The 127,683-nt window shown below is 38.2% G+C and overlaps 10 protein-coding genes across 21 annotated transcripts in view; 5 read left to right on the top strand and 5 right to left on the bottom strand.

Annotated features, from left to right (window-relative positions):
• Positions 1–6,913: 6,913 nt before the first annotated feature.
• LOC127443434 (histone H4-like) lies at positions 6,914–17,212 on the top strand. Its single transcript, XM_051702086.1, has 2 exons — positions 6,914–7,000; positions 16,688–17,212. Exons 1-2 carry the CDS (start codon positions 6,914–6,916, stop codon positions 17,063–17,065), a joined length of 465 nt encoding a protein of 154 aa, XP_051558046.1. The 3' UTR covers positions 17,066–17,212.
• Positions 17,213–18,231: 1,019 nt separating this feature from the next.
• On the top strand, positions 18,232–107,335 carry LOC127442239 (uncharacterized). Of its 10 annotated transcripts, none has more exons than XR_007897458.1 (10): positions 18,232–19,689; positions 19,991–20,769; positions 22,007–22,067; positions 22,604–24,277; positions 29,824–29,971; positions 30,416–30,788; positions 31,472–31,553; positions 31,643–31,856; positions 32,719–32,873; positions 33,002–35,135. XR_007897458.1 is itself a non-coding variant. In XM_051700120.1 (8 exons), exons 3-7 carry the CDS (start codon positions 20,717–20,719, stop codon positions 105,204–105,206), a joined length of 534 nt encoding a protein of 177 aa, XP_051556080.1. In that variant the 5' UTR covers positions 18,617–19,689; positions 19,991–20,102; positions 20,310–20,716; the 3' UTR covers positions 105,207–105,215; positions 105,685–107,335. The 10 variants fall into 10 exon arrangements, 3 of the variants coding, with proteins under 3 accessions (XP_051556080.1, XP_051556091.1, XP_051556083.1); XR_007897464.1 differs by lacking the exon at positions 18,232–19,689 and having other exon boundaries at positions 19,720–20,769; positions 33,002–33,240; positions 34,569–35,135; XR_007897463.1 differs by lacking the exon at positions 18,232–19,689 and having other exon boundaries at positions 19,720–20,769; positions 33,002–33,240; positions 34,518–35,135.
• On the bottom strand, positions 39,059–58,217 carry LOC127442131 (histone H1-like). 2 transcript variants are annotated; one of them, XM_051699966.1, is made up of 3 exons: positions 57,579–58,217; positions 57,281–57,452; positions 39,059–39,091 (listed from the first exon to the last, which is right to left on the bottom strand). In XM_051699966.1, exons 1-2 carry the CDS (start codon positions 58,184–58,186, stop codon positions 57,422–57,424), a joined length of 639 nt encoding a protein of 212 aa, XP_051555926.1. In that variant the 5' UTR covers positions 58,187–58,217; the 3' UTR covers positions 39,059–39,091; positions 57,281–57,421. The 2 variants fall into 2 exon arrangements, with proteins under 2 accessions (XP_051555926.1, XP_051555935.1); XM_051699975.1 differs by having other exon boundaries at positions 57,281–58,217.
• On the top strand, positions 45,034–45,873 carry LOC127442179 (histone H1-like). Its single transcript, XM_051700026.1, has 2 exons — positions 45,034–45,670; positions 45,797–45,873. Exons 1-2 carry the CDS (start codon positions 45,063–45,065, stop codon positions 45,825–45,827), a joined length of 639 nt encoding a protein of 212 aa, XP_051555986.1. The 5' UTR covers positions 45,034–45,062; the 3' UTR covers positions 45,828–45,873.
• Positions 46,326–46,812, top strand: LOC127442399 (histone H2A-like). Its single transcript, XM_051700409.1, has one exon. The coding sequence runs from the start codon at positions 46,337–46,339 to the stop codon at positions 46,721–46,723; it is 387 nt and encodes a 128-aa protein (XP_051556369.1). The 5' UTR covers positions 46,326–46,336; the 3' UTR covers positions 46,724–46,812.
• LOC127442326 (histone H3-like) lies at positions 47,452–47,899 on the top strand. Its single transcript, XM_051700257.1, has one exon. The coding sequence runs from the start codon at positions 47,465–47,467 to the stop codon at positions 47,873–47,875; it is 411 nt and encodes a 136-aa protein (XP_051556217.1). The 5' UTR covers positions 47,452–47,464; the 3' UTR covers positions 47,876–47,899.
• On the bottom strand, positions 53,062–53,591 carry LOC127442492 (histone H4). The gene has a single exon (XM_051700569.1). It carries the CDS (start codon positions 53,511–53,513, stop codon positions 53,202–53,204), a length of 312 nt encoding a protein of 103 aa, XP_051556529.1. The 5' UTR covers positions 53,514–53,591; the 3' UTR covers positions 53,062–53,201.
• On the bottom strand, positions 55,233–55,808 carry LOC127442318 (histone H3-like). Its single transcript, XM_051700247.1, has one exon. The coding sequence runs from the start codon at positions 55,788–55,790 to the stop codon at positions 55,380–55,382; it is 411 nt and encodes a 136-aa protein (XP_051556207.1). The 5' UTR covers positions 55,791–55,808; the 3' UTR covers positions 55,233–55,379.
• Positions 56,342–56,923, bottom strand: LOC127442373 (histone H2A-like). The gene has a single exon (XM_051700359.1). The coding sequence runs from the start codon at positions 56,910–56,912 to the stop codon at positions 56,526–56,528; it is 387 nt and encodes a 128-aa protein (XP_051556319.1). The 5' UTR covers positions 56,913–56,923; the 3' UTR covers positions 56,342–56,525.
• Positions 107,336–126,126: 18,791 nt separating the features above from the next.
• LOC127442048 (C-type mannose receptor 2-like) overlaps positions 126,127–127,683 on the bottom strand; it is a 2,796-nt gene continuing 1,239 nt past the window's right edge. The window contains exons 4-6 of one of the 2 annotated variants that reach the window (XM_051699734.1): positions 127,535–127,683; positions 127,067–127,426; positions 126,127–126,979 (exon numbers count right to left, since the gene is read on the bottom strand). The exon at positions 127,535–127,683 is cut by the window's right edge and continues 202 nt beyond it. In XM_051699734.1, coding sequence (XP_051555694.1) covers positions 126,975–126,979; positions 127,067–127,426; positions 127,535–127,683 — 514 coding nt within the window. In that variant the 3' untranslated portion in view covers positions 126,127–126,974. Of the gene's footprint in view, positions 126,980–127,012; positions 127,427–127,534 lie in introns of those variants that run through there. The other variant, XM_051699724.1, reaches the window with a different exon arrangement.

Here is a 127,683-nt window from a genome sequence, read left to right as displayed (position 1 = left end):
TTAACGGGTCATGAGCTGATGTTAGTACACGAGTAGTTAATACTGAGTTAATCATTATGGGCCCCTCCAAGTAAAGTCATGACATAAAGATGCATTAACGGGTCATGAGCTGATGTTAGTACACGAGTAGTTAATACTGAGTTAATCATTATGGGCCCCTCCAAGTAAAGTCATGACATAAAGATGCATTAACGGGTCATGAGCTGATGTTAGTACACGAGTAGTTAATACTGAGTTAATCATTATGGGCCCCTCCAAGTAAAGTCATGACATAAAGATGCATTAACGGGTCATGAGCTGATGTTAGTGAAGAAGTAGTTAATGAGTTAATAATGTTACATTAAAAATTATTATCCGAAGTATTATTAATCATAGTCTACAAAGGGGATCCTTATATTTTACCCTACAACAATAACCAAAGATGCATGTTAAAAAGTTAAACAGAAATACAAATCAACCGGCATATGAGTTGTGAAAAAAAAACAAACAAAAAAAAAAAAACATTGCATGCCATTTATTGAACAATGAAAAAAAGAAATTCACCACTGGTGTAAATCACAAATGCTGAAACATAAGAGGTCCTCTTCTGTCACTGTGGTGGTGGAGGTGTGGTTTAGTGCTGGCTTGTGAATGGAGAGTGAGATCAGGAGATGAGAATGGTAAGGAGCATCACCTGGCAATGATTGTCTCTAACAGCTGTTTGTCATTGCAGTGTGAGTGGAAACGGGTTTTAAGTGCGAGCCGGACACTAGTGAGGGGAGAGAGAGTTGCGACGCACAAGTTGAAGAGACTGTGCTGAACTGTGTCCGCAGAAAAGCATGCTGTTTGAGTTTAAAATAAACATACCGTTTGAGATGGATTTGCCGTCTCCCGCTTCCTCCTTTCCCCTAAATAAGTACCTTGTTACAGTCACATTTTCCTGATTTATAAACATGAACACATATTAATCACATTAAGACATTAACATGATAACATAATAATTAAAAGACGTATTGTCACAAAAATACTGCATCTTGTACGAAAATGAACATTGCCTACACTCAAATGCAATAAACCCAAATACATCAACTTTATTTTAATACCCTGTTAAAATTTGAGTGACTTGAGTAGTCTTAGCAATACATAGAAAGTCACTGACCCATTTAGTTTCAACAAGTACATCTGTAACAAGGAGATACTGTGACTTGTTACACTGGAAATTGATGCTGAATGTCTCTGAGTAAATGTCCAAGTACAACTTTTCTGTGTTTCTCACCAAGCCAGTGGGTCCACTCTGTGAGTGAGAGGTGTTCTTTTAAAGTTTTCTCTGTCCTGTCCCCTCTTAGTCTTCACACTGTTGTTTTATAGGTCAGCCATGCTCATTCAAGATGCTGTGAATGGGTTCCAGTGTGTGAGTCTACGAACCATCGGCTGTGATTGACTGTAAAATGCCTGTAACCCATATTTGCCAGAACACCTCTGTAAGCTTTCCACTCATCTGAGATAAGGGTTGTACCTGGACACACATATTTGACAACAATAGGAATTAGACGATTTCTTGATCTCCGTGTGACAAGCTGCAATATTGGGCATCGATGATTATTGTTCACACCCAGCATTCCAAACACCCACTTCCTTCGCCTCCATGTAGAGGATGCTCCCTCTCGTCCATACTGCAAATTAAATATATTATTAAACAGAAGTAAAAACTGAGAAGAAAAAGAAGATAATGCCAGCTATCAATATTTGCATTACTTACCACAGCACTCAATGAGCTCACCTTTTGTTTATGATGACAATTGCTTTTATCAAGCATGACAAATTCCTGTTCACCTCCCATCCTCTGCCCACTTCTTCCTCTGTACTCTTTCATTGCATGGTAACACACCTTCCTCAGGACCTTAGCCATTCTGGAGAGAGTTTCAGAACTTCTAGCAATTCCATCTTGCATCATGTCAGTTTGTCTCAGGTATAATCCTTGAGAGAATCTGTGCAATGCAGAATTGCAAAAAAATAACATCTACAATAAATGATCAAACCATTACAGCATAAATTAACCCATATGTGCTGACTAAAACCATACAAAATAATTGCATAAGATATAAAATGAGACCAAGTGGGCACCAAAGACATATGATGTTAGATCTTTTCTCAGAACTAACTTCACCTTATGCCATTTTGATCACCCAGCCCCAAGGTGGGTTTTAGTGGATGCATGAAGTCAGTGACCAATAAGTTCACATATGCGTATGTCTTAGCAGAATAACTACAGGTGTAGTTCATCACATTAAAGACCCCACGAAATGCCCAGACACGAATATTTTTCTCTCTTGTTTTATTGTTTTCACACTGAAACGAGAAGTTGGGGCGGGACATATCAAAGGGAGAGTCGCTTTTTACCAAAAATTTACAATAGCCTTTAGTTTACTCACGGCTCAGCAACAGCATTAGATTGCTTTTATAATGTAGTCATCAGATTTATAATTTAGAGGGGTCATTCAGCTTCTGGAGAGAATTCAATTGGACAAAAATCTGTGTAGTGCACATAGAGTCATCAATATTTTTGGGCTGTATTGGTGGAAGAGAGAGACTGTACATTTTTAAATATAAATGTTTATATCTTCTAACAGTGAATTCTGACAGCATTTAGGATTTTTATTTCATTTCATTCTTTGACACATTCCAATAACGTTTAACCACCAAAAGGTCTCTCAAAACTTTTTCATCTTCATTTCAAGCAGTCTACATCTATTAGGGCTGGCTATCATCAGCTGCCTCACATTATGTTACATATCACGATACATTTATCACGATACATCGCAATATATCACAATGCATCATGGAATTATATTCACATCACATTAAATTCTGATTATTAATACTCAATACAAATATCGATATAATATTATAGTTTAAATTTAATAAAAGTTCTAGTTTAATAACATAATAATTGACACCCAAGGAAAGCATGGGCCAGTAACTTTAATACACAATTTTCAGATTTACGATATACTGCATTGTAGAGCTGAATGATTTGAGGGGGAAAAATTATTAGAATTTTTATTATAATTGTAAAAACTATTTTTACGTATTCATTTTTTTATTGCATCTTCGTGAAGGACTAAACAACTTTATTGTAATGATTTTTTTGGGTTGATTTTTTTCTCATGTGTCTTGCCTTTTTGGTTAATGGTGGACTTTTTTTTATACATAATGTCTTGAATCTAAGTAACTGTTCATGGTAGACTTATTTTCAAAAGTCACTTGCGGAAGTGATCAGATAGATGTTTTAACAGGGAAACGCAGTGTGCAGATAACTTTATCTGCTCTGTCCACACCACATATGTTGCAAATCGGACATAAAAGACGAGAGTAAATACATAAACAAAAATATCATAGATACAATGATCTCAAGTATTGATACAATATTGCGAGAAATAGTATTGCGATACATTCATACATGATTGAATCGGCACAGTGCTTAAAACGTTTGCTTGTGCTATCTTTCTTTAAACGAACACAATTTGGTTGTTATTTTGTTATACAGTAGATGCAGTGCCCTTCATACATGTTTTACTGTCCAAACACTTTTTTGTTTTGCATAAATATTCATGGACTCTCATGCTAACTTTTAGACCCATACATTTAAGGTAAAGGTAGACAAGGGAATTAACCTTTTTTGACTTACCTGTAAATAAATGTTAACCAAGCTGATTATTAATTTTTCAAAAAGTGACCCTGTTCTCACAGTTCGGCTGCTTTTAACACCACGATGACTTTTAGCTTTGCACACCCTGTGATGCCAAAGAAGTCCAAATCAGTGTGGTTATGTAGGCAAAAATAATTATCCGGCAATAGTGATATTGCAGTCTATATTGTAATTTCAGGTGACTTGTCTGATTTTTTTCAAAATGATTCATGGCAGAAAACATGTCCCTGTAGAAATCAATTGCTAAGATCACATTGCCAACAAGAGTACATGTAACACCTAAACGAACATAAAAAAAGCTAGGGGTGCACGTGTAACTGGTTCTGCTCAACACAGTCTAAGCGGGCATAGGAGTTGCCCGAACTAGCGAGGAGGCTAAAGGCCACAGCCCCTAGTGTCAGTCACTAGTGTGCCTCTTGAAGCCAGGGGAGTGAGGTTACACATTGCACAGCTTTAGTGTACCAGCTGGCTTCCGTTACGCATCATAAAAAAAAAAAAAAAAAAAATTTTTTTTTTTTACATCCATGGGTAAAGATTGTACAACATGAAAAATGCAGTATGTAAGTTTTTTTTTGGGGGGTTAAAAAATAATTAAATTTCATTACTGTGTGAGTACATAAATAATTTTTGTAAAATATTTTATTTAAAATCTTTATAGAAGTTGACACGCATACACATAAAGAGGTTCACACTATCGGTTTGAATCAGTTCGACGAATCCTTCAATGAATTAACTCACAGAGCGGTTACTGAACTAGCATCTAACTGAACCACAAGATATATTTCATATGTATATATAATGTATACTATAGCTGTATCTGTACAATATGGCAAGTAAGGAAATAATAAAATAATAATAATAATGTTGTGTCATTTATAGAAAGCAGTTTCCAAAAATGTGTTTGGGTGTAAAGTGAACAGATGTTATGTGTAAAGACCATTTTCATGTGTAAAATTGTGCACATACGATTTCAAGTGGGGTAAAGTTGGTTTTTAAGTTAGATATTCGTTAGATATTCACTTATGGCGAGTAAGGGACCATCTGAAAACTCCTAACACTAAAACACTATGAAATTATATTTTCACATTCTAAAGGTTGCTGTAAGTTCCTAGAGAACAGACGGACATACTGCAGTTGAGATTATTACAGTAAATCCAAAAATATGAAAACAGTAATCAAATATTTTTGAAAAACATTCACTAAAATTCAGATAAATTATATTTTTACATTCTAAAGGTTGTAGTAAGTTTACAGAGGATAGGCTGACTTATTACAGGTGATATTATTATACTATTTATAATAATATGAGTACAGTAATTAAATATTTTAGAATAAAATAATTACAATTAAAATAAATGATATTTTCACATTCTAAAGTTTGTAGTAAGTTCCTAGAGAACAGACAGACATACTACAGGTGAGATTATTACAGTAAATCCAAAAATACAATAGTACAATAATCAATTATTTCAGAAAAATGTTATTCACCAAAATTGTATTATCACATTTTAAAGGGTGTAGTAGACTTCTGGTATGATGCATTATTTACTAAAAGTCACATTATACAAATATTTCAATTTATACGGATACAGTATTAAATTATTATAGAAAAATGACTAAAATATAATATTGAATTCAGCGGAAATATAATTTTGCTGAATTTTAGTGATTTTTTTTTCCTAAAATATTTAATTACTGTACTCATATTATAATAATAACTGTAATAATCTCACCTGTAATAATTCAGCCTATCCTCTGTAAACTTACTACAACCTTAAAATGTGAAAAAATATGATTTAATTGAATTTACTGAATTTATTTTCTAAAATATTTAATTACTGTACTCGTATTATTATAAATACTGTAATAATCTCAACTGTAGTATGACTGTCTGTTCTCTGGGAACTTACTACAACCTTTAGAATGTGAAAATATCATTTTGTTGAATTTTAGTGATTTTTAAAAAATATTTAATTACTGTACTCATATTATTTTAAATACTATATTTTTCGTTATATGTGACAAAACTGCAAAACTTACAAGTGCACTTCATCCAGTCACAGCCAATCAATGTGTGCCTGTAAAAAGAGAAAATTAACTATCAGAACTTGCTATGAGGTACCTTAATTGAATCTGTAAGCAACTAACTGTAAACATAATTTAGTTGGGTGAACCATACACACAAGAAATAATTATTCCCACATGATAACAATGGCCTCCTAATTCATTAATATCTGAGCTACATAGCCAGTTAAACTATTTGGTGATCTTCACTGTAATGGTCATAAACTACAAAGGGAGGTAAATATGACAAGCTTGTTGGTTAGTACCCAAGTTTACACAATTAAAATATTTTTCTACCATCAGAAGTGCTCCTCTCAAGCGTCATCTTTAGTTTTATATGACCTCATGTTGAGATTAATGAGATTAAACTATTATTTGACAAAGAAAAGTTGTGTTTACAATTATTTTATAGTCAACTATTCCAGTAACGTTGTATATTCATTTCAGCCCCACTGCAAAGAAGCTTTACTGACTGGTGACGTCTAGCTAACTAATCTTAACCTAGCTAGACAGCCATACACAGTTATAGACTGGATGGGGGATGTTAAAATTACCTGAACTTTGGTACCAAGTCAATATTAAAAGTAAAGAGATGTTAAGATACCAGTATTTATTGAGTTAGGAGTACCAAATCACCCGCACGCTGTCTGAATAACCAACGGCTTCTTTCAAAGGGCGCGAAAATCTTTGCGGATGCCCGCTTGATGAAATGCATGATTAATATACACTCAGTATTTATTATTAATAGTATTATTTATTTTAATACAGCTAGTTATTATTATAATAATTAACAGCAACAACAATAACCATAATTCAACAAATAGAAAGCGGAAAAAAAATGTCATTTTTAATAAATAAGTTTTGCATGTGCAGAAAAATTGTAGGCTACACATTCAAATCACACATTTACTGTAATTACAAAAGCTTTTTGTCATGTGTTAGCAGTGTAAACTATTAATTTCTGACTTCTATCCTTCTCATCCATAATTGTCAAAAATACAGAAGTAACAGGTGTTTAGAATAAAGTTGAGGTCAAATCCATTCTTCTCATTCGTGCTGATATGTTTGAATGAATACTCCACTTCCGGTAGGGCGGTCGTATGCGGTAGTCGCACAAGTTGAAATATTTCAAAGCAGCCGTAGCTCAAATCGGATTCAAAAATGACATGTCCGCAGATGGTCGGAGCTCAACGCAGCCCCCGCACGACTCTACATGTCAGATGCAGTGAAAAGGTGGCTTCAATGGCAGTAAGATAGAACTTAAATTGCTAAGTTCATTACACTTTGTTGGGACCCCTTAAATTATAATTATATTAAACCGACTTAAAAAACAAAACAAAAAAAGTTGAATCTAGTACAATTTATAAAATCAAGTTCAAATTGTTTTTATACGTTTAAGCAATGAAAACAAATAAGTTGACATGACTTATTGATCATATCATTTTTTACAGTGTGTATCTGCTTTTGCATTGTTGCATTTATGCAATTAAAGCAGCAAAAAAAGGCAAAAGGGGTCAAAAACCAACCAAACCATAAACACCAGGCACTAAAAAGGATAAAAATGGTCAAACCCAGTCATGGTCAGTCTCCATCTTGTTGTTTTATTATTGTTGAAATACCACTGTGAAAGACAAATTAGAAATTGTGATTAATAACAGATTAACTTTCTGATGAAACGTATAACTTTGACATAGCAGAAAACTGATCAAACTTAAATAGCTATTTGCTAAGCTAATAAAATACAAGCTGTTACAATCTGCAGGTTTCCTACAGAGTTATCATTGCTCCCTACTTACTGAGCACTGGATATCTAGTAAAGTCCACTTTACTAAAATTCATTCATTTGGAATTGTAATCTATAATTATTATCATTTTAATTTCTATTATGTAATTATTTAATAAGAAATAATTATTTTTACAATAACATTTGTACAAAGTTAATAAACATCTAGGGCTAAATTTAAAATATTTTTACATATACCACAGTTGGTGTTACTATGATAAGTACAGTGCAACCGGAAAGTATTCACAGCGCTTCACTTTTTCCACATTTTGTTATGTTACAGCCTTATTCCTAAATGGATTAAATTCATTATTTTCCTCAAAATTCTGCAAACAATACCCCATAATGACAACATGAAAGAAGTTTGTTTGAAATGTTTGCAAATTTATAAAAAAAAATAAAAAAAATAAAAAAAACATAACCCACATGTACATAAGTATTCACAGCCTTTGCTCAATTCTTTGTTGAAGCACCTTTGGCACCAATTACAGCCTCAAGTCTTTTTGAGTATGATGCTACAAGCTTGGCACACCTATTTTTGGGCAGTTTCTCCCATTCTTCTTTGCAGGACCTCTCAAGCTCCATCAGGTTGGATGGGGAGCGTCGGTGCACAGCCATTTTCAGATCTCTCCAGAGATGTTCAATCGGGTTCAAGTCTGGGCTCTGGCTGGGCCACTCAAGGACATTCACAGAGTTGTCCCGGAGCCACTCCTTTGTTATCTTGGCTGTGTGCTTAGGGTTGTTGTCCTGTTGGAAGATGAACCTTCGCCCCAGTCTGAGGTCCAGAGCGCTCTGGAGCAGGTTTTCATCAAGGATGTCTCTGTACATTGCTGCATTCATCTTTCTCTCGATCCTGACTAGTCTCCCAGTTCCTGCCACTGAAAAACATCCCCACAGCATGATGCTGCCACCACCATGCTTTACTGTAGGGATGGTATTGACTAGGTGATGAGCGGTGCCTGGTTTTCTCCAGACACGATGCTTGCCATTCAGGCCAAAGAATTCAATCTTTGTTTCTCATGGTCTGAGAGTCCTTCAGGTGCCTTTTGGCAAACTCCAGGCGGGCTGTCATGTGCCTTTTACTGAGGAGTGGCTTCCGTCTGGCCACTCTACCATACAGGCCTGATTGGTGGAGTGCTGCAGAGATGGTTGTTCTTCTGGAAGGTTCTCCTCTCTCCACAGAGAAATGCTGGAGCTCTGTCAGAGTTCTTGGTCACCTCCCTGACTAAAGCCCATCTCCCCCGATCACTCAGTTTGGCCAGGCGGCCAGCTCTAGGAAGAGTCCTGGTGGTTCCAAACTTCTTCCATTTATGGATGATGGAGGCTACTGTGCTCATTGGGACCTTCAATGCTGCAGAAATGTTTCTGTACCCTTCCCCAGATCTGTGCCTCGAAAAAAAATCCTGTCTCGGAGGTCTACAGACAATTCCTTGGACTTCATGGCTTGGTTTGTGCTCTGACATGCACTGTTAACTGTGGGACCTTATATAGACAGGTGTGTGCCTTTCCAAATCATGTCCAATCAACTGAATTTACCTCAGGTGAACTCCAATCAAGTTGTAGCAACATCTCAAGGATGATCATTGGAAACAGGATGCACCTGAGCTCAATTTTGAGTGTCATGGCATACATGTGATTTTTTTCGTTTTTTATTTTTAAGAAATTTGCAAAGATTTCAAACAAACTTCTTTCACGTTGTCATTATGGGGTATTGTTTGTAGAATTTTGAGGAAAATAATTAATTTAATCCATTTTGGAATAAGGCTATAACATAACAAAATGTGGAAAAAGTGAAGCGCTGTGAATACTTTCCGGATGCACTGTATAAGGTCAGTTTTATTTTAGTACGAGGGGTTATGTGTGGACTGAACCTTCTAAATGCTGTTTGTTCACAGCATTTTTCTTTTTCTCTTATTCTCCTTGTGAGAGCTGTTTAGAATAAAGGGTTAAAGAGCCCTGACAAAGCCTGAGCCCAAAATTCTGTGCCAGAATATGATATTCATATCCATTTTCATATTACATTCATATTTATATAACATCACACACCTGAACGGTATATACCATATTGAAGAGAAGAACTAGGGCTTTCAAATGATATAAATATATTTAAGGCTAATTATCCTTTATTAATAAGATTTCACACAGCATTTTTTACAAAAATCTTCTCCGGCCACCATACTTCATCAGACAACTGCATTTTCAACCATTTTAATTACAAGCTAGAGGGAAACTTAGAGTGTATGAAATATACATACTTTTGTGGGCAATGTAGAATAGCAGACAGATTTGAAATATAATCTATTGTTCAAAAGTTATGACCATTCTAGTGATTAGTGGGAAAACTTTTACAATGTTAAGATACATTTCACATGACCACTCCTCAAATACTCCTTTTGAGCACTTGTAATAATAATTTATTATTTTTGCATCTGAAAATGAAGGACACAAACACTGAAATATACATTTTATGTGTTCAATAAAACACACACTTTATTTAATTTGAACATTAGATTACACATGAATTACACAGCAAAACATACAAAATCAAAATATCTACAGTAAATACATTTTTAATAAAGAGTGCAGGAACAGAATATATATATATATATATATATATATATATATATATAAAATTCATAAAAACTCAACAACTGCAATACCTGTGGAGAGAAGAGGGGGAGAAAAGAGGGGAGGGGGAGGACAACACCAGTAAACACAGCCCAACCTAGGCCTCTTCGCAAAACTGGTCACTCTCAGCTGAGTGCCAAGATTGAAAACAGTACCTATCACGAACAAAGCAAAGTCTTTTGCCATTACATTCCGGCACGCAGCAAGCTACTTTAGTTTTATTTTCAGTCCTACTTTTCCAATAGCATAGCCAACATCTCTTAGAAGACTCTTCAAATTTAGGGACATGGGCTGTGTGGAGTGATGACAAAGGAGGGACTACAGGCTTTAGTGTATGCCAAGGTAAACTTGTGTGAATATTGATACCTCCCAGTTGACGAGCCAGGTTTTCTCTGAAATCTATCTGGGTTAAGTTCATTGGTCTATGCTCATCCCCTGGTGCCGCATGAATGTGTTTGCAGTCCTTAAACAATATGAAACTATTGACGACGGCAATGTCTATGAAGTGAAAAAAAAAAAAAAAAAAAAAAGAGTCTTCCACCACTTCTGAGTTTTTTGTAGGATGTCGTAAGATTTTATCATTTGGTCTGACCTATCAACACTGCCCATGCTTTTGTTATAATCGCTGATTACAGTGGGCTGGAGGGCTACTTCTTTTCTCCAGTCGCCATCATTTTTTACAAACCTAGTAATTTCGGTTGAATCATTCGCATTGTGGAAATTGGAGAGGCATGTAACTGCACGCGTGTCCTTCCACTGACAAGTATATTACAAGTATATTCTCCTCAATCCTACACCACCTCATATCCCCACGAGCTGTCTTGTGTTCCCATCTTTTGATGTCTTTAAATTCTGCAGGAAACGGTTTATGATTCACCCTTCATGTCCCACAGGCATTAGTTCCCATTTCTAACAACTTAACCATTAGAGCTGGGGCTGTGTAAAAGTTGTCAAACCAGACATCGAGGCCCTGGTCTTTGAATGGCTGCAGTAACGATTCAACTACTTTGGTGACCAAGTCAATGACACGTCCATCATGACTACCTTTGTAAACATTAAAGTTGAGAGTATACCCAGAGTCTGATGTTGCAATTACCAATAATTTAAAACCCCACCGAGTAGGCTTGCCCTTCATGTATTGTTTAAATCCTGACCGAGCTTTAGACTTGACCATACGTTCATCTATTGTGAGATTTTGGTTAGGCTGAAAGAGCTGCTGGCATTTTTGTTTCAGAGTCAGGGAAGCGTTTATGCTTTCTAGCTGACTTGGGACCTGTGCGAGAATGGCTAGCCATATCCAAAATAATAAGAGTAACAGTGTTAGTGTTACTATGAGTATCAGACATATGAGAAATAGAAACAAACAATACATACACATTCATACCCAGTTGATGGTCTCGGCTGGGGATCAGGTTCCATCTCATCTTCCATCTCCTTGTGGTCCGGGTCTTCCTGCAGTAGTTCCTGGTCCAGCAGATCTTCCTCCTGTGTGCTCATGCCCTCAAAAGCAGGGAACCATAGTCTTTCCATCTCTACTACCAGAAAAAAGGTACACAATTGGTAGCCAGCAGTGTTCTTCACAAATCCATACACTGAATAGTCACCAAAGGCTTGCAGACTAAGCAGAATGTCCAACTGCAGACAGCCCTCTCACATTTTCCTTGTGAACAGGAAGCTACACACAATCTAAAATCATGTCTGTGTGATGGATTGGTAAGGCTATCTGCTAAATTATAGAAAGCTATCTACCATTTTTTTTATTACATGGGAAAATCAACAAGCTAGATAACTATCTAACTAGCAGGCCAGTTTCCAGGAAGGTCTGAGCATCAAAAAAAAAAAAAAAAAAAAAAAAAAAGGTCTGAACAGCGTCTGCTCTCTGCCTCACATTACTTCAGGCAGATTTTTCACAAGCAACAAAATTGGCAAAAGAAGTTATTGATATTTAGTTAAAAATGTACATAGTATTGCTAGTTAATGTTTATTTAGCAAGTTTCACAGATATTTGCTTAAAAATAGAGGCTAGCTGCCTGTCCAAAAATAACTAGCGTTACTCCTACAAATAAATGCTTTGTAACTAAAACATTTTGACTTTCAATAGACAATATTGACAACACATGTTAAATAACTTGTCTTACCTCGAAAGATCGCCTCAGTTTTCAAATTGAAGCACTAAGTCCAACACTGGAGGTAATCTCCCAGGATATCCTCTCTGGCTCCGCCCAGGCAAATGGAGGATGACGATGATGATGAATGTATTATTCTCGCCCAGTAACCCCTTAACCAATCATATGTGCTTTTAGCTTATATTGTCATGAGTATCTGGCAGTTTTCAGAAATAAAATCGGTGATTGGACGGCGAAGATATTGAGACAGGAACCATGGGAATAATTGTTCCAAAATTTGAACGCACCGGCTGGAAAGGGTTAATATTAGTTGATTGATTGATTGATAGTGCCCTGTGAAGTGGACTTTACATGATATTTAGCCATATATATATATACAGGTGCATCTCAATAAATTAGAATGTCGTGGAAAAGTTCATTTATTTCAGTAATTCAACTCAAATTGTGAAACTCGTGTATTAAATAAATTCAATGCACACAGACTGAAGTAGTTTAAGTCTTTGGTTCTTTTAATTGTGATGATTTTGGCTCACATTTAACAAAAACCCACCAATTCACTATCTCAAATTAGAATACATCATAAGACCAATAAAAAAAACATTTTTAGTGAATTGTTGGCCTTCTGGAAAGTATGTTCATTTACTGTATATGTACTCAATACTTGGTAGGGGCTCCTTTTGCTTTAATTACTGCATCAATTCGGCGTGGCATGGAGGTGATCAGTTTGTGGCACTGCTGAGGTGGTATGGAAGCCCAGGTTTCTTTGACAGTGGCCTTCAGCTCATCTGCATTTTTTGGTCTCTTGTTTCTCATTTTCCTCTTGACAATACCCAATAGATTCTCTATGGGGTTCAGGTCTGGTGAGTTTGCTGGCCAGTCAAGCACACCAACACCATGGTCATTTAACCAACTTTTGGAGCTTTTGGCAGTGTGGGCAGGTGCCAAATCCTGCTGGAAAATAAAATCAGCATCTTTAAAAAGCTGGTCAGCAGAAGGAAGCATGACATGCTCCAAAATTTCTTGGTAAACGGGTGCAGTGACTTTGGTTTTCAAAAAACACAATGGACCAACACCAGCAGATGACATTGCACCCCAAATCATCACAGACTGTGGAAACTTAACACTGGACTTCAAGCAACTTGGGCTATGAGCTTCTCCACCCTTCCTCCAGACTCTAGGACCTTGGTTTCCAAATGAAATACAAAACTTGCTCTCATCTGAAAAGAGGACTTTGGAACACTGGGCAACAGTCCAGTTGTTCTTCTCCTTAGCCCAGGTAAGACACCTCTGACGTTGTCTGTGGTTCAGGAGTGGCTTAATAAGAGGAATACGACAACTGTAGCCAAATTCCTTGACACGTCTGTGTGTGGTGGCTCTTGATGCCTTGACCCCAGCCTCAGTCCATTCCTTGTGAAGTTCACCCAAATTCTTGAATCGATTTTGCTTGACAATCCTCATAAGGCTGCGGTTCTCTCGGTTGGTTGTGCATCTTTTTCTTCCACACTTTTTCCTTCCACTCAACTTTCTGTTAACATGCTTGGATACAGCACTCTGTGAACAGCTAGCTTCTTTGGCAATGAATGTTTGTGGCTTACCCTCCTTGTGAAGGGTGTCAATGATTGTCTTCTGGACAACTGTCAGATCAGCAGCCTTCCCCATGACTGTGTAGCCTAGTGAACCAAACTGAGAGACCATTTTGAAGGCTCAGGAAATCTTTGCAGGTGTTTTGAGTTGATTAGCTGATTGGCATGTCACCATATTCTAATTTGTTGAGATAGTGAATTGGTGGGTTTTTGTTAAATGTGAGCCAAAATCATCACAATTAAAAGAACCAAAGACTTAAACTACTTCAGTCTGTGTGCATTGAATTTATTTAATACACGAGTTTCACAATTTGAGTTGAATTACTGAAATAAATGAACTTTTTCATGACATTCTAATTTATTGAGATGCACCTGTATATATATATATATATATATATATATATATATATATATATATATATATATATATATATTTTAATAGTGAGATTCCAATCTGAAGGGAGCGTGTATGTTTAGTTAGAAGGGCACTCCAAATGGTATAGGGAATAAAGGAACATCAATACATCACTTAACAGGAAGTGGAGAGGGAAAATTACCCACCAGTCATTGTGAACCACCTCAATATTAAATTAAGTTACAATTATTCTTCTAATAAGGAGTTTTCATTATTACATGAAACTCCTCAAATAAACAGAGTTTGAGACTCTTTGGTTTTTATTCATCTTAAAGGAATATCCTGGGTTCTAATGATGACAAAAGTACAGTATGTCGGTGCTTTCGGTCTTTCTCGCAGGCACACTCGGTCTCTCTAGTGCACTTTTGGACTTTCTCACGGGCACACTCGTGCTGTGTCCGAAATTGCCTCCTATCTACTTTATAGTGCACTATTTTGGGAGTCGGCCATTTTGTAGTAGTGTCCGAATTCATTCCCTAAATCTCATTCCCCAAATTTGTTCACTCATTCTTACCCACAATCCATTGTGATTTTGAGTGTACAGAGGATTTGGGCTGCATCCGAAAACGTAGGAAGCTGACTTGCTGCCAAATCAGTTAATGGCTTAACTGACAGCTGTTTTGAATGAATGGAACTCTTAAGGAAACTGGTCTCCAAACAGTTCGAAAAGCACCTTAATTTCATCCTGCCTCCGTATACAGCCTCAGAAGGCAACATTTTCCTGGTTTTGGATGCAGCCGTACACTCGCCGATGCTATCTTGCCCATAATCCAACGCGGGGAGGATTGATGTGCAGGGAAAGAGAGAGCAAATGGGAGAGAGAGAGAGAGAAAGTGGGAGAGAGAGAGAGAGCAAGTGGGAGAGCGAGAGATGCCATTTCATTTCTGCAATGTTTTATTTCACACTGACCGTAGTGTTTAAATTTTTGACATATCAGAACGTGATTAAACAGAACATAATCAAATATAGCGATCCAAAATCATACAAATAAATTGGACCATTTCTGATTTATTAATATAGACTAAATATTTAATATGGTTATTTTTTTATTTTGCCATTAAAATGCTAAGTGATTTCTTTCTTCACTAATTCACTGTGGTGATATTGTTGTTAAGCCAGAAGACTGCGAACAGAAATTATTCAAATATTCAGTTATCACGTAGATATTCGTCCAATAATCAATGGATGTTGTTCATAATAACTTTAGTACTGTATTACAGTCGCATTAGGGCGATATGTGCACGTCATCTCTTCTCGGCATTCAGAAATGCTGCCAAGTTTGGATGGGAGAGTGTCAAGGTTTTAATCTATATGAAAATATATATTGAATTAAACGTGACAAACAGAATGAAGATGTACACCATTTTATAAGATTAACAAGCATTATAATTGTTATTTTGTATTATATTAGTATTATCCTACATGTAAGATAAAAGTTCATATGTGTTGATGTTGTTTCTGCATCATCTCCAGCGCTCTTTCCCGCTCTCTCTGATGCTCCGTGTATATGTCAGCGTCCAAATTGACTCATTCATTTCGTTCACTCTTTGCCTGATTTAGGGCACTTAAAAGTCTTGTGACTTTTAAGCACATTGCAAGAAAAGACAGAACTGATTTTAACTGCAATTGATTCATTGATGTAAATTTGTTGTTTATTTTAAATGTCTTTTAAAACAAGCTATGATTAAATTGCCCAGTTGTAATGTTTAAAGAATGTTTAACTAACAATACATAAATAACATTTCCAAGCTAACATTTTTAGAACGTTTATCAAATATTTAAGTAATGTTCTATTAACATTATTAGAAGAACGTTTGTTCGTAACTTTAAAAGAACCTTAACAGAACGTTAGCAAAAGTTCTGAGAATGTTCCCTATTAGCTGGGAAGGTCATTCAGATATTTTTACAAAGATAGCACAAAACTTCAAATGTAATCTTTCAATAACTTTTCAACAGATCATTTACATGTGATAAAGTTATCTTGTTCACATTGAAGAATAACATACACATTAAAAACAAACATAGGAGTAATTAATTTAAAATAATAATAATTCAAATTGGTATCTGTAAAAACAAAAATTGGTAAAACGAGTAAAGCTTTATATTTGACCTTTAAATTTACTATTATTATTATGATCATTATTTATTTATCATTTGACCCTCAGAGTACCTAAACAGTCTATCGATAAGCCTTTTACTAAATAAATAAATATAGTAAATAATAAAAGGTGTCAACCTGATAGTTACGATAATAATTTTTTTTTTTTCTAAAAAAATCTTATAATTTCGAGTGAAATAAACTACAAGCTTTAGTGGATTAGACATGTGAACTGACAACGGCAAACACGTGACGTGACGTTGCCTCCGCCTTCAGTGCTGTGTTTCCACTAGGTCCTGTAGACAAATATAAATATTTCATCCCAGCTCTATTTCTCACATTCAGTTGATCTTCGACCTGTAATCATCATGTCTGGAAGAGGTAAAGGCGGTAAAGGACTCGGGAAAGGAGGCGCTAAGCGTCACCGCAAAGTGTTGCGTGATAACATCCAGGGAATCACCAAACCCGCCATCCGTCGTCTCGCTCGCCGTGGCGGTGTCAAGCGTATCTCCGGTCTGATCTACGAGGAGACCCGCGGTGTGTTGAAGGTGTTTCTGGAGAACGTTATCCGTGATGCCGTCACCTACACTGAACACGCCAAGAGAAAGACCGTCACTGCCATGGACGTTGTGTACGCGCTGAAACGACAGGGACGAACTCTGTACGGCTTCGGAGGATAAACGACTTGATTCTCATCAGACAAACCCAACGGCTCTTTTAAGAGCCACACACACTCTCACATGAAGAGTCAATGTCTTGGTGGTAGAGTTGTTTTATGTTTAAAATAAACATATTATTATAAGTTCTGCAGAAAGTGTTTTTGTTCTCTGTCACTCGTTTTCTGCATTTATCGCAGTTCATGAATCATAATGAAATTGTCTCTTGTACAATTACTGTCCAAACATAATCTGTTGTTTGATGACATTTTTTCCAAACATGAATAGAACTGTATATTACTTCAGGGATGATTTCTGGTTTTGGAATCGTTAGAATCGATTCCAAGAGTCGATTCCCAAACCCATTTAATCGATTCTTGGTTTATTGATGTGAATTGGGCAGCTGACTCAACTCTGTTATCTTGTTGCAGATTTGTTGTAACATTGGCGAAGTTATTATTGTATGCCAGTTTACTGTCACAAATTTGGCATGTTACTTGATTATTAGTTTAATCCAAAGTAAAATACCGGCAGACTAACAATAGAACTTTTCAAATATAAGTTTTTTTTTATAATTTTTTTTTTTTTATATAAAAGAGATGGTCTGTAACCAATTAAAATAAGGCACCATCTCAGAAATTTATGCTCAAAGTTTGTGCTGTTATTTGTGATATGTCTTGGTTTCTCTTTCATTACGTTTATAACGTTTTAAGGCATTTTTTATCGAACGCGGTTAACGAATTGGAGAAAAAATAAAACGCACCAAAAATTCAAACAGATATGATAATGCAGGACAGTCGAAAATATACATTTTAACTTTGAAATGTATGACGGGTAAAATATGACTTATGGTAAACGGTTTCTTTATGTATCAGAATCATTTAAGTTTGCGGAATAGACACATTATCTGTGCACAATGTTTTGAGCGGGAGAACTGAACTAAGGAAACTGAGTCTCGTGGGGGATGGTGATTTTCAAACATGAGGTGATAAGTGGGACTTTCATTTGGAAGCCTCTGATTGGCTCTTTTTCCGGCCCGTCACACTTGTAGCTGTCCAATGAAATCATGTTGTAGGTGTGGCCAATAAAAACACGCAATCAGAGGTGCGCATCAACTGTTTGTGAAATTAGCATATAGGAGAGGATAATTGTGCTTGTGTGTCGCTCAAAAATTGTACTTTGAAATTATTTCATTGTGTTATCATGCCTGAACCAGCGAAGTCCGCCCCAAAGAAGGGATCCAAGAAGGCCGTCACGAAGGCCACCGGTAAGGGAGGAAAGAAGCGCAGGAAGTCTAGGAAGGAGAGTTACGCTATCTACGTATACAAAGTCTTGAAGCAGGTTCATCCTGACACCGGGATCTCCTCCAAGGCGATGGGCATCATGAACTCTTTCGTCAACGACATCTTCGAGCGCATCGCCGGTGAGTCGTCTCGTCTCGCTCACTACAACAAGCGCTCCACCATCACATCGAGAGAGATTCAGACCGCCGTGCGTCTGCTGCTGCCCGGTGAACTGGCCAAACACGCCGTGTCTGAGGGGACAAAGGCTGTCACCAAGTACACCAGCTCCAAGTAAAGTGTCATGAAGCTTTCAGCTGCACCCAAAGGCTCTTTTCAGAGCCACCCATATACTCGTTTGAAAGAGTTTATTCTATATAGATTAAGGGTAAAGTAGAATTATTTTGTTTGGCCAAATATAGCCAATACGTGAAATTTTCAAAACGGCAACTTTCTCCGAAAGGTGAGGAGTTTGGATGCAATTATAAATTCATGCATTTATTTATTTTGTGGAATTTGAAAATTTTCCACGGCTCACCTGACAATTTTTCACAGCACAGTAGTTGGGAAACACTGCTCTAAGAATAAGCAGAGTGTTGTATTCGGTGGGTCTGATGATAATGAGGTCATGTCTCTCGCAGCATCAGACATGGGAGAATGGTCCATGGAGGATATTGCAGCCCTTCTCCCCAGCGAGACTGAGGAGTGCACACTGGCCATTAATACGAGTTACTCCATCATTGCGCGGGTGATCAATGAGCTCAGCCTTGAGTGGTCGGCTCCTGTCGAGCCGGAAATGTTGCGTCTGATTTAATGATTCCTGCACATTTTCAGCCATCAAAACACTGTGGTTCGGAAAGCAGTTCATTCTCCCCTGAGGTTCACACAGATTACTATGGGAAAGCCAAACACCCCAAATGTGGGACGAAACGGCGCGGTGTTACAGAGCTCGCGCAGCGCTGACCTGTCATCTGCGCAGCTCAATGGACCGAGCGGCGCGGCCAACTCGACATCGCAGAGAGGATGTGTTTTCCAGATAGCCAAATTACGTGACCATTACGTAACGGCAACGTAATCTGATTAAGAAACTTTAGTCGTGGCAACGTAAGTGGTTACGTCGTGACAACCGGAAAAGTGAAATTCCTGGATTCGTCGTCACAACGTAATTTTGTGACATGCCTGTTTGTCGTCGCAACGTCATGGATAAAATATATGAATAAAAAACAATATAGTGCTCAAAACAGTATTAAACAAACAGGTAAACATTCAAATAAACAACAAGGAAGCTTAAACGAGGAATTGTGCAGTTGAAGCTACTCCTCCATATCTTCATTTAGTCGGCCCTGTTAACAAAATGAAAAGGAACAGGTGAGTGTTTTTCATTTTAACCTTTAAATGCACATTATTTAGCACTTCAGTGAAACAATTTATTATAATTGTTACATAGATTATAAATGTTACAGAGGCAAGTCGAATTACATGTGCTTTTTTAGAAAGTGGCGTGCATGTTGCCTAGTTTGTGTTCTTGTGTAATTGTTCGTAGTTGTATACATCTTTTGAAGCAAGTAAATTGTGTTTTCTTCTCAATTATATTTATACATACACGAGAATGCCGTAAATGCACCTTGAGTGATGATCATTTGTGCACGTTATACGCCATATAATCTAGGACTATGTGAACCCGACCAAGTGAATGTATTGTGTGCATGTGCAATACGCCTACAGAATGTGACTTGAGGGGTTATTGACAGCTGTCATAGGTGGAGGTTTTCCCTTGAAGGGTGAGTTCAGTACAGACTAAAGACACAACCACATGTCAAGTCATATTTATTTTAGCACTTTTCACAATACACAATTTCAAAGCAGCTTTACAGAAAGTTATATGATTTCAGAAATATCTTAAAGGAATAGTTCACCCAAAAATGAAAATTGTCATCATTTAATCACCCTTATGTTATTTTAATCCTCTGACTTTCATTCTTTTGCAGAACACGAGAAGATATTTGGAAGATATTTTTTTTTTTTTTTTTGTCTATGCAATGAAAGTAAATGCGGTCCAAAATAACATGCTGTTTTGGACCCCACTGGCTTTCATTGTATGGACAAAATACATTTTTGTTTTCCGCAGAAGAGGGAAAGTCATACAGGTTTAAAATGACATTAGGGCAGGTAAATGATGACTTAAAGCTAGCTATTTATTATTTCCACTGTTCAGTTTATCTGTTTATCTATACTGTTTAATTTGTCTATCTATCACTGTCTATCTCTTTTTCATAAACCGAAAACTGACTCACGTTTGATAATTTTGCACACAGTTGTTCCAATCAGAGGCAACTTTTCCCGCTTCCCCAGTAGGCTGTAATGGCTCCAGACAATATTGGTTGCTACAGCCCACATGACCCTCCTTACACACTCTCCTGGATTGGCCCCACCAATAAGGCTGAGATGGTGAGTCTGAGGAAATACCACAAGTTATGGCATGAAGGTAACCACAGTTAACAGTATCATTAAGCCATTTTAACATAATTTGGCTATAAAATATTTGCCAGCAATTTCATTTTATGAAACACATTTGGTCAATTGCAAATTTAATTTTAGTTTTATGCTTTGCAATGTTGCATTACTACTTTTATAAGCAAATTTACGTTTTACCTTTACACATTCAGTTACATCTCACTGTTGGCTGGCTGAGGCCCTCTCTCCTCAGCAACATGCATTTTCTGTTCTTGAATGCTAAATGGCACTATAACCATAGACTTTCACAAGATACGCTCGTTTCACACTGGACACGTGAGCAGCACATAGGCAGAGCATATGCAGTGTGGAAATGAGCCATAATCCAGGAGTAATATGATCCCCACAGCTCGAGTGTGTGCCTAATAATTATTGAGCTCTAACCTGTTTAAGCTCTGTCTATGTCCTCCATTTTACTGGAGCAACTACTGGCAATAGTGTGTTCATTTTTTTGTTTTTGTTTTACACAGTGCTGAAAGTCATATGGTGAATGTGTGAAACACAATAGACTTCATTTATATGCTTTTATAGTGAAATTGCTAGTTTTTCTGATCAACCAATGTTCGTTTTGGCCATGAACAATGTCATTGTCACTTTAATTCAGCATAAGCAGCGCCGCAAAAATAGACTTGGCACCGAACTTGGTAACTACTTATTCACTGTATATCTTGCCAATATAGTCTCTAAGAATGATCATAATTTCAACTACACTTCCTAGCACTTTGTACATGCGTCACATGGAATTATGACCGTGCTTAGAGGCTGCAATGGCAAAATTTAATTAGTGAAAAAGGAGTTATGTTTTGGTATGTTTCTCACCCAAAATTGACCATATTGCCTCAGAAGACATGGATTAAACCACTGGAGACCTGTGGATTACCATTATGGTGACTTTCTGTACTTTTCTGGTGCTTGAAAGTTTGGTCACCATTCACTTGCAATATAAAGATATATTCACATCATATCTCCAAAATATTAAAACAAACTTTGTGTTCTGGGGGTAGAAAGAAAGTCATAAGTTTGAGACAACATTAAGGTTGAGTAAATGATAAGAATGATAATTTTTGGGTGAGCTATTCCTTTAACCTAAGGATAAGAGGTAAATACAGTGATGTACTTATTTTTGATTGCATTTCAATGAATTTGGTCTCTTGTGTCTTTTACCTTTAAGCTCTTTTGGCATTGAGGCATCCCTGGAAGACCTTGCCCATGGTTGTCTCTCCTCTGAAAAGGTAACATCAGAACATTTTCTGTTGTACAAGTAGATAGACTTAACTACATTTGAGTTTTTACAGTATGTTTTAATATTACGTCAAAACCAGTAAGTTTGAAAAAAAGAGGAAGGAAGTTTTCTGTTTAAAGAAGATAATATGACCCTTTGAACATTAGGATGCAACACTGTTAATTTGTTGCATTGCAACACACCACTTGTGCTGGGATTGATATTTGCAGTTTACTAAACTTGGAGACAATCAGTTTCTTATCTTGGAAGTGCACACACAAAAACAGCAGCTAGTTGGATGAGCCAAAAACAACACCCTTGGTCTATGTATAACTTGAGTTATTTGAATTTAAAGTTGTGTGTGTATTATAGTAGCAAGCCTGTTTGTCTCATATCTGTAGTATACAAATAACTTGTAATACATAGGCCAAGGGTGTTTTTGTGTGTGTATGCTCAATTCAATAAACTTATTGACTGTCTCCTACGAGTTCAGTAAACTGCATTTATTTTTATTTTTACCATTTGTGTCCTCTGTTGCTTCCATAGAGACCTCTACTGACAAAGTAGTGGAGCAGGTTTCTTGCATACTCTGAATGCCTCTTGACTAGTGTTGGGAAGACTAACAAGCACATGACCATGCTGAAGGTCAGGAAATGATGATACAGGTCATCCCCAAGGATTCCTTTCAGCATCAGCTTGCCCGTATAGAGCACGAATTGGCGGAATTCTGTTGCCTTCCACCTCTCCAGCTCACCCAGGCTTTGAGGCATGCGAGTGAAGATGGATGGGATTTCACTTGGTAGTTGAAGAAGCCAATTGCTTACCTCGTTTTTGGGTGGTGGAGAGCCTGACTCCTCTTGCTCCACTGGTCCAACTAAGAAGAAGCCTTTTCATCACCCCCAGGCATGCCTGATGCATATAATCAATTGAGAAGCTTTTGATCATATCATTGGATAGCTGGACCAACGGTGTACTGTTGTTTTGATGCTCGGGCTGAACCTGGCTTCTGAATGATGCATTTGTGCGAAGAGTAAGGCTTTCAGTGTCCTGAAAGGTGACTTTATTAACCATTCGCCTTTTTGGTCACATTTATCGCAGCCATAATATCCAGAGCACAGCTTTGTGCCGCGGACGAAGGCTTTTGCTGGAGCATCACAAACGATGCAGAGAACATTTACGCTGTATTTTTTTTCCTTTGCATTGAATGCCACTAGACAGGAGGTCTTTGAGGTCTGCTACAACATCGTCCAAGAAATGCAGATCATTTGGCCGCTTGTTTCCACAAGTTAATGTTGTAGGGAAAAATGGGATTCAGGTGGATGGCACAGAGGACAGGCCACATAACTTTCCCTGAGCTCTTAAACAATGGTAGGCCATCAATGTTGAATGACAGATTAATTGTGTCATGGTCCTGTAGCTCTTCAACAGGGTACTTCTCCAGGCAGTCCAGAAACTTTTGATGCAATGGGTAGTGTAAATATTCCAATCCAGATTTCTGTATTGTCGCTACATGCCTAGGTGTTTTCAGCAGAGTACGAGCAGAGGATGGAAGATCTGTGTGGCCATGTTGCTGAAAAATCTTCAGCAACTGGTCAACAGCATTGCTTTTCACTTGGAATTGGATACCCAGGTTGCTCTATGAATTAAGAGTTTTACAATGACATTTACAATACAATGACAAATGCTTAATGCTTAATGTATTTTTAAATTAGTTTTATACAAATTCCTTTACTTTTTCATTTTCTATAGACTGCTGTATTATGTACTTGCTTTTTCTCTACACATTGTTACTGATGCAAATACAAATAATGTTTGCAGCTGCGGCTTTGCAGTTACGTTTTCTGATGATTTTTTGTAGCAAGAAACATTTAAATCGGAAGTATTTCATTACTTTATAATACATATTTTTCCAGTGAGCGATGGTATTTTTTTAAAATTTATTATTTTTTATTTATTTTTTTAGGAGGGTTCCTAAAAGCCTAATATTTAAACTTGTATTCTAGTCTCCAGTTAATGACATCACGGCACATGCACGAGCCCGAATGCGCAAGAACTCCTTGGAATGACCAAACGCAGCTACGAAACAGAAGCATGCTTATGCTTGTGACAGTAGTAGTAAAATAAACGAGAACTCTTGATTGTACAGTCTTGTGTCGTTCTTACAGGTTGCGGATGTTGTGCAAGCGCTTGGTGTTTTGACTGCTGATGAGACTGAAGCAGGTAAGTGTCCGTTTATTTATTTATTGAAGTGTATATTGAAGTGTATTTACGATTTGTGAGGGGAGGAGAGTCAATGTAAATTAACTTTAAGTGAAACGCTGTTGGTTTATTACCTCACATCTTTAATGTCTTTTAATGACCTGGATGAATAAAAAATCTATAGTCAGTGACTGACATCGACGCTTCACACAGACAGCCTATCATCATTGAGCCAGAGTAGGCCATAGTAACAGTAAGAATAGTCAAAACCATTATTTTGTGTAGAAAGGAAATACATTTGCTTTAAAATATAAATAAATTGGTAATTTTTCTAATATTTTGTTTGTACTAATCTCCATAGGTTATACAGCCATTCAATCCCATAATGCACTGCAATAACGAGTGTACAACCAGACCAGACTAGAATTAATTCCCGCGTCTCGCCACAGCAAACATTAACTACCCAAAAGTTTACAGTCTATTTTCTATGTGAGCAGGTATGGATGACACACAGGCCTTCTGGTCCACTCGGTGTCCGAATTCACTCGCTCATTTTCATTCACTCATTCAAGTGGACTATATTAGTGGATAAATGTAGGGAATAGTGAATGAGGGTCTAGAGGGCGATTTCATACACTCACCTTGATTATTGAATCAACTCGGTAACTATGTACAAAAAATAAAAGTAGAACTATGTACAACGAAAAAGTAGATAATATATACAGAGAACGTTATTATGGAAATAATTTAACATTGTATAGGTTTTCTAAACAAGACAACAAATATAAGAGTCGGAAAAAGCAGAATTGTATTCTTTCTCAGTCAGAGGATGCCGTTAGTAACGGATGAAGTCTCGACATCAGGCTCGTGCAGTTCAGATTTTGCGCCACGGCCTGCTTGGATCAGTTGACCAATTAGAATAGAGTATTTCAGAGAGCCGTGCTATGAATGGATCCAGCTTCAATCTCTTCACCGTTTTACCCTCGTAGAGAACAAACAAAAAGAATCCCTTGGGAAAATGTGAATGCACTGCACATGCTGTTGTTGTTGTTTTTGCATACTATTTGATGTTGTTGTTGTTATTATTGTTATTATTATTATTATTATTATTATTTTATAGGATTTTTCTTTTCTTTTTTTTAATTTTCAATGAAATTAACTACAAAAAACATGCAATTAATTATTGTAATCATTTGACAGCTCTAGTTTTAAGTAAACAAAAAAAGTGGACCAAAAAAAAAAAAAATTATGGCCAAAAGTTTAAGCTAAGAAAACCCTTAGTTATAGTTGTAAGTGTATTGCCACTAAGGGGTTTCTTAACTTAAGGTGTTTCTTGCAACCGGCCCCTGTTCATTAAATTAAGCCTTGCAGTGTGAATGCAGCCAGAGGATTGAGCAGTGCCTCATTATGGCTTTCTAAAATGTAATCTGTTATTTTTAGAATCATAATATCTTAATATTTACCAGTTTTGATTTACACAGCATGGAGTTTTGTAGAAAATACAAGGAATTATTTAATGGACTAAAGTCTCTTTACATGGCTCAGTGGAATAATAGTATTCACCAGTCAAATATTTCAGAATAATGGCACCACATCGGGACATACATAATTTCACTGGTCATTGCAGTACTACTTTTGTGCTCTTGCTCTCTTGTATCATTTTGCATCTACAAATAAGCAAATGGAATTTGAACTCATCTGTTTTTCATGTGCATCATAGCAGGATAATTAATGATTAACAGTTGGCCAGTCAAGCAAAACATACTTACCTGCCTCCTTTTTTCTTTTCACAGGAGATTTTCTTTGTGTCATTTCCATACATGCACCAATGCTGACATTCCAATTGTTGACCTTGTAGCCTATTATACTGATTTATTTTGTCCTTTTCCCCACTGTGCTGGGAGATAATGGTACTAAATGCTCCATCACATGGTTGGACCACTTCAAGGGATAGTTTACCAAAAATGAAAATTGTCGTTTACTCACCCACGTGTTGTTCCATCATCGCTATTGGGGATTGCCCCACTGAATGACGGTGATTGTTACTGACCATTTCAGAACTCTGGTCAGGTAGTCTGAGTCATCAGTTAGAGTTTGGCCGTTTATTGCACAAGAATGACCATATATACATTGTAGTGTATTTGAGGTAGTTTTCTGAAATAAATAAAATAACAGAAATAAATACTCATTGTCTAAATATAATCAACTTAACAGATTACAAACTCAATTATAAACCACTCTGTAAAATGCCCTGATACATGAAATATAACCCGAGAAATATACCAGTATACGAGTTTGCAATAATGACAAACTGCACAGTGTAATAAGGATGACAAAATATGAATTATATATAGATATTGAACTGCATCATTAATACAGGCCGTAATAATGACGAACAGAGCAGGGTATTATCACGTTGACAAATGTTACACTTAAATGTAATAAACTTTTAAACACTATTAGTACGAGCAGCTAATCCGCTCCATATACAGGGTACAATCACACTCAAAAGCTTGCTAAACATCAACATCATGATTATACATATAACAATTGCCATCAACAATCTGTGCTATCAATAACAAATAAACCATAAACTTACTGTGTCACAAACTTTATCTTGCACATGAGAACGGCACGAGTGAGAGCACGCGGATTGATTGCTCCGCTGGATTCACTTAGTGAATAGGCAGTTACGCTAAACCCGTACGTCCTGGAAATGTGGCAATACGTTACTTACGAAAGTCATGAATTAAAACATCACACATGTAGCAAACTTTAAACTTAAAAGGGAAGAATACACAACAATCGCATTAATTCACTGCAGAATTCAGAGAATCTCTGGGGTTCTGTTTCAGCATATAGGTGCTTTATATTCCAAGCCACGTGATTGCATTTTGTAAGGAATGGACCAAAACCAAGTCATTATTATCTGATAATCTCTTCCACTGTTGTAGCTTTCAGTCATTTTGGGAGAGGAGATCATATTCAGAGAACAAGAATTACATTTTGATCTGTTTCTCTCATTAAGCAATGGCTTCAGGAGAACTGGCATTTACCATCCAATTTGTATAACTACCTTATACTTTTATGGTGTGTGTTTCTCTCTCTTTTTTTTTGATGGTATAAAGCACTAACCAAGATTAAATATAATCTTGGAATCTCTGACTAACATCTCATTTTGTGTTTTATGGCAGAAAAAAAAACAACTAATATGGGTTCTGTACAAAATGAGGTTAAGTAAACTTCAATTTTCAGTTCAGGGTGAACTATTTATTTAACCTTTTTGAATACATAGCATGAACTTCACTCACGGGTGATGTGCAAATACCCATTAGTTGATGGGTCAATAACTGAATTTGGTTATTGGCCTGATCCAATGTAAAGTTAAAGTGTATGAATCCAAAAATAGAATTATTTATATTTGTGAATCACCTATGGATAATAGTTGTACACTTGTTTTGTCTTAGTTGTTATTTATTTACTATTTGTTGGTGTGATGGTCCCTGCGTCTTCCAAATGTGAGTGAAATCTTTATATTCTTTAACCATTAATGTGTGGGGGAATGCAATGTCAGTGGCCACTCTTACATGTGAAGATCATATTCATTGCCTAAATTTAGGCCAGATAATAGGGGGTTAAGTAGGCCATTTTTGTGAGTTGAGCTACAAAGCATTACACAACTGTAGCAAACAATTATGTGGATCACATCAAGTGTTAAATATATTGCAACCTTTAAGAAGCCTGTTTGATATAGAAATTGTGTATCCTGGTCTAAATAAAGTACCTTCATAAAGTTTAATATATGTGTGTGTTTTGACTTTATCCATAGGACACTCACATAGCATAGGAATTTGACATGTGACTCCCAAATTGTGGTTTATATTCTGTAGCAGAGGATTCAAAACTGTAATGTCCGAATAATTAATCCGAGACCGTAAAGCAAACGGATACAAAACAAAGGACGCATGAAATACATTCCTATTAATATTTTATTTAATATGACCCCTTTTTGTAAAAATGTAACTGTCCTCTTAGACTTCCAAACATACTGATGTACAAAACTTGGTGTTATTCAACTGCTACAGCAACAAAAAACAAACAAATGCAATTTGTCTTGAGTTATTACTTGAAAGGTGGTGAAATTACGGGCCTGGGACATTGCAGTCTCATTGCCAGTAACTGTCATACAATTGCACACAAAATTACGAATATATTACATAACTGGAACGTTCTTGGTCATCTTGCAACATTAGGAGCCCGTAATGATGACGTTGTGAGTTGGCAATTTGATGGTAATGAAATTACCGACATTGTAGTTAGGTTGCCAGTAAGTAAGTCATGAAATTACCAAAAAGTACATTGTGTGTTAGCTGGGTTTGCTAGCGCAACCCAACGGACGGCATGGCGTGGACCAAACTCACCAGCGCTGCGCTGACCAATTTAAACGGCGCAGCGCAAACCAACTGAGCCATCAGTTCATTTGGCCCCAGAAGTTTCAATTTTACCCATAAATCTCTGCTATTATAAAGACAATGGAAATCAGTGAGGTCAAATGGCTAGGCGCATTGTGGAAACGGTATTAAGTAGTCCAGACATTTTGAATAAAATTGATGAAGCTCTAGGAGTCGGGAAGTAATTCACAAAATGAGAGTAGAAGGCTTTTTAACCGTCAAATGTTGACACAAACCAGACCAGCAACACCAGCATTTAAGTTCTCACAGAACTTCTGTGGTGAGGCCTCACGTGGATCCGTGAACATGCGAAGAAGGTAAAAAGATTCTTAGAAGTAATTCAGTTAGCGAAGTATTTGCATTAGGTCACAGATGTTGTTATAATCGATTACTTAACTGTCTTAAATATGTTGTCATTTCTGAATCATTTAATAAAAATGCAAGTGTATAATTGCATTTACTTATGTACTTTAGACGCCAAAGAAACACAGGTGGTCCATTCTTTAGAGAAGTATGTCTTTTGACCTCCCCGGAAACATCTGTCGTCCCTAGGGGAATGACAAGAGTCCAACTCCTAAATAATGGTTGCATTATAAGTGGAGTACAATTCCAAAAACGTTGGAATTCCGAACAGGTCTTGCAGCATATTTGTTCTATTTATGAATCAAAACTTCAACACAACATTGAGTAAGTACATAAAATGGCCCACTGTTTATAGGTTGTACATATGTATTTTAATAACATTATTTTCATAACACATTTTGTTATTAACAGAATAACTTGAATAAAAGATTGAATTAAAAAATTAAAGGGATAGTTCCCCTCAAAATGGAAATTTTGTCATTTATGTTCTTCCAAACCTTTATGTCCTTCTATGCATGGAAGACAAAAGGAGATGTTAAGCAGAATTTTAATCTTTCTGAATTTTAATTCACTTTCATTGCATCTTTTGTCTGTACAGTAAAAGATAATGGTGATAAAAATAACATTCTGCTGCTTAGTGCTTAATATATTTTTGACCCCACAGTACGCCAGGGAGTGGGTGAAGGTTAAAATGTAAAGACACTTATTCAGTTTGTATTCTGCGAGTAATTCACCTTCATTTTTAATTTTAAGACTGGAGATGTTGAGATCTTTAAACACACGGCTGGTCAAACCTATGCTGGAACCTGGAGTTGAACTGACTGGAACAGTACTCTTCATGCTTTTTAAAGACAGACTCATCTATGCACGACCTTCTGTTGACTTGTCTCAGCCTGATCAGGTAGGATCATTTATTCTAAGAGAATAGACTGCTTTGCACAGAAAGTTATTTTGCTGTATAAATAAAATTATACTTGTTTATCTATGAATAACATTCAGAAATGATATTTGATTTTGGAAAAATGGGCATTTTAAAAGGAATCTGAAAATATTTTATTTAATAACAAGCCGTTTAATAATAAAGACCATGCAATGTAAGCCTGAATGCCAGGTTTAGATTTTAATGTTGCTAATAGCCATGTATTAGTCTTTACATTTTATGTGTACATCTATGTGCTCCTACTTCTTTACTGTAACAATAGAGCATAGCACTAGCAATGCTGAAATCATGGGTTTGATTTCCATGGAATGCATAAACTTGATAAAAATGTGTATCTTGAATGCAATGTAAGTCACTTTGGATAAAAGCATCTGTCAAATTAATAAATATAAATGTTCTCTTTAGAACTTATCACAGGTCCAAACTTCAGCTGAAGCAACATCACTTGCCCAGACTACTGCTGCTTGTCCAACACATGCCCAGCCACCATCATCACCAGAGAGATCAGCAACATCCTCAGTCCAGACAGTGGATACAGTCACATTCCAGCTCCAAGAAACAACAACACCTCTGCTGTTTCATGCAACAACTAGTATGCCATTGGAAATTCGACCAATTTCTACACCTCAGCCACTGTCCGAGGATGCAGCTGTTGCCACACTATAGATCCACTCTACAACCACAACCTCATCACTGGAACAAAGCACACCACAGTGCTCTCATAGTACAACAGTCATCACTGGTCCCACTGACATCTACCTGTACACTTTTGATCCAGGTAACTGCTGCTGCCCTTAAATTTGCATCTGTTAAGTTTGTAACATTTATTATCATCAACATTTGTAATGATGCTTCTAATAATGATATATAACAATTATGATATCTCATAAAATTTCATGAAAAAATATGATATTTTTATAATTTCTGAAAGTATATAAAACATTTTTAGGACAGTCCTGTGATCTATGAATGGGTGAATACAGGAACTCCAGATTATCCAGAGTATTGTATATTTTGGCACAATTTCACATATATCAAAAGAATCAGATTCCCTTGTAAATTCCCACTGTAAACATTTTTCTCCTAAAATGTGTATATATTTTCTATATATTTTTACCTTTTCCATTTTAGTTAGTGAAATCAGAGGCACTTGAGGCAATAGCTAACTGTACTTTAAATTTGTCACTTAAAGGTGATCTTGCGATATCTCTGTGCTATGTCAAATGTTTTTGGTGAACCACAGAGTTATAGCACCAGCAAATGAAGTTCAAGCACTGAAGTTCAGAATGGGTTTATCTTATTATTATTATTACTATTATTATTATTATTATTATTATTATTATTATATCATGTTGCTACCTGAAAGAATTCCATACAGGTTTGAAACGACTTGACAGTGTGTAAATAATGACCGAATTCTTTTTTTTTTTTTTAATTATTTTTCAATTTCTCATTTTTAAGGGAGGAATTCATGGTTCTAACAGACACAGAGGAAGAAGAACCTGTTATGTTATGAATGTTATGATACACCAATTCAGACACTGTGAGTACATACAGTACTAAACAGGCACTTTGCGTGAAATGTATACCAAATAATAATAATAATATTCTGGTATGTCTCAAACTTTTAAGAAGCAGAAGATTTGGCTGACATTCTGACATCATTCCAGAAAGACCATCTTGACACACAAAATTGTGCCACTGTTGCTGCAAGACGGTCAAAAATTCTCCACAGTGCCTGTCAAGCTCTGTCAAAGACCTATTTTGCTTGGCACAGAACTCCACGAATTGAGTTTGTTGGAGAGTCTGCTGAAGATCATGGTGGGCCACAAAGAGAGTTTTTTAGGTTGGTTTAAACACTTGTATCACTAGCCTGAAAAAAAAAAAAAAAAAAAAGGTGGTTTAAATGTTGTTTCTTGAAAAATTGTAAGGGCTAAAGAACATTCACATACACATGGATTCAAGCTAGACATGTTTCACCCTCTCTCTGACCCTGAAGTTTTAGACAGTTTGTTTCTTGATACTGTAGGTATGATACTAGGGAGTAACAACTTGGGAGACTATGGAAAAAGTATTGTTTTGAAATTTACAGTATGTTTTTATTGAATCATTTTATTTAAACAAACAAGAAATATTGAATTACCTTTCTAAAAGGTAGAAATGCTCAAACTAAAACAAATTGTACATCTTATTCTGTATACTGCAGTTTGTGCCCTTAAGTTTTTATTTGGTACATACATTTAAACCTAATTCTAACTTTACTTGAAATGTTACTAAGTAAAAAAACTCTTGGTTTTTTATTGAGATGAAAATAAAATAATGTTTATTTACTGCTCCTTATCAAATGTAATTTTAATTCCATTAGGCTCTTAATGATTGAGGCACAGTCAGCACTTGGAATTTTTGAAGGAAAACAAGGCCAGGTTTTTTTTGCCTACAACCAGTCAGCCTTAGAACAGAACCGGTTTTACACAGGTGGAAAACTCATTGGTTGGTCACTACTTCTTGGAGTCCCAGGCATTAAAGCCCTTCATTCGGCTTTATATATGTTGATGTATGGACAGGAAGGGCAGTTGGATGTGTTTGATTTTCAAGACTTGCCAGATAATGAAGTGCAGTTAAAGTTGCAACAGGTATTATCACCTATATATTTAACCTGATGAACAATTAAATGGTAATCTACTATTGTTTAAAACTGGTCTTTTTAGATCCAGCAGTGCAGAAGTGTGGAAGACCTAATTTCACTGAAGGCTTCTCTTGGTGACTGGATTGCAGAATGTGGGGTTCCCTGGATCTACAGTGCTGGTCTTCCTGAAATGCCCAGAGTTTACAGCCTGGTCATTAAACACTTCATTTATCTTGGGTATTAGAAGCCTGCATATCTTAAGTCAATATGAAACTGTAATGCAGCCATCAAACAATTTCATAGCCATGCAGTTAAAATTTAAATAAGCACCTTTATTTTGTTTGTTTGTTTGTTTGTTACCTCAGGCCTGCTAGCATGATTTTGCAGTTTAAGGCAGGGATGAATTCATGTGGATCCCTTTGGCAGATAGTGTAAAACAACTGGATGGCCTTCAAGCCTCTGTTCACTAACACACAGAAGCCACTGTCAAGAAGTGAGTTAAAAGACCTTCTTTTTGTGAACTGGAGTGATGAAGGCAGCAACCACAGACAGACTGAAGAGGAGACCATCTTTGCTTGGGAATGTTTACTCAACAGTATTCAGGGTAGGTGATATATACACCGATGAGCCAAAACATTATGACCACCAATATGCTGTTGGTCCTTCGCGTGCTGCCAAAACAGTGCCGTCCCGCCAAGGCATGGACTCTGCAAGACCCCTGAAGGTGTCCTGTGGTATCTGGCACCAAGACATTAGCAGCAGATCCTTCAAGTCCTGTAGGTTGCGAGGTGGAGCCGCCGTGGATCGAATGTGTTGGTCCAGCACATCCCACAGATGCTCAATTGGTTTGAGATTTGGAGGCCAGGGCAACACCTAGAACTCTTCATCATGTTCCTCAAACCATTCCTGAACAGCGTGTGCAGTGTGGCAGGGTGCATTATCCTGCTGAAAGAGGCCACTTCCACCAGGGAACACCATTGTCATGAAGTGGTGTACCTGGTCTGCAACAATGTTTAGGTAAGTAGCACGTGTCAAATTTAGGTCCACATGAATGGCCGGACCCAGGGTTTCCCAGCAGAACATCGCCCAGAGCATTATACTCCCTCCGCCGGCTTGTCGTCGTCCCACAGTGCATCCTGGTGCCATCACTTCCCTAGGTATACGGCACACATGTACACAGCCGTCCACGTGATGTAAAACAAAACAGGACTCATCGGACCAGGCGACCTTCTTCCACTGCTCCAAGGTCCAGTTCCGATGCTCGCACACCCATTGTAGGCGTTTTGACGGTGGACAGGGGTCATCATAGGCACTCAGATTGGTCTGCGGCTATGCGATGTGTTGTGACACATTCCTCCCATAATGATCATTAAAATTTTGTGTGACTTGTGCCACAGTAGACCTTCTGTCTGCTCGGACCAGATGGGATAACCTTTGTTGCCCTCGTGCATCGATGAGCCTTGGGCGCCCAACACCCTGTTGCTAGTTTGTGGTTTGTCCCTCCTTGGACCACTGTTGGTAAATTCCCACCACTGCTGACCAGGAGCAACCCACAAGCTTTGTCGTTTCAGAGATACTCTGACCCATTCGCCTTGCCATAACAATTTGGCCCTTGTCAAAGTTGCTCAGATCTTTATTCCTGCCCATTTCTCCTGCATTCAACATGTTGATTACGAGAACTGATTGTTTGCTTACCATCTAATCTATCCAGGCCTTAATATGTGGCCTTGTTAGGAGATGATAAACGATATTCGCTTCACATGTGACTGGTCATAATGTTTTGGCTCATCAGTGTAATTCATGTATTTTGATTAATAATGCTGGTTGGTTTATGAGGTTTATTTGTTGTTGTTTCACTTGATGTTCTATAATGGGCTTAAGAGAAAAAGAGTCTTCTCTGACTTTTGAGGATCTTCTGATATTCATGTCCAGTGCTGATTCTACTCCTCCTCTGGGTTTTCCCAAAAAGGCTGAGATTGACTTCTACACACAAGAGGATGGATGCCGGAGACTCCCTTTTGCATCAACTTGTTCAATGGTGCTTTTCTTACCAAGAGGTTTACATGATGAAACAGAATTAGAGAACATGCTGACAGATGCAGTTAAAGGATCAGTTGGGTTTGGGAAAATTTAGATTTGGTATCCATATTCATAATCTTGCTCTTGATCATGTTCTTGATCAAGTTCTTCTTGTTTTCCCAAATGTTCTATATATTACACTATAGACATATTTGTCTGCAGGCTATAGTTCACTTCTAACTGAAATTGTTTCATACTTCGTAGTTTTTGCTGTGCCAGCCAACAGTTCAAAATTAAAGTTGTAATGACTCTTTGTTCAGGTGAAAAAAAGGACTAATTTTGTCTGCAAGTACAAAAAACAGCATTTTAATAATTGTTTACTGTTAACAATTTACAGACGATATACTTTTACAACAAATGTTACCGTTTTAAGGATTAACTTGAATCTCAAAAAAAGGATAAAATGTGGTCTTATGGATTTTGAAATGTAACTTTTTTTTTATTTTTTTTTATTAAAGTTTGTAACTCTGGATTCTTTTGTGTCTTGTGTGTGCATTCTAATTATGTGTAGCGAGATGACAGATAGTTAAAAACAAATAAGTAATACTGTATGCCATAATTTCCATCATCTGGTAAGGGATCGAGCAATGTTTGAAGGTTATCAATTTCTGCAGCACTAACACTAAAAGTGCTTTCTGGAACTGTGATGGCCTGTGTGTCAGTCTCATGTGCACGTACAAAATAAATGCCATAGTCTATGTCAGATGCATTAAGGACAAGGTTTGTCTCAATAAGCAATCCAGAATTCCACAATGCCAGTGGACTCATGGCACCCTCTGTTCTCAGACTGTGAGAATTCCATTGTCGGACCAACCGGCGTCCATCCCTCTAAACTCAAAGAGTCCATGCACGCCTACGAGAGCCCCCGTGACAACTCTGCTGTCGGAATGCTCAAGTCCGGTGCTTCTGCACAAATTTATGAGGCAAAATTACATAACAAAATAAATTGTATAAAACAAACTCCAGCCAATAGAAGGCATAAGCACAAAGAACAAGCAGATTCATCCACAGCTGTCCCGAAGATATGTTCATCCACAAAACAAACTCCAGCCGCTAGGCGGAACCAGCACAAAACAAAACAGGCATCCCGGGTTCTCGGACGGTCAAGTGTATATTTAACGAGTCGAGTTGACTCAGAGGCCACATAAGAAACACACCATGATTTCCTCAGTCCATCAACTCTATAAAAGACTTCACTTGTTGTAGGTATGTAGATATTTTGCTTTCATCCTTATCACTGGCAGGGAACTTCAGTGTAAAAGCGATCTTCCGTCAATGCAAATGTTTCTTGAAAGAGTGACGCTCCACAAAACAAAATCCAGCCGCTAGGCAGAATCAACACAAAAAGAAACAAAAAAGGTGCCCAGCTTCCTCATACAGCCAGAGTAAGAACAGCGAGTCAGTCTACTTACATGAGAAACATCAAATGGCTTACTTCAATATACAGGTGCATCTCAATAAATTAGAATGTCGTGGAAAAGTTCATTTATTTCAGTAATTCAACTCAAATTGTGAAACTCATGTATTAAATAAATTCAATGCACACAGACTGAAGTAGTTTAAGTCTTTGGTTCTTTTAATTGTGATGATTTTGGCTCACATTTAACAAAAACCCACCAATTAGCTATCTCAAAAAATTAGAATACATCATAAGACCAATAAAAAAAACATTTTTAGTGAATTGTTGGCCTTCTGGAAAGTATGTTCATTTACTGTATATGTACTCAATACTTGGTAGGGGCTCCTTTTTGCTTTAATTACTGCCTCAATTCAGCGTGGCATGGAGGTGATCAGTTTGTGGCACTGCTGAGGTGGTATGGAAGCCCAGGTTTCTTTGACAGTGGCCTTCAGCTCATCTGCATTTTTTGGTCTCTTGTTTCTCATTTTCCTCTTGACAATACCCCATAGATTCTCTATGGGGTTCAGGTCTGGTGAGTTTGCTGGCCAGTCAAGCACACCAACACCATGGTCATTTAACCAACTGTTGGTGCTTTTGGCAGTGTGGGCAGGTGCCAAATCCTGCTGGAAAATGAAATCAGCATCTTTAAAAAGCTGGTCAGCAGAAGGAAGCATGAAGTGCTCCAAAATTTCTTGGTAAATGGGTGCAGTGACTTTGGTTTTCAAAAAACACAATGGACCAACACCAGCAGATGACATTGTACCTCAAATCATCACAGACTGTGGAAACTTAACACTGGACTTCAAGCAACTTGGACTATGAGCTTCTCCACCCTTCCTCCAGACTCTAGGACCTTGGTTTCCAAATGAAATACAAAACTTGCTCTCATCTGAAAAGAGGACTTTGGAACACTGGGCAACAGTCCAGTTCTTCTTCTCCTTAGCCCAGGTAAGACGCCTCTGATGTTTTCTGTGGTTCAGGAGTGGCTTAACAAGAGGAATACGACAACTGTAGTGTCTGTGTGTGGTGGCTCTTGATGCCTTGACCCCAGCCTCAGTCCATTCCTTGTGAAGTTCACCCAAATTCTTGAATCGATTTTGCCTGACAATCGTAAGGCTGCGGTTCTCTCGGTTGGTTGTGCATCTTTTTCTTCCACACTTTTTCCTTCCACTCAACTTACTGTTAACACGCTTGGATACAGCACTCTGTGAACAGCCAGCTTCTTTGGCAATGAATGTTTGTGGCTTACCCTCCTTGTGAAGGGTGTCAATGATTGTCTTCTGGACAACTGTCAGATCAGCAGTCTTCCCCATGATTGTGTAGCCTAGTGAACCAAACTGAGAGACCATTTTGAAGGCTCAGGAAACCTTTGCAGGTGTTTTGAGTTGATTAGCTGATTGGCATGTCACCATATTCTAATTTTTTGAGATAGTGAATTGGTGGGTTTTTGTTAAATGTGAGCCAAAATCATCACAATTAAAAGAACCAAAGACTTAAACTACTTCAGTCTGTGTGCATTGAATTTATTTAATACACGAGTTTCACAATTTGAGTTGAATTACTGAAATAAATGAACTTTTCCATGACATTCTAATTTATTGAGATGCACCTGTATTTATGAATGAAAGTGCTTGCTTGGGACATGTGAATACTTTGCGGCCGGCCATCATTTCTATTCTCAGTTTGGCTAGAAACATCAGGGCAAAAGCAATCTTCCATTGATGCAAGAGTTTCTTTCAGAGACTCAAGAGAATCGATCGCGTTTCTCTCTTGTCGAACTCGCAAAGTCTGGGAACAAGAAAATGTTGTGATTCTTCCAAGAAATCTTTCCTTTTGCTCCTCTCCTCACACAACACAAGATCTTTATCGGATGATCTCAGAAATTTGGCCAGAATTGATCGGGGCCTGTCTCCCTCAGTGGATCTGTGAGCCAGGACTCTGTGAACTCACTTGATTTCCAGCTTGCGGTCTGTTATGTCGAGTAGACTCGGGAAGAGCTCTTCTAGGAATTTAACCATATCTCTGCCCTCTTCATGCTCAGGAATTCCAACAATTCGGATGTTATTCCTAAGGCTCCTATTCTCAAGATTTTCAAGTTTTTCAAGAATGTGTTCCAAATCAACTTTGGTCACCAGTGGATTATCAGACAATTCCCTCTTTGATGACTCTAGATAATCGACCCGCTTCTCAACATCTGCCACGCTTGTAACCAACTCAGAGAATTTTGTTTCCATTGCCGTAATTGATCGTTTCAGCTTGAGCACGTAAGTGTCTTTTAATATCTCCAGAGCCCGAAGATTTCGAATTTTTTGACATATTGACTACAAAGGCAAATATGTAGCAGGATGTATCAAATCTCACCGGATCATAACGCAAAAATAATTAAAAACCAGCAAAGTGTGCAGAGCTCGTCGTTCACACGTCTGCTTCTCGCATGGCGTCACATGACTCCTCTCATAAATTTTGATTTCTGAAAGTGTGAAAGAACTGTTTAAATGTGGTGCTTCTCTGTTGTTAGGGAAAATTTGGTAAAAAAAAAAAAAGAAAAAAGAAAATGGGCAAAAACTTGGCCCATCCATTTTTATTAAGGCCCACCCAAAAGTAATATCCTGGCTATGCCCTTGGATAAACATCAACAAATGACACAGCATTTATTAAAAAAATCTTGAAGCTCCTATTGTCCTAAACGTACGAGCTCTGTATTGCCAACCTGAAGCGAGGACTTCAAATTCTGAGTGAATTCTCTAGTTTTACCCACTCCTTTGTCAGTCCTTGAAGTGTTGAGTTTAAAAAGTGTTACATTGTGCTTAGTTTTTGATGTTAAGATTTAGTGTTTGTTCCAGCGTTTGTTCCACTCCAGCGATTACTATTGTTGAGCCTTTTGTTTGTTCCACTCCAGCGTTTGTACAGCTCCTACGATTATAATTAAAGGATTTAAAGATTCCACTACTGCATCTCCTCTCTTCCTCTTCCACTCCTAGACCCCAACGTTACAGATGGCACATGTTAAGACAGATTCAATAAAATATTTGTAAAACAATTTAAGTATAGATTTATCCACATCAAAAGACTTCAGTTTCTAAATACAAGCACTTCTGTGGCATTAACACAATCTAATTTGTATTGTCCACCCACTTTAACTTATCAATGACTGTGCCAAAATATTTATAGGAGCTGACCATCTCAACCTAATTAACCATCGATAATCATTTAGGTACAGATACTAATCTAAATCTATTATATATTTAGTTTTATCCACATTTATTTCTAAAAAGATATTTCACACCAGTCTAAAAAATACTTCAAAACAGGTCCATGTTCACTCTCTCCCTGTTTTAATAACTTTGTCATCTGCATATTTAATAATATGCCTTTCCGGATAAGGACCTCTACATCTATCAGTATAGAGAATAAATAAGAGAAGTGAAAGAATACAGCCCTGTGGAGAACCTGTAGAGGAGAAAAGCTCCTGAGAATTTTCTCCATTTACCTACACCCTTTGAGATCTTTTTGTAAAAAAAAATAAAAAATAAAAACAAATAAAAAAAAATCTAACATCTAACCTATAAGACTCTTAGGAATGTGGAAATCATAAAACATTCTTTTTGCTAAAATATGTGAATTGTATCAAACACTGAAGAGAAGTCGACAAATAATTAACAGGCGTAAGTCTTACCAATGTCTATATATTTTTATATACATTTTTAAATAGTAAGAGTGGCATCCTCCACACTTCTATGAGCATATTTGCAAACTGTAGCTGATCTAACCTGTGACTAGTGTAAACACTTCATTAACAATGATGTGAGAGATACAGGACTAAAATCATTCATTTGTCTAGCATTAGCTTTCTTTGGTATAGGAAAGATGGTAGTATTTTTGCACACAGCAGGACATTTCTGAAGGTGTAGAGAAAATAAAATGACTAATTTCACACAACTGACTACACTGTAAAAAGTTAACATGGGTGAATGTTGCATTCCTGTAACTTTTTAAATCAGTTTAATTAATCTTTTTGCTTTGGGGACTGTGGAGGCGAGGATGTGGCTGAGCGTTCATCTGGGGAGAGAGTAAGCGGTAAAGGTTTTCACCTGAGTTGATAATTGCTGTTTCTATGTTCGCAGTGAGAGACTGGGGAAATAAAAAAAGGGCCAGACCTCAGAGTGAGAGAGAGAACCCAGCTGACAAGTCGTTTGTGCTGGCTGCTGCCATTCCCAGAGCATTTAAGTGTTTCTATGTGGAGCTTTACCGTTATGCTCTTAAGCAAATGTTTCGTGTTATTAATAAATTTACCTTTGAGTTGGTTCACCGTCTCCTGCTTTCTCATTCCTTTAACTTGTTACACTGGTGCTGAAAACCTGGGATTGGAGGAAGAAGGATACACTGTCATGGAGTCGTCGCCACTAGAGGAAGTCTTCCGGTCCCTTTCCAGCATCCACCAGGGCCAACACCAGGCCCTTATGGAGCTTCAGAGAGAGCAGCAACAGCACTTTGAGGTGCTCCTTTGGGCCCAGGAGGAGGACCGTCAAGTGCTGCAGAGCTTAATACCGTCCTTGGCAGCAGCGCACCCCCACGTGTTGCTCACCAAGAAGGGGCCTCAAGATGAGGCTTGTCTTGAGCTCTTTAAGCACACCGCCGAAGCTCTGACATGGTCTCCGGAACAGTGGGCAGCCCATCTTCTTTCGCTGCTGATGGGGAATCCCAGATCACGGTACAACAGCTTCCGGTCGCAAACCTCCTGTACTACTCGGTGCTGAAGAAGTCCATCCTGCAATGGGTTGGCTGCAGCCTAGAAGAACACCGGCAGTGTTTCTGCTCCTTAACACTGAGCGAGGCCAGCTGCCCCTTTGCCCAGCAGCTCCGTGACTCCTGCCGGTGGTGGGTGCTGGCCAAGGAGGACAGCGATGCCGAGGATGTCATCAGCCTGGTGGTGCTGAAGTAGTTCATCTCCTGGTTGCCGAAGGGGATGGCCAAATGGGTCCAGTGCTACCGACCAGCATCGATGGACAAAGCGATCCAGCTGGTGGAAGACCGTCTGGCAGCATATCCTGGGGCCGGCGCACCCTACGCGATGACACAGGACACTCGGACAAATGAAAATACAATGCAGTTGTTGATACCAAAGAAATGTTATTCCAGGTGGCTCATCATAATCTGATGACAGGTCACTTGGGACAGGGGAAAACACTAAGCCATCTAATGGCCCGTTTCTATTGGCTGGGCATTCACGTGATGTTCGCCGGTGGTGTGCGGCATGCCGTGAATGTCAGCTGGTGAATCCACCGGCCACTCCAAAAGCACCATTGTGCCCCCTTCCGTTGATTGAGGTTCCTTTCGAACGAATGAGTGGCTCGAACCCCTGTTTTTTTGCACCGCGAGATGTCCCGCAAGCCTTTACAGGGTTTTCCCCATTTTAATTGTTATATGGGCGTAAGCCCCATGGCGTGTTGGATGTCATGAAGGAAAACTGGGAGGAGGGATCTTCACAGAGCAAAAATGAAATTCAATACGTTATTGACCTGAGAGCAAACTACACATACTGGGGCGACTATCACAGGAGAATTTGCTACAGGTGCAAGAACATCAGTCTCGGTTGTATAACGGGGAGCTCGGCTACGGGAGTTTGCACAGGGAGATAAAGTACTTGTATTACTGCCCACATCGAGCTCAAAATAATTACTCGTGAAGTGGCAAGGGCCCATTGAGGTCACATGGCAAGTTGGGGAAGTCGATTATGAGGTAGTGCATACATATAGGGATGGGGCACGTTAGATTTACCATCTCAACCTACTAAAACAATGGAGAGAGGCGGTACCCGTATCATTGGCGATGGTATTTCCGGAGAGTGGTGTCAGTCACATAGTCAGGATAGCCGTTTCAAGCAGCTGCAAAACACCCCCATAACAGGACTGACCCACCTCCATGCTTGACTGTGGGGATGGTGTCGTTCTTGTCATCACGTTGTCATCTTACTCCAGACATACTGCTGACCCATGGGTCTAAAACTCATTTTCAGTTTAGAGTCATACGTCTATAAAACCTTCTTCCAGGACTCTACAGGTCTTTCCTAATTACTTCTTGAATATTCAAGTCAACATTTCCCTTGGTGAAGTTTTGCTTTCTTCCACACCCCAAGAAGGTTGCTGTTGTACCATATTTAAAAAATTTATGAATGGTGCTGCCAACTTTGTCTATTGGGAATTGAAGTGCCTTGGAAATGTACTTTTAACCATGACCTTTCTTGTGTAATGAAATAATCTCATTGAATCATTTCCATTGCAACTGTAAATATGTATTTAAATTCATAGGTCTTATTAAGGTTCCTTTCATTAGGCTATTATGAAAATTACTATAATTAATAAACGAATACATAAATAATATGCAATAAATTGTTATGCATTGTATAGCTTATATGAGTGTAGTAATGTTCACATTAACATGTTATCTTCTATTACCATATATAGCCTACTTAAAAAAAAAAAAAAAAAACTTTTATTTTTTAATTATTGGTATACAGTAATGTGCTTTACTTTGTATAGTGAAATTGTTTTCCCACAAAGAAATATAAATTTAAATTATTTGATATCATGAGAAACAGGCACCACCGACAACAGTAAAAAGGCACACACAAAAACATATTTGATATAATTATGGGACACAGTTGTCCAGCACCTGCAAAGAACATCAAAAACAAGCACGGGTGCAATAACATGCTGTATTTTTTTTTGTTTTTTCTCTCACAAAGTTTAAATGCAAAGTTAAATTTAAATGAATGTATATATATAGTACTGTGCAAAAGTCTTAGGCACATAAGACATTTCACAAAAGCATTTGTCTTAAGATGGTTATTTATATCTTCATATCTTCAGCTTTAGTGTGTCAATATTAAATATAAATGTTAGACTCCCAAACATTACTTTTATAAATAGAAAGATTAGAATAGAAGAACAGGGAGCCCTGCAACAGATGTCATGGCCCCCACAAAGCCCCCCACTAAACATCGTGTCAGTCTGAGATTACATAAATAGAACTGTGGCGAATTCTCCAAGAAGCTTGGAACATCCTATCTGCCAGCAACCAAGAAAAACTGTGTCCAGGTGTACCTTGGAGAATTGTGGCTGTTTTAAAGGCAAAGGTTGTCACACCAAATATTGATTTTGCTTTTTTATGTTACTGGACTTTGTATGGCATTAAGTGATAAATGAAAACTATTTATGTCAGATCAATTAGATAAGATTTTGTCAGACAACCTAGATAAGATTTTGATATTTAAATGCCTACTATATACATTTTTGTTACTGTCTTTTTTTAATTATTTATGTTGACTTTACATGACAATTACTATAATAATAATAATAATAAAAATAATAATATTATATATATATATATATATATATATATATATATATATATATATATATATATTTCATTTGTGTTCATGTAGCTTAAATTCAACCTACTTTAGCAGTATTAAAATATACAAATATATATTTGTGCAAAACTGCAGTGTATATGAACAATTTAAAAGACAAGTTAATGTTCTTCTTTGACTATCAGTATTTAACATAGAGCAAAACAGTACCGATAGAAGACGTTTCTGAAGTCAAAGACAACTTTGAACTCTGAATATAATTAAAATGTTGCTACAAAACACAAGTCTTTGCTCTAGTAAGTGCCAACATGACACTGGCAATAAAATGTGATCAGGAGTATACAACACATATCAAAACAGTACAAACATGAGACTGCCCATAAAACATGTAAATGAGCATAACAAAAAAAAAATAAAAAAAAAAATAAAATATTTTTTTTAAATAATAATAATAATAATAATAATAATAATAAAACAACAACAATAATAATAATAAAAATGCCCCATCAGTAATAATGTTACATCTTCAGTAAAAACTATTTCATGCTGTGTGTGATACATGAAGAATACACAGACAAAAAAAAAAAAAAAAAAAGACAAAAAAAATAAATAAATACATAATGATTGTTAATGATTATATAATTTAGACATGGTCGGAATATAAAAGCTAAAATATATTAACTACATTCACACCTTTCTTTATCAGTACAGTTTTAATTAGTCGCATACCAAAAGCTACGAAAAAAATAAATACAAAGCTTCAGATTCAACGTCCGTTTCTGAGTTTAGATACATTATAACAAACACAAACACACAAGAAGCAGCAGCTGAACACACATGAGAGTCACAAACAGACACAGAATGTGTGCTTCAATCTGCCCAAAACAACTGCTGTTATTTCTCATTTTTGGAGGGTTTAAAGTCAGAAATGTGAAGCCTATAATTTTATAAAAGCACTTATATTATTTCTTCTGTTAAAACTCATATATGATTTGAACTGTAAATTTGTTTACATAGTAATTTTTACAGTGGTTTTCCGGTTTGATGACATCGTCATGGCACAGAGCGTGTGCTTCAATCTGCCCAAAACAACTACTGTATGAAACAGTCCACAAGTCCCTCAGTGATGCTCATTTCATTAAAGACATTTCCAAAGTGTGTGTTGAAAATACAGAAGACGCGTTCAATCTATTATAAACATTTCTACATGAAAATCACATCCAAATCACATGCGGCTTTTCCCAATAGCTGGTGCGCGATGTGGATCTGAAGTTTAGACATAAAACTAAAAGTTTCCTCGTCGCGTGTTTTTGTCTCCAGATAAAGCGCAGAACTCCTGTTCTGTGTTCACATTGTTTTCACTCCATTAAACTGTTTTCTCGCTCCAGTTTTGCTCTAAATGTGAGAGGAGAAAACACAAGTGCGAGCGGCTCTCGGAGGCGCACAGACACTGACACGAGCGGATTGAGTCTTTCAGGTTCTCATGAGGGTTTTAAGAGCGCAGCGCCGCTCAGTCGCTGTTTATTACTGAACTCAGTGCTCGTGTGTGTGTGAGATTACAGGTCCGATCAGAGAGATGGCAGAAACCGCTCCAGCTGCAGCCGCCCCGCCGGCCAAAGCGCCCAAGAAGAAATCTGCTGCTAAACCCAAGAAAACGGGTCCAAGCGTCGGTGAACTCATCGTCAAAACTGTGTCCGCATCCAAGGAGAGGAGCGGCGTGTCTCTCGCCGCCCTGAAGAAAGCTCTCGCCGCCGGTGGATACGATGTGGAGAAGAACAACTCCCGTGTCAAGATCGCCGTTAGGAGTCTGGTGACTAAAGGCACTCTGGTCCAGACCAAAGGGACCGGCGCCTCCGGCTCATTCAAGCTCAACAAGAAACAAGCCGAGAGCACGAAGAAACCCGTCAAGAAAGCCGCTCCTAAAGTCAAGAAGCCCGCAGTCAAGAAACCCGCCGCTGCTAAGAAGCCCAAGAGTGCCGGGACTAAGAAACCTGCCGCCAAGAAATCTCTCAAGAAGGCGAAGAAACCAGCAGCCGCCAAAAAGGCAACGAAGAGCCCCAAGAAGGCCAAGAAACCAGCAGCCGCCAAGAAAGCCGCCAAGAGCCCCAAAAAGGCCAAAGCTGCCAAACCCAAAACGGCAAAGACTAAAGCAGCCAAGCCTAAAAAAGCAGCTCCCAAAAAGAAGTAAATAAACTCACAGAGTTTCTTCCTCAAAACGGCTCTTTTAAGAGCCACCCACTAATTCATATGAAAGAGCAACACTTCGATTTGTTTTAATATTTTTATTTATTTTGTAATGCTGTATTACAGATTGGTTGTTAGAGGACACAATCACTCCTGACTATGAATGAAACCAAAAGCTGCATATTCAGAAAATGGCAAACCCGGTAATGAAACATGTTATTCAGTGTAAGTTTCACCCGCCTGACAAGTTCAAGTGTTGAGTTTAAAATCAAGAGTTTCATAAAACCATAAAATGAAGGTTAGTGCAATTATCTGACAACATTTTATATGTATAATTGCATTGATTGTGCCTGTATCAGTGAAATATATCTAATTTATTTCAGGTCAGATATATTTGACCATAATATCATTTATTATTATTGATGTTGAATTTTACATTAAACTGGATTTAAGACTCATTCAGCTGGAAGTTTCTCATCAACACTGAATATAGCAGAGAAATAAGAGGGAGGAGTTTAGAGATTGGAGGGAAGTGCTGTGATTGGTTAGAATGTTTTACAGACTCCAGCCAATAGACGACTGACAGTCTCCTTTAAATAATGTTAACTGTTTGATCTCAGTTATTCTGTTTCTACTGTGTGTTGAAGTAGTGTGAATAAGTTGAAAATGAGCGGTAGAGGTAAAACCGGCGGTAAAGCTCGTGCGAAGGCTAAAACTCGCTCATCCAGGGCAGGACTGCAGTTCCCCGTCGGCCGTGTGCACAGACTGCTCCGCAAAGGAAACTACGCTGAGCGCGTTGGTGCCGGTGCTCCAGTTTATCTGGCCGCTGTGCTCGAGTATCTCACCGCTGAGATCCTGGAGTTGGCCGGAAACGCTGCTCGGGACAACAAGAAGACTCGTATCATTCCCCGTCACCTGCAGCTGGCAGTGCGGAACGACGAGGAGTTGAACAAACTCTTGGGTGGAGTGACCATCGCTCAGGGTGGTGTGCTGCCCAACATCCAGGCTGTGCTGCTGCCCAAGAAGACCGAGAAACCCGGCAAGACCAAGTAAACGGACTGCAGTCTGTTTCACTGAAACACAAAGGCTCTTTTAAGAGCCACACACTTGAACTATAAGAGAGGGATTGTTCTTCTACTCAAACGTTTAATTAATCGTAATACACACTTGAATGAAATAAAGTGCAACACTTAATGTGAGTGAACTGCAGATTATTTTCTGTTTTTAGCACGTATATCTGATAACTAATAAAGTGTAGGTTGAATTACAGTTGCAGTTGTGGCATTCGTGCAGTACAAGTATAAATAATGAACAGGTAACATTGTGAGTTCCTTTATTTATCGATTTTAACCCAATATATTTACGTATATATTTAGATTTTAACCCTGCACAACTACGCAAATGCGTTAATTTATGATTATTTCTTGTGATTATAATTACATCTGCCACTACTATTAAATGCTTGTGATTAGTTATGGCCAGTCATGAGGCTACATTCATTATTTAAAATAAAGTACTTGAGTATAAAAGCTAGACAAAGAAATGTGAAGCGTTATTTCATGCGCATTGATGTAAACTGAACAGAGATTTTGAGCGGGAAACTGTCGCCGCTTGTTTGAAAAGACGCGCCGCACAGTCATTGGCCAACTGTCATGCGTACACGTCCACATCAGCCAATCACACGCCTCTAAACCCTCACCACACTGAGCACGTGATCGTCCTCGGCTTTAAAAAGCAGCGGTGTAACGCTGATCTTCATTTACTGCGTTGAACGAAGAAGTGAATCTCGTCATCATGGCAAGAACCAAACAGACCGCTCGTAAGTCCACCGGTGGAAAAGCCCCGAGGAAGCAGCTCGCTACTAAAGCCGCCCGTAAAAGCGCCCCCGCCACCGGTGGAGTCAAGAAGCCTCATCGTTACAGGCCCGGTACTGTGGCGCTGAGAGAGATCCGCCGTTATCAGAAGTCCACTGAACTGCTGATTCGCAAACTGCCTTTCCAGCGTCTGGTGAGAGAAATCGCTCAGGATTTCAAGACGGATCTGCGCTTCCAGAGCTCCGCCGTCATGGCCCTGCAGGAGTCCAGCGAGGCTTATTTGGTCGGTCTGTTCGAGGACACCAACTTGTGTGCCATCCATGCCAAGAGGGTCACCATCATGCCCAAAGATATTCAGCTGGCACGCCGCATTCGTGGAGAGCGCGCTTAAATCCACAGCGGCGTCATTCACATCAACACCAAAGGCTCTTTTAAGAGCCACTTCAGTTACACTCAACGAGTCAATTTCCAGTTCATTTTCAATCATTGTTGTTAGTAGTAGTTTTTGAAGTGATTTGTGTATCTAGTAGATTTAGATTTTCAGAGAAAATTGGAATCACCACTGAGGTTTTTTTCTTTGACTTTCTCAAAAATCAAGCTGCTTTTTTCTTCTAGGAAATGAACATTTTCACCATTATTAGTCACAGGAAGCTATAAATATTCCACATATCTTGGTGGTTTTCAGTAACAAGTCTCCTCTCCCTATACCTGGTCCCACCACAAGGCTATGCAGTATCGGTAGCCATTTTTCTATTTCTTCATCTGCTGTAGGACTGGCCCTTGAGACACACACAAAGTGAAGACCACAAGCTGAAAGCAAAGAAGTGTAAATGCCTCTGTATTTCAAATTAATTGTATGTCCCATGTACACTGCATATTTTCAAAAATATCTGGTTATGTTAACTAGTGAAGTGTTGCTCAGGTTAAATAACTGCAATTAGAATCTAACTAGCTATTATCTAAATATAAACATTAACCCTTACCAGCCGGAACGTTCAAATTTGGGAACAATTGGCGAAGCCAGAGAGGATATCCTGGGAGATTACCTCCAGTGTTGGATTTACTGCTACAAATTGAAAACTGAGGTGATCTTTCAAGGTAAAACAAGTTATTAAATATGTGTTGTCAGTATTGTCTATTGAAAGTCAAAACATTTTAGTTATGAAGCATTTATTTGTAGGAGAAAATAATGATATGACCGTCGGCATTCATCGGACAGGCAGCTAGCTTCTATTTTTCACAGAAATTTGCTAAATAAACATTAGCTAGTAGTATTATGTAAATTTTTAGCTAAATATCAATAACTTTTTTTGGCCAATTTTGTCGCTTGTGGAAGATAGTCAAAACTTTTTAGTTACGAAGCATATAAACATCAGATTTACACAACACAATTTACATATCTAATATACACATAATTACACACAACACAATATACAAATAATAATATTTACACACAATATAGAATACACATTATACAATAAAAATAGTATATATAGTATATATAAAATATACAGTAGGTTGTTTTGTACTGTATTGACATTCAGGCTGTCGGTTGATTGTCAGTTGCCAGTGTTGTTAAGAGATAATATAATTTATGACAGTCCAGTGTGAGATAATAATATTAACTAGATAGTAAAGTTTGAAGACAAACTTTATGTTGGCTTGACAAAGCCTTGTTTGAAAGTTTAAAATAGTTTGAAAAGTTGGAAGTTTGAAGGTCTTACAGTCAGACAGACAGAAGGAACATCATACAGATAGACAGCCAGCTGCAAGAAGTCCTATGCATCCCTACCCCTTGCTTGTTTTTCTGAATGGCAAATTGGTTGCTAGAGTAACCCTATTTGGTTGCTAGGCAGTTACCGAGATGATACTCAAAAGGCTCCTTGCTACCCTGAGTCAAATGAACAAAACCAGAAGTCTCTACAATGTTCTGGTGCAGAGATATGTGATTTGTTACTTGGTTGCTAGGGCAACCCCATCTGGTTGCTAGGCAGTTACCAAGGTGATACTTAACAAGGCTCCTTGCTGCTCTGAGTGAAATAAGCCAAAGTTAAAGTCTCTACGATGTTGTGGTGCAGAGATATGTTTTGCTATACGGTTGTTAGGGTAAGTCCATCTGGTTGCTAGGAAGTTGCCATGGTGATCCTAAAAAGGCTGCTTGCTGGACTGAGTGTAATGAGACAAACCTGAAGACTCTAAGACATTCTGATCTGGAGATATCCATCTAAGCCATTTTGAATGGCAGTCAATGGGTTTTGGTTGCTAATGTGCATTAAATGGTTGCTAGGTTGTATGCAGTTGCTAGGGTGTTAAAGTGATAGAGTGAAAGAAAGAATAAAAAGAGTGGTGAGATGTAAAGATAGAAAAGAAAGTGATGGAGTGATATATAGAGAGATAGAGCCGCTAAAGGCATGTTAAAGGCCTTCTGTGTGGCTGTATAATTTTTGAATTTTTGACAGTTGGAGTTTGAATAGTCTGAACATTCCATCAGTGTAAGTGAATGGGGATTTTACTGATGTTTGATCGTCCGCTGTGGGAAAACCGGAAGTCCAATCAGTTAGAAAAAGGTATAGCACACTATTCAGGATTAGTCTGAAGGTTTGTGCCGAGTTTGGTGCATGTAGCTTAAAATCTCTAGGAGGAGTTAGAGTCAGAAATTTTAGTCTCAGAATAATAATAATAACTAGATTGAAAAGTTTGTGGACAAACTTTAGGTTGGCTTGAGAAAGCCTAGCCTGAAAGTTTGAAGTAGTTGTAAAAGCTTGAAGTTTGAAGTAGTTATAAGTTTAAGTAGTAGTTTTAAAAGTCCAAAGTTTAAAGATTATAAGACCATTCAGTCTATCAGATAGATAGGTAGGTAGATAGATATATAGATAGATCATTTGGTTGCTAGGCAGTTACCAAGGTGATACTCAAAAGGTTCCTTTCTACCCTGAGTCCAATGAAAGCAACCCAAAATCTCTATGATGTTCTGATGCAGAAATATGTGATTTGTTACTTGGTTACTAGGGTAAGCCCATGTGGTTGCTAGGCATTTACCAAGGCTCCTTGCTATCCTGAGTGAAATAAGTCAACCCGGAAGTCTCTTGACATTCTGATCCTAAGATACCCATCTTAGTGATTTTGAATGGAAGTCAATGGTGTTTGGTTGCTAGGGTGCTCTAAATGGTTGCTAGGGCGTGGCGAAGTTGCTATTGCTCACCCAATTCAAACAAGCCAACTCTCATGTCTGTAGGACATTATGATCCGGAGATATCCATCTAAGCCATTTTGAATGGCAGTCAATTGGTTTTGGTTGCTAGGGTGCACTAAATGGTTGCTAGGTTGTATGTAGTTGCTAGGGTGTTAAAGTGATAGAGTGAAAGAAAGAATAAAAAGAGTGATGGAGTGATATAAAGTATGAATGGTGTAGTTATAGAATGTAGCTTGAATCCTCTAAAGGAGTTATTACAGGAAAAAGTTTTCATAACTTGAATGGAAGTCAAAGAGACATGAGGCCTATTCGGAAGTCCGATACTGGAATACCGTAATTCCAATCAGTAAGAAAAGATATAGCACACTGTTCGGGATTAGTCTGAAGGTCTGTGCCGAGTTTGGTGCATGTAGCTTAAAAGCTCTAGGAGGAGGTAGAGTCTCAGGATAATAATATTAATAATAATAAGTTTAAATAGAATTTCTTTAGGTTGGCTTTCTCAAGCCAACCTAATAATAATAATAATAAGCTTAAATAGTAGATCAGTACGTTGGCTTTGACAAGCCAACATAAAGTGCAGTGCTGATGTATATTGATCGTGAGAGATCGAGTTCAAAAGTCTGATTTCTTGGAGGAAGAAGCTGTCATGAAATCGGCTGGTGTGGGTCCTGATGCTGCGATACCGCCTGCCTGATGATAGCAGTGAGAGCAGCCCATGGCTCGGGTGGCTGGAGTCTCTGATCTTCCGAGCTTTTTTCACACACCGCCTGGTATATATGTCCCGGAGGGAGGGAAGCTCACTTCCGATGATGTGTCTGGCAGTTCGCACCACCCTTTGCAGTGCTTTGCGGTTGTGGGCGGTGCTCTTGCCATACCAGGCAGTGATGCAGCCAGTCAGGTTGCTCTCACAGTGCAGGTGTAGAACCATGTGAGGATGTGGCGGTTCATTCCAAACTTCCTCAGCTGTCTCAGGAAGAAGAGGCGCTGATGAGCCTTCTTCACAATGGCCTCAGTGTGGACGGACCATGTGAGTTCCTCAGTGATGTGGACACCGAGGAACTTGAAGCTGCTGACTCTCTCCACTGGTGCTCCATTGATGGTGATGGGGCTGTGTTCTCTGTCTTTCCTCCTGAAGTTCACCACAAGCTCCTTTGTCTTGCTGACGTTGAGGGAGAGGAAGTTCGTAATTTGTGTGTAATTCTAATGTTCAAATTAAATAAAGTGTGTTTTATTGAACACATAAAATGTATATTTCAGTGTTTGTGTCCTTCAATTTCAGATGCAAAAATAATAAATTATTATTACAGGTGCTCAAAAGGAGTATTTGAGGAGTGGTCGTGTGAAATGTATCGTAACATTGTAAAAGTTTGTTTTATTCCATTTTCCCACTAATCACTAGAATGATCATAACTTTTAAACAATAGATTATATTTCTAATCTGTCTGCTATTCTACATTGAACACAAAATTGTGTATACTTCATACACTCTAAGTCTCCCTCTAGCTTGTAATTAAAATGGTTGAAAGGAACCGGGGCGGGGCGTGGCCGTCAGCGGCGCTTTAAGCCCAGGAACCAATTGTCGAGCCACGAGGGTTCCACTCCAGCCCGACGCTCGCAGCCACCCAGGCAAGCATGGCCGCCAGCTCTGCATCGGCCTGCGACTGGGCGACCACATCCGAAGGTTGGAGCCTAGCTGAGTTCTCAGCATCAGACTGGACGACCCCCCTGTTAAAGTAACTGAAAAACAAAGCTCAGTTTTCAGTGTGTGCTTCAGCAGTACCTGTGGCGGCACTAATCTGGTCCTCTTCTTGATTGTTCTTTCCCAACGGTAAAGATTCAGTTTAATGTCCAGCACCCATCCACACAGACAAAATAATACTAAGCTAGATGGAGACTTGAATATGTTTCCTGACTTGTGTAAGCAGTAACAGAGTGTGTGTGTTTGTGAAGTATTGAGGATATCACAGCACGTGGGTAATATCAGAAGTGTTTTTCTTACAAATTGGATCTAATCCAGTAAAGTTCGTCTTCATGTTTATCTTCTCACAACACCTATTTGAAAGATTTTCCAACGTTTATTTTAGGACTGTGTTTATTTCCTCGACAACTGAACTACTATATATTTTAGAAGCCTAACAGCACTAAAACAATTTAAAAAATAGCTGCATTTTAACAATCATCAATCTGACTCAGTCCAATCTGCTCCGTTTGTTAATCTGTATGAAGTGATCGACAATTCTATACATGATTGAAAAAAAAAAAAAAAAAAAAAAAAAGTCAACCAGTAGATTATATTTGGACAGTAATTGTACAAAAATAATCTTATTATGATTCATGAACTGCGATAAATGTAGAAAACGAGTGCACGTTTACAGAGAACAAACAGTTTCTGCAAAACTAATAATAATATTTATGTTTATTTTAAATATAGAACAACTCTACCACCAAGACATTGACTCTTCATGTGAGAGTGTGTGTGGCTCTTAAAAGAGCCGTTGGGTTTGTCTGATGAGAATCAAGTCGTTTATCCTCCGAAGCCGTACAGAGTTCGTCCCTGTCGTTTCAGCGCGTACACAACGTCCATGGCAGTGACGGTCTTTCTCTTGGCGTGTTCAGTGTAGGTGACGGCATCACGGATAACGTTCTCCAGAAACACTTTCAACACACCGCGGGTCTCCTCGTAGATCAGACCGGAGATACGCTTGACACCGCCACGGCGAGCGAGACGACGGATGGCGGGTTTGGTGATTCCCTGGATGTTATCACGCAACACTTTGCGGTGACGCTTAGCGCCTCCTTTCCCGAGTCCTTTACCGCCTTTACCTCTTCCTGACATGATGATTACAGCTCGTAGATCAACTGAATGTGAGAAGTGGAGTTACGGGATAAAACATTTACTTTTGCCTACAGGACCTAGTGGAAACAACACACTGAAGGCGGAGCCAACGGCACATCACGTGTTTGTCGTTGTCAGTTCACGTGTCTAATCCACTAAAACTTGTAGTTTATTTCACTCGAAGTTATTAGACTATTATTATTATGTAAGACTGATTTAAAACTCAATGTTCAACATAGAGCAGATGTATTATCCAACAAATACACTAATGTAGACTTGGGTATAATGTTGATTACCACAAAAATTAATTTAGACTTGTTTCTCCTTTTCTTTAAATGTGCAGATATCTGTGTTCCAGTGAGACACTTACAATGGAAGTCAATGGGGTCAATCTGTAAACATTGAAATACTGTTTCAAAAGTTTATACACAAGACATAAACAATGTGTGTGTTATAACCAATTACAAACAACTGTGGAAATTATGATTTAAACAACTTCAAAGCTCAAATAATACATGAGTTTGAATAGAATTAATGAAAGTGCTTTTATAAAATTATACACTTCACATTTCTGCCTTTAATCACTCCAAAAATTGATCCCATTCACTTCCATTGTAAGTGTCTCATTGTAACAGATTTTTTTTAGAGGAACGAGTCTAAATTAATGTTTGTGGTAATCAATATTATGCCATAAATGCTGTTGATTCGGTTTAACTTGTATTGAAACCAGAATATTCCTTAATGGGGACATAAGTTTTAGTAAATTAGAAATAGTGTACACATTGTGCATAATACATTTTGATAATTACAACCTAAATAGCTAAAGTAATTTGATGATATTTAATTGATATCTGTGTATATTTTCTAACAATTGATTATATTTTAATGCATCTCTGATCCCTCTTTACATCTGTAACTATAAGGTTTGGAAACCTTTAAATCTGTGCTGTTTTATTATTATTTCTTGTAAAAAGCTGATAAACTGTTTAACTGCTCTGAGTGTCCAATATCAAACATGATATTTTCTCAAACTATAATGTTGAAGGCTTTATTTTCTGTTATTCCGACTCTGTGACCTTTAATTGATCATCTTTTATTTGTAATATCACATACAAACTGGAATTTCCTGGTAACAAAAATTCATTTTTAATGATGTATACTAATAATAATAAATGTAAAATCTAAAGCCATCCTCTCTCTTCCAATTTAAAAGGTTTTGAATTGGAACGCTTGTATCAACTATTGCATAACTATATTTTAATTATTCATATGTCCATTTATTTATTTTGTGTAGCTTATGCTTAATTATTTAATAGTATCACATGTAAATTATGATCTGTTGAGAAGTTGTTGAAATTTCAGATTTGGTGAAATAATGTCTTTGTGTTTGTAATCTTTTGTTTAATTTGAGTACTTACCTGTTATTTTGCTGTTTAAATACATTTACCATTAAAAGTGATTTAGTAAAAGTACATAGTAAATGACAGTGCAGGACTTGTGATTTCAAGTAGATAATGTAACTGTAACGGAGGATTATAATAGTCTACAGGACCTGATAGAAACACATTATCTGAAGTTCATCGGACTGAAGGGGATTCAAAGAAGTGCGATATAAAACAAGTACGCATATTAGTGCTTATAGTACAACCAGAGTAATAAACTCAGTATATGCAGAACAGAAATTATTTAAAATAACATTATTTATATCAGCACATTTGATTGTTTTGTGTTTGGTAGAATTTGAAACTATTTCGCCTCGAATATTAATAATAAACTGAATAAGAACTGGAAATAGACTCGTTGAGTGCAACTGTAGTGGCTCTTAAAAGAGCCTTTGGTGTTGATGTGAATGACGCCGCTGTGGATTTAAGCGCGCTCTCCACGAATGCGGCGTGCCAGCTGAATATCTTTGGGCATGATGGTGACCCTCTTGGCATGGATGGCACACAAGTTGGTGTCCTCGAACAGACCGACCAAATAAGCCTCGCTGGACTCCTGCAGGGCCATGACGGCGGAGCTCTGGAAGCGCAGATCCGTCTTGAAATCCTGAGCGATTTCTCTCACCAGACGCTGGAAAGGCAGTTTGCGAATCAGCAGTTCAGTGGACTTCTGATAACGGCGGATCTCTCTCAGCGCCACGGTACCGGGCCTGTAACGATGAGGCTTCTTGACGCCACCGGTGGCGGGGGCGCTTTTACGGGCGGCTTTAGTAGCGAGCTGCTTCCTCGGGGCTTTTCCACCGGTGGACTTACGAGCGGTCTGTTTGGTTCTTGCCATGATGACGAGATTCACTTCTTCGTTCAACGCAGTAAATGAAGATCAGCGTTACACCGCTGCTTTTTAAAGCCGAGGACGATCACGCGCTCAGTGTGGTGAGGGTTTAGAGGCGTGTGATTGGCTGATGTGGACGTGTACGCATGACAGTTGGCCAATGACTGTGCGGCGCGTCTTTTCAAACAAGCAGTGACAGTTTCCCGCTCAAAATCTTCTGTTCAGTTTACATCAATGCGCATGAAATAACGCTTCACATTTCTTTTTCTAGCTTTTATACTCAAGTACTTTCATTTATTTTAAATAATGTAGCCTCATGACTGGCAATAACTAATCACAAGCATTTAATAGTAGTGGCAGATGTAATAATTATAATCACAAGAAATAATCGTAAATTAACGCATTTGTGCAGGGTTAAAATCTAAATATATACGTAAATATATTGGGTTAAAATCGATAAAGGAATTCACAATGTTACCTGTTCATTATTTATACTTGTACCGCATGAATGCCACAACTGCATCTGTAATTCAATCTACACTTTATTAGTTATCAGATATTCGTGCTAAAAACAGAAAAATAATCTGTAGTTCACTCACATTAAGTGTTGCACTTTATTTCATTCAAGTGTGTAGTACGATTAATTAAACGTTTGAGTAGAAGAACAATCCCTCTCTTATAGTTCAAGTGTGTGGCTCTTAAAAGAGCCTTTGTGTTTCAGTGAAACAGACTGCAGTCCGTTTACTTGGTCTTGCCGGGTTTCTCGGTCTTCTTGGGCAGCAGCACAGCCTGGATGTTGGGCAGCACACCACCCTGAGCGATGGTCACTCCACCCAAGAGTTTGTTCAACTCCTCGTCGTTCCGCACTGCCAGCTGCAGGTGACGGGGAATGATACGAGTCTTCTTGTTGTCCCGAGCGGCGTTTCCGGCCAACTCCAGGATCTCAGCGGTGAGATACTCGAGCACAGCGGCCAGATAAACTGGAGCACCGGCACCGACGCGCTCAGCGTAGTTTCCTTTGCGGAGCAGTCTGTGCACACGGCCGACGGGGAACTGCAGTCCTGCCCTGGATGAGCGAGTTTTAGCCTTCGCACGAGCTTTACCGCCAGTTTTACCTCTACCGCTCATTTTCAACTTATTCACACTACTTCAACACACGGTAGAAACAGAATAACTGAGATCAGACAGTTAACATTATTTAAAGGAGACTGTCAGTCGTCTATTGGCTGGAGTCTGTAAAACATTCTAACCAATCACAGCACTTCCCTCCAATCTCTAAACTCCTCCCTCTTATTTTTCTGCTATATTCTGTGTTGATGAGAAACTTCCAGCTGAATGAGTCTTAAATCCAGTTTAATGTAAAATTCAACATCAATAATAATAAATGATATTATGGTCAAATATATCTGACCTGAAATAAATTAGATATAGTTCACTGATACAGGCACAATCAATGCAATTATACATATAAAATGTTGTCAGATAATTGCACTAACCTTCATTTTATGGTTTTATGAAACTCTTGATTTTAAACTCAACACTTGAACTTGTCAGGCGGGTGAAACTTACACTGAATAAAATGTTTCATTACCGGGTTTGCCATTTTCTGAATATGCAGCTTTTGGTTTCATTCATAGTCAGGAGTGATTGTGTCCTCTAACAACCAATCTGTAATACAGCATTACAAAATAAATAAAAATATTAAAACAAATCGAAGTGTTGCTCTTTCATATGAATTAGTGGGTGGCTCTTAAAAGAGCCGTTTTGAGGAAGAAACTCTGTGAGTTCATTTACTTCTTTTTGGGAGCTGCTTTTTTAGGCTTGGCTGCTTTAGTCTTTGCCGTTTTGGGTTTGGCAGCTTTGGCCTTTTTGGGGCTCTTGGCGGCTTTCTTGGCGGCTGCTGGTTTCTTGGCCTTCTTGGGGCTCTTCGTTGCCTTTTTGGCGGCTGCTGGTTTCTTCGCCTTCTTGGGAGATTTCTTGGCGGCAGGTTTCTTAGTCGCGGCACTCTTGGGCTTCTTAGCAGCGGCGGGTTTCTTGACTGCGGGCTTCTTGACTTTAGGAGCGGCTTTCTTGACGGGTTTCTTCGTGCTCTCGGCTTGTTTCTTGTTGAGCTTGAATGAGCCGGAGGCGCCGGTCCCTTTGGTCTGGACCAGAGTGCCTTTAGTCACCAGACTCCTAACGGCGATCTTGACACGGGAGTTGTTCTTCTCCACATCGTATCCACCGGCGGCGAGAGCTTTCTTCAGGGCGGCGAGAGACACGCCGCTCCTCTCCTTGGATGCGGACACAGTTTTGACGATGAGTTCACCGACGCTTGGACCCGTTTTCTTGGGTTTAGCAGCAGATTTCTTCTTGGGCGCTTTGGCCGGCGGGGCGGCTGCAGCTGGAGCGGTTTCTGCCATCTCTCTGATCGGATCTGTAATCTCACACACACACACGAGCACTGAGTTCAGTAATAAACAGCGACTGAGCGGCGCTGCGCTCTTAAAACCCTCATGAGAACCTGAAAGACTCAATCCGCTCGTGTCAGTGTCTGTGCGCCTCCGAGAGCCGCTCGCACTTGTGTTTTCTCCTCTCACATTTAGAGCAAAACTGGAGCGAGAAAACAGTTTAATGGAGTGAAAACAATGTGAACACAGAACAGGAGTTCTGCGCTTTATCTGGAGACAAAAACACGCGACGAGGAAACTTTTAGTTTTATGTCTAAACTTCAGATCCACATCGCGCACCAGCTATTGGGAAAAGCCGCATGTGATTTGGATGTGATTTTCATGTAGAAATGTTTATAATAGATTGAACGCGTCTTCTGTATTTTCAACACACACTTTGGAAATGTCTTTAATGAAATGAGCATCACTGAGGGACTTGTGGACTGTTTCATACAGTAGTTGTTTTGGGCAGATTGAAGCACACGCTCTGTGCCATGACGATGTCATCAAACCGGAAAACCACTGTAAAAATTACTATGTAAACAAATTTACAGTTCAAATCATATATGAGTTTTAACAGAAGAAATAATATAAGTGCTTTTATAAAATTATAGGCTTCACATTTCTGACTTTAAACCCTCCAAAAATGAGAAATAACAGCAGTTGTTTTGGGCAGATTGAAGCACACATTCTGTGTCTGTTTGTGACTCTCATGTGTGTTCAGCTGCTGCTTCTTGTGTGTTTGTGTTTGTTATAATGTATCTAAACTCAGAAACGGACGTTGAATCTGAAGCTTTGTATTTATTTTTTTCGTAGCTTTTGGTATGCGACTAATTAAAACTGTACTGATAAAGAAAGGTGTGAATGTAGTTAATATATTTTAGCTTTTATATTCCGACCATGTCTAAATTATATAATCATTAACAATCATTATGTATTTTTTTTTTTGTCTTTTTTTTTTTTTGTTTTTTTGTCTGTGTATTCTTCATGTATCACACACAGCATGAAATAGTTTTTACTGAAGATGTAACATTATTACTGATGGGGCATTTTTATTATTATTATTATTGTTGTTTTATTATTATTATTATTATTATTATTATTATTATTATTTAATTTTTTTTTTTTTTTTTTTTTTTGTTATGCTCATTTACATGTTTTATGGGCAGTCTCATGTTTGTACTGTTTTGATATGTGTTGTATACTCCTGATCACATTTTATTGCCAGTGTCATTTTGGCACTTACTAGAGCAAAGACTTGTGTTTTGTAGCAACATTTTAATTATATTCAGAGTTCAAATTTGTCTTTGACTTCAGAAACGTCTTCTATCGGTACTGTTTTGCTCTATGTTAAATACTGATAGTCAAAGAAGAACATTAACTTGTCTTTTAAATTGTTCATATACACTGCAGTTTTGCACAAATATATATTTGTATATTTTAATACTGCTAAAGTAGGTTGAATTTAAGCTACATGAACACAAATGAAATATATATATATATATATATATATATATATATATATATATATATATATATATATATATATATTATTATAGTAATTGTCATGTAAAGTCAACATAAATAATTTAAAAAAAGACAGTAACAAAAATGTATATAGTAGGCATGACAAAGTTTTATTAAGTTTAAATATCAAAATCTTATCTAGTTGATCTGACATAAATAGTTTTCATTTATCACTTAATTTAAATTTATATTTCTTAGTGGGAAAACAATTTCACTATACAAAGAAAAAGCATATTATTGTATATGAATGATAATAAAAAAAAAACATTAATTATTAAGTAGGCTATATATGGTAATAGAAGATAACGTGTTAATGTGAACATTACTACACTCATATAAGCTATACAATGCTTAACAGTTTGAATTAAGCACACGCTAAATTATATATATATATATATATATATATATATATATATATATATATATATATATATATATATAATATTAATTAACAATCATGGTTATCTAGTTATTTTTCTTTGCTGAACTGGTACGACCCACCTGCGTGAAGTTGGCCCCCCACCCAATGCAAAACGTCTGCAAAATAGTCTCAATCGTTTGTGCTTCGTTTGTGCTGGTTTGTGCTGTAAAAATTTTCGTTTGTGCTGCTTTGGATTTTTAAATATTAGACATTGAATTGTGTATGTATTATAATAAAATAAAATAATACATAATATACTATGTGTATATATATATATATATATATATATATATATATATATATATATATATATATATATATATATAGTGTGTGTGTGTGTGTGTGTGTATATATATATATATATATATATATATATATATATATATATATATATATATATATTATATTATATTTCAGCACAACTGTTTTCAACTGATAATAATAATGAATGTTTTTTTGAGCAGCAAATCAGCATATTAGAATGATTTCTGGAGGATCGTGTGACACCGAAGACTGAAGTAATGATGCTGAAAATGCAGCTTTGATCACAGTTTACTATATATTCAGATAGAAAACAACTGTTTTACATTGGAATAATATTTCACAATATTACTGTTTTACTGTATTTTTGATCCAATAAATGCAGCATTGGTGAGCAGAAGAGACTTCTTTAAGAAACATAATTTTTTTTTAATGTTTTCAAACTTTTTACTAGTACTATATATATATATATATAATGTATGTATGTGGAAACTCGTGACTCAATGAATTAAGAATGAAGCCGAAATTATTTAACTTTTTAATTTAATTACTGTGTACTGTCGAACATCAATTAACACAAATAATGGACCTTTAAAAACTTAAACTTAAAAACATGTGATGATTTATCACATGTGTCCAGATGCCAGGCTTAAAATTGTGTATTCCCTTTTTTGTGTTTTAGAGAACTTGTTGTTGTATTTAACCGTTTCAGGCATGGATTCAATCCATTTCTGAAATGGAACTTCAAGATCAAAAGTCCAGCAATCTTTTGGTCTGGGTGAAAGGGACCCTGTGTCATCACTACTGCCATTTGTTTCATGATCACATTCATGAGTAAACCCTAAAGCAATCCAGATGTTGTGTCTATTTAATTTAACAAAAGTCTACAGAGCCTTTGCAGTGATCTTGTTTTCTAGCTGCTTACTAAGCTCTGTCCAGATGCTCTAATTAGGTGTAGCTATGTTGCCATTTTGGACTATGGCCTCTTTTGATGAACACAGGACAGTGAAAATGGAATCTGTCGACTGCTGGTTTCTTGGACATCTGGCATAAGCAAAACATAATTACCCACTTAAATAATCCTGACTCAAAAAATGTCATGTTCAGTATAAACTTGTTTTCATGTATTACTGTATTGGTCCGAATATAAGGATAATATAATATAGTAATAACATATAAGGATAATATATCTTATATTAGGACCAATATGGTAATGTTGACCCCTAGATGCACAATGTATTCAAGAAACTAACATGGGTCACATGTGCAACTGTAATTAGCATATATTAGTATTAGCAATGAGTTTTCTGTTCAATAAACATTGACAATCTTAGCTCTCTTGAATGTTGTACCATTATTCTTGAAGTTAACAAATAATATTGTAACTGACAGTGTTAAAACATTGTACTTACATTGGCCAGAAATTTGATTTAGTAACAACTTTTGTAGTTTGATTTATATCGACTTTTTCTCTACTAACTCTACACTAATTTCCACAAGAGCATCTTGAACAGAAGTGTCACTTGCGCCTAGTGATGGCAGTGAAGTGTAGCAGATGATACGCCATGTAAATAAATAAAAAGTTAAATAAAGGAAGACCAGTGAATGAAGTAAAGATAATTGTTTATTGAACAAATGATGTGATGATTAGTCTTTACAGAAAGTCTTCGGCAGTTCGACTCTAAAGGTGTGTTCACATCGAGGAGATTTGCGCTTTTGTTCTCGTGTCCAGAGCTGAGCGAAAGTGAGTGACAGAAAAAGAGTCTGACAGACACCAGATGAATATTGAGCTGCGGCTGTCTGAACACCAATACGTTTTTAATAAACACCATAGTGACTACAAAAACATTGAAAAGAAGGAGTTGTTGTTGTATTAAAACATCATCATCCAACATTTTGGTAAGAGATTTAAATGACAAACCCAAAATAAAATGCTCACTGCTCATAAATCGTACTGACTACACACAAAACCAGAGAGACCTATTTTAGAAATATATAATATAGTAGCCTAATATACTAATATATAGTAATCAAAATGACCGAGAATGCTACTAACATATATTTGACTTTTGTGACCATTAAGTGATCTATTTTAGTCTGTCAGTATTGTATTCAATAAATATCAGCATTTATAATTTGCCTGTAATTCAATGTCTAATTTTTTAAAAACCGAAGCAGCACAAACAAAACTTTTACCGGCACAAACGAAGCACAAACAAACAAGACTATTTTGGGTGAATTTGGAGCATGTGGGGGGCTGAGTGACCTCAGAATGACCTATAAATATTATTTTAATATCTAAAAATCCGAAGCAGCACAAACAAAAATGTTTACAGCACAAACCAACACAAACGGAGCACAAACGATTGAGACTATTTTGGGTGAATTTGGAGCATGTGGGGGGGCTGGTGACGTCATCGTCTATAATTCAATGTCTAATATTTTAAAAACCGAAGCAGCACAAACAAAACTTTTACAGCACAAACCTGCACAAACGATTGAGGCTATTTTGCCGAAGTTTTGCGTTGGGTGGGGGGCCAACTTCACGCAGGTCAACCACCTTACAAAATGAATGTTAGAGAAAACAAGCGTTTGTGCAGTTGGACTTTTGACTACAAATCCTGATAGTTACAGATATAAAGCCCCTGAGACAATCAGAGTCATTCTTCATTTGCGGTGGAAAATTGTGTTCCTCTAATTAGCAACAACAGAAATCAACTTTAAATAACAGTAAATCATAAAATGTTTCAAATACATATTTTATTGGGTTTAAGAGATATCATGTGTAACAAAATCTGCATGCCCCCATCACACCTTTAAGAGAATTCCTGGGATGTAACGGCAACAATGAAACATTTTTACACAAATAAAGTGGTTGTGCTGTGAACATGGATTTAATTTAATGCGTGTATATTTATCCAGCAAAATTGAAGCTTTAAGACATTTTTTGTTTTTAAACAATTTTAAGTAAATACTGGTGACACAACTGCTTATGTCTGAGGTGTTACTGGTTAAAGAAGTTACATTTTGAGTTGTTATAAAATGAGTAGATAAGTACAACTTTAGGGGTTTATTCAGAAAAAAAGAGTAGATAAGAGTAGATAAGTCCCCCAACTTATTGTTTAACTTAATATGGTGTTACAACAATGGAAATTCCCCCTTTAAGAAAAGAATTCTATTTAAACTTCTTCCTGTGTTTAAAGGTCATTGTAGGTGATGGTTGATCTGATGAGTGCAATGCAGGTTGTAAATAGGCTAAATAGTTACTAGAGATGAAAAAGAATAGCTAGATCTGCTAAAGTTTGCTAGGTTTATTGCATCATGTCTTATTAAAGAGTTTTGCTAAACCCCTCAAATGTCCTGGCTCGTGACTTTAAAGTCAGAAAATTCCTTGTGTAAATCTGTAGGGGTGAGCGGGGCACAAACTAACGCGGGGCTAGTTGTAACACGTGGTTTAAACCGGTTTAAACGTTTCCACACATGCTTGTAAGATGAAACTTCATTTGTTTACTTGTTGCCTTTGGAAGATATCACCAAAAGTTCATTTTTAAGTAGCAAAAGTAAAAATTCACAGGAAAGTTCATTTTCATCTCTGTTTTTTAGTGTTTTTTTTTGTTTGTTTTTGTTTTTGTTTTGTTTTCTCGTTTTTTTACGAGGCAAACTTGGTATCATTTTAATCTCCAGTCTGTTAGCATCTTGCATAGTCCTAATTCTTATCTACCCAGTAGAAGTGGCTAGCTGTGTTACAATGTGTCCCAATTAGAACAAACTATATACAATTCAATGTAGTCAGATACACTATATTGCCAAAAGTATTCGCTCATCTGCCTTTAGACGCATACGAACTTAAGTGACATCCCATTCTTAATCCATAGGGTTTAATATGACGTCGGCCCACCCTTTGCAGCTATAACAGCTTCAACTCTTCTGGGAAGGTTTAGGAGTGTGTTTATGGGAATTTTTGACCATTCTTCCAGAAGCGCATTTGTGAGGTCAGACACTGATGTTGGACGTGAAGGCCTGGCTCGCAGTCTTCACTCTAATTCATCCCAAAGGTGCTCTATCGGGTTGAGGTCAGGACTCTGTGCAGGCCAGTCAAGTTCTTCCACACCAAACTCGCTCATCCATGTCTTTATGGACCTTGCTTTGTGCACTGGTGTGCAGTCATGTTGGAACAGGAAGGGGCCATCCCCAAACTGTTCCCACAAAGTTGGGAGCATGGAATTGTCCAAAATCTCTTGGTATGCTGAAGCATTCAGAGTTCCTTTCACTGGAACTAAGGGGTCAAGCCCAGCTCCTGAAAAACAACCCCACACCATAATCCCCCCTCCACCAAACTTCACAGTTGGCACAATGCAGTCAGACAAGTACCGTTCTCCTGGCAACTGCCAAACCCAGACTCGTCCATCAGATTGCTAGATGGAGAAGCGTGATTCGTCACTCCAGAGAACGCGTCTCCACTGCTCTAGAGTCCAGTGGCGGCGTGCTTTACACCACTGCATCCGACGCTTTGCATTGCACTTGGTGATGTATGGCTTGGATGCAGCTGCTCAGCCATGGAAACCCATTCCATGAAGCTCTCTACGCACTGTTCTTGAGCTAATCTGAAGGCCACATGAACTTTGGAGGTTTGTAGTGATTGACTCTGCAGAAAGTTGGCGACCCTCTGCGCACTATGCGCCTCAGCATCCGCTGACCCCGCTCTGTCATTTTACATGGCCTACCACTTCGTGGCTGAGTTGCTGTCATTCCCAATCGCTTCCACTTTGTTATAATACCACTGACAGTTGACTGTGGAATATTTAGTAGCGAGGAAATTTCACGACTGGACTTGTTGCACAGGTGGCATCCTATCACAGTACCACGCTGGAATTCACTGAGCTCCTGAGAGCGGCCCATTCTTTCACAAATGTTTGTAGAAGCAGTCTGCATGCCTAGATGCTTCATTTTATACACCTGTGGCCATGGAAGTGATTGGAACACCTGAATTCAATTATTTGGATGGGTGAGCGAATACTTTTGGCAATATAGTGTATGTAATTTAAATAAATCCCCTTAATATGCGTGTGTGTGTGTGTGTGTGTGTGTGTGTGTCATCAATCCATGCATTATTTCGGCCAGTGCTGTGGCTTTGATGTGTAGTCACTGTCAAGTGTCAGACTTACTGCTATATTATATATGACAAAGTTATTAAATTATTTGGCATAATATTTTAGTTTATCTTCTATTTATTTTAATCTGATATACAGTGCATCTGGAAAGTATTCACAGCGCTTCACTTTTTCCACATTTTGTTATGTTACAGCCTTATTCTAAAATGGATTAAATAAATAATTTTCCTCAAAATTCTACAAACAATACCCCATAATGACAACGTGAAAGAAGTTTGTTTGAAATCTTTGCAAATTTATTAAAAAAAAAAATCATGTACATAAGTATTCACAGCCTTTTTCCATGACACTCAAAATTGAGCTCAGGTGCATCCTGTTTCCACTGATCATCCTTGAGATGTTTCTACAACTTGATTGGAGTCCACCTGTGGTAAATTCAGTTGATTGGACATGATTTGGAAAGGCACACACCTGTCTATATAAGGTCCCACAGTTAACAGTGCATGTCAGAGCACAAACCAAGCCATGAAATCCAAGGAATTGTCTGTAGACCTCCGAGACAGGATTGTATCGAGGCACAGATCTGGGGAAGGGTACAGAAAAATGTCTGCAGTATTGAAGGTCCCAGTGAGCACAGTGGCCTCCATCATCCTTAAATGGAAGAAGTTTGGAACCACCAGGACTCTTCCTAGAGCTGGCCGCCCGGCCAGACTGAGCGATCGGGGGAGAAGGGCCTTAGTCAGGGAGGTGACCAAGAACCCGATGGTCACTCTGACAGAGCTCCAGCGTTTTTCTGTGGAGAGAGGAGAACCTTCCAGAAGAACAACCATCTCTGCAGCACTCCACCAATCAGGCCTGTATGGTAGAGTGGCCAGACGGAAGCCACCTCAGTAAAAGGCACATGACAGCCCACCTGGAGTTTGCCAAAATGCACCTGAAGGACTCTCAGACCATGAGAAATAAAGATTGAACTATTTGGCATGGTGATGGCAGCATCATGTTGTGGGGATGTTTTTCAGCGGCAGGAACTGGGAGACTAGTCAGGATCAAGGGAAAGATGAATGCAGCAATGTACAGAGACATCCTTGATGAAAACCTGCTCCAGAGCGCTCTGGGCCTCAGACAGGGGCGACGGTTCATCTTCCAACAGGACAACAACCCTAAGCACACAGCCAAGATAACAAAGGAGTGGCTCCGGGACAACTCTGTGAATGTCCTTGAGTGGCCCAGCCAGAGCCCAGACTTGAACCCAATTGAACATCTCTGGAGAGATCTGAAAATGGCTGTGCACCAACACTCCCCATCCAACCTGATGGAGCTTGAGAGGTCCTGCAAAGAAGAATGGGAGAAACTGCCCAAAAATAGGTGTGCCAGGCTTGTAGCATCATACTCAAAAAGACTTGAGACTGTAATTGGTGCCAAAGGTGCTTCAACAAAGTATTGAGCAAAGACTGTGAATACTTAGGTACATGTTATTTTTGTTTTGTTTTTTATTTTTAATAAATTTGCAAAGATTTCAAACAAACTTCTTTCACGTTGTCATTATGGGGTATTGTTTGTAGAATTCTGAGGAAATCTATTTTGGAATAAGGCTGTAACATAACATGTGGAAAAAGTGACGCGCTGTGAATACTTTCCAGATGCACTGTATGTGGGCAATGACACAAGGGCTTATTGTCTTTACTACAAGACAGACTTATGTGCCAAGTTGTCTGACATTAAGAAGCATGTGTCAACTCAGTCCAAGCCATATAACAATCTACATTGCCATTTTCTACAAAAAACTCTTTGAAACAGGCAGAGGCTACAATGGCTATTGCAGAGCATTGTTCCATTCTCTCGTGTGACCACATTGGTCAGGCATGTAAGGCTGTTTTTCCAGGTTCCAGTGCAGCCAAACATTTCCGGATGCACCGTACCAAGTGTACTGAAATGATCAATGGTGTGTTGGCCCCATATTTTCTTAAAAGACTGATGGCTGATATTGGTGACAGCCAGTACAGCCTCCTTGATGAAAGCACCGATGTAAGTGTCTCAAAGTACCTTGGGATCGTAATTATGTATTTTAGTGAAGACAAGGGAAATTGTTGAGCTGGAGGGAGGGGATGCTAGATCAATAGCCAGTGCAGTTCTAGCTTTTCTTGGGAAATGTGGCCTCAAGAGGGAGAACCTGTATAGCATTGACACTGATAATGCATCTGTGATGACAGGAGTGTACAACGGTGTGCACAAAATTCTGAGGGATGAGAGTGACTTAAAACATCTGGTCCTCATACACTGTGTGTCACTCAGTACAATTAGCTGTAAGCTCTGCCTCCACAAACACACTTCCACTCCTCGTTAGAGAAACCTATCAACGTAGACTCACTTTGAAATTGTACGAGTATGCATGAGTTAACCAGTTGGCTAAATCGTATGATATTGTGCGAGTTGGCTCGTACGAGTACAAACAACTTTCTTTGGTCATCGCCCAACTCTTGTATAGAAGGCGATATTTGGTTGCAGTTCACCTGTGCTGCTTCTTGATGAGTAATTTGTCCCACATCCTAATGTTCAATTAAAAAAAAATATATAATTCTGTGTTCTTTATAAATCAAATTGACACCTTCAAATTCCTGCACCATTCCTGCCACATAGCACATTGTAACATGACCGTTATAACAACTTAAAATCCCCTCTAACAACTACTGTAGGGCTTCAGCCACCTCTTGAATTCAGGAATTAACTCCCATTCTTTTCTACATTTTGGGAGTATATTTTAGTGTGACAGGTTATCTATTGTAATGAACTGGCCATGGAGACAGTGTTAGGATCCATGTGCTGGAAGTTTATTAGAACACAAGCAAAAAATCCAAATCGGCAGGCAAATAGAGATAGTCGTTATGCAGGTGGTATAATCCAATAAACCAAAAAGACAGTCCAACAAGGCAAACAAAACAAAGGGGTATCCAAAAAGCAGAAAATCCAGGAATCAGGCAAAGGTCATATCAAATAAACAGCAATGGAAAACAGCAGAGTAAGCTGGCAATACTTTACAACGTGACAGTGGAAACAGCATGGTATTTATATAGTTCAGACAGGAAGTAACCAATGAAGAAACAGTACAGTGTTAGTATTTGGGAGAGGGCTCCCTCTGGTGGTTGGTAGGAGGGGTAACAACCTTGGATGTTACAGCTATTTTTTTTTTTTTTTTTTTAATGTGTGTGTAATGTCCAAGGCTGTGTGAATTTGTATTTATATTTGTAGTTTGTGTATATAAGTTTAATAAAGTTTATTATTATGTGTTTAAATAAAGTACAATGTACAGACTTGTCTAAATAAATTATCTGAATTCAGAGAGTTCAGAAATGGGAATGAACTAAACCCCTTTGATAGTGAGTGATATATACTGGTCACATTAAATTGTTTAAATTAAAACAAAAGAGGAGAAAACAATACAGATTAGTGATTGGTCCTTGGCAACTCTGTTTGCACATGCGCAGCTCATTCACATCTGTGTCAGCTGCCGTCCAGTCAACTGAATGTGCTGCTCCTTTCTGCCACTCAATTTCAATTCAGTTTAAATTTCAATTGCTTTATTGGCATGACTGTATGTTACCAATGTAATGTTGCCAAAGCACAAGTTATATTCAAATCAAACAGAGTAGAAATATGTGTATAACATTAATCAACTGATCTAAACTGTGGATATTTAGAACACAGTAATTAACAAACAAATAAACAAATGCATTGTATGTAAATATATGAACTAATGTATACATTTAAGTGAAAAGGTTTGGTTTAGTGGCTCAGAGTTCTTTCTCTCAGGTTATGGCATGTGTGACATATTTAGCAGCTGTAGGGGCCATGTGTTCTTTCTCTCCTAATATGATTTGAATTTGTTCAATTTCAGGCAGCTCATATATTTCAGGTATAGATTCACTGCATTTTGTGAAGAATGTGTTTCTAATGAATTTATATTTTCTGTTTCAACCTCTCCATTCTGGCAGTGAACACATGTCCTGTTTTCTCTTTTAAGTCTCCCTCTTTCTATGGCGAGGTTATGATCACTCAGCCTGTATTTGGTCAGGATGTGCCTCTGTTTTACATCTGTTTTACATCTCTGATTGTGGACAGATAAACTGGCAATTCATATTTTCTTTTTAGACCTCTATAACAATCTAATTTGTGATGTGATTTAGTTTCATTCTCCCAATATTCCAAATAGGTATTTTTATTGTGCTTTATGATTTGGCCGAATTTGATATATTTCATTTCAGGAGTACTGGTCTGTAACTGGTTTGAGCTGGTGAGTTTCAGGACCAGCTGGCTGAGAGGACTGCTTTTCGGATTCATCTCTTGGTCTAAAAATGCTTCATGGTGGAGTGTTTGATGGGGGCTTGATTTAAGGTGTTTCCAAAATTGTATAGATCTCTTTTGAATGTGTAAAATTAATGGACGTAGTTCGGCTCGGCATGCATTGTTTGGCATTTTCTTTTGGACTCTTAAAATGTTCCTACAGAATTCTGTATGGAGGGTCTCAACAGGGTGTTTAACCCATTTATTGAAGTTGTGACTACAGAGGGGTCTCCAGATCTCACTTCCATACAAGGCAACGGTTAAAATGACACTGTCAAATATTTTGTTCCAGGTTTTGATTGGGATTTCTATGTTATGAAATTTTATTCCAATGGCATAGAATGCTCTCCTTGCTTTCTCCTTCAGTGTGTTAACTGCCAGACCAAAGCCACCTGACATGCTCATTTTTAGTCCAAGTTGTAATTTCGTGTGTTTTCTAGGGTTGTGTTGCCTAGTGTGGAAATATATTTGCTATCTTGAAGTCTGGCTTTCTTTTGAAAAATCATAATTTTGGTTTTAATAGAATTGACTGCCTGGGCCCAGTTGTGGCAGTACTGCTGGAGCAGGTCTAGGTGCTGCTGTAGACCTTCAGCTGTGGGTGACAGCAGCACCAGATCATCTGCATACAGGAGAAACTTCACTTCTGTGTTGTTTAGGGTGAGGCCAGGAGCTGCAGATAGTTCTAGTGTTGTTGCCAATTCATTGATATAAATGTTAAAAAGAGTGGGACTTAAGCTGCAGCCCAGTCTCACCCCGCAGCCCTGTCTCACCCCACAGCCCTGAGTGAAGTATTCAGATCTTTTGTTGCCAAGTTTTATAGCACACTTATTGTTCAAATAATTTGATTTAATGATATCATACACTTTACCACCTACACCAGTTTGGAGAATTTTATAGTATAGTCCTTCATGCCAATTGGAGTCGAATGCCTTTTTAAAATCAACGAAACATGCAAAAATGTTAGATTTCTGTGTTTGGTGAACTTGCTTATCAATCAGAGTGTGTAGCATATAGATATGATCTGTTGTGCAGAAGTTTGGTATAAAGCCAATCTGGTTTTTACACAGAACATTGTGCTCTATAAGGAAGGCCTGTATCCGGGCGTTTATAATACAGCAGAAGACCTTCCCCAGGTTACTGCTGACACAGATGTAATTGTTGGGGTCAGATTTGTCTCCACTCTTATAAATAGGGGATATTAGTCCCTTGTTCCAGATTTCAGGAAAGTGGCCAGTTTGTAAAATAAGGCTGAATAACTTAAGTAAAGCAATTTGTAAGTCTGGTGAGCTGTTTTTGAGCATTTCTGTTCTAATTAAGTCAGGGCCACTTGCTTTGCTGTTTATATATATATATATATATATATATATATATATATATATATATATATATATATATATATATATATATATATATATATATATATTTTATTTTTTTTATTTTTTTCTTTTTTTTTTAAGTGTATGTGTCAGTTCTTTTAGTGTAAGGTTGTAATCTAGAGGGTTCTGGCTGTCTTTGATTGCTGATTCTAGTGTTTCGAGCTTGCTCATGGTCAGTAATTGTTGGGGTGATAGATTAGTTGATGAGAGTTCTTTATAAATTGTTTTAAAATGATTTTTCCAGATATCTCTGTTTTATATAGGTATGTCCTTATTTGTGGTTGTATTTAAATTATTCCATTTCTTCCAGAAGACATTTGTATTAATGGACTCTTCAGTGTCACTTAAAGTTTGATTGTAATATAGTTGCTTTTTGTTGTTAAGCATCCTTTTATGTCTTAAGTGTTTCATTGTATTTCTCTCTAAATTCAGAGTTGTGAGGTTGATTGTGTTTAAGGTTGGGAAGGTGTCTAAGTTGTTTTCTAATAGAATTACATTCATCATCAAACCAGTTTTGTTTATTGTGTCTAGGTTTTTGTTTTTTGCTTTTTTTGATAAGGTTTGCTTTGGTAGTGGATCTGTAGAATATTGCATTGATTAGTTTTACTGCCTTGTTTTAATATGTTAAGGTGGGCTGGAATTGGACTTCAAGAAATATTTTGATGATGTTAGTTATTGATGAGTTGATTGTGTTGATGTTTTTGGTTTCACTATCAACAGTCCATTTATAGCTTTCCTTCATTTTTATTAGTTCACAAAGATTATGATCAGTTATGCTGTGATTGTGACTTCTTTTCAGGAAAACGTTAATTTGGCAATGATCTGACAAGTATGTCTGTGGTTGTTTTGGAGCGTAAGATGCCTTTTCTTTCCATCTCTGTAAGAAAGCTCTCGGAGTCAGGAGTTCCAGGTGTCAAAGGTTAGAGTTTATTGAGCAAATCCAACAAACCCGAGATGTCAGCTGAGATCTGAATCCCTTGGTCCAGACCCTCATCTTTTATACAGTTTCTTGTCTGATATTACCTCATGTGTACGCCCCTTCATTATTTTTTTGGTTGTCATGGATACCGTTCGCCACCATTATCTCACAAGGCCTTTGATTTCTTTTTAATGGTGGACACCTGGCTTTAGTCTATTTTTAAAAATAACTTTTTAATTAAAGCAGTATAAAAACATGACAATCTGAGCATAATACGGTCACTTTGACCACTAGTTGTTTTAATCTTTATCTTCCGCTATGTTTCTCAAGGTCCGTAGCATCATTATTTCTGTTACAACTGAATCTTTATCTTTAGCTGTGTTTCCCAAGGTCCATAGCATCATTATTTCTGTTGTACTGTGTGGTTTTGCAGCATCAACACTTTTAATAACCTCAAATGCTCTCTCCTGGGTCACACAAAGTCCAGTAACCTCATAAATATATATATATATATATATATATATACCATGATAAAGAAAAATATACTATATATTAACTCCTTTGAGACTATAAAAAGTCTCACCACTATTGCCCTTACCCAGAGTGCAACCTCACAAGTCAGTCTCCTTCCTTCCTACCAAGTGACCAATACAAGTCACACATTCATCTAATAATGACTGCTTTTATGGAACTGCACTCCGGAGGAGAATAGGACCAAAAATCTTCCCCCACTTTTTACTAGGAGAAAGTAAAAAGATCTTATCTCCCTAGCTAAGTTCTTTCTGGAGGGTAACAGTAATCAAAAACAAATTAACTTCTTGTATAAAGCATGTGCGTGCTGATTTAGCCTTGCGTTATGTAGAGTACATCAGTGATTAGACTTATTTCAGTAGATTAACATACTACAGTGATTAGATAATATTAGTAGACTACTTCAGCATATGATATGTCCCACGGTGCCAGAGGAACTCACAGACATTTCCGGTAGCCTGGAGTGCTATCTGGTGGTGTTGGAGCAGACAGTGGGTTTTTAAACCTCCAATAGTCTTGCTCTTGCTGCTAAGCACTGAGGTGCTCGATGATCCTTACTTCATTTTGTGGTGTTTATCCTCTGGCCCTCCAGTGGTACTTCCAGTGCTTTCAGAGTTCATAAATGCATACTATTGTTCATTCTGCAGCAATTTACTTGGCTAATAGTGCCTTCAGAGATGATTCGAACAACAAATTATACTTTTAAAACATTTAAGAAGTTCATATATAATCAAAATAAACCCTCTTATCATTTCCTTTTAATTCTGGTTACATTACCTGTTTACATTACCTCATAACATGGATAATGATCTGCTGCAAACCTTCATCATTCCCTTGCATTCACATAGCTTGATTAAACAACAAACATCATTTAAAAGAAAATAATAGCTTCAGGAAGGGGTATATGCCAAAATAATAAACATAATACCCTCTAACTTCCTGCCTACCCTATCCAATCTAAAGTGCTGCCTAATTTTGTTATAAAAGAAAATAAAATGAGTATACTGACTCCCTTGCTATCCAAAAACAAGAGAAAATTGAAAATAAAGAGTTAAAAATAAAAGGCTCCCCTTCCCTACCGTTCTTGTGTCATTTCAGGGTTTTTCTAGAATTCGTCATGCTCATCCAGTCCAGGGCCTATGGAGTATATAGTGGACCCAATGTAAATTCCAGATGGCTTTACAGACACACTGATCATCTGTTTGGCAGCAGCATTGGCCATCGTTGATCTGAGGAGAGGCACAACACAACAAAACAAAAACACAAAAATAACAATAGCTACAGTCGTTATTATTCCTACTTTAGCAAGCCATTCTTCCCAGGATCCAAATAGGTTGTCAAACCATTTTCCAATATGTTGATCTCTCCCTGCATTGGTAGTCACTTCTTCTTGTAGACTTTTCAACTTTTTCATTGCTGTGGTAAAGGATCCATAAGGAGCTGTATTATTTGGAATATAGGTACAACAGTCAGCTCCAAACATTACACAGACACCACCTTTTTCTGTCAATAGCCAGTTCAGTGCCTGTCTATTTTGCCATGTCATTTTGCTTTTTGCAGCTAACTTGTCACCTAAAGCCTTTAATGCTTCATCAGTGTAGTTGATGAATCTCTGCTGGTTATAATAAATGTAATTGATCCATTCTACATTCTTAGTGGGTGTTATCCATACAAATATAGACTCAAAACCTGATTTTAATTCATCTCTAGCTTTAAATTCTTGTGGTATTCCTCTTGGTTGACCAATTGCATCTATTATTACATTAGGGTCAGGCTGACATGCTCTTTTCACTTTATGTTTGTTTTGTACAGTTTTTCTAGATTCAGTCTGGATTTCAGATTCTTCTGGGTCCCATGTCAATATAGTTATTTCTTACACTAGTCTTACTCTGGTGCATATCCCTTTCCAATTTTGCTGCAATCGTTTTCCACCACAAACCCAAAAATAGTCTGCTATGCCTACTGTTTGTTCAGCATATATTTTTATTACAGGGGAGACTAGAGTCTGGTTCTTACAATTTATAAGGCAATTTCCCAAGAGTTTGCCCACATATCTTGTAGCTTCTATTTGAGATGGAATGCCAAATCTTGGAATGACCTCTCTGGTCAAAAATGTTATCACAGTTTGAGCTCCCTGGTCTACTGATGGTACTTTCTCTACCCATCTACTGAATCTGTCTATTATTACCAACATGTGTATTTTTCCTCATGTATCTTTTTCCTATTATTGATTTTGCCATTTCCACATAGTCCATTATCAGGTGTTTAAATGGTCCTTCTGGGACTGGTATGTGACCTATTGGTGCAGATGTACCCTTTCTAACATTATTTTTGGCACAAATGTCACATTCAGCTAAAGATTAATCTACCATTGCCTGTAGATATGGGGACCAATATCCCTGTCTTTTTATTTTCCTTATAACATCCCCCCTTGCGCAGTGGTCAAAACCATGCGCATCTGAGATTAAAATCAGTAAGAAGTCCTTCATGAGATTGCCATATACCATTTAGATCTCTGCTCGCACCTCTTTGTTGCCATACACTATGTTCACATGGGCCAGCTTGATGTTGCATACGTGCAATGTCATCTAACTGGGGTTGAGGCTGAAGCAGAACTGATACATTTGCCATTATTGCTACTTGGCATCCTGAGGCCTTTTTAGCATGTAAGCCTGCAGCATTATTACCTTGAATGACACAGTCATTGCCTTTTTTTGTGTGCTTGGCATTTGATGATAGCCAATTTCTTTGGATATATCATGGCTGAAATTAGCTTAATTATTTGGTCACCATGCTGAATTTGTGTCCCATCAGTCTTTTTTGAACCCTCTTTGTTTTCAGACTGCTCCAAATAAATGGCATACTCAATGTGCATATGAGGAATCTGTATAAATATTAACAGTTTGATGTTTGGCCAACAAACAAGCCTCAGTTAGTGTTTTTAATTCAGCCAATTGTGCTGAGCATGGCTGCTCACAATACTGCATCAAAATTGGAACAAAAGTTTTATCATTTCTTTTGACAATAGCATACCCTGCATGGTTTCCTAGATGGTCTCTGAAGCATGACCCATCTTACAAAATAATCTGCTTCTGCATCTATGATTGGTGTTGATTCTAGGTCTGGTCTGAGACAAGTAAAAGCTAGAGAGTCTATTACACATTCATGAGGTGTTCCCTCCCCCTCTAGAGGAATGAAATTTGCTGAATTTATCATTGTACATCGTTTTATGGTAATGTCTGGGTAAGTCAACAGTGTTGTCAAACACCTGGCTTGTGTCAGAACAAATCTACCTTGTTCTAATAACTCTGTTACTTTGTGATGAGTATAAATTATCACTGGGTAGCCCATTGTTACAGTGGAAGCTTTGTCATAAGCAAAATACACTGCTGCATGTCCCTGATAGCATGGCGGATAGCCTTGTGCTACATTGTCCAACTTGGTGCTATAATAAGCTATTAGTTGCTTTTTTCTTCCACTACAGGTCTCCTGCATTAAAACTGCTGATGCATATCTGTCTCTTCTATCTGCTACATACAAATGAAATGGTTTAGTATAGCCTGGGGTTGCTAACACTGGAGCTATCTGAGGTTCTTTTTTCAATGATTCAAAGGCTATTAATGCATCTGTATCCCATGTTAGTCGAGCTCGGAGATTTTGATGCCCTGTCTGTTTCATCAGTGCTTTTAAGGGAGCTGTTTTAATAGCATGATTTTCTATCCAATCGGCACTAAAACCTGTTATGCCCAAAAAGGTCATCATTTGTCCCACTGTTTGTGGTTGGGGTGCTTTACTTATGCCTTCCAATTGGCTTGGTGATATAGCTGTAGTTTTATGTGCAATGATTCGTCCTAAGTATTCAACCTGTGGTAGGCAGTACTGCAAATTCCCTTTTGAGACCTTGTGGCCCCTTCAGCTAATTTAGTGAGCACTTTGATAGAATCTTGGTGACATTGCTCTAATGTTGTTTAACAAATCAACAGATCATCTACATATTGTATCAACACCAAAATTGTTGTTTCAATCATTATACCAACCATGCACCCTATTTCTTAAACAATTCCATTTAGATTGTTATAAACAAACATGACAAGGAATCTTAATCTTTACTCACCACCATGTTTTTTTTTTTTCATTTTTTTTTTTTCATTCTTCATTACTATTAAAATGTACATAAGTTCAATAAAAGCATACGTAAAAGTAATAAATCATCTTCCATTCTAAACTGATTATCATACAAACATGTCAGGCACTCTCTTGTCTGCAACGGCTCTCAAAACTTTACCCCCAAAACCAATCTATAAATGATCTTCTACACAGGATATAATCCCCCGATGGCACAGTGACAGAATGCATGGTATTTAACACTGTGATAAGTTGTTTTAGTAAAACGGTTATTAAAATGCAGTCAGGCTGAGTGGAACTCACAATTTTCAGGCAGGTCTGTTCTAGGCCTCCCTGTTGATGCATCGGACCTAAGAGCATTCATCCACTTCCTTAAAGCCATATCAAACTTTCAAGTTTCCAGGGCGGTGATGCCCTGCCTTAGGTTGCCCCCCTTTTTTGCATTGGAGAGTCTTACCCGTCATTGGGTCATCACCTCTTGCCACTGGTCTCAATACCACTCAGTTCTATTAACCAGTCCTTAATAATTTGGTATCAGTAAACAGATATGTTCTTTTCAGGGATTATCACCAGAGAACCGTCACAGCCATGGAACCATCTACCACTGTTTAAATATGGAGATAATTCAAAACATGGTTAAATTCAAAAAGCATTGTTCAAAATTAAGCAATCTATTAAAATTGTCCAAATAAAGGTAAAAGTAAGAACGCTAAAATTGAACTCATTTACAGATCATGAATCTTCATTCAGGTTGTATTTCTGCTACCTTAGCAAACGTCACAAAAGACCATGTATCATGGTGGGGACTAACATCAGAACAAAACAAAATAAAGGTAGCCTCTGTCAAACTTCTAGGAAGCTTAATTTAAAAATATCACCTTAATTCAATAATAGTCTCTAGATTGTTTTAAACCTACATTAAGTGTGTCAGATCAACTTTCAGCTGAATCTCTTGTCTATAGTATAAACACTTAACTTTAGATTGCCCTCTGAATATATAAAATCTTTAATCATAATAAAGAAAACTCTTTGAACCTCTCTTTCATATCACTATATCTAACACTATTGTCAAATCACATCATTTTACAAATAAAATAAAATAAAATCAAAAGAAAATAAAACAACTTAGAGATGTGCCTTCAAAATCTGCTCTTGTGTTTCTGTTTCAAGCAGACACTTATCAAACTTAGACCAAGAGTGAGAGAGAGTAGGGCGGGGGAGAAATTAGGAGGGGGGACATTCCACTCCCTCACGCTGTTTCTAATCTCATTACAGCTATTCCTTCTTTTTTTCATTTTAGAATCTCACAATAATATATTGAAGTTACTCTTCAGCAGTAAAAATATTGGTAATTATAATAATTCATTATATTAACTGCTTTCAAACTTCAACCCATCTTAACCATCTTCAAGAAAACCTTTTCCAGAACTTTCAACCTACTCATTCCCTACTTTCTTTTGCCCATTCAAACAACATACATAGAACCTTCAAATCTTTAACAAAACAAGGTTTATCTTTCTTTTTCGACATTCTCTTTACATTTAATACAACTTACTTTAGCCTTCTGTTCAAGCAGAGCTTTACCTTTACAACACCTGTCTTGTAGTCTGTCATATTATTATTAATATATTATAATCATATTAAGTAATAATTTATTATGACTACTTTCTCCATTTCTTACTCTTTCTCAGGTGAAGGAACTTCCATTCTATCTATTAAAATAACATAAATAAAGTTTTTAAACTAACAGAAAAGTAAGTAAAAGTTTAAACAGGATAAAGTAGTAAAGAGGCACAATGGAGATTCAAACAAATCTCTTTTCTTGTGTTTTGAAAAAAATGATCAGTAAGATACACTACATACTTATAATTTCTCATGTCTCTTATTTTTTATGTCTTAATGTTTCAGCATTATTTAACGATAAGATTTTTCAGTTATTATTCTTATACATATCAGCATTCTCTGACAAATTATTCAGTTACATAGCAGAACCAAAATTCACAGTGCAGAAACTGTATGCCTCTAAAGTGATACTTTCATGGATTAACTATGGCAAATAGAAATAGTAGTAATAGAAAAAGACACTCAATCCCTCTTTGTAGCACCCAATAACCTTTTTTTTTATTATTATTATTATTTTTTTTTTTTTAAAGTGAGGGTACTCTCTGGAAAGTTTGGGGGAGTATACAATCCAATAGGTAACTCTAAGTTTGCCATCAAATTTGTAATATTTACTCTTCAAATCAATAAATCAGTGGTTTGCTGCTGGATTTAAATTTAGACCCTCGGAATAATTTAGACATGTTCTTAATTTAATTTAGACATTTTCTTAATTCTTAAAATCAGAACTTCTAGCACGAATAACATTTTCCATTATATGCACTTTCAAAAGAAGAAAACTTCTATTTTATTAGATATTAGAGCATCTGAGCAAAACTGTTTACAACGTTTGCTTAGCTCTTCCTCCATATCGGAGGTTGGGACTATATTTTCCAACTTATCTGGCATGATTGGTCACAGATCAAACCCAAGGAAAAAGCATCACAATGCTGGCAAGGTTGCTGCACATAAAAATCAGAAAACCAGTGTAGAGCTGAGGAGGGCGGGGCCGGGCTGGAATGAGACACACCCGGTCCCCAATCAGCCTGATGGGGCGCACGAGGGATAAAGGCGGCCGGGGACGACAGTTTGGGAGAGAGAGAATTACAGACAGCTGTGCTGTGTTTTTAGTTGTGTGTTTTTGTTTAATAAATTATTATTTAAGTTGTCAAGCCGGTTCTCGCCTCCTCCTTTCCTCTAAACCCCCTTACACTGGTGCCGAAACCCGGGAAGGAGGAGGGATTCCCGTCGCAGAGTCCTCGACACTGCCGTCCACCCAGGGGAGCGCCGCTGCCGTCCGACGGGGGACGGAGTAGCCCGACTACCCGGACGCGGGGAACGGCCGCCGTCCGCGAGGCGAGTGGGGACGGGACTCCACGACCGCCTGGAGCGAGGGAGCCGCTGCCGGGGGTGGAGGAGTGCCCTGCCGTCCCCCGGGAACGCGGAGGGGTCGAGAGAAGACCGCCGTCCGCGGGGGAGGAGGGAAGTGACTCCCCGACCGCCTGGAGTGGTAGGGCCGCTGCCAGGGGCGGAGGAGAGTCTCCACGGGACGCCGGGAACGCGGAGGGGCGTTCTGTCCGCTGGGGGTCGGAGGTCTGACTCCGGTCCGCCCGGGGAGGAGCGGCTGCAGTCCGCCTGAGAGGGTGGAGTAGTGATCGAGGACCACGCGACGGCGCATCAGAGAACCGGTGAGTTTCTTTTTCTCTCTCTCCTCTCTCTCTCTCTGCTGCTCCGTGTTGGCCTTTCCCTCGCCATTTTGTGTTGTTTTTTCTCCTCCCAGGTCGAGGAAGGCGGGGAGGACCCGCCGGCAGTCGGGGCATAAGGCACGCCCCCCCCCGGAGAGGAAGGGTGGGGGGGATGTACGTCATGCCGGGGGCTCCCCGGCCTGAGGCAACGCCGGGAGGAGTGTAGAGCTGAGGAGGGCGGGGCCGGGCTGGAATGAGACACACCCGGTCCCCAATCAGCCTGATGGGGCGCGCGAGGGATAAAGGCGGCCGGGGACGACAGTTCGGGAGAGAGAGAATTACAGACAGCTGTGCTGTGTTTTTAGTTGTGTGTTTTTGTTTAATAAATTATTATTTAAGTTGTCAAGCCGGTTCTCGCCTCCTCCTTTCCTCTAAACCCCCTTACAACCAGATATTAAGAGCACAACTTCAGCAGATTGGAACTGCGGAGAACATGAAATGATCCAAATCATTCTTAAATTGATTTTCCTTTAATTTTAGTCTCAAAGACAGCTTCTCAGTGTACCCATGACCAACCAATGCCTACACTGTGTATATAAAACAAGAAAATAAAAGAAAAAATATCTAATCTTAACTAAATGAATCTGCTAACTTATCTTTTCTAAATTCGGGGCGCCCCTGTCTGAGTGGAGACACCAAGAGAGACGAGTTTTCTGCAGACAATCATTTGCACGCCATCCTTACAGAATATGGGGTATAATCCCTCCCACTCACTCAATCTCTCCATCAGACAGTCCCTAACAGAATAATAAACTCAACCTATGTTAGTTTTGTTGGTTGATCAAGTCTACACCGACAAAGCCGCAACTCACATGTGAATTTGTTCTCCAGACATACTTAAACATAGGAAATCAAAAACAAAACAAATAATCATGGGTTCTTACATTTAAATATCAAGACTTTACAATGTATAATTTAATATTGTTCAAAATTTTGTTCTATCATAAACTGGACCAGACAGAACGTAAAACAGACACATGAATATGAAGTTTTCTCATTTAAAGTTTGCTACTCATACCTTTTTTCCTCTTTCCCATTTCTTTGAGATTTTATCAATCAAATCTTTACACAGTGGATTTCTAGATGTTAGTATTTCCACTGGAGTGTTTGCCATAATTATACCTTATTGTAATGTAACTACACTTATCTTCAATACAACTTTTTAAAATCCAATTATTTAGTTGACTTTAGTTTAAAGTAATACACTGGACTCAAAACTTTATTATTTGTCCAGATAATATGATACGAACCTTAACTCTAAGCACAGACTTGCTCTTTCTCAGTTTAGTTAATCTTATATTACGCTTCCTTCATGGCGTGAAAAGAACAGCCCAAGGCTGAATTCCAGCCTGCTAAGAGTTAACTTTTTGCTTTCATTCTCACTTTTACAAACAGTAGCACTTCACAGTCACTTGACACACACTTTCAGACACAAATACAAACATTTTCAATGTCCTGTACTCATTTACTCCCACTGTGGAAGAGAGAAACAGGTGCTTTTCTTATTTTTAAATTTTGTTTCTTTATTAATGATTCTCTCCAAAAATGATTACTAATTCCCTGTGTTTCTATTAATAATCTTTCTAATTCTATTTATTTTCTTTTTTTGATTAGTCTCCTTTCAAATTCAGTAACGGCCTGCCTCCACATTAGGATTTCTGTTTGAGGAGGAAAACAGAGATGAGAAAGAAAAGGCTTCTCTTTTTTCTCTGCCTGCTCACGTAGCCCTACCTTTGTCGCTCCCTCTGCTCTCAGTCATCAGCCCTCCCTCTCTCGCTCTCTCTCTCTCTGTCTGTTCATTCACGGTTCTCTGCACTCACACAATCAGCCTTGCAATCTTCACTCTCTCTCTGTGTGTGTGTGTGTGTGTGTGTGTGTGTGTGTGTGTGTGTGTGAGAGAGAGAGAGAGAGAGAGAGAGAGAGAGAGAGAGAGAGAGAAACAGAGGCTTCTCTTACTATTAATTATGTCTTTGTCAACAATTGTGTTTCTTACCCAAATAACTCTAACTACAACTTGAACGGTGTTCAGACATCAACAAAGCCAATGTCTCAAACATTTTAGTGCTTTAAATAAGTTTTTGACATCTATTCATAATTTCCTCATTCATTTTAGAACCATTGAATATTAAACCTCATGTCTCTGTTGTTTCACAGTATATTTCTTATGAGAAAAACAATCATATAGACATATCATCACACTAATCCACACACTCACACAACATAACATATTGCAATCAGCATAAGCAAGCACAATACAATGAACATAAACATCTCATTCAACACAACCATCATATTACGACAATGCAATTACTTTGTACACAACTTAACGTATTACACAATCAATATGTATATTTACATCAACTTATTCAACATATACATATTTACACTATTCAACACAATTTTCAAATATCAGACATCTTAACTATCACTATATACCTCTTGGGTAATCACGCCTACTGCGTGCCTGTCCATTCAGCCCAAAATGCAGTGCTATTTTGAGAACAAGGCCAACCATCAACGTGGGCTCCCTGTCCTCAGCCAGGTCAAAGGACAACCATATTTGTGGGCTCCTTATCATTTACTGGTGTCACTGCACCTTGTGGTATCCTCAGGTTTTTAACACGTTTTTAACTACCAATGCAGCCCATTCCCCAACTGAGAATGCGGTATCCGTAGGATTTTCAAAACTTGCCCATTCAGCCCTCCCAGGGGTGCAAGCAGTGCCATCCATCAAATTGTGTGCTCACCACTTCTTTACCAGCTCAGGGGCCTCTGTCTATGCAGGCTCCCCATCTACGCTGGCGCCCCCTGAGAGCGGTATCCGCTAAGTTTTGTGTGCACTTCAACTTATTTACAAGTCATATTTACATTTAGTTAATGCATGCATAGTTTTTAAACTTGGAACCCAGTTCTCTATTTTATCCAATTAATCATTTAATTAAGTTCGAGACTGGAGAGGCTCATTGAGTTATCACTGCCAAGGTCAAACTTACAACAGACCACACAAAACACCTTTTAAGCCAAATCGCTTAAATACATTTTTTTTGGCGCCAGTGATTTTGTGTAGTCCGTGTCAGCGAACCCACAGCAGTGCTCTTTTGACCCCTTTCCCAGCACCACGTTGGGCACCAAATATGTTGTGGAGCGTAAGATGCCTTTTCTTTCCATCTCTGTAAGGAAGCTCTCGGAGTCAGGAGTTCCAGGTGTCAAAGGTTAGAGTTTATTGAGCAAAACCAACAAACCCGAGATGTCAGCTGAGATCTGAATCCCTTGGTCCAGACCCTCATCTTTTATACAGTTTCTTGTCTGATATTACCTCATGTGTACACCCCTTCATTATTTTTTTGGTTGTCATGGATACCGTTCGCCACCATTATCTCACAAGGCCTTTGATTTCTTTTTAATGGTGGACACCTGGCTTTAGTCTATTTTTAAAAATAACTTTTTAATTAAAGTAGTATAAAAACATGACAATCTGAGCATAATACGGTCACTTTGACCACTAGTTGTTTTAATCTTTATCTTCCATTTCTCAAGGTCCGTAGCATCATTATTTCTGTTACAGCTGAATCTTTATCTTTAGCTGTGTTTCCCAAGGTCCATAGCATCATTATTTCTATTGTACTGTGTGGCTTTTTGCAGCATCAACACTTTTAATAACTTCAAATGCTCTCTCCTGGGTCACACAAAGTCCAGCAAACTCATATGTCCTCTCCTGGGTTACACAAAGTCCAGTAACCTCATAAGTATTGAAGTGTTACTTCAATAAAGTATTGAAATGTTTTGAAGTAACTCCGAATTTGAGTTTTTAGGGCCTAAGTTGGAAGAAAAAAGGCCTTGGATATTCCAAGAGCGTATACAGAGAGATTTCATGGAGTGTAATTTTGTGAGTTAAAAGTTAGATACAAAGATAAGACAATACAGCATAGCAATTTAAAGTAACACAGTACAGCAATGTAGAATAACAAAGGTTTCTTTTTCCCCTTTCTCTTCCTTCTCCCTCCACATAAAAATATAAAATAAATACAAATAAAAAAGAGCATATTTTATTGCATTCTAGATTACTATTTAGCCTAATATATTGCAAATGAGCTGGAGTAGTTGGCAAACTTCTCCTATGTCCGAAAAATCTAGATGTTTTTTTTTACCTTGAAGCACCTCTGAGTAAGTGTAGAGCTGTGGAGGGGATGCCTGCTGGAGGGGGATATGAGGTGAGTGACATGGGCCACTGTAGGGATTCTCATGGCCATGAGCTGTCTGGATGATGCTGGGTGGGGCTCTGTTGTGTGGGGGTTCTCTGTGAAGGGCTCTGTAGGGCGTTTGGTACTTTCCAGCAGATGATGGCTGAGACTGTAGGAGCTGTTGAGTTGGCTTGGTTGATGGTGTGGTGAGCCTTTATTTGGCCTGTGGATTGATGTATCTCTTCCAAGCATTGCATCTTCCAGAGTCTGTGGTTGGGCACCAGAACTTTGCGACTTTGTGAGTTGGGAGTAATCTTCATTGGTTGAGATACTTGCTGTTTGCATCAATTAGGAGGACAGTGTTGGGACGTTGAGGTGGCATGTTTTGGTGAGACCTGTTCTGTTGATGGGCAGGTGGTCCAGTCTGCAGTGAAGTTTCAGTGGGTGTGTTTGGTCCAGGCAGCAGTGAAGGTTCAGTGGGTGAGTTTGGTCCAGGCTGCAGTGAAGGTTCAGTGGGTGTGTTTGGTCCAAGCTGCAGTGAAGGTTCAGTGGGTGTGTTTGGTCCAGGCTGTAGTGAATGTTCAGTGGGTGTGTTTGGGCCAGGCTGCAGTGAAGGTTCAGAGGGTGTGTTTGGTCCAGGCTGCAGTGAAAGTTCAGAGGGTGTTGGTCTGGATGCAGAGCTGTTGTCTGTTAGTGAAGATGAGATTGCTTTCATCATGCAGAATACATATGTGCTGACATGTGAAACATTTTATGATTTACTATTATTTAAAGTTGATTTCTGTTGTTGCTAATTAGAGGAACACAATTTGCCACCGCAAATGAAGAATGACTCTGATTGTCTCAAGGGCTTTATATCTGTAACTATCAGGATTTGTGTCAAAAGTCCAACTGCACAAATGCTTGTTTTCTCTAATATTGATTTTGTATGTTGGTTGTACCAGTTCAGCAAAGAAAAATAACTAGATAACAATTGTTAGATTATACTGTATAATCCTATAATCTATGTAGTTCACCCCCAGCACTCTCCGTTGTCCTCTCGCTCAGGCATAGGCTTGCAAGGGAAGAGACTCTGACACAAAATTGATATCAAAGCATCTTCAAAGGTTTATTGACAATCAAACATATTTATACCAGAAAAGTGTTTCAAGGAAAATCATCATGCATCAATAACAGACATCTCTATCTGTGTGCCAGTCTAAGCTCTCCGCTATCAGAATACCAGTTTATACCAGTTTGTAATAAAAAAGACGAGCTTATGAAATGCTTGAGCTTCAGATAAGGAGAACAGAAGGAACAGAAAAACAAGTGCTACGTGTCAATAAAGACTAGTGACAATGGAGGCCCAAAATGAAAATATAGGCCTGAAACTGAGAGCAAATCTATATTTCTCACAGTGCCCGCTTTGGTTCTAAAAGAACTGCAAGCTCTCAGTTTAGTTCAGTAAATGCATGATGAAGAATACCATATGTGACCTAAACTATTCAAGAGTGGTACTTTACAACCCAGTTTCTCCATCTGCACTGTCTATTGACCAATCATGGGTCACCTACTTTCTTACCAATCAACCGTATTGTATAGTACCAGTCTTCGGACAACAAACCAAACATCTCTCCCGAATTTACTAGAAGAGAGTAAAATATTTGCATCCACTAATCTAATTACCAATCAAAACAATGAAATTGATTTAAAAAACAAATTGATTACTATTGATTTCTGGTTACACAAATAATCAAAGAGTGGTATTCTTAGTTGTACATAGATTCAGTTCTTGCATGAAAAAGAGCATACTGAGTAGATACAAGGGTATTCATTTCCCTATTAATCAAAGACTTAATCAGTGGCAAAATGCAGCAAGCAATAAAGGCTAATATCAAAAGGATTACACCAATGGGTATTAATGCATTCAGAAATAGCTTCTTCCAACTATTCAACCAGGCCAAAATACCATTTTCAGCATCAATTACTTCTCTACTTCGTAAATCATTAGCAATTTTTGACATGTGTTGCTCCTCGTTAGTGTGCTTTCACCATGGCTTTCTCAAACTCAGGTTCTCCCGATCTCAGTGGCTCTCTCTCTCTCTCCTGGGGATGCTTTCACCCGTCCAGCGTTGATCCACTGCGGCTGCAAGTCAGTCAGCACCCCGGTCTGTGTCACAGCAATGACAGTCGTGGGTCCCAGGTACCTTGGCTCTCCGACCTTAGTGGCCTTCAAAAACTTCACCAACACCTGCTGTCCTGGAACAAATGAATGAGTTGACTTTTCTGTGAGACAAAGTAACATCGCCATTAATTCCATTCAAAGTTTTAATTAGGGAATCCACATAATCTGAAATCAGCACCTCCATGTCTCCTGTGGAAAGATTGCCAGCACGACCTTTGACCCATGGGGTCAGGAAAGGTCTACCCATTAATATTTCAAAAGGTGACATCTTTGTGGTTGAGGATGGGGTCATTCTTATCTCTGTTAACACCATAGGAAGTACATCTACCCACTTTAATCCTGTATCTAAGCAGGCTTTAGTTATTCTCTCCTTAACTGTTCTGTTAGTCACAAGCATATACTTATTATTGCCATGAGGTGGCATGCGTGTGAATTCTATCTGTAGATGCTGGAAAGGCAGTTCAGGACGTGGGAGGGATTCATGGTCTGCTGATTTATGCCTATTCGTCTGGGCGCATACCAAGCAAGAATCTAGCAAAAAAGAGACAATCTTTCTCATATTCAGGATACAGTACAGTTTTTTAATGTTTTGAACAACTTTCTCCTTGGCAACATGTGATATACCATGATAGTGTCTACACAACATTACTAGAGCAGTGTTTGAAAGTGCTAATCTGCTTTGTTTGTCTCTCAAAAATCCTTATGCATCAGGTTTTACATCATTCGCAGCCGAATGTTCTAAATCACTCTGACTTAGGTTTGCTTGTAAAACTTTAATGTCTAACTTCATTATGCATCATAGGCATGTCCGTGCCCGCTTTGTCCATAAATGGACTTACCATTGCTTCCTTAGCTGCCCATTTGGCAACCTCGTCTGCAAATCTGTTTCCCTTTGCCTCATCTGAGTCTCTTGCAGCACGTCCTGCAACCTTGACTACTGCTAACTTAGAAGGCAATTGTGCTGCAGATATAAGCTCAGCCACAGTCCTATAATTAGCAATTGGTTTTCCCTCTTTAGTTTTAAAGCTTCTCTCTTCCCATAATTTTACAAAATCATGAACTACACCATATGCGTATTTAGAATCAGTGTATATGTTCACTCACTTAGAGTTAAATTTGCAGTAGCTAATAAAATTGCTTTATAACTTGACCTTCTTTGCACCGTCATATGTTGAGTCGTTATGTTATGCATTATAGTGCCTACCTGATGAGACGTGTGCACCACAAGGGGGTGTGATAAGATGATTCGCTCAGCGTCTTGTACCATGACAGCTGTGGCAGCAACTGCCCGCAGACAACCAGGAAGTCCTTTTGCAACTGCATCAAGTATTTTGGACAGGTATGCCTCAGGCTCTGCCCCACCACGAGGCCCCACCCGCTGGTACGTCCGACAAGATTGTCCCCTTGATCCCCCTCGCCTGGAGCTTGGACGCGTGGCTTGCGCTTTCCAACCCATCGCGATGGCTGGTCCGGACCATCCGACTCGGCTACGCAATACAGTTCGCAAGGCGTCCGCCCAGCTTCAGCAGCGTCCACTTCACCTTGGTGAAGGGCAAGAACACCGCTACCTTGCGCATGGAAATCGCTACCCTCCTACGGAAGGGTGAGATAGAGCCAGTCCCTCCGGCCGAGTTGAAGAAGGAGTTTTACAGCCCCTACTTCATTGTACTGAAGAAAGGCGGTGGGTTGTGGCCAATCTTGGACCTGCGAGTACTGAACCAGGCTTTACACAGACTCCCGTTCAAGATGCTGATGCAAAAACACATTCTAGCGAGCGTCCAGCATCAAGATTGGTTCGAGGCAGTAGACCTGAAGGATGCGTACTTCCACGTCTCGATTCTACCTCGACACAGACCCTTCCTGCGGTTTGCATTCGAGGGTAGGGCATATCAGTACAAGGTCCTCCCTTTTGGCCTGTCCTTGTCCCCTTGCATCTTCACGAAGGTCACAGAGGCAGCCCTTGCCCCATTAAGGGAATTGGGCATTCACATCCTCAACTATCTCGATGACTGGCTAATCCTAGCTCACTCTCGGGATGTGTTATGTGCACACAGGGACCTAGTGCTCATGCACCTCGGCCGATTAGGGTTTCGGGTCAACTAGGAAAAGAGCAAGCTCCTCCCGGTTCAGAGCATCTATTTTCTCGGCTTGGAGTTGGACTCAGTCTCGATGATGGTGCACCTCATGAACGAGCACGCACAGTCGGTACCGACCTGTTTGAAGGTGTTCAGACAGAAGACTGCGGTTCCACTGAAACTGTTTCAGAGGCTCCTGTGGCATATGGCATCCTCAGCAGTGGCCACTCCGCTCGGGTTGATGCATATGAGACCGCTTCAGTACTGGCTCCAGACTCGAGTCCCGAGATGGGCATGGCACCACGGGACACATCGCGTGGCCATCACGCCTGTCTGTCGCCGCCTCTTCATTCCTTGAACCGACCTCTCATTTGTTCCCCTAGAGCAGGTCTCCAGGTGCATTGTGGTTATGACAGATGCCTCCAAAACGGGCTGGGGTGCTGTATGCAACGGACATGCAGCCGCCGGCTCCTGGGTGGGCCCTGGCTACATTGGCACATCAACTGCCTCGAGTTGTTGGCAATTCTGCTCGCCCTGCGGAGGTTTCGGCCGTTGATCCAGGGCAAGCATGTGTTAATTCGGACAGAGAACACGGCAACAGTGGCATACATCAACCGTCAAGGCGGTTTACGCTCCCGTTGTATGTCACAACTCGCCCGCCGTCTCCTCCACTGGAGTCAGCAGCACCTCAACTCGCTGTGAGCCATTCACATCCCGGGCGACCTCAACACTGCAGCAGACACACTGTCATGACAGGTTACCCCAGGGGAGAGTGGAGACTCCACCCTCAGGTGGTCCAGCTGATTTGGAGTCGATTCGGGCAGGCACAGGTAGACCCATTCGCTTCCTGAGAATCCTCCCACTGCCCGCTCTGGTACGCCCTGACCGAGGCACCTCTCAGTATAGACACGCTGGCACACAGCTGGCCCCCTGGACTACGCAAATATGCATTCCCCCCAGTGAGCCTGCTTGCACAGACCCTGGGGGACGAGACATTGCATCCCACCTGCCACAATGCTTGACTACCCGCTGAAATGGCCGGGACCTTGTCTCGGCTCCTCAGCACAAAACCTGAATGAGTGGTTGCATACCAGCTCCTTTTATACCCGTATGTTTGGGGGAGTGGTATGCAAATACCACTCGCCAATTCCCATTGGCCTTTTTTCAAAGACCAGAGGTGTTTCAGGCTCCCAAAAGTGACCCCTAGTGTCACTACATCAACACAATGTCTCATTCCCTCCATCAGGGAATGGAGGTTACAAAAGTAACCAGGACGATAGTTTTCACTCTGTCTGGGACCGGCAGACTGCGCCACCTGTGAGGATGTGTCCCAAATATTCCACCTTCCTCTGGACCCATTGAAGTTTTGCTTTGGAGGCTTTAAATCCTGCAGCAGAGAGGATATTGTAAACAATGGTGGATGCAGCAGCACACAAGTCTTTAGACTGTCCAGTGACCAGAATATCATCTGCGTATTGCAACAGGCAGGTGTCAGGAGACAGTTGTGAGTTTTTCAGGGCATTGTGCACTACAGCAGAAAACACAGCCAGGGAATCTCTGAACCCTTGAGGAAGGCGCGTCCACGTGTGTTGGACCCCACCTTGTGTGAATGCGAACAGTGGCTGTGTCACTGGATCTACCGGCACACTGAAAAAAGTAGAACATAAATCAATCACTGAAAAGTATTCATGATTAGATGGAATAGAATTAATGGTAGTCTGCACATCCGGAACAATAGGAGATAATGGCTTAATCAAACTATTGATCTTCCTAAGGTCCTGGGTTAATCTCCATGTACCATTTGCCTTCTTTACCGGGTTAATGGGCATGTTGTATGGTGAGTGAGTGGGAACCAGGATGCCCTGCTGGAGTAGTTCAGCAATAACTGGTTGAATACCTTCCTCTTTCTCAGCAGAGAGAGCACATTGTTTGTATCTGTTTGTAGCGCTGCTCTGTACGGAATGACGTCAATAAGTCCTGCTTCATCTTTGTGGGTGGCCCACAGCTTTGGGTTAACGTTAGCTACTTCCTGTGTCTCTTCAGTCTGTGTGTCAGAAGCTATCTCAGCAGTTCCTGTGTCTGTAGTGAGAGAAAAAAAATCTGCAGAAAAAACGAGTTGTACAGAGTTATCATCAAATTAGATTTTTGCACCAATCTTATGCATTAAGTCACATCCGAGCAATGAGAACAGTTAATTAGGAATGATAACATTGTGGAGTTTTCATTGGAACCTGGATGAAAGCATGCATTTTAGAATCTGTAAACGCCCCTGCACTAGACAGTTCACGCAGCCTGCGTCCCATATCCTCAACTGAAATATCACCTAAATTAGTGGTTGTGCTTCTAATTAAAGAGGCGATCTCTTTGTCCATGTTATTTAAAAGTGTGTTGAGAAACAACTGTTTATGAGCTCCCATGATCGTTAGGGCTGACTCTTCAGTCCATGCCTGCTTAAACCTGATAAAGAACACAGTTGGTGTTTCATTCTTCTTTTGTTTGGTATTAGCAGCATACGAAATGTCTTGTTTTGATGCTGCCCTAGTCAAGAATTTATTAAGAATTTAAGTGTTTAAAGAAACCTTCAACAAAGGCCCATAATAATTCTGGCAGTTCAGTTACCTCATCTTTACTTCTAGTCACCACTTTGTTAGTTTCAACGGGCATGTCATTTTTTGGATCTAGTGCTGGCACCACTTTTATCAACTCACATTCATTGCATTCCAAAGGGAGAGTTTTGGAGGGTATGAAATGATAGTCTCTGCCTGTAAGCTGACTATAGGAAGTCAGACGTTTAAGCGCCGCCACATACTGATGTGGGTTCTTAAAGGGGTTTGGAAGTTATTTACAAATAGCCATTGCTTCTGTCACCAAGAGAAGAGATATTTTGTAACCATTTGGGACTTGTGCAAATGGAAACGCATGGACAGAGCTAACAGGTGGGGGATCGACAGTCTGCGTAAGGAGTGTTTTTTCAACACTCGATATCTCATGAGAGATGTTTTGACTTTTCAACAGCGTGTTTAGATTAGGGTACAGCTGTTATTTTACAACAGACTCATACTGCAGCAGCGGCCGATCCTGTGTGTCTCCCACCTCCGTGCACTGAGGGGGAGAGACACAAGGAGGGGCACTCGGCTGAGAGGTTGGACCTAGAGTAACTTGCGCAGTGGAAGCATGCTGGGCCCATGACCCAGAGATTGATTGTTGATTCTGACTACTGTTCTTTTTTCTCTCTGGGCCCTTCTCCCAAAACGGCTTCATGTCTTTCCATACAGAAAATAAAGTTTTCATGTAATTAGAATCCCACGCTGGGTCTCCCCAGCCTCCTGTGACCATAGGTTTCATGCTAGCCATGTCTGCATTTTTAAATGAACCCTCCCTTGGATAAGGATCTATTTGAGTTTTACCCTCTGACCATCCTGCCAGATTACTCAAAAATGGTTCTGTGTTGAGAACAGCCTTTATTATTTCTGAACATCCAGTCTCTGGGTGTTTCCCCCGGCATCGGCTGACTTATCTTGTTCCCCATTCTCACAACTCAACAAAGATGTTTCCTCCTCAGTGATACAATAGATACAATCAATCTGATGACCAAATATTCTGCAAAAAATATATATTTAAAATATTTTTATAAAATATATATTGCTCTGACCACTCTTTTTGGTATAAAGAGGTATAAAAATTGATTCGTGAGCGAAGGACACAAAGAGTACTATAGGAATAGGATCCCACTGAAAAGTTTCAGAAAATTATTTCATCTATTTCTCTTCCCACGTCTATAGCTCGTGAGGCTCCCTCTTCCCAATGGAAGAACCGATCTGTTATAATAACATATACTGAAATATGTTAAAGATCTTTTGGGCGAAAACTAATGTATTTCTCTGCGGACAGGAAAATATGTTTCTCTTTCCTGTCCGGAGAAATCCCCATACTGGCCACCAGAGTTGTTAGATTGTATAATCCTATAATCTATGTAGTTCGACCTTTTCGCCCCTAGCACTCTCCGTTGTCCTCTCGCTCAGGAATATGCTTGCAAGGGAAGAGACTCTGACACAAAATTGATATCAAAACGTCTTCAAAGGTTTATTGACAATCAAACATATTTATACCAGAAAAGTGCATCAAGGAAAATCAACATGCGTCAATAACAGACATCTCTATCTGTGTGCCAGTCTAAGATCTCCGCTATCAGAATACCAGTTTATACCAGTTTGTACTAAAAGACGAGCTTAAAAAATCCTTGAGCTTCAGATAAGGAGAGCAGAAGGAACAGAAAAACAAGTGCTATGTGTCAGTAAAGACTAATGACAATGGAGGCCCAAAATGAAAAAGTAGGCCTGAAACTGAGAGCAAATCTATATTTCTCACAACAATGATTGTTACTTAATAAATAATTTATACGTTTTTGATATGATCAGCTTGTGAAATTTTAATTAGATTTTAATAATCAGTGCACAATCAGTTAGTTACAACTAACCATACATGCCAGTGAACCATTTGGATTTGTCCCAGACACATTTACCGAAATAATTATTATCATTAAATAGCTTCATAGATTCAACGTCCGTTTCTGATTTTGGACAAATTATTACCAACATAGAAGCAAGAAGCAGCCCCAGCTAGCCAAATTACATGACCATTATGTAACGGCAATGTAATCTCATTACAAAACTTTCGTGGTGGCAAAGTAAGTGGTTACGTAAGTGAAATTCATGGATTCGTTGCCATAATGTAACTTTGTGATGGTGCCTGTTTGTCGTGGCAACGTCATGGATCAATAGTTGTGTGTTGGTAACCAGTTGGTAATTTTAATTGTAATTAATATTCTATGGGCAGACATGCAGTACCAATCTAATTTCTGTCCTCATTTGCCAAAAAATATTTTAGAGGCTTTTTCAACAGCATATGAATGATAAATCAAAATACACAAGTGCAATAGTGTGTGAAATTCTTGGGTGCAGTTCCGAGCAACATAGCAGTTGTGACAGTGATGAGACATATACCAATCTACAATAAACATCAAATTTACACAACACAATTTAAAATCTAATATATACTTAATTACACACAACACAATATACAAATAATAACATACAATGTACATTATACAATACACACAATATAGAATACACAATATACAATAAATTAAAAAAAAGTATATATAGTATATATAAAATGTACAATAGGTTGTATTGTACTGTATTGACATTCAGGCTGTCGGTTGATAGTCAGTTGCCAGTGTGTTGTTAAGAGAATATAATTTATGACAGTCCAGTGTGAGATAATAAGATTAATAAAGTGCAGTGCTGATGTATATTGATCGTGAGAGATCAAGAGTTCAAAAGTCTGATTGCTTGGGGGAAGAAGCTGTCATGAAGTCGGCTGGTGCAGGTCATGATGCTGCGATACCGCCTGCCTGATGGTAGCAATGAGAGCAGCCCATGGCTCGGGTGGCTGGAGTCTCTGATGATCCTCCGAGCTTTTTTCACACACCGCCTGGTGTATATGTCCTGGAGGGAGGGAAGCTCACCTCCGATGAAGTGTCTGGCAGTTCACACCACCCTTTGCAGGGCTTTGCGGTTGTGGGCGGTGCTATTGCCGTACCAGACGGAGATGCAGCCAGTCAGGATGCTCTCTACAGTGCTGGTGTAGAACCATGTGAGGATGTGGCAGTTCATTCCAAACTTCCTCAGCCGTCTCAGGAAGAAGAGGCGCTGATGAGCCTTCTTCACAATGGCCTCAGTGTGGACAGACCATGTGAGTTCCTCAGTGATGTGGACACCGAGGAACTTGAAGCTGCTGACTCTCTCCACTGGTGCTCCATTGATGGTGATGGGACTATGTTCTCTTTCTCTTCTCCTGAAGTCCTCCACAAGCTCCTTTGTCTTACTGACATTGAGGGAGAGGTTGTGCTCCTGACACCAGCATGTCAGAGTGTGCACCTCCTCTCTGTAGGCTGTTTCATCATTGTCAGTGATCAGTCATCAGCAAACTTAATGATGGCATTGGAGCTATGTGTTGCCACACAGTCATGTGTGTACAGGGAATACAGGAGTGGGCTAAGAACACAGCCCTGCAGGGCTCCAGAGTTGAGAGTCAGTGATGAGGAGATGTTACTGCCCATTCCAACCACCTGGCGTCTGCTTGACAGAAAGTCCAGGATCCAGCTGCACAGAGAGCTGTTTAAGCCCAGAGCCCGGAGTTTCTCATCAAGCTTGGAGGACACTATGGTGTTGACTGCTGAGCTGTAGTCTACAAACAGCATTCTCACATAAGTGTTCCTTTTTTCCAGGTGGGAGAGAGCAGTGTGTATTGTAGATGCAATGGCATCATCAGTGGAGTGGTTGTTGTGGTAAGCAAACTTGTGTTTGAAAAAAACTGCAATGGGTCCAGTGATGGAGGCAGCACAGAGCAGATGTAATCTCTGATTAGTCTCTCAAAGCATTTGCTGATGATGGGGGTCAGAGTAACAGGACGCCAGTCATTTAAGCAAGTGATTTTGGATTGCTTTGGTACAGGCACAATGGTGGATGTTTTAAAGCATGTGGGGACTACAGACAAGGAGAGGGAAAGGTTGAAAATGTCTGTAAAAACACTGATGATACAGCCTGTAATGCCATCTGGACCCGCGGCTTTATGGATATTCACCCGTCGGAAGGATCGGGTTACATCCGCTACAGAGATGGAGAGTGAACTAACCTCTGTAGCTTCCGGGAGAGAGGCAGCGGTGTTCATGGCAGAGTTTTTATTCCCTTTAAAGTCCGTGATGATATTACTTCCCTGCCACGTGATTCTAGAGTAGGTGGTGTTAAACTACAGATTCTGATACAGATTCTGATACAGACTCAGAATTTGGTTCAGTTTATTTACTATGAATAAAAAACAATATAGTGCTCAAAACAGTATTACACAAACAGGTAAACATTCAAATAAACAATGAAGCTTAAACGTGGAATTGTGCAGTTGAAGCTACTCCTCCATATCTTCATTTAGTCGGCCCTGTTAACAAAATGAAAAGGAACAGGTGAGTGTTTTTCATTTTAACCTTTAAATGCACATTATTTAGCACTTCAGTGAAACAATTTATTATAATTGTTAAATAGATTATAAATGTTACAGAGGCAAGTCGAATTACATGTGCTTTTTTAGAAAGTGGCGTGCATGTTGCCTAGTTTGCGTTCTTGTGTAATTGTTCATAGTTGTATATATCTTTTGAAGCAAGTAAATTGTTGCTGTTTTCTTCTCAATTATATTTATACGTACACGAGAATGCCGTAAATGCACCTTGAGTGATGATCATTTGTGCACATGTTATACGCCATATAATCGATAGTTGTTTATTCTTTGTCTCTGCTTGTTTTAAAAATTGGCGTTGAATTAGAGAACATTCTAGTCATATTTTGCATCTACCATACCTGAACACTTTTTTTCAGTTGGGCATGCACATGTTTGTCTTTCCAATGAAACATTCTACGTCCTTCTCTCCAAGACCAGTTTTACATTTTATGACAGCATCTGGAATTAAACAGAAGTCACAACAGTTACAGTATATAAGTACCGTTTATTTAATTATTCATGTTTATTTTATCAGTGCACTTGTCATACTCATAAGTTCAATTGTAAATTGTTAAAGATAGCGTATTCGTTAATAAAATGGTGTCACAATAATGACTTTGTGTCTCATAATAATGATATAGTATCTCATAATACTGAGAAACTTCAGTATATCATAACTTATAACAGTACCAGGTCACCAAATCTGTTTCCTGAATGTGCTCTAGGACTATGTGAACCCGACCAAGTGAATGTATTGTATGCATGTGCAATACGCCTACAGTATGTGACTTGAGGGGTTATTGACAGCTGTCATAGTTGGGTGAGTTCAGTACAGACTAAAGACACAACCACATGTCAAGTCATATTTATTTTAGCACTTTTCACAATACACAATTTCAAAGCAGCTTTACAGAAAGTTATATGATTTTAGAAATCTCTGGGATGGACAAGGCTGGCAACGCTGGCTCTGGGACGGACGAAGCTTCCAGCTCGCTGGCCGTGGCTGGTGTGGGTGTTGACTCATTGGCCGTGGTGGGCATTGGCTCGTTGGCAGTGGCAGGCGTGGGCGTTGGCTCATTGACCGTGGCAGGCATGGGTATTGGCTTGTTGGCCATCTCCCTATGGTGAATGGTGAACCACCCATCAGTAGGGCAAGGTCGATATACCGAGCAAGGCTGTCGGCACACCGACCGTCAGGCATTCAAGAGGAAATCGGCTCATTAAGCCTGAAACGGAAACAGTCCTTGAGGGCTACATCATTAAAATCCACCCTACAGGCCAGAGCACAGAATTACTCCACATACACCTCCAGGGGACGACTCCCCTGGCATAGATGAAGGAGCTGAACTACTGGGTTCATTGTGGGCGGACAGGTATTCTGTAACGATGCTGGCAAAGACAATAATGAAGACGATGACGATAAAGTGAAGAACCCAAGTGAAATTTATTTTCCAAACGTGGAATCCCAAAACCCTGACTACAAATGTGACTTGGACTTGGACTTGGACTTGGACTTGACCATAAACAAAACAACAAAGTTATCTTCACAATACATGACAACAGACAATGGAAAACATGTGGGCTTAAATACAAGGACATGGTTAACGGGTAAACAAGACAACCAATCACAAGACTAAACTATAAACAAGATAACAAGACTAAATGAACTTAAACCAATGAAAAGACAAGACTAATAAAGTAATCAAACAATGAACCAATGAAAACAAGACACATGAACAGGGGAAACACATGACAAGATCACATGAGGGAACAGGAAATCACATGCCATGACAGGAACAGGAACTAAACTTGAAAATAAAAGACATGAAAACAAGAACAAAACTCAAAAACATGACACTGTGCAGTTTCACAAAGCCTTCATTATAATGCACGGAAGGCAAAAAAAAAATAAAAAAAAATAAACATTAGCCTGCATCTCACAATGGCCCTAAAAGTATTGTTTTGCTAAATTAAGATGATCTTTAACCTAACGCACAAACGACCTCACAACATTTAAACAAGCAGGATATAGGGTCAAATCTTAAGGTAGAGAAATGATGAATTACTAATTAAATGATGTATGAAATGTTGTTTCCTTCATATCACCATAGTATAAGAAGGGAAATGAAAAGGCGAATCAGTATCGTTTTAATATACATATCGTGGTAATACACATTTATAGTTACAGAAGGTGTTATTGGTTTTTATAAGCCACATGTCGGGTGCAGTTGTATGAGTTGTATCAACTAAATGATGCTGCAATGTGTCTTGCCAGGTTATTTTCATTTTGGGAAACATTTAGCATACTTTTTCTTCACTACATTCCAAAAGAACAGCATCTGACATACCCCACTTCATTTCAGGAAAACATGCTGTTCGTTATTTTCAAGTCAAGAAATCAAGATCTTCTCCGAGACCCGATAGCGATGTCCGTTTCCTAAACAAATCATTCTTTTGAGACGATTCTTTTGAACTGGTTCATAAATCACATTGATTCATTTGTGAATTCTACTGATCCAGCAGATTCAACTTGTTGATTCAACTTGTAGCAGTTAACAACTCAGTGATTCAATGATATGGACGGAGTGAGTCAAGTTAACAATAAACAACTGAATTGATCTTGTCCGTCTCAAATGAGCCATAATCCAGGAGTAATATGATCCACAGCTCGAGTGTGCACCTAATAATTAATAATTATTGACCTATTTTAGCTCTGTCTGTGTGGAATTTGACCCCTCCCTTTTACTGGAGTAGTATTTTATTAAGGTATCTGTTCTTTAATTTAATTAAATACAGGATTTGTGTACTCCATTCACATTCCATTCAAAACATTTTATAATTAGTTTCTCTCGCCATTGTGAGATGTTTTCTCCATGCGTTATAATGAACACTTTGTGAAACCACAGTTTTTATAGTTCACAGATTTGAACAACATAAGTAACAATTCATTTGCTCATCAATCCATGCACTACTCAGGATGGAGGAATCAAAGGAAGAAATCATTTTAAATTGTAATATCCTTGCTCACTCAGACGTCACTTTAAAGTGCCTTCTTAGCATTCTTGGATTCGTTACCTAAGTGCGCTTAAGAGATCTGCCTTCATATTGTTAAAGTGGATTAATTAAAATATTCCTAATAAATCTCAATAAAGCTACTGAAATATCTGAAATGTATGGTTTATTTAAAATGAAAAGCTAAAACATGACTCAAAACTATTGAGACAGATGTGAAAGGGGAGGAGTATTCCGCATACGATGCAATGGTGTTTCCTCAATCAAGCGTCCTTGGGATGCTTCCTCCGTCCTTGATCCTTGTGGTGTGATAGAGTATATGTAAGTGGTGCTACGCAGTTCACAAGGGGGGTGCAGGAACTTATGCTTTGAGGTCAAATATGAATGCAAAAACCCTTTTCATAGGTAGTTTCTAGGGATGCTCCAAATGATTCACCACTGATCGAAATAGGCTGATAATGACTTCCTATTATTCAATACGTGTCACTGCACTATTAGAAGCATTTGACGGATAGAAATGTGCGGAGGGTGTGGAGGGTGTGGATTCAAGCTTTCATTAAGAAAGTTGGATCACTAAAGACACAACTGGACCGTCTCTCTAAGATATCATTGATCAATGGATGCCAACCTCAGAGTGCATTGCAGCAAAAGTTGGAATGTTCCATTTTTGGTGGCACGGCGTAGCGCCACTTTCACAAACCCTCGCATTGTCCCTCTAAATCCTTCAGATGCACCATCCCCATTGAAATCAGTGTTCTCTGACGCAGCATAAACTCTGCTGTGTAGGCGCCCTAAAGATAATCCATATGACTCCAGTGGTTTAATCCATGTCTTCTGAGGCAATATGATCAATTTTGGGTGAGAACCGACAAAAATGTAACTACTTATTCACTGTATATCTTGCCATTGTAGACTCATTAAGAATTATCATAATTTCAATTACACTTTCTAGCACTTTGTACATGCGTCACATGGAATTATGACCGTGCTTAGAGGCTGCAATGGCAAGATTTAGGAGTTACATTTTGGTATGTTTCTCACCTAAAATTGACCATATTGCCTCAGAAGACATGGATTAAACCACTGGAGACCTGTGGTTTACCATTATGGTGCCTTTCTGTACTTTTCTGGAGCTTGAAAGTTTGGTCACCATTCACTTGCATTATAAAGATATATTCACATCATATCTCCAAAATATTAAAACATAAAATTTGTGTTCTGGGGGTAGAAAGAAAGTCATAAGTTTGAGACAACATTTAGGATGAGTTAATGATAAGAATGATAATTTTTGGGTGAACTATTTCTTTAACCTAAGGATAAGAGGTAAATACAGTGATGTACTTATTTTTGATTGCATTTCGATGAATTTGGTCTCTTGTTGTGTCTTTTACCTTTAAGCTCTTTTGGCATTGAGGCATCCCTGGAAGACCTTGCCCATTGTTCTGTTGTACAAGTAGATAGACTTAACTACATTTGAGTTTTTACAGTATGTTTTCATATTACAACAACCTCAAAACCAGTAAAAAAGAGGGAAAAAGTTTTCTGTTTAAAGAAGATAATATGACCCTTTGAACATTAGAATGCAACACTGTTAATGTGTTGCACTGCAACACACCACTTGTGCTGGGACTAATATTTGCAGTTTACTAAACTTGTAGGAGACGATCAGTTTCTTATCTTGGGAGTACACACACAAAAACAGCAGCTAGTTGGATGAGCCAAAAACAACACCCTTGGTCTAAGTATAACTTGAGTTATTTGAATTTAAAGTTGTGTGTGTATTATAGTAGCAAGCCTGTTTGTCTCATATCTGTAGTATACAAATAACTTGTAATACATAGGCCAAGGGTGTTTTTGTGTGTGTATGCTCAATTCAGTAAACTTATTGATTGTCTCCTTTATTTTTACCATTACTGCTGTATTATATACTTGCTTTCTCTCAACACATTGTTACTGATGCAAATACAAATAAAGTTTGCAGCTGCGGCTTTATAATAAACTTTATAATATATATTTTTCTAGTGAGCGTTTTTTTTTTTTTTTTTTTTTTTTAGGAGGGCTCCTAAAAGCGTAATATTTAAACTTATATTCCAGTCTCCAGTTAATGACGTCATGGCACATGCACGAGCCTGAATGCACAAGAACTCCTTGGAATGGACCAAACAGAAACACGCATATGCAGTAGTAGTAAAATAAACGAGAACTCTTGATTGTACAGTCTTGTGTCGTTCTTACAGGTTGCGGATGTTGTGCAAGCGCTTGGTGTTTTGACTGCTGATGAGACTGAAGCAGGTAAGTGTCCGTTTATTTATTTATTGAAGTGTATATTGAAGTGTATTTACGATTTGTGAGGGGAGAAGAGTCAATGTAAATTAACTTTAAGTGAAACGCTGTTGGTTTATTACCTCACATCTTTAATGTCTTTTAATGACCTGGACGAATAAAAAATCTATAGTCAGTGACTGACATCGACGCTTCACACAGACAGCCTATCATCATTGAGCCAGAGTAGGCCATAGTAACAGTAAGAATAGTCAAAACCATTATTTTGTGTAGAAAGGAAATACATTTGCTTTAAAATATAAATAAATTGGTAATTTTTCTAATATTTTGTTTGTACTAATCTCCATAGGTTATACAGTTATACAGCCATTCAATCCCATAATGCACCGCAATAACGAGTGTACAACCAGACCAGACTAGAATTAATTCCCGCGTCTCGCCACAGCAAACATTAACTACCCAAAAGTTTACAGTCTGTTTTCTATGTGAGCAGGTATGGATGACACACAGGCCTTCTGGTCCACTCGGTGTCCGAATTCACTTGCTCGTTTTCATTCACTCATTCAAGTGGACTATATTAGTGGATAAATGTAGGGAATAGTGAATGAGGGTATAGAGGGCGATTTCATACACTCACCTTGATTATTGAATCAACTCGGTAACTATGTACAAAAAATAAAAGTAGAACTATGTACAACGAAAAAGTAGATAATATATACAGAGAACGTTATTATGGAAATAATTTAACATTGTATAGGTTTTCTAAACAAGACAACAAATATAAGAGTCGGAAAAAGCAGAATTGTATTCTTTCTCAGTCAGAGGATGCCGTTAGTAACGGATGAAGTCTCAACATCAGGCTCGTGCAGTTCAGATTTCGCGCCACGGCCTGCTTGGATCAATTGACCAATTAGAATAGAGTATTTCAGAGAGCCGTGCAATAACGCATACTATTTGATATTGTTGTTATTATTATTATTATTATTATTATTATTTTATAGGATTTTTCTTTTCTTTTTTTTAATTTTCAATGAAATTAACTACAAAAAACATGCAATTAATTATTGTAATCATTTGACAGCTCTAGTTTTAAGTAAACAAAAAAAGTGGACCAAAAAAAAAAAAAAATATTATGGCCAAAAGTTTAAGCTAAGAAAACCCTTAGTTATAGTTGTAAGTGTATTGCCACTAAGGGGTTTCTTAACTTAAGGTGTTTCTTGCAACCGGCCCCTGTTCATTAAATTAAGCCTTGCAGTGTGAATGCAGCCAGAGGATTGAGCAGTGCCTCGTTATGGCTTTCTAAAATGTAATCTGTTATTTTTAGAATCATAATATCTTAATATTTACCAGTTTTGATTTACACAGCATGGAGTTTTGTAGAAAATACAAGGAATTATTTAATGGACTAAAGTGTCTCTTTACATGGCTCAGTGGAATCATAGTATTCACCAGTCAAATATTTCAGAATAATGGCACCACATCGGGACATACATAATTTCACTGGTCATTGCAGTACTACTTTTGTGCTCTTGCTCTCTTGTATCATTTTGCATCTACAAATAAGCAAATAGAATTTGAACTCAAATCTGTTTTACATGTGCATCATAGCAGGATAATTAATGATTAACAGTTGGCCAGTCAAGCAAAACATACTTACCTGCCTCCTTTTTTCTTTTTACAGGAGATTTTCTTTGTGTCATTTCCATACATGCACCAATGCTGACATTCCAATAGTTGACCTTGTAGCCTATTGTACTGATTTATTTTGTGCTTTTCCCCACTGTGCTGGGAGATAATGGTACTAAATGCTCCATCACATAGTTGGACCACTTCAAGGGATAGTTTACCAAAAACGAAAACTGTCGTTTACTCACCCATAAAGCACTTCCCACTCTCATAGTAAGTAAATATAATCTTGGAAGCTCTGACTAACATCACATTTTGTGTTTTATGGAAGAAAAAACTAATATGGGTTCTGTACAAAATGAGGTTAAGTAAATTGCAATTTTCAGTTCAGGGTGAACTATTTATTTAACCTTTTTGAATACATAGCATGAACTTCACTCACGGGTGATGTGCAAATACCCATTAGTTGATGGGTCAATAACTGAATTTGGTTATTGGCCCAGTCCAATGTAAAGCTATTTAAAGTGTATGAAACCAAAAATAGAATTATTTATATTTGTGAATCACCTATGGATAATAGTTGTACACTTGTTTTGTCTTAGTTATTTATTTACTATTTGTTGGTGTGATGGTCCCTGCGTCTTCCAAATGTGAGTGAAATCTTTATATTCTTTAACCATTAATGTGTGGGGGAATGCAATGTCAGTGGCCACTCTTACATGTGAAGATCATATTCATTGCCTAAATTTAGGCCAGATAATAGGGGGTTAAGTAGGCCATTTTTGTGAGTTGAGCTTTTTACAAGTTACTACAAAGCATTACACAACTGTAGCAAACGATTATGTGGATCACATCAAGTGTTAAATATATTACAACCTTTAAGAAGCCTGTTTGATATAGAAATTGTGTATCCTGGTCTAAATAAAGTGCCTTCGTAAAGTTTAATATATGTGTGTGTTTTGACTTTATCCATAGGACCCTCACATAGCATAGGAATTTGACATGTGACTCCCAAATTGTGGTTTATATTCTGTAGCAGAGGATTCAGAAATGTAATGTTCAAATAATTAATCATCTGAGACCATAAAGCAAACGGATAGAAAACAAAGGACGCATGAAATACATTACTATTAACATTTTATTTCATATTACTACTTTTTGTAAAAATGTACCTGTACTCTTAGTCTTCCAAACGTACATATGTACAAAACTTGGTGTTATTCAACTGCTACAGCAACAACAAAAACATTGACAAATGCAATTTGTCTTGAGTTATTACTTGAAAGGTGGTGAAATTACAGACCTGGGACACTGAAGTCATGTTGCCAGTAAGTCATACAATTGCACATAAAATTATGAATATATTACGTAATTGGAACATTCTTGGCTATCTTGCAACATTAGGAGCCCGTAATGACGACGTCGTGAGTTGGTAATTTAATGGTAATGAATTTACGGGCCTGCGACGTTGTAGTTAAGTTGCCAGTAAGTAAGTCATGAAATTACCAAAAAGTACGAAACAATTACGTAACTGGTACGACGTGTGTTAGCTGGGGCAGCTGAACACACATGAGAGACACAAAGAGACACGGAGCATGAGCTTCTGCCCAAAACAACTACTGTATGAAACAGTCCACAAGTCCCTCAGTGATGCTCATTTCATTAAAGACATTTCCAAAGTGTGTGTTGAAAAGACAGAAGACGCGTTCAATCTATTATAAACATTTCTACATGAAAATCACATCCAAATCACATGCGGCTTTTCCCAATAGAGAATGTGAAGCAGACATCACGCTGTGTTAAATTCTGGGTAACTGTTTAGTGTAGACGCCATATTAGGAGGGTCGAACTTCTTTTCTGCTAGTGCGTTTACGGCAGTGTTTTGATTTTCTTTTTGATTTTGGAAAATATCACCATGGTAGGTCATTCCTGCTGCAATAAAAACTGCAATAGCAAGTCACACGATCATTCAGGAAATAAACTGTACAATGGGATACGTTTTTTTCTTTTTTCCAGTGTGTAAACAATGCGAAGGAAAGCAAGTTGAGGAGGTAACGAGAAGACGTTGCATGGCGTGGATAGCGGCAGCAAGACGAAAAGACAGTAGTTATAGCAACATCTTTGCGTCAGTGAGAGTGTGTTCTCTGCATTTTCAATCAGGTGAGTCTCGTGGTGTGTAACTTTGACCTTAATCGTACAACATAGTTCTTCAAAAACGTGTTAGGATGACTTGTGAAGTGTAAACATAGGTTTGTGTGTGAGTGTAGTAATGGGTGAAATCTAAACAAAAAAAAAAACAGGCAAATGTAAAACCACAACATATGTTAATTTCATTTATTTCTTCTGCCAGCATGAGATGCTGTTTAAATTATATAAAGATTCCCATCAGCTTGTATAACCTATGAAATTGCTGTATTTACAGGACAACCAGCATATGAAATGCTTGACACCCATCCTGACTGGGCACCATCTTTGCTTTTGGGCCACAATGAAGTGAAATTGACAGACAAAAACAGGTTTGCACGTCAGATAAGGAGACGTGAGAGGTCTGGGGTCAGGGCAGGAGAGAAAGTGGAGGACAAGGTTCGAAGTGAAGCAGAGGAGAGGGCTCGACAGGAAGCAGAGGAGGAGGCGGCACAATAAGATGAAGAGGTTATTTTATTGCTTATCAAATAACATGACAATAACTGACATTAAAACACAGTATATGAATATGAATTTTCCAAAAGAAAAATATTGTTGATTTGTTTTTATTAGGAACATTTTAGATTCATCAGATTAAATTTAGTAACTCAAAACCCAACTTTGCTCATTTTCCAACAGCCTTTGAAGTTTATTTAGAATCTATAAAGTTTTTTAAATCAAAAAGCCCAAAGAACTGTGTCTCTATTAAATTCATTTAACATATTTTTGTGATGCCCTTTAATTTAATTTCAATTTTTTACTTTTTTTATTTAGTTATTGCTGTTTTAAATTATACTTGCAAAATGTGAAAATTTTGAAATGTCTTGAGAACTTGCTGAATTTAATTTCGAAAGTTCAATAAAAATAAAGTAAAAAAACAAACAAAAAAAAAAACATGGTATAACACTTTGCTGACACGTTAACTCTTTGTTAACAGATATACAACAAGGAAACGGAGAAGGTGAGACAACAGGACATTGGGGAGAGGGCATGGCAGGACGTGGAGGAGAGGGCATGACAGGAAGATGACATGGCACAAAATCCTCATGACCACATTGTAGAGGAATGTGAGCTCTGCCAGTCCAGGCATGATGAAATAAACCGTCTTATAGAGGAAAACAGGCAGCTGAAGCATAAACTTGATAAATGCAAAATCACAGACAATTTTTTTAAGGATGATAATGTTAAACTAAAATATTACACTGGACTTCCAAGCTATGCCATTTTTCAGGTTTTGTTGTGCCATATAATGCCATTTCTGCCTCAGGAAAGAAGAAAGTTGACACCTTTTCTGATGATCCTTCTTACCTTCGTGCGTCTGAGATTGGATCTGTCAATCCAGCACATCGCCCATCTATTCAGTGTGCACTGAGCAAATGTTAGTACTGCATTTAAGGAAACAGTGCGTGTTTTGTACTGTTGGGCCTCATGTATTCAGATAGAAGACAAAGGCAGGCCTAACACAGTTGTAAAAACCTAACTCAAGCCCCCACATTCCAAGTCGTAAATCTTACTGATAAAAATCGCGCCAAAATCAAACAAAGGGAGTCCAAAACAGACTACAAATCCATGAAGCCTTGCTCACTAAAGGATCGAACTCTCAACTCCTATTGGATGAGGCACACAACAGAATGTCACCTCAAACCATGACATCATCAGGAGTTGAAATACCTCTGAAATGCTTTCGAGATTTGCTTCCAGCGACTTTGCTTGCAGTGTGTGGACGCAGTTCAACGCTGCTCTCATGTGCAACCTCGTGGCACAAGGAAGTAACGTCCGACTTGAAACTGTAGCCATACTGTAGCCGAACACTCTAACGGATCCGAAGGAGACCGCCGAGCAATTCGCATCTTCATCCGTTTGCCTACAGGAGTGAAGAGATTAAAGATTTCTCTTCCATCTTCAATCAAGTCGACATTTCTGAGTTCTCCGCCAGCCCGCCGAGAATCAACAGCCGTACCGCCCGCCGACAATCAACAGCTGTACCGCCCACCGACAGAGCGAGGAAACGGCCTCCCGTCATCACCCGAGCCTCAAGGAACCGGGTCAGAGTTAAAGGACGGAGGAAAACACATTCTACCTGTGTCCTCATGCGATTCAAGTAAGAGGTTTACGTCTGGGCAGAGATAGAATATTATATTGTGTTATTCTTGTGTTTCAAGGTTTTTGCTTGTACAGTTTACGGACCGCCATGTCCGCTCATTATTAATACTCAGGGTATTAATTATCACAAATTTGTTTTGCTGTATTGTGGTCCAACCAAATTGGATTGTTGTGCAATTTCACCATTGCGGGTGAGACAGCAACTGAGTTCATCCATTAAAGAGTCAAATAACGCTGGACTTTTACGAGCCCCGCTCGTAAAACCGCGTCTCTGAGTGATAAACTGAGAGCTGCTTTCTCTCCCACTATCGCGAAATCGGCTTTAGGGCTGTCACTTCTCTCTCTCTCTCTCGTATTAACCACACTGACACACACACACACACACACTGTCACACACACACACACACACACACACACACCTTATGTGTTACAGGATTATTTTGATTTCCATATCTAATCATATCACTGTTTAGTTTGTAGTTGTAAGTCGGAAGTTTATTGACTGCATTGTATTAATTATTAATTGATATTACTGCATAAATAAACTTTGTTTATATTACAAAGAGAAGTGTTTTGGTTTGTTTTGCATACACCTGTGTCATGCTGACAGGATGTCAGTGCTCAGATTCAAACCTTCATTCATTGTTTTTTTCCCGAAAATCAATATTCTTCGGATGTCGATTTTCCTAAGAAAACAATCTAATATTGAGACTGTTTTACTATTCGGTTATTAGTACCTGATTTCAGGGTGATGCCCCGTCAATGTTAATCCTAATTAATATTCTATTGATTTTTGATAATTGATAATTATCTTTGATGATTGAATTTGAATGATCAATAAGCTAGTATTAATTTTAGTTAATGTTTCATCGATGTTAACAATTAACTTTGATAATTGTTGATTTAAAGGATTTAAAAAAGCTAACATTGATTCTCATCAATGTTCTATTGATTTTAATAATTAATAACTATCTTTGATAATTATTAATTATTGCTAATAACCAAACTTGCTACTAAACGTAGCACACTACATTTACTGGAGTCCCATAAGAGGTTTTAATGAGTTAGATTAAATTGATTAACTTAAATATTAATTAATAACTACAGAAATAATTATTAATTATTTCTGATAGTAACACTGATCTAAACAACCAGTAAAGCCCTACAGTATACAGCCTTGCTCTAAATGCTAACCCTTCAGAAGACATTTCATAACTGCTGTGAACTCTCTCTCTCTCTGCTGCACAGTGAAATGCTCATCATAACCATCTGTTTTCCTCTGATGCTTAATAAAAAATTATTTTCTTCAGTTAGGAAGCTGAATGAAGCTTTCTTAAAAAAAGATTTCTTCTACAACTATTTTACCTTATACATGTCTGCTGCCTTGTGTGTTTGAGTCCTGACAAAGTTACATTTTGGTTAGTATTCCTCAACACTACAGAAAAACACTCCCTTTACAAAGCTGATGCTGGAGAGCTATTGTAGTTCTTGCATGTGCCATTTCTTTTTTGGACGTCCCAAATCTGATGAATGGAACAGCTGGAAATGCCTTCATCACTGCCCTTGCCATCTAGCTAACACAAATATTCAAAACATCATATGTGCCTGACTCCTGCATAGTGCAGCTGTCCTAAAGGCATAACTACATTATCCAAAATAACTCTTATTTACTCATTTACCACTGTACTTGTATCTGATTATTATATAGCAAAATATAATTGCACAGGTAAAATAGAGTTTAACGAAGACATGGACTTAATTTACAGAAGACAACTGTGAGCTAACCTACTTGAGAATAACATTACATTTTTAGGTATTACATTACTTCACTTACCATGATGACAATTACCCCACAGCTACTGCCATCCCGCTAGACTGGATGGGTCAGAACTCCTCCTTTCCATTGTATGTCCACCCATGTTCTTCTCATTTTTATGTACTCACTGTATGTGATTTATGATGGAAGTATTTACATTTGGAACAAAGCAGAGAAAGTTTGCTACACATGATCCAAATTATAACTGGATCCAATACATATTCTTAGTAATATTACATTATGTTTGATCATTTAAATACACCCAAATAATCTTCTCAAACTCTTAATTTTGTTCATGAATCCATGCCAAAGAAAGTTGTTTGACTTCGCTTTCCCCACCCTACAATTACAATGATTCACCTATTGAACAATCCTGAATGTAAACAAATGCAGTATTTAGCTACACCTCCATGAAGTTGGCACCCCATATAATTAAATAATCACCAAAAATATTCCATTCATTTGTGCTGTATTTGTGCTGATTTGTGCCGCAAAAATGAACGTTTGTGCAGGTTTGGTGTTTGAGATATTAAGCATTCTTTTTTGGGCTTTGTGACGTCACTCTCCACGCCATCTCGCTCAAATCAATCCAAACCAGTGCTGGTCGTTTGTGCTGGTTTGTGCCATTAAAACAAAAGTTGTAACTATTTCCTTTGATTAGAAATAGCAAGAATGTTTTCGGGAGTGGTGACATCATTCTCCACCCCATGCTGTCTAAATCGCTCCAAACCAGTGTCATTCGTTTGTGCTCGATTTGTTCCAGTGTGTGCCGTTAAAATGAACACTTTATCTATTTCCATTCCTTAGAAATAACAAAATTATCTCCCGGATCTGTGACGTCAGTCATGCATTTACCTCATCTCGTCCAATGCACTCATTTTCTGACTCGTTAGTTTGTGCTCGCTCAGTGCAGGTTTCTTACCGTTGCTGTCATTGTTTTTTTTTTTTGTTTTTTTTTGATTGATAGTTTTATCATTAGCAGTAACTTCAAGCTTTAAATTCAAATCACATATGCCCTGTATTTGTGCATGTGTAGCTCTTGTTTGAATTCACCTTGTGTATATTGGTACTTAATATGATGTTGTTTGTGTTCTGGTTCATCGCAGAACCAGGTATTACATCTCGTTTATTACCATTATGTTTTAGAAGTTTATTCAAAGTAAAAAGTAGCCTAACTTTACCTCAGTAAATATATAATTAAGGCCACTGCGTTATAATAACCGTTTGCTCGATTAGTTAGTGTGTAACTTGATATAAGTGCAGTTTATGTTCAAAATGGTTATTGCATTATGCAACGACGATGATGAAATTATTTTATACGTTAAAAAGTTTCATAAGAAATTGAGACCTTCAAATTTGGGTCATCTCTGCTTGCATTTCTCAGAGAAAGCTGAATAAACAGTGAAGCAAGAACAGGTGAGCTGTATGTTTTATTATATTTAAAATATTTTAAACCTGTTTTAGTTACCTGCCAAAAGTAATAATAATAATAATAATAATAATAATAATAATAATAATTAGTTTGATGAAAAATGTTAATCATATGAAACCAACCTATGCTGGTTTTCTAGTCTTAGCTGGTTTAACTTGAAACACTTGAAAAGTGCACAAACCCCTTTTAAAGCCAGTTGAAAGACAAGGCTGGCAGACCAGTTAAGACCAAAAAAAAAAAACACGGTATCCATCTGAAATATCATTAATGTCAAATAATTTAGTTATTAGTTATGTTTAAATTCCATCATGTAATCAGTATTGAAATGCAGCTTGCAGCATTGCTATTTAAAGATGGAACAGAGAACAGACAACACCCAATGCTTGTGTATACTTTCAAATGCAAAGATGAAAAAATTTACAAAGAACAGAACAGAACTGTGAAAACGAAGAGATCTATTTATAAATAACAGAACAGAACAATTACCGATAAGAATTGCTGTTCAAAAACATGGAACTGTTTAAATGAGTATGTCAATAGGCTAATAGAAATCAAATGGGAATGAAATGGTCTATGGACTATCTCTGTTATTAACTAATTTATTTCTGCAGAGGCCAGAACAAGATATTGATTAACAAAATGTTTTAGTCCTCTTTAGTGAACAATATGACGTGGGGCTGTATTTTGTTTTTTGCTAATACTGTTGTGATGCAGTCACACAGGTCATCATATTTCTCCCAGCCAACAGATGTTCTCCTGCAGTAAGCCACATAATGTCCGAGAGAATCCCAAGTGAGTCCTGGAATGAATGTGACAGCACCTCGCAATGTGAACAAATGATTGTCCAGGTCCATGTTCACAGGGATTTCACACAGTGGATGGTTTGTATCAGCACTTGTTTCAACACAAAGTAGATGTCAAGTGATGCAGCTGTGTGTGATTGATCCATTGCAGAGGAATTTCATTGGTGAAACTTCCTTTATTTTCAAGTTATCTGGGCACTCTTGAGGAGACTTCAGTGGCTTCAGACACTTTTTGAGGTGTAGTCCATCTTCCAGTGCTGCTTGGAATTTACCCAATCCATCAGTTTGGAGAATATCCACATTGACTGGTAGGAGAGAGATGGTCCTTGAAGATTTTCGACTGCAGTATGGAGAAGAGCACTCAGTCGTAATTGTTGCACTTGGTACTTGTTTCATTGTTGATGTTACGATGTTAGCAACATTGCACTCAGCATTGACTTGCCTCACATCTGATTTAAGGTGAACATATTGAAACGTTCCCAACAGCATTTTTGCCCTCTTTGCATAAGCATCTTTTCCAGCTCCTTTTGTGACAATAGTCTTCTCCAAATCAAACATTTCAGTTTTTGTGTGCTCTTTGTTTAGATAATTGCAGAATGATCCACTGTCACAGAATGCAGAGCAAAGGCACCGGCAAAATGAGTCAAATGTACAAGTATTGTTGACACTTACAATCATTTTTTTCTACTCTAATAGGCATTTTAGCCTGGTAGTTTCCATTTTTTAAGAGATTCATTTTGGTCTTTTTTCTTTTCAGGTTTGTGTCCGCATGCAGCCACTCTGCACAAGGGGTCAGGTAGGATAGACGCATTTTGGGAGGAACACGGAGGTCTTTCCAGTTTTCAACAGGATCTTCTTCCAGTGATTGTGGTTTAATCTCTGTATCCTGCTCAATACAGTCAGTTTTTGGCTCAGTCTTTGTCTTGGTGTGCTCACATGGCTTCCCTGGAGCAGAAGAAAGCCTCATGTTGCCCTCGAGGAATTCAAGGTGATGTATGACAAAGCGGTCAATTTGGATAGGGAGGCTTTCATGTTTGAAGAGACCATGCTTTATGTTTTTAAATTCAGCCTCAACATTTGCAGAGCTTGCTGTATTGTGTACACTTTTGAAGTGTGGAACCATCACAGTTGTCCAGAGAGGTAGGTAGCATGCCATTCTTATGATATTTGGGACAAGCTCTGGGAGGAAATGTAGACTGTCTCTGTCGCCATGATGTGCTATAGTCATCTGATTCTCTGCACAGATTTCTGTTACCCATGTTTTCAGATCTGTGTGGAGTGTCTCCTCATGCTCCATCACCTCTGTGAAATTGTCATCTTCATAGATACATGGCAGCACCCCCTCTGCAATTCGTCTCTTCAGTTGTGCTTTGCATGTTTCAGAAACAACAAGTATGCCTTTTTTGTCATTGCCTTCTGATTCACTGAAGGCAACAACTGTAATTGATTGAATGAGCTCCCTTCCAGTGAATCAGATTGTAAAATTTGTGCCATTGCTCTGAGGTAGAATTCTCTAACTCTGTTTCCTCTTTGTCTTAAGCATTCCTACTGGCTAATGAGCTTGATGCAGTGTGCAACATCAACCCTGATGAAGCAAGGTGGTACCTTTGAGTCATTCCTCGTCAACAATCCAAAGCACTCATTGATGTATGTTTTCAAGTCTGGGTAAGGAGTGAAGGCCTTAACTAATGCTCCAAGCAAAGCCAGAGAGAAATCACAGACTGCCTCTTTGGGCACAGCAGCACCTGCTCGTTGCCATTCTGTGAGCCAGTATGCAATGGAATTGATGGTGTGGTTCTCAGAAAGCATTTGCACTACTGGGACATGATCTCCCTGTGAACACAAAATTCCTTGGTACAGAAACACATGTCCAGAACTGCCACATGGTCTTCTCAGTTTTTTAACGACTGTACCTGTTGCATCAAAACTCACAATGGAGCCTGAGTCCTTGGATTTTTTTTATTTTTATAAACTTGCATCTGAGATGGAGTCCAGTAATGGCAAAAACACTTATCAAGGCCTATGTCATGAATGCTTCCATTGTGGGGCACACTGTATTTCAGCAGATGCAATGACATTATTGGGTCCCTGTCGCCAAGCTCTTTGTCACCCATCTCCTGTTTGGCTTTTCTTAGTGTTGCCAGATTTGGTAGGTGGCTAGGCTCTGGGTCACTAACATCCATCATTTTGTAAGCCTCAGCTGCTCGCCATACATGTGCTGGTTTTTGTCCTTCCCAGAGTTCTTTAGACACTTGTATTCTCAGATCTCCAGATAACTTGCATTTTGCTTTCCCAGAGACTTTCATCAACATTCCTGATAACACACTTAAGCACTACTGGTTCGTTAGCCACTGGCATATCTTCAACTGTTATAGACCATTGTGCGTCACACTCAGTGCAGTTCCCAATTATGTTTGTATAGTGAGATGTAACAGTTGGATAGATTTTTGCTCTCCTAAATCTAAGAGTGCATGAGGTCTTGATATTTTTCCATATCTCTTCATACAAAATACGAGTCCATGTACCACATTTCAAGATGGTATATTCTCTTTTTCATGTGTTGAGTGATTTGTCGTTGTAAACAACTTTATCAGGCCAGATTTCTACCCATCTCTGATAAGAGAGACTAATCTCAAACTGAATGCCATAGCATTGACTTTGCTGATTTGTGACTGAGTTTGACACAGATAAATGATCTTCTGAGCTGCCTTCTGAGCCGTCACTGTCTGAATGTTCATCTGGGATTATTTTGTCATTTTTGCAAAGGCCAAGGACTTGCCATATATTGTGCCTGTTTGGCTCGACAAAAATGTAAAGGTTTTTTGGTGAAACATTTTTGTTGAGTTTCTGACTTAAATCTACCCACACCTTTTCTGAGGGAACTGCTATGTTTCGCCCTGTAATAATCTGATCTTTTGAAACACTGATGACTTTGATGATGTCATCACTTCCACAAACTGGCCTCCTCTGCATCTAATCAAAACAAGAATTATTTTTAATGTAATCCCTAGGTCAATGGCACTAACTCATTTCTAACAGCCCACATAACAAATGCTGAGGTTGCATGCTTATTCTTAAAGGGTAATATAAAAAAGATATTTTCAAATGTAACTTTCTTTCCATCTTGGAACACAAGGAAATTATGTGTTGAGAATGACAGCCTCGGTTACCGTTCACTTATGCTGCATCTTTTTCAAATCAGTGTAAGTAAATAGTGGCTTTCAGTTCCTTACATTCTGCCTAGCATCCACTTTTGTGTTCCACATGTCATCATTCTCTGAAAATCTTGCCATCCGTCTAGATCACTTTGCCGTTTTCATAAGAGAAGTAGCAATGTCTTAATGATTTGTTCATGAATTAGACAAATTGCTCTTAACTTTCTAACTAAACGATTCAGTTCATTGGAAAGGAAGATTATCCAAAAAATAAATAAATAAATAAATAAATAAAAATGTATGAAATTTTGAAATTCCAGTCTGTTCCTCAAAGCTATAACGTGACTTGAAATATACTGCACGAGTGGTATATATATATATATATATATATATATATATATATATATATATATATATATATATATATTGTCATTTTGAAGTTTTCCAGTACTAGTCCACATTTCATTTAATTATATGGAAATATGTGGCCAGGATGTCCTTCAAAAATGTACCTTTTGTGATCAAAGAAAGAAAGAGGTTCAAGTTTGAAAACTCATGAGGATAAGGGGGATGGGTTTATGACTAAATACATTTTTTTTTATTATTTTCACAAAATGTGCATCATTGTGCACATCAAACCTTAATGTGTTTTATGGCAGGGAACAAAGATGTCCTACCCTTACTGGTGTGACCAATGCAGGATAATATTATTCATGAGGATGTTCATGTGAGTTTCTATTGAATGCCCAAATGCTAATAAAAGATTTCATCTCTTTGAAGTATGTGCTTAACAGTTAGTTGTATTTTTTTTTAACATGCTATGTATTTTCCTACACACATTATACACAGTTTTTTATTTTTTTTATTTTTGAGTATTGTAACTCAAGCACATATTAATGCTTACCTTTACCCACAGCCAGACGTTATTTCCTGTTATTTCCCATGATGCAGTGCTTAGGGTAAATAAATGTTTTTAAGGGGGCAGAGACTACAACATCTATAAACTGTTAAGTGTTCAGATAACATAAGACACCACACACCGAGATTGTTTAATCATTATTTATTATAAAAATTCAAGTGTTACCCCTACTACAGCAGTATCAGTAAAGTTACAGTAATTACAGTAAATTTTTACAGGTAAATGAGATCACAGAGTATTGTGTCGATTATCTTAAACATCATTCATTACAAACGACAATCTGCGGCACAAATACAGGGCATATGTGATTTGGATTTAAAGCTTGAAGTTACTGCCAATGATCAAACTGTCAATATAAAAAAAATATATATATATTAAAAAAAAAAAAAACAATGACAGCAACGGTAAGAAACCTGCACCAAGCGAGCACAAACTAACGAGTCAGAAAATGAGTGCATTGGACGAGATGAGGTAAATGCATGCCTGACGTTACAGATCCGGGAGATAATTTTGTTATTTCTAAGGAATGGAAATAGATAAAGTGTTTATTTTAACGGCACAAACCGGCACAAATCGAGCACAAACGAATGATACTGGTTTGGAGCGATTTAGGCAACATGGGGTGGAAAATGATGTCACCGCTCCCGAAAACATTCTTGCTATATCTAATCAAGGGAAATAGTTACAACGTTTGTTTTTATGGTACAAACCGGCACAAACCGAGCACAAACGACCAGCAACAGAGTTTGGATCGATTTGAGCGAGATGGGGTGGAGAGTGACGTCACACAGCCCAAAAAAGAATGCTTAATATCTCAAACACCAAACCTGCACAAAGGTTCATTTTTGCAGCACAAATCAGCACAAACACAGCACAAACGAATGGAATAGTTTTGGTGATTATTTAATTATATGGGGTGCCAACTTTATGGAGGTTTTAGACCTGATACAAACTCTTTGTGAGATTTTTATTGACTGCATCAAGTGTGAATTTATAAAGGCAAAAATCAAGCATACTAGTAGTTGATTTGTTGTGAAACGTGAAACATAAACACATGAGATACCAACTATATCTCTAAATTCCTTGAGTGTAGGAGTAGCTATTGGGTTTATATTGGGTGTACCCCACGTGTGCATGCTCATCACTGAAAACGTTTGTTAACCACCCTCCTGAGGAGGGCCCCACCAACATCCACACCTTGAATATAAGTGCTGTGCCGAGATAGTTCTGCTCCCCGAAGCAAAGCCCTAAATTCAACGCCCCAAAAAGCAGGTTGGGCCCCCACCTTTACAGGCTCTACCTACACTCATTGAATCAGGAGACACACATTGTATGTCACGTTATATTTCATGTTGGGATCCACCCTTTAGGGCTGTCACTACCTGGATAAAGGCTGAAGCTGGATGTAGGCAAATGTCCCACTGGCTCAGAGGCTGCATTAGGAGTGTTAACTTAGAACACAATGGGCAACAGCCATCACTTAAAAACTATTACAGCACTGTATATTTTTAAAAGGTTACAAACTGTAACTGTTAGTAGAAGACACTCTGAGGTGGTGTGCTATCACTCTGAAGTGAAAGTTTTCTTTGGAAACAGGGAGTTCCTTTAAATATATCTGAATGTAGAAGGAACACAGCTTATATGCTATTTTAGAGGGTTTTAATTTTGAAATTCAACATTAGACTGCCCTGACATTGTATGTGTGGCACTCTGAGGTGGTGTACTATTACTTTAACTGAAGTGAAAGTGTTCTTTGGAAACAGGGAGTTTCCTTTAAATATCTATCTGAATTTATAGAAAATACAGCATATATATGCCATTTTAGAGGGCTTTAATTTTGAAATTCAACAGGAAGTTTCTTAATGACAGTCTGTCATTTTGGTGCTTAAAAGTCAGACGGTCTTTGGAAAGGTATTCTTTATTATTAATTTATTATTACGTTTGCTGGCATTTTTTTTTCTTTTTTTTTAATTACTTTTTTTTTAATATTTATTCATTTTGTTTTATGTAGTTAATTGTATATTTTTATTCATTTATTTTTTCATTCATTCATTATTGACAGACTCACTGACTGAATGTGAAATGATGTTCACCCGAAGGTCACTTTTATTTTGAAATCAGTTCTTAAACGCTCTTACCATAATGCATAGTATATACACGTACCGCAAAACAACTGTGGGCTAGCTTGACCATGTTTTTCTAAGTGGAGGCTGGCCTGACTGCAGTGATTTACTGCATGTATATTATATACAGGTGCATCTCAATAAATTAGAATGTCGTGGAAAAGTTCATTTATTTCAGTAATTCAACTCAAATTGTGAAACTCGTGTATTAAATAAATTCAATGCACACAGACTGAAGTAGTTTAAGTCTTTGGTTCTTTTAATTGTGATGATTTTGGCTCACATTTAACAAAAACCCACCAATTCACTATCTCAAAAAATTAGAATATGGTGACATGCCAATCAGCTAATCAACTCAAAACACCTGCAAAGGTTTCCTGAGCCTTCAAAATGGTTTCTCAGTTTGGTTCACTAGGCTACACAATCATGGGGAAGACTGCTGATCTGACAGTTGTCCAGAAGACAATCACTGACACCCTTCACAAGGAGGGTAAGCCACAAACATTCATTGCCAAAGAAGCTAGCTGTTCACAGAGTGCTGTATCCAAGCATGTTAACAGAAAGTTGAGTGGAAGGAAAAAGTGTGGAAGAAAAAGATGCACAACCAACCAAGAGAACCGCAGCCTTATGATTGTCAAGCAAAATAGATTCAAGAATTTGGGTGAACTTCACAAGGAATGGACTGAGGCTGTGGTCAAGGCATCAAGAGCCACCACACACAGACACTACAGTTGTCGTATTCCTCTTGTTAAGCCACTCCTGAACCACAGACAACGTCAGAGGCGTCTTACCTGGGCTAAGGAGAAGAAGAACTGGAATGTTGCCCAGTGTTCCAAAGTCCTCTTTTCAGATGAGAGCAAGTTTTGTATTTCATTTGGAAACCAAGGTCCTAGAGTCTGGAGGAAGGGTGGAGAAGCTCATAGCCCAAGTTGCTTGAAGTCCAGTGTTAAGTTTCCACAGTGTGTGATGATCTGAGGTGCAATGTCATCTGCTGGTGTTGGTCCATTGTGTTTTTTGAAAACCAAAGTCACTGCACCCGTTTACCAAGAAATTTTGGAGCACTTCATGCTTCCTTCTGCTGACCAGCTTTTTAAAGATGCTGATTTCATTTCCAGCAGGATTTGGCACCTGCCCACACTGCCAAAAGCACCAAAAGTTGGTTAAATGACCATGGTGTTGGTGTGCTTGACTGGCCAGCAAACTCACCAGACCTGAACCCCATAGAGAATCTATGGGGTATTGTCAAGAGGAAAATGAGAAACAAGAGATCAAAAAATGCAGATGAGCTGAAGGCCACTGTCAAAGAAACCTGGGCTTCCATACCACCTCAGCAGTGCCACAAACTGATCACCTCCATGCCACGCCGAATTGAGGCAGTAATTAAAGCAAAAGGAGCCCCTACCAAGTATTGAGTACATATACAGTAAATGAACATACTTTCCAGAAGGCCAACAGTTCACTAAAAATGTTTTTTTTATTGGTCTTATGATGTATTCTAATTTTTTGAGATAGTGAATTGGTGGGTTTTTGTTAAATGTGAGCCAAAATCATCACAATTAAAAGAACCAAAGACTTAAACTACTTCAGTCTGTGTGCATTGAATTTATTTAATACACGAGTTTCACAATTTGAGTTGAATTACTGAAATAAATGAACTTTTCCATGACATTCTAATTTATTGAGATGCACCTGTATATATATATATATATATACTTGTATCCATAATTAATATCTGTAAAAATGCATCTAATTGACAGAATTTGGGAAAACAAAACAATTAGTAAGAAAAAAATATTTTAAAGGGTCCTATTTTGTATGCCTTGCTTTTTTTTTTTTTTTTTTAAGTAATAAAAGTTGTTGATGTATTGAATATTGGATTTTGCTCTTTGAAACTTGTCATCAAAGTGGTGATTTGGCTAAAGTCCTAAAGAGGGCACTTCCCAGCCTGAATACTGAAAGCTGAATTTTTCGTTGATCAGCATTCAAATTTTAGGATGTTTTTGTCATACTGCCGACATTTCTACATTAAACACTGTGCTTGTATCTTTTTACTACAAGGATTGGGACCTGAGACGCAAATCCACCCCTGCAATCTCAGGGAAATGATTGAATAAAATGCCCCATTCAGTAACCACAAACGACTGTGACTGTTCGTTCCATCTAGCCCAATGCTGAGAAAAGTAACATGTACAGTGTGACAGTGTCGCTTGTTCATTTCAGCAGCGGTCTGCATGACAATACTAAGGAAATTTACATTAATGAAGTTTAATAGGCACTGAATTAGCAAAATATCATTTGAAGTCAACATAACATTCTCTTTCCTATTTCAGTTTTTTTTTTTTTTTTTTTTTTTTTATATCTGTTTTGAGCCTTTTTGATTGAGATGCATTGGAGATGGTTATTACATGGCCACATTATCATAGTTATGGATCATTAAATATTTAATTAGGCATATATAGTTCTCACTTTAGATTAGGTAACGAAAAATGCTTAGCTAGCGATTAGTCTATGCTTTACTACGAACTTTATTAAGTAATACTTGATTTAATAGTATGTGTTATTTAAACAGTAACAAAATAAAGAACACTGTTCCATAAATCTATTTTTGGTTGATTTCTTTATATATGCACATTCATTTTTATTTTGAGTATAGTCCAAACAAAATGTCAAACCCAATTCTTAATGTTGTATAGTTTTTCATTCTCTAAAATAAACTGTATTCATTAACTACACTCTTAAAAATTGCTGTTAATTTACTAACATCAACAGTATAATCCTGCTATTTTTAAATGCAGTACATTACTGTTCATTTTGGTTGGTTAAATGACTTAGATGTAATATTACGGTATTTTACAGTATTAATTGCTCAAAGGAAAGAAAACAGTACTTTACAGTATTTTTTGCATTGCATTTTGGGAACACAAGACTACAGTGAGCCCACACGTGTTTAAGGGGTGATTTTTTCACCCATCTTCATCTTCTGAATTAATAGGTGAGTACCCTTTTGCTTTGCTTTTTAGCATAACCATAAAACATTACATTTATGTTCAACTCATATTGTGCTGTGATAATGATTTTGGTAGCCTACCTGCCATCAGATCCCAATATCAACTAAATAAGCTGTTTGTAACATTATATTCTGTCTTTAAGCCCAAGATCTTTGTTTCTTTTACTAAAATTGTTTTCTTTAAGTGATTTGTTGTCAGATTTGAGATTGGAGTCTGAGTTGACACACAAAACAGTGCAGAAACATCTCTCAAGCAGTCAGTGTGGTCAGATAATGTTAACAACTTTAACGTTCAGATCTGGGCTGCAAATCGCAAAAGCATTGTAAGCTTAAATAGGTTGTAGAAACCATTGGTGACAATACGTTCTACAATCTACTTATGATGAAGTCAAAGTATACAGCTGTATTATTTGTCTTAAAAGTTTAAGTCACTATTTCAAAGGCTACATTTATACACCATTAAAACATGGTATTTTTTATTGCAAGACTAAGGAATAATTTATTAAATCACAAGGTTTAGAAAAAAAGTAAACACATTGTAGTCCTTTTTGCTAGCAGTCCATTACTCAATAGCTTATACAGTAGCATGTAGTGTATTTTTACTGTAGTTTACAGTGAAATCCTGCAAATATACCTCTTGTGAAAAAGTGCAAATAAACAGTAATTAACTGCTAATCCTTTTGTCAGTATTTTACTGTAAAGGTAGTAAAATAACAGCTTTATTCTGTATTTGCCCAGCACATCCTAATCAAGAGGCTCATCTAGTCCGGCAAGGAAGAGTTGTGTAAATTCGGTCTCATGAAACCCTAGCCCCTGGACCGCATCCAAAGGGATGATAACCCTGTAGGAAATTTGGTAGAATAAATGTACACAGGATGGGTTAAAGTGCCAACGTACCTCCACCATTATATGTAGGAAAACGGTATGTGTGAGCTAGGAATTAATTTAAACTGTCCTTATTCTACATTATTATGTACGGCATAATATCGTTTGACAACCATTATAAGAAAGATAAATGACAAATAACTCGATTATTTGTCTGAATAAAATTCTGCAGCATTAAAATCGTAATACAACGTCTCTTTAGGTATAGCTTTGAAGCTAAATCTTTTAAAAACAGGGATGAGATTATTTATAAAAATATACCACAGTCAAATTATCTTTGAATACAGACAAACTTTATTGCTATTCTAAACATAAAACTAATCTAACACATACAACATGAAACATGTTGGTGAGTAAAGTGACAGCATGTGAAATAAATTCTCAATACAGATAAAATGAACTTTACGGAATCTGTTGACAATGCCTTAAGAACCATTATCCTTCTTTGAGTCTAAATCGATTTGCAATCGGATTATCCAAAATATTCAACTAATACATAAGCACTTTGAGCAAAAGTCTGGAGATGTACTTGCATGTCATTGCATTTTCTTGTGTTGCTTGGTTCTTTGGCATTTGAAGAAAGTTTGTTCCGTCGATGTCTTGGACTCTGTTATGATCGCGGATAGTTATTGTCTGGATGGCTCATAAAGTGGGCTTTGAAGTGAAGTCTTCTGCAAGGAAGGCTTGTGACTCCTGTTGGGTGTGAACCATAGAGCAGAGAGTCCCAGGTTTTCCTTGGACTCTACATGGCACGGAGGATCTGGAAGAAGCAAGAAGAGCAAGAGACAGGACCAAGAGACCGTTCCAAGAGGCAGTTCTAAGAGAGAATTTTTCCTGTTTTGGAAACATTTGAACTGAAATTGGCCGCACCCCAAATGTGTCCTGAGCCAATCAGAAGTGGTGTTCCAAAGTCACATGGTCAACTGGTCTGTCCCTTTCAAAGTTGATTTACAATCCTTTGTGTGGTGAATCCTTACATTCTTCCCACTCAAAATAGTGAATGTTTAATTATGAACTTTTATATCTTGAAAACAGTGCAAGAGACATGACATTTGCTGTCATCAACGTTCTCTATGTAAACAAGCAAGCATTTACATACTAAATGTGACATGCTTTCATGAATATTACACAATTAACAAAACATGAAAGTCCTTGGTTACAAATCATACTGGTTAATTAATTGGTTTTACAACATGGATAATACATTACACGTTATGAGAAACCTGATTGTCGGGGTATATTATCAAGTTAAGCCTTGAATAGTTACCATTCTTAGTAGAATGAGATGAATCATACAATATTAAAGATTATAATCATCAATATTGTCAGTTATAAGTGATTACAATCACTACACATATTTTAAAAGGTACATCAGGCTATAATCATTAATTTGTCAGTTATAAAATAATCACAGGTTATATAAAACATACATGATACATAAGATATATCTAAGGCAACTACTGTGATTAATACAGCTTACTGGCAGCAAATTTGAGATTACAAACATTAGTTTGAGATTAAGCAGGCATGGGAGAGACGGTCTCCTTCAGCAATTTAGGTGCCATGGATTCGTTTTTATGACTCTCTAATGGCTCGGTGGGGGATCTTTCTGATCTGTGGAATGTGGTGTTGTGTTCATTTGATGGCTTCATTCATGGATAATCCTACCAGCCCAGAAAACAGCACAACGCTGCAGGAAAATAAACAACCCACAAGGGGGGAAACAGGAACCAGAACAAAAACATCACCAGAATTGAAAAGGATTGGGGGGGGGGGGGGGGGACTAACCAAAGTCAGAGCACCGAACACAGCAACAGAATACAAAGAAATCCAGAAAAGACTGAAAGAATGAACCAGCACAGGGCAGAGCACACCAGGTGAATATAAAGGGAAGGAAAAAAAAAAGAGTGTAACGAGGAGAGCAGGTGGGGACAATCAACTAATAAACGGATCACAGGGCAAACAAAGAGGGTGGGGTCAAGACACACGACACATGGGGAGAAAAACACACACACAACCCAAAACAAAACTGATGACAGGATTCCAACACTAAATAAAAACTCAACAAAAGTGTCAGGACCTTGACAGGCACAGACCACAAATCCTCAATATTTAAAAGGAATATTCTGGGTTCAATACAAGTTATGCTCAGTTAACGGCATTTGTGGCATAATATTGATTATCACAAAAATTATTTCGACTTGTCCCTCCTTTTCTTTAAAGATTCCATTGAGGCACTTACAATGGAAGTGAAGGGGGGCAATCCGTAATCGTTAAAATACAGTTTCAAAAGAATAGCCACAAGACGTAAACAATGTTTACTTAATATATCATTAAGTTTGCAGATGATTTGAAGATTGTGTCTCTCCTCAGTAGTGATGACCCTGATCATGGCCCTGTAGTGGAAGAATTCTCAGATTGGTGTAAGTCATCCTTTTTGGACATGAATGTATCTAAAACTAAAGAGATGACAATAGATTTTAGGAGGAACCCAACGGTCATATCACCTGTAGTGTTTAATGATCAGGCTGTTGAGTTTGTGCAGCAGTACAAATAACTTGGCACTGTCATTGATGACAAGTTGACCTTCGAGTATCAGGTGGATGCTTTGTGTAGAAAAGCCCATCAACATATGTACTTTTCTCGTAAGCTTTGAAGTTTAAATGTTGATAATACTTTTATGAAAATGTTTTAATCCTGTTTTACTGAATCTGTCCTTACATTTTCTTTTGTCAGCTGGTACATTTCACTTAACATTAAAATTGAAACAGATTGCAGGGCATTGTTAAAGTGTGCAGCAAAATTGCAGGCACGACCTTGAATGACAACTCATCTGTACAAGGTCAGGGTTTTAAAGAAGGCCCAGTCAATTTTGGCCGATTCTAGCTACCTCCGTCCAAGAAGTTTAAGTTGCTTCCGTCTGGCCACAGATATAACCTGCCAACGTGTAGGACAAACAGACCTAAGAACGCATTTGTTCAAGCTGCCATTGGCTTTTTAAATAATTCAATGTGATTTTTGTTTTGTTTATGTTGTATCTATTGTCCATTTATTAATGTTCGTCTGATGGTTGTGTGTTTACGGCTGACTGTACAACAAATTGCCTCTCGGGGACAATAAAGATATCCTTAACCTTGATTTTAAACACATAACATGATTTTAGTGTAATAAAATAACTTAATTTTCTATGTAAAGTTATTGCCAATTTTACAACACTGTAAACCCTAAAACCCTGAAACGACTGTAAAAACAACTATTTACAGCTCAAATAATCCACAAATTTTAACAGAAGAATTAATGTAAGTACTTTTATAAAAATATAATCTTCACATTTCTGCCTTTAATCCCTCAAAAAATTGTTCCCATTCACTTCCACTGTAAGTGCCTTACTGTAACCCAGATTTTTGTGGTAATCAACATTATTCCACAAATGCTTTTGATTGAGCTTAACTTGTATTGAACCTGTAATATTCTTTAAGTCCTTTTTTTACTATAAAATCTCCACCTTTGACCAGTCCCGACCAGGTGATATGCACAAAGAATGCAAATTGAAAACAAGTAGAGGAATATGAAAGTGAAAGTGAAAGTGGAGATTTATAGAAAAAAATGACTTAAATATTGTTTTGTTTCTCACCCACCCTTATCAAATTACTTCAGAAGATATGGATTAAACCACTGGAGTTTCATGAATTACTTTTATGCTGCCTTTATGTGCTTTTTTCGGAGCTTCAAAGTTTTGGTTACCATTCACTTGCATTGAGTGGACCAACAGTGCTTTAATATTCTTTTAAAAATCTTTATTTGTGTTCTGCATAGAAAATCATACACCTGGGATATCATGAGGGTGAGTTAATGATGAGATAATTTTCATTTTTGTGTGAACTATCCCTTTAATAATGGTAGCTTTTCATAAAAAAAAAAAAGAAAAAAAAAAAAAAAAAAAAAGAAAATCCTTGTACAGGTTGCGATAAGATGGGCAGCCCAGAATGCAAAGTTGTCTGGGGGCCCAAAAATCCTAATGGTGCCCCTGGTTGTGAGTGCCAATGAAGGATACGCTTTTTGCATGCTCCGAATTCCTGTGAAAGAAGGTTGCATTCAAAGGCTGCATTTGTGTCCTACTTGCTTTTCTGGAACGAGACTGCCTCTGTGACGTATGCAGCCGAAAAATGTGATCTTCAGAGCACACCGCATATGAAACGAGACACAGCTTAAAGTACCACTTGACGCCCTGATGCAAATCATACAAATTCCACATCCAAAGTTGATAGCCACAGCCTACCGTTCGATTAATATTGTTGAGAAAGAGGGTTGAAGAGATTATGAATGAATAATCAAATTTATTGTAATGATTCTTTCAAATTGTAAACCTCCTACTTAGACTTTGGGAAATATTTAATATGACTTGAATTGGTGCTATTTTATTGCATTTCTATCTTTATACTGTCAAATACTTTGTTTGGAAAATGTTAATAAAGCATTATTATTGTAATGTCACTGGTTCTACTCGACCCGCTCCAAGCGGAATTCAATCTGGCAATCCCCAGCATGGGAGGCGGATGTGCTAGCAAGGAGGCTAGAAAACCATGGCTTCTAGCTTTGGTCGCTAGTGCATCTCTTAAGGCCAGGGGAGTGAGGTTTACACACTGCACAGCTATCACGTACCAACTGGATACAACCATTACAGTAACATATTGTTTGCTTACCTAAGAAGGAAACAAATGCATTTTGACAAAATATGTAAATATAAATATTTATAGTACAATTTCAGCATTTTCAAAATCTCAGATTAATCATGATTAACTATGAAAATTATGTAATTAATTGCTATTAAAAAATGTATTCAACTGACAGCACTAGATTTAAAATAATGTTGTGTAATTCTTACATTGAAGGAATATTGCAGGTTTAATGCAAGTCAAGCTCAAACGACAGCATTTGTGGCATAGATAGTCCTACCCTGCAGTTTGTTCATCCTCTGCCTACTGTATGTTTCTCATACAAGGCAAAATTTGCATATTTATCCAAACAATTTGCTATTCACTTTTCAAAATGCTTGAGTTTAAATTAACTGATTCTTCATTCTTTTGTGTGTTTAATAAGGACTGATAAAACTGTTTTTGATGAGTTAGCGTATTTAGATGGGTTTATTTGTGATCAGCTCCATGCACATAATGCAAAGCTTACATTTCATTAGTCAGTGAGGTTTCAGGCATGGAAAAAAAAAAAAACTCTAGACAACCAGAAAATAATCTTCAATGGGCAAATTCACATTTGCTTTGAAAGGGCCTTAAGACAGAAATACAAGTATTAACTTCCGAGCATGTGATATGCTCTTTACCATGATTTATGCCTCATCTTGCCGCATTAAAATGTCAGCGTAAGCCACCTTTTTTTTCCTTTTTTTTTTAATTTTTTTTTGAGGGGAGGTGGTGGGGGGTGGGGAGCAGTGCGACACTGCTCCATACAAAAACAATTATAATTAGGTACATGACAAGCATAAACTGAAATAATAATAATAATAATAATAATAATAATAATAATATAATAAATGCAAAAATATGACATTCTCTCTGTAATTTAAGATATTTATTTACCCATAATTCAAATGTGCTAAAGACACAAAATACCCCAAACTGAAATGAAAAATGCATAAATATTGAATAGAATATCAATACAGAAATTTTGATGAATCACGAAGTTGATCAGTGAGAGGATCTGCTGGATTTACCTGTGTGACATTTAAAGGCTTCATTGACAATACTACTTGCATAGAAATAAGATTAATATATGAATAATATATGTCCTCCCCAAATCCACAAAAAGAAAAATAGAATGTACGCACACAAGCACAAGATTTTTGATCATATAAAGTACACTTATTACACTCTAATAAACAAATACATTAAATAAAGATTAACAATAAACATCAAACACAAAGATGTGGCTCCACTGATGGTGGTAGAGATGATGAAATGCAGCTTGATTCAGTCTTGAAAAACAGAGAAAGAGAGAAAAACTGTTTTGTAAAGTAAATAGGTTTAACCATAAACAAACAAACAAACACACACTCACTCACCATAGCTGGTGCAGATGAAGTTGAGTTTGTCAGTTTGAGGAAGGCTGACCCAGCGCTGATCTCCTCCAGACTGAACTGCTCCAACTCTCACAGCATCACTGCAGTTTTCCACTCCTGTCCCGTGACCTGCAGCCCAGTTCTGATAACACAAGATCTCTCCATTCACCCAAAACCAGATGCCCAGAGTGCAGGAGTGACGTAGACCCAACCACACTTCAGCAGTGAAGGCTTTTCTAGCCACATTCATCACACGACGCTGAATCTGTTCAGAGTGAACTGACACCAGATCCACATGATTCTCTCTGCAGTATTTCAGAGCTTCATTCCAGCTCAGATTCTGTTTAACCAAAACCAGTTTATCTGGACACAAAACAGACCATAAATATAATGTAGAGTTGAGATGAATTAAAACCATGTTGCAACTATATAGTATACGTTCATTTTCTACATGGGAGAGTATCTACTCACCTTCATGACAGACAAACTGAGTTTTTATATCACACTCCCAGTCATCCCATTGTCCATGGTCTGACTTGACCCCAACCACTGCACAGTTTTCATTGCCCCCATAATTATCAGGTTTGTTTGTCATCCAGTTTCTGAATGAGGAGTCACTC

This window comes from Myxocyprinus asiaticus, chromosome 1, assembly GCF_019703515.2.
Source record: "Myxocyprinus asiaticus isolate MX2 ecotype Aquarium Trade chromosome 1, UBuf_Myxa_2, whole genome shotgun sequence".
In the NCBI taxonomy this organism is placed as follows: domain Eukaryota; kingdom Metazoa; phylum Chordata; class Actinopteri; order Cypriniformes; family Catostomidae; genus Myxocyprinus; species Myxocyprinus asiaticus.
This window is presented reverse-complemented; position numbering and strand designations above follow the sequence as displayed.

What these genes read in the sequence shown, in the direction of transcription:
- LOC127443434 (XM_051702086.1), top strand. Translation starts at nt 6,914, where the DNA reads ATGACATGTCCGCAGATGGTCGGAGCTCAACGCAGCCCCCGCACGACT. An exon ending in AAAAGGTGGCTTCAATGGCA is followed by an intron (nt 7,001 to 16,687) that starts GTAAGATAGAAC and finishes TAGGTCCTGTAG; the next exon opens with ACAAATATAAATATTTCATC.
- LOC127442131 (XM_051699966.1), bottom strand. Translation starts at nt 58,186, where the DNA reads ATGGCAGAAACCGCTCCAGCTGCAGCCGCCCCGCCGGCCAAAGCGCCC. An exon ending in AAAGCAGCTCCCAAAAAGAA is followed by an intron (nt 57,453 to 57,578) that starts GTAAATGAACTC and finishes GCTGTATTACAG; the next exon opens with ATTGGTTGTTAGAGGACACA.
- LOC127442239 (XM_051700120.1), top strand. Translation starts at nt 20,717, where the DNA reads ATGACCCTCCTTACACACTCTCCTGGATTGGCCCCACCAATAAGGCTG. An exon ending in CCACCAATAAGGCTGAGATG is followed by an intron (nt 20,770 to 22,006) that starts GTGAGTCTGAGG and finishes TTTACCTTTAAG; the next exon opens with CTCTTTTGGCATTGAGGCAT. An exon ending in TTCTCTGCATTTTCAATCAG is followed by an intron (nt 104,724 to 104,985) that starts GTGAGTCTCGTG and finishes CTGTATTTACAG; the next exon opens with GACAACCAGCATATGAAATG.
- LOC127442326 (XM_051700257.1), top strand. Translation starts at nt 47,465, where the DNA reads ATGGCAAGAACCAAACAGACCGCTCGTAAGTCCACCGGTGGAAAAGCC.
- LOC127442318 (XM_051700247.1), bottom strand. Translation starts at nt 55,790, where the DNA reads ATGGCAAGAACCAAACAGACCGCTCGTAAGTCCACCGGTGGAAAAGCC.
- LOC127442399 (XM_051700409.1), top strand. Translation starts at nt 46,337, where the DNA reads ATGAGCGGTAGAGGTAAAACCGGCGGTAAAGCTCGTGCGAAGGCTAAA.
- LOC127442492 (XM_051700569.1), bottom strand. Translation starts at nt 53,513, where the DNA reads ATGTCAGGAAGAGGTAAAGGCGGTAAAGGACTCGGGAAAGGAGGCGCT.
- LOC127442179 (XM_051700026.1), top strand. Translation starts at nt 45,063, where the DNA reads ATGGCAGAAACCGCTCCAGCTGCAGCCGCCCCGCCGGCCAAAGCGCCC. An exon ending in AAAGCAGCTCCCAAAAAGAA is followed by an intron (nt 45,671 to 45,796) that starts GTAAATAAACTC and finishes GCTGTATTACAG; the next exon opens with ATTGGTTGTTAGAGGACACA.
- LOC127442373 (XM_051700359.1), bottom strand. Translation starts at nt 56,912, where the DNA reads ATGAGCGGTAGAGGTAAAACTGGCGGTAAAGCTCGTGCGAAGGCTAAA.